The sequence below is a fragment of the Epinephelus lanceolatus genome, chromosome 17, assembly GCF_041903045.1.
Source record: "Epinephelus lanceolatus isolate andai-2023 chromosome 17, ASM4190304v1, whole genome shotgun sequence".
NCBI lineage: Eukaryota > Metazoa > Chordata > Actinopteri > Perciformes > Serranidae > Epinephelus > Epinephelus lanceolatus.
The window spans coordinates 8,338,477-8,482,655 of NC_135750.1; the positions used below are offsets into that span (position 1 = coordinate 8,338,477).

At 41.1% G+C, this 144,179-nt stretch overlaps 2 protein-coding genes and 2 long non-coding RNA genes across 4 annotated transcripts; 2 read left to right on the top strand and 2 right to left on the bottom strand.

Moving 5' to 3' along the window:
* Positions 1-24,566: 24,566 nt before the first annotated feature.
* LOC144458372 (uncharacterized) lies at positions 24,567-33,916 on the bottom strand. Its single transcript, XR_013487867.1, has 3 exons — positions 33,032-33,916; positions 32,648-32,774; positions 24,567-31,495 (listed from the first exon to the last, which is right to left on the bottom strand). It is a non-coding gene; the product is annotated as an uncharacterized LOC144458372 (long non-coding RNA).
* A 2,204-nt stretch (positions 33,917-36,120) lies between these two features.
* six3a (SIX homeobox 3a) lies at positions 36,121-39,202 on the top strand. The gene is made up of 2 exons (XM_033612669.2): positions 36,121-36,951; positions 38,873-39,202. The coding sequence occupies exons 1-2, from the start codon at positions 36,260-36,262 to the stop codon at positions 39,063-39,065; spliced, it is 885 nt and encodes a 294-aa protein (XP_033468560.1). The 5' UTR covers positions 36,121-36,259; the 3' UTR covers positions 39,066-39,202.
* A 24,116-nt stretch (positions 39,203-63,318) lies between these two features.
* Positions 63,319-66,545, bottom strand: six2a (SIX homeobox 2a). The gene is made up of 2 exons (XM_033612656.2): positions 65,676-66,545; positions 63,319-64,183 (listed from the first exon to the last, which is right to left on the bottom strand). Exons 1-2 carry the CDS (start codon positions 66,233-66,235, stop codon positions 63,871-63,873), a joined length of 873 nt encoding a protein of 290 aa, XP_033468547.2. The 5' UTR covers positions 66,236-66,545; the 3' UTR covers positions 63,319-63,870.
* Positions 66,546-67,554: 1,009 nt separating this feature from the next.
* LOC144458393 (uncharacterized) lies at positions 67,555-97,501 on the top strand. The gene is made up of 3 exons (XR_013487885.1): positions 67,555-67,885; positions 82,973-83,145; positions 96,771-97,501. It is a non-coding gene; the product is annotated as an uncharacterized LOC144458393 (long non-coding RNA).
* The last annotated feature ends 46,678 nt before the right edge of the window (positions 97,502-144,179 follow it).

The following is a 144,179-nucleotide window of genomic DNA, read 5'->3' on the forward strand; positions in this document are numbered from 1 at the left end:
ACTACTCACCAGGTGTTGGCTGTGGAGAAGAGATTTAGCGACTCTTGTAAAATTATTCTTCATGAAAACGACGTAAAAAGCACACAGTATTTTCACACATAAACAGTGTTTTCAAATGAAGCTGACCTAGTGTGGATGTAGTCTCAGAGAGAGACGGCAGATCATGTGAGATCTGTTGAGGGAGAGAGCTGAGAAGTGTGACAGTGGAAACGCAGGAAGGGAGAAGAGACACGCGGGACAGAAAAGGATGGGAGAGAGATAGCGTGTGACAGAAAAGGAGAGAGAAGGAGAGTCCAGCTGGTGGCAGAAACAGAGAGAGATGTAAGGATATGACACCTCCTGTCTCCGCACCGGCCCTTGCTGGCCTTTGCTGGGACATACATGACAGCCCTGTCACACTCATTTAGTCTCTCTCCTTATCAAGAGAGATATATGTTGTGAGGAGGAGAGTCATACATGGTGGGCGAGAGGAGGACGGACAGAGAGAGAGAACACTAAGAGTGAGAAGGAGACAAGGGGAAAGAAAGACAAACAGAAAGAAAGAGAGGTTAAAAGCAGGAGTGATACTGCATCAACTCACTTTCACATATCTTCCACACTGGTGCCTCTCAGCACCGCCATGCTACTAATGTCCTTGACATAGCACCAGCCTGTGTGCGGTGCGTGGGTGTGTGTGTGTGTGTTTCCACTCCTCATAAGGTAAAAAAGTATCATTTAGCCATGACAAACTTTCTAAAGCTTGTTCACATCCACTGAACGTTCACAAGCATCTCTCTCAAATTACTTTTTAACCTTCGACAAAAGTTTTAATTAACAAATGAGCGACTGCTCTTTGTGCACTCTCACGGTAACACTGTTGATTCACTGTAACTGCACACGTCCCTCCTCTCTGTCAGAGGCTTTTAGGAAAGTACATTTGTGTTTCCAAAGCACTCACATGAAGAATGGGAAATAGCACTGTTACTGTGTAATGTGCTGGTCAGGATATGTTGCTTCAGGTAGCAGTAAGACACTGAATTACTATACAGGAAGGCTGGTTTGAGTAACAAAGCCATGAGTTTTAAATATTCTACATACATGCAAGAATTAAATTGGCCCATGTATTGTGTTGCTGGGTGATGTTACACTGCGTTGCAGTAAAAGCTGAGCCAGGTGAAACTTTTTTACTCAACAAGTCTGCATGTTTTGTTCTGTGTGTTTGTTTGCTTTTCGTTGGCCACCCCACTGCAGCAGCACAGGGATCTCACTGAAGTAAATAAGGGGGGCTGCGTTATGTTAGGCTACACCATGCTAATACTGGTCTGGAGGTTCACAAATGTTGAGCAATAAGGCCTCTTCTCTATTAAAAAAAACCCAAATAAATAAAAATGATAATAAAAAGATAGAGAATTAACAACAGATTAATAAAGTCAACGAGACAAGGAATAAAGATGACTGATCGACTATTAAAATAATCGGTGACTATTTTAGTAGTTGACTAATCGGTTTGAGTCTTTTTTCATAGAAAAGTATTGTAAAAGTCCCCCACAATACTCTTATTGCAGCTTCTTATGTTCACATATAGGCAGCTTTACACACTCTCTCATGACGGTGAACTAAAACCCTTTGGCGTGAGTACGAAACAAGACATTAGATGACATAGTTTTTGGGTTTGGGAGAGACAGACTGACATTTTTCAACATTTTAACACATTTTTCAATAAAATGATTAGCCAACTAATCGAAGAAATAATCAACAGATTAGTCGACAATGAAAAGAATCGTTAGTTGCAGCCCTAGTATGTTACTATGTAGCAGATGTGTTAAAACTTTACAATTTCAGTAATGCTGTGGTTGATGTGTGGTTGGTTTAGATACAAAAACACATGGTTATGGTGCATAAATGTCATGTTTTGGCATAAAACACACACTTTTGGTGGCACAATCACAGCTAAAAATGCAGCAATGTCTCTGGAAAGAAAAAAAAAAACGCATTTCATGGCACAATGCTGGCAGGAACTGTCCCCTGCAGAATCATAGTGATGGGTCCCTAAAAAAACCATCCACATTGGTAGCTATAAAGCCAAAAATGACACTGGAAATGCTTCAATGACTCGCTAAAAATGATTATTTTTGTTGTTTGTTGGTCTCGGATGTCAGTCTGCAGCTTGGTAAGCATCTCACCTCGGCATGGTGGCCCCTGGGCACAGATATGCAAAAGGCCCCATCACCATCGGAACAAGACAAGGTTTTGCCTCTTTTTTTGTATCTTTTATCTTTGCAGTTGTGGTTCTGTGTCTTTTTGTGGCAATTATGTGTCTCTTTGAAGTCACTTTGTGTCTCTGTGCAGTTTGTTTGCAGTCATTTTGAGTCTCTTCCTAGTTGGTGCATGTTAATGTGAGTGACGTTTTGTAAGTGAAGGCCAGTGGGGCCCCTGATGCTTTGGGCCCCTGGGCCTGTGCCCACTAGGCCATTCATTAATCTATCCATGCACCCAGGTGTCACGCCATTCACTATCCCCTCCACCTCCTGATGACAAAGTCAGCTCATATACTATGTCACTTTAGAAACGCTGATATGATACACATGAAACGCACAAATGTATTCAGGTTTGGAGGAACATACAGTGCCAACATTTTCTTCTGGTAACTGGACTGCAGCTACCACATGATGTACATATACTGTGTCCAACAAAATAGCAATACATTACTATTAATACATCTTACTGCCCTCTTGTTTTTAACGCCTCTAACTGCGGTGCTTTGTGCAGGCCAGTCGAGTTCTTCCACACCAAACTCAGGAAACAAAGAATCACATCATGAAGCCCAAAACAAAAAGTGCACCAAAGCACTTGTGGCAAAATGCAGAATGTATATCCATGTTCACCCCCTCCTTCCCTCTCCAACCCTACTCTGCGCTCACCATCCATATTCATGCCTGTAGAAACAGCCAGGAGAGAAGACATCTCTGGGCGTCCCATGATTTGCATGTGATAAATAAATGAGGTGAACCAATCAAGAGAGCTCTATCTGTGTATGTGTGTGTGCTCGTGTCTGTGGCGCTCAGCTGGTTAAAATTGCATGACGGGAGGAGGGGAGGAGGAAGGGAAAAAAATGATCGGTCCAGCACAGTAGTTAGTTTATGTAAAGAAAGAGAGACACTGAGAGAGTGAGAGAGAGGGGAATGGGAAATGCAGAGCCTTGGAGGGCCCTGTCGCACCGCTCGACACAATAATGAATTTCAAATAAGTTATTCACTTCAGGAGTAAGTGGCTGGCACCCACTCCTTACAGCTGGTTTGTTGAGATAATTGATTTTCAAATAGTTTTGAGGACGAGGAACGGGGACGGGGGCTGGCGGAGGGAGAGGAGGGGGACGTCAGTGAGCGAACAGGGGATGACAACTACAACAGGGGTAGTGTGCATGTGTGTGTGTGTGTGTGTGGCACTGCTACTTTTGAGTGTGTGCATGTCAATTATGTGTGTGAGAGAAGTTACAGGGATGCTTTAATTCGCGCAGGAAAGAGGCCGTGTCGGAATGGAGGCTAGCTGTAATTAAACTGATACAGCTCTGCAGGCGCACACACACTCATGTAGCAAAGATTAATTTTTCATGTCTCGCACGTCTACTTCATCTCCACTGTCTCTCCTCTCTCGTCCTGGCTCAGGGCGTGTTGGCTAGCTAAACTTTGCGCCGCTTTTCGCAGTGCTGTTAACATGGCAGCCCTCCTCTGCTGGCTGCACTGACACAGATAACTGAGCATCCGGGATGACAGCGACACAAACTCAATGAGATGCATTAGTGGCAGGATTTGAATTGACAATGTAATTTACCACATCTCTCTCTCTCCCTCTCCTCTGCCAACTCTCTCCCCCTCTCTATCTGTCTCCACCACCCTCTTCTCGCTATCTCTCTGTTTAATTCATAGTAAGAGGGAGAAAGTGAGGTGAGGAAACTCAAGCAGCCGCCGGGGTTTCCATCATGAATATGTTTAACACGTTAGACATCATACGGGAGAGAGGCGGAGATAGAACAACAAACACTGTCCAGCAAAACAGCTGTTGTCCTCTTGCATCAGATCATTTGAAAAGGATCTCCTCAAAGCAGATAATACATGTTTGAATGGAGAGAACTCTAGAATATATAAGTACTGCTGCTTTAAGATATTTTTACTCAAGTACAAGTCAGAGAAGAGAATTCCCGCATACTGTCCTATTTATTGCAATAAACTGAGTATTTGATCTTTGTGTTGTGACGGCCTGCCTCACATGTGAAGCTGTGTATGTGGGGTGGTGAGATTTACCATGAGCCTGACATGTTAGACATCGACGGCACGGTGATGCAGTGGTTTACATTGACACCTAACAGCAAGAGGGTTCTTGATTTGCATGTTCTCCTCATGTCAGCGTGGGTTTTGTCCAGGTACTCCAGCTTCCTCCCACAGTCCAAAGACATGCAGGTTAATTGGTGACTCTAAATTGTCCGTAGGTGTGAATGTGAGTGTGAATGGTTGTCTGTCTCTATGTGTCAGCCCTGTGATAGTCTGGTGACCTGTCCAGGGTGAACCCTGCCTCTCGCCGGATAAGCAGTTACAGACAATGAATGAAAATGAAATTAATGGTAGACAAGTTGTTGATACATCATTTTTAAAACTATATTATTAATTGTTTACATTGATGTCTATGAAATCCATCTCTCATGGTGGGAGTTACCCTTTAAATGGTTGACTGTGGGACTGAGTGCAGTGACAACTCACTTTACCTGATGAAGGTCAGGTGAAGTTTATTGGTGTATACATGTAATGTACATGTATACAGCAGCGCACAGTAGGGGTGGGGGAAAAAAAATTCACACTGCTTAGTATAGAAATATTTTTGCATGACAATATTGTATCATCACACGGTGCCCAGTATCGATTTTTTTTATTATATAAACTGCCAATATCACAAATACAAATTAAACTTAAGGTAGCCTTCTAGAGTATTATAATCAATTGTTTTTTCAGTCCACTAGATACATTTTGCTGCAAAAAAAATGGCTGAAGAGAGACTGAAAACTTTATCTTATTAAATAAAGCAGATGTCGACAATTTTTTTTCCTTTGGGGACATAATTTACAGTCCAAAAAGGAAATAAATCTCAAAATATTTTATTGCAATACTCAGCATATCACAACATATTTAAAATCCCAATAATATTGTATCATGACTTAAATATCGTGATAATATTGTATAGTGGATACTCCGGTGATTTCCACCCCTAGTGTACAGGTATTCTCTTCTTTTAACTATGGACATTCTTCAGTTCAGTTCAGTTCAGTTCATTTATTGGTCTCCTTAGAGAAATTTGGCTTGGAGCTAGGGGTCAGCATACACATACATACAATCAACATATAGTTACCAGCATAAAAATAAAAATAAACACGTTACAACACAGTCACCCAGTTAGCCTCGGTGCATCATTTTTTATTTTTTTTTATTTTTCTTCGCCGACATTCAGTGGTCCGATTGTACCCACTTCCTATAAAGTGCAATTCGCGGTGTGTCAACTTAGACAACTGCTAAGTGAGGTAACAAGGCGACATAAATAATAAATAACTAAACAGACAAAAAAAAGAAACAGTGTAGCTGGACCCCTAGCTCCGTGTCACCGCAGAGCAGCGCCATCTTGGATGGAATCAACAACTATTGATCTCCTGTGCACCTGTCTACAAGTAACTGAAGGTGTGCATGAGCCTCCACATTCTTACTCGAGTACAAGTAAAATTACTTTGGTAAAAAAATACTTAGGAGGCCAGTTAAAAAGTACTGGGAGTAAATTTCACTGCCATTTCAGGAGGGAAAGAGAAAGAGGGAGGGAAAAGAAATTATGTTATATGATAAACCTATGAAAGTAAGGATCAGATTTAGGCTACAAAATATAGCACTTTAACATGTCAACGTACAGGATGAGGCTGGCAATATATCCGTGTGAAACTAGATATCGTCTATATAATATTTTGGATATCATAATATCATGAGAGTTGTCTTTTCTTGGTTTTAAAGGCTTCATCACAGTTAAGTCAAGTCATTTTCTGAACTTGCCACACTGTTCTATTATGTACCTTTACTCATTTGGTCATGACATCCACATTATTGATGATTATTTATCAAAAATCTCATTGTGTAAATATTTTGTGAGAGCAGCAACAGCCAACCCTACAACATCAATATGGAGATATTAAGTAAAAAGCTATTGTGATGTACGGTTTTCCACATATAGCCCAGCTCTCTATAGGACACACATCACACCACAGAGCCTTTATGTCAACACCAACAAGTAATCCTTTGCAGCCTCCACATGCAACTTAATGCCACTTACAAATGCACAACCACCTTCCTCAGTACCCAGACAATAAATAACCAACAATAAATTATGAGTGGACACCAAGGCGGGTGCAATAATCATTATTACAACACAGAAATTCAATAACCTGCCCATAATTATATCTGACATGATTAACAGCAGAATGAAACATCACCACAGCAGACACAACACAGACATGTATCAGCAATATTAACTCCACACATGGCTGCAGACCCAACACACACTGCAGTAAACAGGAGCTGCACAGCGCGCGCACACACACACAAGGCTGAGAGTCTTCCTCAGTCTGCTCCAGGTGAAACTTCTCTGCTCGTTCATTCTCAGTCCATGTCCACTCCCTGTCCCAGTATAACCAGTCCACTCGACCTCTCTGTCCCAGTATAACCAGTCCACTCGGCCTCTCGCGGCGCTTCTCAGTTTCCAAACACTTGGAGCAAACTGAGGCTGTGCAGTCACAACATGACAGGAATTAACACTCACACACAGCAGGACGGTCACACACACACCTTAGTGATGTAAAAACTCAGAAGTCACAGCATGTTAGCAATTAGCATGTTAGCCAACTCCAAGACGCACCTGTTCACTCGGCGGTGTGGGGGTGTTTGATTTGGGTCACCCGGCGTGCCGGCTGAGCGGCGCGTTGATTACATCAGGTGCGTAATTTCGGTAGATGCAACCTTGTACCCAGGCATGAGACTTGGATGGGTAGAGAAGTACCGTAGCTCCTATAATACCTGAGAACAGGTAAAATAAATCATTTCAAAATTACTTTAAAAAGAAGGCAGGCTACACAAACAACTTTGTTAGAGTAACAGAGTGAAGGCTCAATGTATTTTTTTTTCTCATTTTTTTGTGTGTTTTATGTGTTTATTAATTCTATAATGATATATTATTATTATTATTATTATTATTATTTATTAATTTATAAAGCACTTGTCAAAAACAAGTTACAAAGTGCTTTACACAGAGATCAAAACAAGAGAAATTACCAGATAAATCATAAATAAAACTATAATTGATACAAAAATAATAACAAATGAGGTATTCATGTGGACATCAGTCATCAGTCTTTATTTTGATGAATGATATAATAAATTCGATGAGGCTCTGTTAATCATTCTTGAGTATATGTTTACGACACACATCAGACATCAGAGAAGATGTTGGTACAACATGTATTCATGGACGCAGCCATAGCAAAAACTTATAGTAACAGAACAATAACTCAGTGTTATATTGTTTATTTCACATGTTATACAGATGCATGTGTAACCTTGGTGCAACTTGTTTATTATTTGAGTGTGAACACTTACAAGGTCTCCATCTTACAGTATGTTGACACCCTGGAGCCTCCTCACATGACTGCACGCTGACAGTGAAGGACTGAGACCTTTCAAAATACCAAACCATGACCATGGATGAATCCTACATTCATACAATTACTATCATTATACATGAGGACATTTCCAAAACAGCTATTAATTATTAAAACACAGTAAAAACAAATAACAGTAAAAGTGTGGACACTGATTCAAGAGGATGGAATTCTGGAAATGTGTTTAGATCTTCCTGACTTCCTCTGCACCATGGGGCCCTGACCCTGAAGGCTATGGCTCCTCTGGGTTTCAGCCTTGATCTAGGTGATAGGCTCATATATTGAAATTTGCATTTAAGGTTTGCACAGAGGCAAAACATCTCCACAAATGTGGAGAATCTGTAGTTTGAATATGCAGACAGTTGTGCATTACGCCTTTAAACCAGAAATCTAAATGTTTATTTGATCCCCAGTGCTGAGACATATTTTAGTGTTGTGAACATTTGATTTAGAAGTGCTAAACTTCATTAATTAAAACTTGATTTAGCTGTTCAATTACAAACCCTGGGATCCTCTGGGCGTCTTCACAATCACGCAGCAGAAATTTACGTCACCCCACATTCTGGATCAGTCATGAAAGTAGTGTGACAACAATGTCAGTGATCTTTTCAAAACCTTAAGTGGTGCTTTAGTTGTCACATGTCCAAAAAACGTTGTCATTGAACCTAATCCGGGGTTTACAGAATCTTCCCCTATCAGCGTTGTTTGACAGACGGTTCGTGAACACGCCTCCCTTCTCCTTCCATGACTTGAATTCTCAGGCAACAGGACGGTTTGACAGCTTTGGCCTTGGGCCTAGATACTCATTTAGACCATAATTGAGCTATAAGCTAAAAGGGTAATCGGGATAGCCTCTATTTAGCACCTGACTGACTGTCTCCATGTGTGTGTGTGTGTGTGTTTGAAACCCAAACCTTGTCATTGTGCAAGAGGAGGAGTGAGGCGCAGGCTCTGTGCAGACATGTACACAATCTCTGGAGCCAAATTCTCACACAGGACAGAGGGTTGCAGGGCTAAAATCAGACACATACATGCACATGAACACACCACACATACACACATGTACGGGCTAATTGCACACACTCGAAAGCACACTCGGAGCACAATAGTTTTTTTGTGTTTGTGTGCATGTCTACATGTGCGTGTGTGTGTTCTTTCTGATTCAGATTGACAGGATGCTTAGGAGGCTGTGTGCTCACTATAATTACACACACTTGAGAAATGTCGGCTCTCGGTGTTGGAGAGGAGGGTGTAATCAACGCTTGCTCTGTCATACATACACACACACACACACGCACACACACACCTGACATTCTTGCAAAGATTAGCAACACACCTCTTTGCTCTGGAATCCAATCTGAGGATGAAGAAAATAAGTCAGGTACACGCACACACACACACACACACACACACACACACACACACACACACACACACACACACACACACACACACACACACACAAAGGAAGCATCACTGCCATCACAGTCATCATCAGTGACAGCTGTTGTCTTATCATCAAATCTGCCATCATCATCACTATCATCATCACCTTCATCGTTGCATGTTGTTGGCAGCAATCTTTGTTTATTACTTTAGTCAAGAGCTCGTAACACATAAACCCATTTGCGTATGCACACACACGCACACACACACCCACATGGGGAAATAACACTTTGGATCCCTGTTTTGGATATTTATAAACTGCCGCACCATATTTGAGTTCATGTTGAGGTAAGATACTCAGAAAACAGAATGAGTAAACAGGAAATGGGACAAAAGAGATTTAGCACAGGCGTAAGTCTGTATATTTGTGAATGGACACACACCAAAGCGTAGACAGTGCAACACACGCAGCCCAGTCGCCAGGAGAAAGTGTTAGCATGGCGTGTTTCTGCAAATCAAGAATACATTACATTTACATATTTCATGCATATCATATAAATATTTTAAAAGTGACGTAAGATATGAACTGACTTTGAGACACGAGCCAAGCTGTACACCGCTGCAGACTACTATTCATGACCAACAAACAAAACTGGTTGTTCTGTAGTGACCTGTTGCTGTGTTTCCTGTTTTCAGTCACCAAACATGAGCGAACTGTCAGTGTTTTTCCTTTGACTTTTTAGACTCCAGATGTTGGTGTCATGTAGCATCCTGCCTGTGTTTTTCCGGTTCCTTTTTTGGCACCAAATGCAAGTATTTTAGGGACCAATCGGTGTCTTTCCATTTGCTTTTCAGACTCTAGATGTGGGTGTTCTGTAGCAATCGTCTTTGTTTTTTCAGCAGGGATAGCACCACTGAGATACCACTGTTTCCTGCTGAGATAGCAGCATGAAAAGCATGTATTTTAAGCCCAAACATGATCTCTTCCTGAATATCCTGTGCCTAAACCTAACCACACATTATCTACAGCTTGTTGAACATATTCGCCACAAACTAATGTGTAAATGTAACATATCCGTGGTTTGCAGAAACATACAACGTCCCATGACTGTTGCAAAAATGCCTAATGCACGATATCCAGTGCCACCCCATTTATGGTTTAGGTTAGCTACACTGCCTGATTAAGGCCGTCTTTGTCACAGGAAATCAGCGCTTTTTGGGAGCGTCCTGCAACGTCAAAGTTATCCACTTTCTAACCTTTAGCCAACATTTTTTCTTGTGGAACTCCAGACTTATTTGTTAAAACAACTTTCTAAAACCTAAGCTGACTGAAAGTGTTTTTTTCCCTCTGTTCCTCCTGGGCACCTTAATTACCTCGGGCACCATTTACCAGAGGTTATTAAGGAACAGCTGTCCCCTCCCTATGTTTATGTATGTATGTTTCTGCCCTCCCATCTCAGCCCTTAGGCTACAGTTCTGCCTTTTAGCATAACAAGCGTGCACTCTGCAGTCCAGGTTCCATGGTCATTATTCTGCACCCTGTGGTCCCTGCATTCCCAAGTACTCCCCCAGGTCCCGGGCCTCCCACAGGGCAGTGTTGAGGGAACACTGTTTTCATTAAGACGGTCATTTTCTGCACACTGTGATTTGCATGCGTTCTTTTAAATAGTTTTTAAAAAGCCAGGGCCCCTTGCATTAAATACCGCCGCAGTGGAACTATTAAGTGGAGAGAAGCAGCCGGACAAACTGTCGCTGTTATGGCATTTCAATTCCATCGCAATGGGATGGCGTTAGGACACACACATGCACAACACACACACACGCATACACACACCACCTTAGCCCCTGTTGCGGGCAGACGGCACGTAGCTAAACATCTAAACATTGCTTCGAGCCTCTTTTTTCTGTCCTTATTACTTTTGCACAGCTTTCATTATTACTCAGATGCTGAGAGGAACTGCTGCCCCCCCCCCCCACACACACACACACAACCTTCCACTGTCTCCTCTTTACCAGCAGCCATTATTCCCTTTTGCCGAACTTCAAGACAGGCAAATTAATTACGGCCTTCTTGATCTAGAAACAATTATGATTGCTGCGCGGCCTCCTCAGCGGAGCCTCAAAGTGTCATGGCTGCCACTCCCAGCATCTTTGAAGTGTTGTGCAAGGGGATGGCACTATTAGTGTGGCACTGCATCTTATCACCATGGCCCCATCACCCTCCTAAGAACTCTGAGGCAGTGTACTCTCTAATAATTAATAATTACCAAATCTAACTGCAGATATGCCTTTTCTCATTAAGACAGAGGAGAGATACTTGATCATTTCTTTCTGTGCATGTGTGTGGGTGTGTGTGTACATTTATGTGTGTGAATGCATGCTTTGCTGTGTGTGTGCCTTTGCACAGTGCTCTCCAACAAAATTAATTTATGTAGCCTGCAACTAGTTTGCTTAGCCAAATGTCTTTTCGAGGGAACCTTAAGTAAGCGCTTCGAGGTGCCTGAACATGACAATAAAAATGTTAATCTCACTTTAGCTGCCAGGGGCCTGTTTCACCAAAACTGCAATGTGCAAGCAGAGATTTGCATTGCTAATATTGATATATTTAACAATTGAAAACAAAAGTCTTATTTGCACCCTTAGCTCCCGTTTATACGGCAACGATTTGAACTGAAAAGGGTAAACTTTAGTTGCGTTTTGGCCGATCGTTTACATGACAGCAGTGTTTTGGGTGCCTGAAAACGCAATGATTTGAAAACAGGTTCCAGAGTGCAATTTTTTGGAAACGGCACCGTCTCCGTTGTCATGTAAACTTGCAATATGCAGTCCCTCTGAAAACGGACACTTTTCGCACATGCACATTACAGTTCCAGTCACTAGGCATGCACGAGAAAGTCGACCATCACAACAACAATGCCGAGCTCTGTTTGTGCTGCTCACCCTGTTGATTTTATCAACGCTTCTCCAGCAAAGTGTAGATCTACTGTAGCAACTCCACCTCGTCACAGTCCTCTCCGCTCTTCTCACCCACACTTGAGCACCCGTTCTGGGATACACAGTGTCGGCCCACCCGACCTGACCTCCACGGCGCTCCCTGGATGGATGCTCAGGTGTGGGTGAGAGGAGCGGAGAGGACCGCGGAGGTCAGGCCGGGCGGGCCGACACTGTGTATCCCAGAACGGGTGTTTAGGTGTGGGTGAGAGGAGCGGAGAGGACTGGCAATGGTAATGTAAAGTTACCTGGGCTTCATCAATCAAATTACGCGTTACTGCCCAACACCAAACTTCAGGTTGCAGCCTCCGCTCGGAAAATTAATCGGTCCTAAAACTGTGGTCCTGAAACTGCAGCCTCTGGTACTGCAGCTTTGTTATGTGCAGCTTTGTTATGCTACTCGATTTTGTGACTCCATGTGAACCGAGATCGTTTCAATAACGTCGTCATATAAACGCAGAAGTTTTCTAAAACGTGAAGGACAGACTTTTCCGTTTTTAGAGACACCGTTGTCGTCTAAATAGGGCCTTAGCATGACCCTGCCAGTGGCCTTTGTTAACCAATCACCACTGAATTAGAATTAGGGCACACAGAGCAAATATCAAGCTATTAGGTTTACTAGAAATATATTAGTTAATACAAATTATTCATACTCAGTCACACTCGGTCATGTTCACGTCAACTCACTGAGGGTAACATAGCAAAATCTGTAGGGGGCATGCTCACATACTCACACACACACACACACACACACACACACACACACACACACACACACACACACTCTGATTGTTTGTGTATTATAGATCTGTCTACTGTAAACGTGGAGGTGATGCATAGATGTGTACGCATACTGATGTGTGGATGTATTCTGTGTGGATATACTTTCAGCATTTCTATGGCCAATCAAGTGTGCAACAAAAAAACATCCAAAATAGCCTTTATACACCTGCAGAAAATCCACAGGCCTGCTTCCTCATGAATGTCTTCTAAGACAAACATCCCTTCATCAGTTGTGTTTGTTGTCCATTAAGAAGCTGAAACACATTTTGCAGTAAAATGTTATTTTGGGATGTTGCTCGTTAGACGGTGTAGTGAGTGGAGACTGGAGTTTGTTCGCTATGAAATCATATATACTAAAAATGTAGCAACAGAAATAGTGTGAAAACACTTACCTCTCTAACCTGTTAAAGGGACAGGACAGCCCCCAAACCAAAAATACATATTTGTCCTCTTAGCTTTAGTGCTGTTTATCAGTCTAGACTGTTTTAGAGTGAGCTGAGTGTTGGAGCTATTGGCTGCAGAGATGTCTGACTTCTCTCGGATACAATGGAACTAGAAGGCACTTGGCTTGTGGTGCTCAAAGCACCAAAAAACAGCAATGTCTCTTCCCAGAAATCATGACCCAGTTACTCAAGATAATCCACAGACCTTGTTGTGAGCAGTTTCATGTAGGAACTATTTTCTTTCTACCAAACTACACCCGCCAACTCTATCACAGCACAGAAAGAAACTTTAATCTATTGATGGATGAGAGGCTCATGACAGCGTGAGATGTAAACATTAAGTGCATCCTCCTCGGTTGAGTTATAACATTATCTAGCTCAGCTGTGCCTCTATGAGTAGATGTTTGCTTCCTTTTGCCTGGAAGTGAGATCTGCGGTTCACCCTGATTCTGGAAAGACAAGTTACTGTGAATTTTTAAATGTTTCAACGCTATGAGCAACGCAAACAAAATCTCACTTACCTCCAGTTTATTGCTATTTGTTTGCCTGATCTAAACCTCATAAAAAACATGTCATGTATTTAATTATGTTGAGTATTAGGAATGGAAATGACTTTTTGGAATTATTACTTAGCTTGCATTTCAACAGGATGCTCTCCAACTGCCAAAATGTCACGCAGACTACATACTTGTGTCTTGGCTTGGATTCTGAAATGTGCAGAGAATGTAGAAAAAAAATCTGTGGCTCAGCTATACAATTTATTTATCTAAAAAAATTCAATGTGAAAGTATTCTTTAGGATGGAGCGCCACAATAAGGTCAAATCCGTCAATCAATCCCTCTCTCGTTGCACGTCCCTTCTTCCTGTCACTCATGATTTCTTTATTTCCTCACGTCTCCTTCCGCGCCATCCCTCCCTCATCTTGTTCCTTCTAACGCTTGTTCTTAACATTTTGCCTGCGGGAAAATAACATTACACCCCGCTACTGAATGGGCTTTTTGCATGTCTGTATGTGTGAGTGTATGTGTGCATGTGTTCAGACGCCGGCAGGCAAGTGGTGGTTTGGGTGTGAGTGCCTGTACCTGTTTCCATTCAGGTACAGTGTGCTTTCACTTGCCTATCTGAACATGTCCGTGTGCGTGTACACGTGTGTATGTGTGTGTGTGCACGTGTGAATGGGTCTGGTGAATTGGGTGCGTTAGCTTCGCGGCCGCCCCTGGCCTCCAGACCTCTCCCACAATCAACCTTCCCCCTGCCTGCCTTCACCGCACTGACCTGGGCTATTGTCCAGCACAAAGCACTTTGGAGAGCAGCACCTCACCAGGCATTAGCATTTTAATCACAACACACACACACACACACACACAGACACACATGTAAACATTGTGGTGTTGTGTGAGTGTAAAGCCTGCAACAGAAAGAGAATATATCAGTAAAGAGGTGATTTTATATGAGGCAAAAAAATAATCTCCATCACAATGGGAACAAAAAAAACAGAGCAGAATAATAATGTTTCTCTCAGTTAATAAACTGAACTGTGTGGACTTCCTGCTTCAACGTGTCTGCCTTATTTTTCTCATAATGCTTCAACTACTCAGCTAATCCACAGGTGTTTCAACAGAATAAAGGCACAAACTGAATCCTTAATTGTTGCCATTTAGATTTACTTCCTGAGACGGTCGTGCGTCTCATTGAGCTGTCGCATAAAGAAGTGATTAAAGATAAGTTAGGAACGCCGGTCCTTGTTCTTTCACCAGAAGCCATTTGGAGCTCTTCATTTATGCACAGTATGGAAAACAACTTAAAAAGCTTTAATTTGTCGCCGTCATTGCTTTTGTTGCATTGCTATTTTTGCTGTGTGTGCGAGTGTTTTCATAGCAGTGTGCACTTTACGTGACACTGCCTACTGTCAATCACCTGACACCCACAGGGAGAAATGGAAATCTCTGCCAGGAGTAGCCTACATGTCACATTAAACTTCAGCATCACATCCGTGTTTGTCATTTAGCTGGGACATAATTGTAAACGGCAAGTTACTTACCTTTAGGCGAGGTTTGTCTTTTGACGGGTGATGTTTACTGCAAATGTTAAAACCTCTAATTAGATGGCAATGTGAGACAATGGGGTTTAACTGCAAATGGTACTCTACAGAAAAATGCAGGAACATGATACTTTTGCTGTTCAAGAACGTACCAATCAGTTAAATATTACTCAAAAAACAAACAAACTGTGTGTAGTTACGAGCTAGTTGGGTTTGTTTACTCTCCTGTTCTGTGTTCCAATGTCACAAGGAAAACCTTCCTGACAGAAACAGTGACAATAGGCAACAGGTTAACGCTGGTTCCTGCGGGTGCACTGAAAGAAATCCCCTCAGTTACATGAAAATCACCCACTTATAAAAAGAGGTGTCATGTTCCAGGTGACTCCGGTGCCACGGAGTTAGGCCTCGGCTTAATAATAAAAAAATCATAAGCGGGCTAAAAATATGCAGCCTGCCTGAATGAAGGTGATGATGAGGAGGATGTGATATCTTCCCATCTTTAAAAGCAGTCTTCCTCTTTCACGCCGTCCCACTCTACGATTGGTATAACAGGTAATTAGTGGTGTGTCATGGCCCTGGGGAGCTGAGGAACGAGGGAAAAGGTGGGTGAGGAGAGAGGCAGGGAGAGTGAGAGAGAGATTTCTGATTACCTGACAAGTTAGGGCTGGAAAGGCTACACTTAGCCCATTAAAGATTTTTTCTTCAGCATGACATTTGAGAGCAGCTGCGAAGCTGCGCGCCACCTTGCCATTTCCCTGTACACTGGGCATCCATTTAGGGACAGGGATGGAGGGAGAGAGGGGGGGAGGGGGGAGGCAGAGAGGGAGAGGGGGGAGAGAGGGAGAGAGGCCACCAGGCCATCACAGCGGCACAAATGGATTTCATTCACCAAGGTGAACTGTAGTACACTGATAAATGCACTTCCTTGAATGTCAGCAAATGTCACCCAAGAAGCCATTTGCCACTGCTTTAATAGCTTCCCCAGACTTATAGAGGGAGTGACAGAAAGTAAGAAGGTATGAGGTGAGATAAGGAAGATGATGAGTCACATGGAGTGAGGGACAGACAAAGCGGGGGGACAAACAAATGCACACATGTACAAGCCGAGCACACAGCACAGGGAAACGACAGAGGGATTAAGGCAGAGAGAAAGAGAACAGATGAGAACAAGGTTGGGCTATTGTCACTTCCACATGATTAAGCAATTAGCTATTTGAGATGTCTCCAACAAGGTGGTGCAACCAGACAGAAGTGGCTATTTAGAACATGATCCCTCTCCTGATTTCCTCCTCTTTCTGTGACCGTTGAGTTTATCTCCACATCTCTGTGTATCTGTCTCCACACCTGACTGTCCTTCAACTTATGAATGTATTTACAGCATATCCATCTGTTTCCTTCCTTTCGCTGCCTGCGTACATACATATACCTACACACACACTCACACAAACACGCACACTCACCCTTGTCTGTTCAAGCAGGAGTCGACATCATTAAGTGTAATGTGAGAACCTGCAGGTTCAGTTGACGCCTCTGCTTCCTGAGAACTGTCACACAAGGCCAGGGTTAAAGCAAACACACACAAATATGAATAGATACGGTGCTGCATAAACACCTTCACACAAGGGTGTAGGTTTCGATTCAACATTGGAGCCGTCACATATGACACGGGGGGGTTTGGGGGTTCTGCGCCAGAAAATTTACAGCATCAAACACTTAGTTTCCTGCATTCTGGGGGATTTTTATGCACCAATTTGAACATTTTTGTCTTTAGTTTTGTCAAAATAAAAGTCCTCTGCTACTTAATGTTTTACTGGGGGGACAAATGCACATGGTCTAAATATTGAGGGGGATGTGTCGCCTGCATCTCCCCCTAGATCTACACATTTGCCTTCTAAGATACACACATAACCTTTAATGTGTTAGTTAAACATAGAAAAGCAGGTACAGTTTGTCTGCAGCTTCATTCAAATGCTTCTTCCTGCTTCAGCCGTACCTTTATAAGACTGATATGAAATCATTTGACCTGTGTCTTGAGGTCTTTCTTTAATAGTTAAGAAAAAACATTAACTGAGAAATACATGTTTGTTTTTTCCAAATGTTCCCACTTCTCTTCCTGCTTCTCATTCACTTGCACAAACACTTAATCCTGTTGTTTTCCTTCAACTTATTTTACTCTTTTCAAAAACTTGTATATTATGTGTGAAACCTCCTTTTGTGCACAACTTTTCCAGTGCTTTTATGTCTGCATGTGTATGTTGAGTATTGTGTATGTTCAGTATGCTTGAGTATTAACAAATATGGCACTGTGTGTGTGTGTGTGTGTGTGTGATTGTGTGCGCGCGTGAGGGTGTGTAGGTCGTTTCGACTGCACGAGGACAACGCTGGCTGCAGCCAATCCTAATCCCCCATTCATTTCCACAAGCAGTTGCTAAGGTTACAAATTACCTTTGGTGCTGGTAAGTGGTTTCTTTTATGACACTGGACGCCCTAATCCTTTTACTGAATACATATTTCATTTAGGATTAGCACAACAACGGATACAGTTGTTCTTAGAATATTCCAACTCCAGAGCTCTGTTTTGTTCATACTCATCAGGCACACCGCTTGCATATCAACGGCCGACTCTCCTTTAAATTAACTAAATAAATTAATAAATCTTTTTATTTCAGTTTGCTCTTTCTTTTCTCACACTGGAGTTGCGGGGGAAGCCTGAGGGGAAGTGAAACTCAATCAGGCAGGTAGTGTTAGATAGGTAACGACACAGCTATTATCTGGTAAACAATTGATTAGACCACATTATTCTCTTTTTCAGGTGTCTCTTAACAGAAGGCAACAAGGGAGACTCTTTCCTTCCTTTAATCTCTCCCCACGGTTGATACACACTTATCTGACGGCTTTAAATGAAAAATAGGAACTTTTATGTTTTTCAGGAACTGGATTTCACTGTTTGAAAATGACGAAGATAATGGATTTGAGCTGATGGTTGACACAATGAGCGTTTTTTATGTTGCTTTAAAGTCAAAGCTGTCAAATAAACTATGTTTCCTCCATCCCACTACACCCAGTATGGAAATGGGGTATTTCTTCTTTTACTCCTGCAGCTCCAAGACCTCAGATCTACATCTGTGCCAACATCATGTTATTTAAAACATCAGATCTTTCCTGAGTGTGAATTTATGAGACGTTTTTACCCAGCAAAGTCCAAGTTGACCCTCTTTTTAATTACCAGAGAAATAAAACACTGACTTGTCTACTTGATAGAAATGCAAAAGAGTTTATTTTTTATGGCATATTTCATACACAAAGACAGTTTACATACCTCACTCAGGCATCAAATAAGAAAAACAGTACACATTTAAAATTTCTTATAAGCACAGAAATGAATTAAACAATGAAAACAAATAAACAGGAGTGAATTTGGAATTTAAGCACGAGTTGGATGGTAAGATTAAGATTCCACAGAAAACACGAATGTGTTTAATCTGGTTTTAAAGATCAGAGTCAGCTCATATCTTTTACCTCCTGGTAGTGAGCACCAGTTATGTGCAGTAAACTAAACGCTGCTTGGAAACAGCTAATACACCACCACCTGATGACCTGAGAGAGGCTGAATGTCATAAAACCTATCAAAACCGTGTTTGGATCTTTAACCATGCAGAGATTTGCAGACAGTGGACGGTGGTATTTGAATCTCTACATGTTCTTTGTTAGGACTGTATCAGCTGCAGCCTGAGAGGCTTTTTCGGGGAGACCTGAGAAAAGACTGTTTAAGCTCAACCTGCTGGAAATAAAAGGGTGGATAGGTTTTTCTGAATCTTGCCTGGACTTGAAAGCTCTGATTCCTGCAGTTTGTAAGACTGTAGTGGAGTTTGTTATCGACTTGATGTGGCCATTAGGGTTTGTACCTGAGTATATGCAGCAGGGTTACTCACCTGATATTCAAAGACTTGTATGAATGTTCTTCTTCTTCATTCACTCTGTCTCACACTTCTGTAATAGAAGAAGAGTTGCAGTAGAGGAGAGATGTTTTAGGACTGAGGTGATAACCACATAATGTAGTTTAGTGGAAGAAACCAGTCGCCACAAACTGGGATGCAGTGGTGGGAACAAAAGTGCTGGTACAACAATATAAAAATGATCTCGTCTCCTGTTTTCAATCCTACCCAAGTTAAAGTATGTAAGTATGTTCAGCAAAATAAACTAAAAGGTCCACTATGGATTTATGGGGATATTTTGGCAGAAATATAATATAATAAATATGTTTTCCTTAGTGAATAATAAAAGTGAATAATCATGTTTTTGTTACCTTAGACTTTGTCATTTACATCTACAAAGGGAGCGGCCGCCATGTTAATTGGACCGCCATGTTTCTACAGTAGCCCATGGGCAAACCAAACACTGGCTCCAGATAGCAACATTCATGTTTTGGCATTTTCACATCAGCCACCGTAGTTAGAAGCTAGTAGTTTATTCGGTGTTTTTACCAGTTTAAATCACTGGCTCCATTTGTTCTGGAGAGGAAGAGACCTCTGTGGATATTTTGGCTCTCTGTAAAAACCTCCTGAACATCTGGATCTTGAGAAACAGCTTTGGAGAAACACCAATTTATAATGTGAAACAGCTTTATTCAGCATTTCTACCAGTTCTATTCACCCGGGGTTGCATTTCTAAAACAAGGCATGGGATCCATACTAAAAATGAATGTACAGACAAAAGCAGAAAATGGCATGCATGAAAAAATATTCAATGATTTCTGCAATCAGGCTTCCACCTCACCAGCTGTGTCGCCAATTTCCCGTCTCCAAAATGTTCCTAAGCACGGCTCACAGTTGCTCTCATCAAGTCTGTTTTTATTGATCACAACTTTTGCATGGGAAGTGGCACACACCTCTTTCAGGCCTTGTTTTGTGCATACGCAATGTTTATAAATGAGACTTCTGGTCTGTTTGTTTTCGAGAGGAAGTGACCTCTGCAGATAATTTGGCTCCCAGTAAAAACCTATTGTACAGTGAACACTGAAGGAATTCTAACCAGGAGAAGTTTCACCTGGTTGCAATGCTCAACACTACATACTACCAAATCCCCCTCAATCTTACACACTGGGCCTTTAAAGCATCAAAAGTACACCTGTTCTGATGTGACCCATATTTTATTCTTTATGACATTATTAGATTGTTAATACTGATACATCAATGCATATTTTATTAACCATTATAGCCAGTCAGAGTGGAGCAACATTTATTACTTGGTATATTCTTTAGCCCAGTGGTTCCCAACTTCAGAGTTGGGCCCCACCAAAGGGCCACAAGATACATCTGAGGGGTCAAAATATGAAAAAAAGAGAGAAGAGAAGGGTCTTTTTTTATGTTATTTGTACATAATCAGAAAACTTAACCTCTCTGGGCCTTGAACAGTTATGTAAATGACACCATTGAAGAAGTTTAGAGGGGAATGGCTCTCATGTTGAAGACATCTGGGAGTTATGAAAGGACCCCAACCATTTTTTGTTGGGATCACGAGCCAAAAAGGTCAGAAATTCCGGGTTAATTTAAATGTGTTATATTTATTAGTTTGTCGTGTTGTTGTAGGTCAAATTTTATCTGAGAAGTAACAATGCCCATCCAGGGACTGTTGGAAATTTGTGTACAGTATCCTACATCGGACACCGCCTCTGCAGCTGTTAATGTTTCTCTATATGAGTGCTTTACAATTAAACCAATAATACAAATAAAAACTCCAGCTGTCATTTAAAAGTATAATATTTGTCATTAAAATGTGATGGAGAACAAGTATTATGTAGCAGAAAATAGAAATACTCAAGTACAAGTGCCACCAAATTGTACTTGAGTAAAGTACTTAGTTATTTTCCAGCACTGCTGCGATGATATCATCTGATTTGATAGCTGACTACCTGCTCAACTGGCTGAATAAGTTGCTGTTTTGATAATTAGCTGCTGCTAACTGGCTGGCTGGCTGGCTGGCTGGATGACTGATGGGCATATTGACTGGCTGCCTGTCTGCCTGCCAAACTGACTGACTGGCTGACTATTGAGGCTTAGTCCTGCTATGTGGTGAGATCATCATCACTGGCAAGCACAACAAAAGACTGATGGGAAGAGGCTGTCAGCTCGTGTGTGTCTCTGTGTATGTGTGTGAGTGTGCGTATGAAGGGGGCGGGGGAGTGTGTATAAGTGTGTGATGGCTTCATTCCTGTATCAACACAGTTCTCTCTGTGGATGAGTCAGTAGGCCAAGCCTGACCATCATCCTCTCTCATCTCTCTCTATCGCGCACACACACACACACACACAGGAAATCAAAAAGCTCTCAGCACACACACACACACACACACACACACACACACAAAAATGTGGGCTTGGGGGTGAAGTGGTGCTTAGAAGGAGTGAACTTGGGGTCAGGGTGGAGAGAGACAAGAGAGGGACAGATAACACTTCTGTTGGAGACACTATGTTTTATTTTCAGCGTCTGTTTCTGTCGACTAATCCTGCAATTTTAAACCGGAACATCTCCTCTAAACTATTCATAAACTACGTTTTACAATCATATCATAGTTATATATTTCCCCAAAGCTGACTCTCCTCTCTCGCTTTGAAAGCCGAGGCGTGGAATAAAGAGAGCAGCAGAAAGAGAGAAGTGACAGGAAGAGCGGAGCCCTTGTTAGGAGGGACACATGGGGGAAGGGATTTAGCGTAACACCCAGCTGTCTACCTGTCTGTCTGATTGAGGGGAAAGTGGGGTTTTCAGTGTAACACAGAGCCAAGCTGTTCTCCTCTGTGGCGGCTAAAAGTGTGTGTGTGTATGTGTACTCTCATTGCTTGCTTGGTCTCAGGGGTGCCATGGTGAGGAGGAGATAGGCAGACGACCAAAATCTCTCTCTCTCCTGTCTCCAGTATAGATGTCTCTATACGCACACAAAGAGAAAGGGAGAGGATGAGAGACACTGAGAGAGAGATGGAAACAGAGGGAAGGCAACAACAAAACAGGCCCTCTCCGTGCCAATGCAAAGCCCCACTGTACCTCTGTTACTTTGTTTTTCTCTTGTTACTGTCCGCTGAATCTCAATCGCCTGCTTTGAGGATATATGACTTCTCCATTCTCTTCCTCCACTCTTTCTGTCTCCTAACCTTCTCTTTCTTAACCCTCTGTTGTCCATCCTTCCATATTTTCTTGCCTGAGTCTTTCACTCAGGTCATAGTTGTGCCTGGGTTGCTTCATTCTTTCTATATGTTGTTATCCTCCAGTCTTCTAATACAAGGGATCATCCTCCATGTTGGAGCAAATTCACTGCTGCATGAATTGAATTTAAATTTGATCCATGACAGAAAATGTTTTATTTGCATGTTATCTGTGTGTTGTCTGCATGTTGTTGTGTTACAGTTTATCATACTGACTTATTTTTGACTTAAATTTGACTTATTAAAACAAAAATAAAGAAGAGTGTAAAGAGGGAAACAGTTTCACCAAAGAGTTTCACAACCTGAAACTGCCTTTTCATTTAAGTGTTTTTTAATTCTAATGAAATATGCAATGCTTGTACATTAGTTTAGAATTTAAGAATCGGACTTTACAGGCATTTATGTGTGATGTAGTATTGAATATTATATGTTATATACCCACACACTGCTTTTTAGATAAGGCTATGTGCATGTGTGTGTGTTCAATGCCAATTTTCAGTCACACACAATCCTAGTTTTAAAGTAGAAGTGACACCAAATTGGTTTTAAATCATGTTTTGTTTTATTTGTTTTAACAAATCCGGGATGGAATATGTAACTGCAGTGGAATTATGTCTATTAAATTGAATCTTAAACATTTTTTCTTCTCATCCATACAAAAATAAATTCCTATTTAATCCTAAAACTCCCACTGTTGAACTTAATACACAAAAATAAGCTGCAATGTGAGCCTAATATAACTACTGCCACCTGTATGAAATAGAATACAGTGGCTAATGCAATCATATTTTTTAACATATGAGAATCTCAGCCTTGAATGATTCACTTTCTTAAAGGAGTAATCTACATCACGTGTAATTTCCATAATGCAGTCATTCTCATTACATTAGAGCCACAGCCAGTAAAATGGTTAAAGGCCTGAACAATGATGCAGTGGCAATTAAAATGGTGGATAACCCACCTGACCTGTGGGCGGTTATCCCTAATGAGATAATAATAATCTCTTCTAAAAAAAAAAAAAAAAAAGAACATTTAGGTCTTTTTCCTTTCAATAACTTACATCACTGTGACACTGCTTAAATATGGTTTGTACTGTGGATTCATCAAAGCCTTGATGCAAAGGGGCATTGTGCTAATCACTGGAAAGTTCATTGACTTCAAAAACATTTATGATTTAGTATTTATAAAGGGCAAGCGGAACCTCGAAATTAAATTATAGGTGCAAAACCGTAGAACAAGTTGCCCTTGATGGGTTATAATTATTAAACTTGCTTGCAGCATTTAAATGATTAATTTTTAAAAGGGAATTTAATTTTGAATTTTTGCTTTGCTGTAAAATCTTTAAAATGCTTGAACATAAAATCTTAGAGAGGCAGAGTAAAAAAGAAAAAGCTGGATAAACTGCAGCAGCCTTGAACATGTGAGGATATAAATAGACACCAGACTCCACAAGTACAAACACAAAAGATTTCTCAGGGAGCCGAGGAGGGATGCAAAGTGCTAAACTCACCAGCACCCAGTGACGTGGTGATATTGGTCGCTTTCCTGCCAGGGGAAGATTTAATAAACGCAGAAAAACAAACACGGTCTGAGCGGTGACGGGGTTGTTTCGGGGTGAGGACGGTGGCACACTGGACACATCCTCCTGTAGGAAGGAAGCGGAGTTGTGGAGAAAAAAGCAAACAGGAGCCACGGACGGGTCTCTTTAACCCCGCCGTGAACCCGTGACCTTACCTTCCGACTACTTCCCATTACCTCTGCACGACATTTAGCCCACATACCGCAGAGCGCACACGCACACGCAGCATTGTGTGGGGCTGTTTGGGGAGGGGTGCAGGGGAGCAGCGAGGGCGGCGGCGTGCTGTTCATGGAGGGGTCAGAAGAATGAAAACCACCGTGCTCACAGGGCAATTACAAAAAGGCATGGACGCTGATGGTCTGTGCAGCCACAGTCAACTGGGAGAGAAAATATTATGGTGTAGCACAAAAAATAGCCATGTTGCCAAAATATTAAAGTTGCATTTCTATTTATTTATTTTTTTTCATTTTTATCTCTTTTGATGGAGGGATTAAAAGGGTTCACAGATGAATAGATAGAATTCACATGTTTAAAAAGGATAATTCAATATTTTTGGATAAATAGCCCCCCACAGAATATTCCCCATTATTATATGGGTATCACTTCACAAGGAAAATATCAAAAGAGGCAAAATAAAAAAGCCCTTATGCCATCATTACAAGTATCCTATGATAAAGCCACTATATGAAAGACTACAGCTGGGTAAAGACACATTTTTTGCACACAAATGGTTTGTTTTCGTTTGTTTAACCACTAAAAGTCGAATTAAAACTCAATAATAATTACATTTTTTTAATATTATGATGCCTTCAACAGCAACCCTGCCTCCTGGAATCCTTTTAGCTACAATTCCTGTAATATTCCTGGCTCTCTACAAGTCACAGTATGGTGTATTAGACATTAAATTCCGTCTTCCACTTGTGTTTAACTTCCTGCGCTATGATATACATTCACATTGTTTAATGGGCTCTTACAGGCCACTACATCTACAGTGTTTCTGCTGTCTGTGCCACAAAGGGTATGGGTTTGTATTTTCTGTGATATATATAATGCTTTTAGATGATTCCTTCTCTGAAGTGGCTGAGCTGTCTGTTAAATGTTAAGAGATAGCAGGTTAACTGAGTGGAAAGGTCACGGTTGCTGCAGAAGAGAAATGAAGCGGCCACAGGAGACGCAGGGACGCAGGGGCCACATCCACAACTACAGCTGCCACACATGAATGTTTGATAAGCGGGCGGGATAATGGCTCCTTAAATCAGCCAAACATAAACATCTCCGTCACGCTCCGACATCTGCCATCCAAAGCTAATAAATTACAGCTGAATAATGAATGAACATTAACAATAATAAAGATGAACTATCTCAGTGTTTCACATAGCAGGGGATATATAGGTCAAGGTATATATATGTGGTGTTTATTAATAACACATTGATATGGTGACTTTGACTGTGAGGTCTGAGCATCACTTTTTGTCTGTGCGTGTGTAGGCTGGACATGGCAGGTTACACGCAGGCTCCAATGGTTTCAGCAGTGTGTGTTTGAGCCCCATGCGTACGAAAACATTATGGTTTCAGTAGCAGGGAGTGGGTGTGCGTAGTGAGCGTATCTAACTTGATACAAACTACTGATACTGTAAGCCAATCAGCACCGCATTGAGGCAACATACCCCACAGCAAGCAGCGAGGACATCATGTTTGCAGCTGCAGGGTGAGACACCATAAACTGTTGAAGTGCGCGTTTTCTCTTTCGGAAAAGACAGAAATTTAAACATTTAATCAAAGATTTTTTTCTCCCTTTTAGTCTACTCCTATAGCTGCACTCATGACGGATATTCATAAATAAAATGGTCAATATTTTTCTGTCGCCTGGCCCTTTAAGGTACTTTTTAAGACTTAAAATTCAATTATTTCCAGATACTGATGTAACAAGTATCCGCAGTGATTAATGGAAGCTGTTAGGGTGGGCTGCAGAGTGGTGTCAGGGCTTTATGATTCTAAACGGAGCTACAACAATAGTTATTTTAATAATGTATTGTCATTGTTTTATTTTTTGCAACATTTTTATCCCCCTAAAACATGGTTAAAACTTCCGGATACCACATAGCACACCACGAACAGCTATCCAAGGGTGTAGGTTTCATTGGGGGACACACACCTATGGGGCTTGGGTCATTTGTCAGAACATTTTCAGTGTCACACACTTTATTTTCTGCTTTTTTTTTGGGTGAATTTTACGCATCATTTTGAGCCTTTGTTGCGTCGATTAATGGTGTAAATGTGTGTCATTTTGTCAAAATAAAAGTCCACTGCTTCATATGTTCACTGGGTGGGGTATATGCACTTGTTCTAAACCAAAATCTACACCTATGTTACACTGTTGTTGGGTTAAATGGCTGTTGACCTGTTGCAACTTCCTCTTTCCTTTCCTCTTCCCTTTCACCTGTACAGCAGCTCAGCTCACCGTCACCCCTCCCGCCGTGCTCTCCCAGACGTCCGCTATTGATCCGTCTTGCCAAACTGAGATGTGTGACATAAATCAGATTGGACGGCCGCAGCTCACCCGTGAGTAACCGCCGTTATTATCCTGTAAGCTAATATCCAGTTATAGGACGGTTAGTTCCGCTCCTCACCTCCGATTGGCTGCTGAGTCGAAGCCGCTGTAATGTAATCTATAAAGTCGCACCTGAGAGCCAACACCTGCGCCAATCCGTTGCCTAGCAACCACTTCAGGCAGCTACTGTTCAGATGCTTTTGCTGAGGGGAAATAATTAGGAAAATATTTAATCAAATTTGAGAAATATTGATGTTATTTCTTTTTTTTGTCATTCTTTTTTTTTTTTTTTTACATTTGATTATTGACTATACAGATTATACAAAGACAACCAATAATATGTTGTGTAGCTGTAAGCTGCAAACTTAGCCTAGCTTTGGTGTTTTAGGCGATATGACATCCCAGTGTCTCACAAGTTTAATAAGAAGGACTTTACGATGGGGTCACAGAGATGTACTGAGCCTAAAATAGCCGCATAACAAACCAAGTGTTATATATTATCTTATCTTATATTTTTTTCCTATATAGGGCCTACATAAAGACTGCATTAATATTAGGTTATTTAGATATTTCTTTCACGCATATTTTTAGGAAGATTTTTCGAGTTTTTTCTCAGTAACATTATTTGTATATTTTTTTATAAAAACCCTTAAAGTAAGGTTGATAATACTTTAAGATTGATGTTCTGGGATTTTTCAGGTTTAAGGGTTCTCCTGGTCATTTAAATTAACTTCCACAGACACCCGGGAGTGTCAGGAGAACAGTGTTTTTGAAGCCTATTAAGGTGGATATATCCCATTAATATTAATATCCTTGAAGTGGTGTCCAGGTGGCAGAGTGAGCTAGATTAATTTGACAAAATCTCCTCAAAGTCCCGCGAAGTAAATGTTACAGGAGGGCGAATAGATTTAATGAAAGACAGCAGTGGAGGATCCAGTCATATTATACATCTATTATAGGTAAAACAAATAGCCTATTCCATCAGTATAAATCTACACTGCCACTATGCAGTGAAATATTATGTGCAAATTGTCCGACCAGCCTGTGTTTGCAAGTGTCCTTCCAGTTTTTCTGATATGCTGCCTTCCTGCCTGCCTCTGTGTGCAGGAATTGTTCTCCTGAACAATGATCACAGCCGTGCAGGCCAGCAATCCCATGCACACTGAGCGGATATGACATGGCCCACCTCTTTTACACTTCTTGCCTGTCTCAAACTTGACTTGGGGGTAAACGGGCAATCGAGTGGAGTAATGTCAAAAGCTGCAGTCAAGGAGGGAGGGATGGAGGGAGGGAGAGACAGAGAGAGAGAGAGAGAGAGAGGGAGAGGGAGACTGTGACGTCGGTTTTGTTCATTGCGTGCCACGCAAACACCGCAACAAACAAAATGTGAGACAATGACAGGATCGTGGGTGACACGGTGACTGTAACCTTCACTCAGACGCACAGAAGACGGCGAGGGGGGGGCGCTCTCACTCGATATGGATCACTCACATAGTCGATTACTAAATAAAGCTTTAATAAAGCATTTGCCCGCTGAGAGAGAGAGAAATAAAAGCTGTATGTTGTGAGAGGAATTAAATGACTGTGACAGGTGTAAATACTCTACTCAAACCATACAATATGTTACTTAAGTAAAAGAAGAATGCTAAAGAATCAGAAATAAAAGCACTTATGGCAGATTTCACAGTGCTAAACCATTAAATATAATATTATAAGAACTATATTATTAATGCACTGACATGTAAGCAGCACTTTACGTTACGGCTGGTCGTAGTGGGACTATTTCTTATTACTTTATATGCTGTTAGGCCATTTAATTCATAAAAGTGCGCTGTATTTTATTTGTTGTGTATCTCAGAATCTGAACCTGCAAAGTAAATAAATCAAATAAATGTAGCAGAGTAAAAAGTAAAACATTCTCCTATGTAATGTAAGTGTAAATGTAAATACTAAAGTTCCTCAGAAGTACTTAATTACAGCACTTGGGAAAAATAAACTTACTTTGCACTACTGATATGGTGATATATGATTTATAGCAGCCTATTTGATCTCTTATAGTATCTTTATATATTTTGAATATCCTAAGCCCGCTGGAAAAAGTATCCAGACACTTAATTTAAATAAAAACAGCTATGCAACATTGTAAAAATACTCTATTGCAAGTAAAAGTCTAGCATTTGAAGTTGTACTTAAATAAAGTACAAAGGTATTATCAGCAAACTGTACTTAAAGTATAAAAAGTAAAAGTACTCATCATGCAGATTGGCCCTTTTTAGTGTGTTTTGTTACATATAAAAATATTATTTAAATATTAAGTGATGAGTTATCATGTGAAATGCATTTTTAAAGTAGTTGGTCGAGGTGAGAGTATAAAACTTTGCATACTGCTGAATAGTTTCACCTGTAATATCGCATAATTTATATTTGTAAAACATTAAGCTGTGAAGCTGTGAAATAAATGTACTTGAGTAAATGTACTTAGTTACTTTCCGCCATTGGTTTCCTGTTATGTGTATTTATGTCTGTGTATCCCAGCATGCTGTTTTCATTCGCACCGCCTGATGATCTCCTCCACCATATCACTAGCTTATAAATAAGAGGCTGTTTCACCACTGAAATGTTAAAATGGAAAAGGTCAGCTGTGGAGCACGTGGCCGGCCCAGCAGCATGTGAACCCGGCTGCGTGGCCAAAGAGTTGCGCGGCCTCGGCTGTATGCATGCAGTCTGTGGGATCCACATCTCCCACATTAGTAAGCTTTGAGAGCGATATGTCAGCCGGAGTAATTACGGCCTGTCAGCTCCTGTGACACCGGGCTTGAGGGCCATCTCCACAGCTCCTATCTGCATCTAAGAGCCGGGCCGCCTAATCAGCCCTGACAGTCAAGTCCAAAACAGTCATATTTTCCTGGAGAAATTCTGTCAACATTGGTGCTGATGTAACTCTGGCCAGCTCTCCAGAGTCCCGAGTGCACTTTTAGGCCCACACATGCAGATGAGTGACTGATACACAATGAATCTTTAAGAGCTTGGATGTTGGAATAAACTGTGTCTGAGCTGAGAAAGTGGAGGAGGTCTTGTTTTGCTCTTCGACAAAGTCACTGGGGGACTGGAAGGTGAGCATCATATGTAAAGCTCGGGGCAACGCATCTGATATGCGCCCATTATATTTATTTCTCCGTCTCTGCCTCTGTCTCCAAATCAACCCATCTACCTGGAAGAGTGAACACACGGCCACCTCCAGCGCTGCTGCTCCGTGTCATACTGCTGCAGCTCTTTAACACTGGGGGGACCAGGCGACTGTGCGTTAAACTGATGGGGAGAGAGACGACAGGAGAAAATGCGCATTTGATATGGAGTTACCGGCAAGAGAGAGACAAAGAGGCTGAGTGAGAACATGGTTTTTAGAAACAGTTTTCATATAAAGTAATGCTTGATATATTAAGGATATGAAATATAAACTGGTTTTCTGACAGCAGCAGGTGACAAAGTGCCAGTAACCTGAATATATAGCTGTGGCCACTTTGTCACCTGCTGGCGGAGGTAGATTTTGTTTTTGTTTTTTTACAAGCAAGAGACAATCAAATAAGGCCACTGGTCCACAAAAAGGAGCTGGGATGACGTTTCATTTGCCAGATCACAACTTGATGAGAGGCAAAGCTTGCGTGGCCTCCATTGTGGTATTTAATGTCAAATAATATGCTGCTAAAATATGTAAATAACCTCAAAAAGGGGAGAGAAAGTAGTGTGGATTCAGAGGGACGCACCCACTCCTTCATAACTGGACCCAAATTAAAAGTAAACAATGGATCTAAGTTTAAAATCCTCCCAAAAATTGGTGGAAGCCACCTGTTCCGGAAATGATGACTGTGGCGGGGAGGGAGAGACCAGACGAGCCTAATTGATTTTTAAGTGGTGTCTCTGTGGGTTAGAAGAGTAAGAGGGGAGTCCACTTCAGGGATCCGCCAAACTCCTCCAGTTTGTACCTGAATTGAGGGGCAGTGATGTGTTGCTGATGCGGCTCAACAAGCCACACTGGGGGCCAGACGAGGGGTGGACGGAGGGGCCAGAGTCTGAGCCGGGGCTCGGTGCTCTAGTGGGGGATGGAGGGTGATTATAAATGAACTTACTTCTGCAGAGGCAATAAGCTGACATGTCAAGCCTCATTCACCAAACAATGGAAGACATATCGGGTTTGTGATGCGGGCACGCAAACACTCTCCTGCTCCTTCTGCTGTGTCCTGTTTCTCATCACACTCTTACTGATAGTTAGACACGGATCTGCAAAAACTCCATTTCAACACATTTATGGTCTTAAAGCCACAGTGTGTTATTATTACAGACAAGTGATGCCTGCATGGGCTGCCAGCATCACATTCTTGTTAAGAGTAGGTTGCGCGCACACACACACAAACACACACACAAACACACACACACACACACACACACACACACACACACACACACACACACAGAGGCATGCATGCATGCATCATGGAGCCCGGACCTGCAGAGAAAAAGCAACTCTCCCTGAGTGAGCGGAAGAAAAGGGGGAGAGGGAGGCCGGCTTGCAGCTCCACTCTTCCAGGGTCTCACACACAAGATCCGGGCGCACGGCTCCATTGAGTACGAGGAGGCTTTTGCATGGAGGTTCATTAGAAGTAACGAGTTGACACAAGGTAAATCTTAATGTTGAGGCGCCTTTCTCTACCGGCCCGGGGAGGAGCCCTCATTAACTGTCGCTAACAACCCGTGTAAATACACTGATTGGACAGCTCCGATACAAGCTCCCAGCCCTGCCAGGAAGTCCCCCTAATGAGACCACACAATAAAAACAATAAAAGAAAGGAGAGAGACAGAGAGAGGGAGAGGGAAAGAGAGGGAGAGAGAGAGAGGTGTTAAAAACTTTTGTACAAGCTCTGCTATTAAAGTTGGCGCCACATTTACAGATCATTATGACAACACTGTCAAAAATTGTGCGTTTATTCAATCGTCCTGTTTTTCTGTTTCTTTCCATTCACATTAAGGCGCTGTTGTGTTTAGTGTGTGCTCCTACAGACGTGCAAGGAGGGATGACCTCTTGCACCTGTGATTACAAGTGCTAAGCTGGCAACTGTTTACAGTTTTAAAGTACAGTAACCGACTTAACTGTGTTGGCGCTTTGGGTCGTTTATTCAAGTAAATCACATGCAAAATGACGTGCGTAATTTCAGACTTTAAAGGTTTGAAAAGGCAAATAAAATAACATTGCCACAGCAGCAGAGCAAGGGTTTTATCTGAGAAGGAAAGAATGCACTGCAAAAAATATCAACACTTTAATCTTAATTTTATTATATTTTTCCTCAGTTAATATCTGCCAGTGGCGATAAGGTGATTCCACAAATTTTACGCATTACGCATTTTGCAGACACGTGTCAGCATCTTAAAGCAAAACACAATATGCCTAATTATTTTTTCCATCATGATTAAGAAAACACTGATGCATAATTGTTGTAGAAAAAAAAAGTTGCAATGCAAACAGATGAAATCACCAAATCTCTACAGTCAGGGGTTTCACACATTTTCAGCTCCAAACATATTTTCGACACTCAGTGCTACATTAACTGAGTTATTTAGATTGATACTTTTTACAGTGTAGACTCAGTGCAGAGTCTCCGTACCCTGGCATGGCCAGCATGGGACGGAGGGGATTGTGCGCCCCGTCCCGACAGCATCACACATCTGCTCTGCAAAGGCAAAGATCTCCCCAGTGCTCGGTGGATAAAAATGGCACATACCCCAAATTAAAAACGGACTTTCGACATCTAAGAGAAAAAGACAATTACCTCATCATCCAAACTAAAAATGACTAATAAGCTTATTTGTATAATTTCGTAAATATTTTTTTTAAAGTGTCCGAAAAATAAAAAAAATAGCGGACATTATTGGCAGCATCGTAGACGGAAACGGGTCTGCGTAACTTACAGGAGCAGCGGCTGGATTCCCATCCTCATTTTGGACAAATTGACCAGTGAGATAACAGTGGACCAGTGTCACGTCCAGTCCCCTGCTCGAGTGGTGACAGTCCGTGGACTGGACCCTGACCAAAGCTCTGCAGAAGACGAAGAAGAGAAGAAAACAAAAAGAAGAAAAAGGTAATTCCTGATATGTTTAGTAAAAACAAAAAAACATCATCTCTGAATTTCTACTGAACTAAAATAAAATACCTGGCATGTGAACGATAATTAAAAGTTCTTAAAAAATAAATGCATGCGTGCACGTGCACATGCATTAACACTATAAAGAGGCAACTCAGTTTAAAATATTAACGAAAATTAAAAATGTGATTTTTTGGGGGGTGGTACGTACCCGTCGTTGCTCCAAAGTGTCGTCCTGTGTATTGTTGAGATGAATCCAGGATGGAGCAGCAGGCACATGAGTCTCTCCTGTGTTTGCCAGGGAGGGGTGTGCTGCTTTTTCTGGCCAGCCTCTGCCAAACCGGGGTCAACGAGGGAGCAAAAAATAAAACAAGACCCTTTTCTTTGGCGCCTTCTTTCTCTTTCCCTCTTACCTTTTACAGTCAACACCTTTTTCTTTCTTTCTCTCAGCCGGTCCCCTTCTCTCTCTCTCACTCCCGTACATGACGTAACATCAGCTTTGTTTATTTGCTCCCCTTATTGGAACAGACTGATAATGAAAAATAACTAATTGTCAATTAACCAGTGTGGTAACTAACATTTTAGAGTCGCTGCGTGCTGCGGGAATTCGTTTGAATTTCTTCCACTGTGGAAACTAACTTTATTTATAGAAAAGTTTTCTAAACAAAGTTGGACAAAGTGATTTGGATTCAATTAACAGAAATAATGTCACACAGGAAGAGAGATGGAGCAGAGGAGAGGCGTCTCTGTCTACTTGACCAACACATTATGAGTGTTTTAGTGTGCGAAACGCTGTTTGTGTTGTCGTGTCTGGAGGTTTAGGCTGTAAGTAAACGGAGAAGACGCTAAATGCTCGATGTGCATTCAGAGCTCTCGTCCCCCGCTGCTCGGAACATTCAGCAAGCCCTCGGATAAACACACAATTACGGCAGGTGAATAAACTTGTTTGGGGGGTGTTAATTACATGCTTAACGTAAACAAAAGCCATGTGAAAGAATGTGAATTACCACTGGCTTTTCCCCCTCAATCCCCATTCAGGTTTTACATTTCACCTCTAGTCTTTTTCTACAAGTGATTTCCGAATTGCCTGCGAGGGCTCCTCCCAAACAAGGCTCCTCCAAAACATAATGCTGGATAATACCTGCAGCCTTGGCTTGAATGGTGATCACCTAAATTGGTGCACCAGGAACCCAGTCAGGTAGGAGGCTTTGCATATTCGGAGTAGTGCCCCTAAGCCTGCACTCTCAACTTAATTTTGGGGTCGTGCGTGCATGTGTGTGTGTGCGTGTGTACGTGTGTGTGTGTGTGTGTGTGTGTGTGTGTGTGAGGGAGAGAGACTGAGAGAGATGAAGGGAGGTGGAGGGTGTGGGGGGTATAGGCTAGGAGGTTAGTTTTAACACCAGCATGAAAATACCAGCCTTTACTTCCAGTCCACGGAGCTTTCCAACGGGACCAATTCAAGTGCCACTTGGAATTAGTTCTCCTGAGGTTCGTATAGCAGCGCAGTGGACAGGTTTGATCCCATATACTACCCTACCCCCCTCTCACATGCGCACGCACGCACACAAATCAAACGCCTGACCCTGCAGCAGGATCATCACAACCCCTGCTCTGTATCACATACACCTACAGACACTTGCACAAGACGCGTGCATGTACATGCAGGAATTAAAGTACCCACTCTTTTGCCCAAAACACCTACGCGTAAAAGTGCGCAAACGTGCGTAATTGCACGCTCGCACCTGCAGTTGTCATTGTATGTCAGTTAAGGTGAAGCGGTGAGCATAAACAGGTAGCACTGACTGTGCATGCATGTCGAGCTGGTCTACTCACTGTCCCTCCAAAGCTTGAAGTCGGTGGTCTATCTGGCCAGCCCCGGAGAATGTGCAAATCTGAGAGAGGGAAGGAAAAGTTTTGAATTCCTGAATGATTTTGTAGAAAGGCGGCTTAGGATCATTATGTCAGCTTTATTGAGGGCGGATTAAGCGGAGTCTAGATGCTACGCCTTGTACACGGCCCTTTCACAATGTGAGCACTGTTCGTGTTAGAGTGAACTCACACTATTTTAACACCCTATAAGCCCTGTCTAAATATGAAGCCGTTTTAGCCATAAACATGAAAATCACACCGCCGTGGCTACTGCTATAAGCCGAGTCCTGTGACTGGATGTGGACATTGATCATGTCCTTACCACTAGATCAAATACATGAAAACTGCTTTTATGTCCCCAAGAAGCTTTCATGTTGCCATTTGATTGTAATTCCAATACTAATGGTATTAATTAGAGGGCTGGACTATCAAAAAACCCGTGATAAACTGGTGGCATTAAAAGGGTGATGCCACTGGCAAATTAGTTTTCCAGCTCAAACGCCATGATCTGTGTTTAATCAACACAACGCTGCGCATCGATATTCATTTGGAACAATAAATTGTGTTGGTTGGAGAGGAGGTAGCGGGCAGGGGGCCAGGGCTGCGCCCAGCGTCCCGGAGGCAAGGCCGGGGACAGCAGGAGGGGGAGCGGCATCACACTGCAGCCTACACCCGGAGCAGCACCCACCGAACACAAAATGACCACACACACATCAGCGAGCCCGAGTCAAGTCATGCTCACACTATGTCGTAAAATTACGCACATGTATTTTTTTTTTAAATCATCTCCGGATCCAGGGCAAAAGCCAAAAGATTATAGGACTGTGTCATATTTTCATCTTTTAGAAAACAAGAAAATGGAAAGTGATAACATATATGAAAAGGAAACACGTAACGCATTCTCTTTCTCTCGCGCAAAAATGAATGGACTGATAAAAAAGATAAAAAGTAGCTACTACGGGAAAAAAATGTAGGAAAATAATGTGCAAATTGACTCGCTTCAATTCAAAACGTGTATTCCGGAGTTGCAGTCATTGGTTGTCCATTTGTCACCCTTTTAAAGCTCCCTCTGCCTCCCTCCCTCCCTTCCCGTCTCTGCTAAGCATCTCCAGTCTACATATCTTCTTTAGCTTTAACGAGCCTCGTTAAGATCGCAATAATATTCCACCCTCTAATTGCTCATTCCATTCAGCAGATAGGCGAGCATTGGCTTGTGCCTGATGCGCGCGGTGAGGTGGGAGGGTTGCTGTGGAGATCGGAGACTCTGATAACCCCCCGTGCGTGCTGCACAAGTGGTGAAAGCCTCGCGCTACGTACTGGCTAATGATTGGCACGCTTGACAGTGATTGGCAGGGCTGCCATGACAACGCTACAACGACACCAAGAAGACCAATAGAAAAGGGAAACAAAATGTTTCAATGCTACACTCAACGGCGGATTTAGGGGGGAGATATTATGAGGCTGGTGTCATTAGGCGATAGCCATTGAATCATTCAATCTTTTTTACTTGCCGTATTTTTTCGGTTTTTCCTTTTTCTCGATAATTTTCTTTCTCTCTCAGGTCATTTCCATGGTTTTCAGATCCCCTTTAGAGCTTTATCCCTCCCATTTCTTCCTGCCAAACTTCGCTGATCGCCCTGTGCTCCTGGCGAACAGCGCTCCCACCACCAGGTCTCCAGAAGACTTGTCCATGTTTCAGCTACCGACCCTCAACTTCTCCCCGGAGCAGGTGGCGAGCGTCTGCGAGACGCTTGAGGAGACCGGGGACATCGAGCGGCTGGGCCGCTTCCTCTGGTCCCTGCCTGTGGCTCCGGGAGCATGCGAGGCGATCAACAAGCACGAGTCCATCCTGCGCGCCCGGGCGGTGGTGGCGTTCCACACGGGGAATTTCAGAGACCTCTACCACATCCTGGAGAACCACAAGTTCACCAAGGACTCACATGGCAAACTACAGGCCATGTGGCTGGAAGCACACTACCAGGAGGCCGAGAAGCTCCGCGGTCGTCCCCTCGGACCGGTCGATAAGTACCGGGTACGGAAGAAGTTTCCGCTGCCTCGGACCATCTGGGACGGCGAGCAGAAGACGCACTGTTTCAAAGAGCGGACACGGAGCCTGCTGAGGGAGTGGTACCTTCAGGACCCATATCCAAACCCCAGCAAGAAAAGGGAACTGGCTCAAGCCACTGGACTCACTCCTACACAGGTCGGAAACTGGTTTAAAAATCGGAGGCAACGAGACAGAGCCGCGGCGGCCAAAAACAGGTTGGTGATTTTGTCCCTGCTGTCAAAACAAAGCAATGTAACAAAAAAAAAGAAAAAAAAGTTTGTCTTAAAAGCAGAAAATGAAAAAGAAAAGCGGATATTTTATTAAAGCTGTAGTTGTGTTTACGGACAGAGACTGTGGGGAGAGGACGAGTGTGTCTGGCAGGGGGAGGGAGCAAGCTGCGGCGACATTTTTGTTATGAAGTGAAATCAGGATGAACATCGAAAACACTATTTCTGCTGTTTTAAATATCTAAATCTGCCTTTTTTAAATATAAGATTATTATTTCTCATCTAGAAAAGCTTCTAAAAACATTTTCGGGAGAATATAATTAAACTTTATCGGTATTTGTTAACAGAAAGTCGATTTTTTTTAGATCAAAACAAAAACTATGCACGTTAAAACTCACATTTGTTGTTCAATTAACTTTAAATAACAAAATAATAATAATAAAATCACAAAGTAGTGTGCTGTTAAATCGGAAAGGCGATGACTGCGCAGTGTTTTTACATAGAAACAGATTGTTTATGTTTCCGTGAGAGTGAAAGTATTGTAATAAACGAAGAGAGTGCTGAAATTATATATGAAAACACTACTGCACCTCACTTATTTATAACACAACAACTGTTTAGACGATACAAGTGCAAACAAGCTTATGCATTAGTTTTAAGTCAGTAAAAGTAAAAGGTATAAAACAAACAGGACTGGACGCGTCTTAATATTTATTCAGCCAAAGTTAAATAGTTTTATCTTTACCTTAAATACAGTTAGAATTGTCTTATTTTATAAATAATTTTAAATATTATTGTATTTGCTACCAAAGCTGTGTAATGATTTATCTAAGCCACACAGCGTATAGTAGCTGCATTTATCATGTCCTCTGCTGCATTTATCATTTTAATGTCACATGTTACTTTGCATTGTTGAAAAAAAGATTATCTCAAAGGATAATACAGATATTATTGATATTACTCGACTCAAATGAGCATGCGTAGTAAAAAAAAAAAAAGCATTTGAAGACATAGGCTGTATTCATAACATTAAGTGTGGTATCATTCCATTGAAATGCTATAATTGATTAGAAAATACCTCGGAGAGAACTAAGCCATATGAACACTATTCTAATCTTTCCTGCTAAATGAATAGATATATTTCCAGCCTGATATTATCCCGCCGTGATGGAGTTATTATCGTGAGTGGATTGGAGATAAACATTTAGGATGATTGGAGTAACCTGGACCTCGACGTCACTCATTCATACACTTCCATCAGACTGAAATACATCTGTGTCAAAGCCTCACGACATTTCGCGTTTGGACCAAGGCCTGTGTTTTATCTGAACAAATAATAATAATAATTGGTTATGAAACTGCAGAGCCATGGGGCTTTTTATGAGATAAATAAAACTGTGCAGCACTGGATAAAATAATAATAATAATAATAATAATAATAATAATAATAATAATAATAATAATAATAAGAGTAGAGCAAATGCTGATGGCAACTAAAAGCAGAATAAAAACAAAATAGCTGCTGTTGTTGTGAAGAAATGCTTCTATAAAAGACACTAAGTTGGATTTATTTCTCTGCTGTGATATGACATTTAATTTAAATCCCAGATTGCTGACTTACGCGTTATCCATGCCTACTTTTGTGGAGAAAAACAAAACAGAAAAGCCCATTTCTTCCAACATTTGGTAGTCTAAATAGTGCTGTGTTTTGTCCCCTGAAAGCTGGCTATTTGATAAAAGCATGCATGCATGGCTGGGGCCGGCAGGGGGAAAGAAAGGCGAGTTTGAACCCCTATTTTGCAGGAGGAGGAGGGGAAAGGGGGACATTCTCAGGTCTAATTGCCATTTCTCTCATTTTTTTTCTCCCCTTCTTTTTTCCCTCCCCTCCTCGCCTCCTTTTCTTCTCCAGGCTCCAGCACCAAGCAATAGGACCGAGCGGTATGAGGTCCCTGTCAGAGGCCGGCCTCACCCCTCACAGCTCGGCGGAGTCGCCTTCGACCGCGGCCAGTCCGACCACCAGCGTTTCCAGTATGACAGAGAGAGTTGATACTGGGACGTCCATCCTGTCCGTCACATCCAGCGACTCGGAGTGCGATGTATGATACGGAGGAAAAAAAAGAAACACACAAAAACAAACAAAAAGAGAAATATTTACAGGGAAAATGGACCTGAGAGGAAGAAAAAAAGACTTATGAAATATCACGGATGAAAAAAGGACCGATTGATATAAATATTAAAATAAAAAGAGATAAAAGCACGTCGTTTTTTTTTTTTTATTAAAAGCGCTTTCAAAGGACCCACGCCTCCCCCTCCTCTTCATACCCCCACACCACCACCACCACCACCACCACCACCACTACTACAACTAGACTACTTGCATGTCTTTTTATTTTTAATTTTGTAATCAGGGAGATAACCTGAGTGCAAGATTTTCCATCAGGAACATCGATCAGAGGGAATAAAAACAGATCGTCTTGGTGTCTTCGTCGCTATATTTTTTTTTCTCTTCCTCATCTCCGTTTTTAGTCCAAGTGCTGATGATGATGATGGTGATGATGATGATGACGGCGAAACAGCCGCCATGCAGACAAGATGCAATCCTGTTTTTACTTTGTGTTCATCAGACAATCATTTTAAGTCGTAAGCACCTTTTTTAAAATACACTTCTGTCACTGCCTGTGTGGGGTACATGGTTTAAAAAAAATGTCGAACGGAATCGTTTATGACTGTATCAGATTTTTATTTTTATTTTCAAAATTTTATATTGAATTATGTATATCTCAAATAATGCGATCATTCTCCCGGTCTGTAATATACGTGTAGAAATATGCTTGTACATAATTATTGCTCTCCCCCGTCTCATCCTCTTTTCTATCCCTTCCTCACTTTTCTTGACTTGGTGTTCCTACATAAAATATTTGTCAAAACTTACAACTGAAGTGCTCTAGGCGTTTTTAATTGTTTTGGGTTGTTTTTGGGGGGTTGTTAAAGACATGTCACAATATGCAAAAAAAGGAAAAAAATATGAAAGTGGAATTGCTTGTTATTACATTTATTCAAGACTACAGGCTGCCCCCCCCTCCTCTCCATCTCCTCTCTGCCGCCCCAGGGTCGCTCAAAGCGCTTATTTACATTAGCCTATTCAATGTTTCTTTCTTGCGTGGTTATTATGTTAATGTACCATACATTTCTAAATCAAATACAGTATTCAATTTGCTATACCTCTTTGCATGATGTCTGTCTCTCCATCCGATTACGGATAAGGACATTGATAAGTGGCTAAACACATGTTCATATTGGGTCATTATTGGATTGTGGAGGCATTAATGCTCATCATGGCTTATGCGTCCCCGGACCAGGTTATGCACTCAGAGAGCTGAGCTCACCTCAAATTAGTTTGATTTCCGGAGCAGAGTTGACTCGACTATTCATCATGTTGGTGTAAAATTGGTGTTTGCTCTTTTGCGGTGGCAAAACGCAAAGCTGTTATTAAAATGTTATAGATTTTATTTTCCAGAAGTCATGCCCTTTCCTAATGTATCTTCACACCCCTGGTTCAAACATGTGATGTAGGTAAAACCGCCCTATATGCCTGCCTCTGTATACTACACAAATTCTGGCAAACGTCAACGTCATGCAGCACTTAAAAATGTGAGTGCTATTTCCCCTTTTGTTTACCGTTGCTAGTGAATACAGAAATTAAGTAAACGCGCCATTAAATGGGCTAATCACGATGGGACTCCTCCCCTGTCCCAATCTCCCATTGTGGCCCGCTGAAAAGAGCTTTTCTTCCTCGGACGAGAACCATTTCCCCCTCCAAAAAAAAGGCTTTCTCTCCTGCAGTCCCTTTCCATCTAAATCCCCAACCAATTATGCTGCAGACTGGGGCAGATTTGCTAGGACACTGTTGCAGAAACTATAGTTTTTGGTGGAAACGCTCTGCGCAAAGATTTCTGCTTTCCTAGAAGCAGCGCTGAGGATTTCCCCCATGTAAATACGGCGCTGTATTAACTGCAGGCAACTCTGATACGCGTCGAGTGTCCGTGAGTGTTGCAGTCAGCTGTAGCAGCAGAAAGTAGGACAGAGGCTGCTGTTTGGCTCAGGGAGACAGCAGGACTTTTTGGTAAAGTGGAGACTGGCAGAAAAAGCTGCCGCGGCGACATCAGTGGTGTAAAGCTGCAGCTCTTTGACTAAGACAGATTTGTCCCTGACGTTTGGGTCTACTCAGACAACTGAAACTTTACTGTCTCCACCGAGTGCAGCTCAGCTCCTTTGGGCCTGCTGTGGTGTCAGGGATGAACGGGATGTTTGGATATTTTTACAGGATGTTTGGCGATTTTGTGCAAAGTCTGAAAGCTTGAATTTAAAATACTATGGGCGGTGTCAGTGTGAATAAATGCGCACGGAAAATAGGCTAAAAAGGGGGTATTTAACATGTAGAATAGAGACCAAGAAACCAATGCTCGTACAAAAGCGTGCCTAATTAGACTAGTTTCATTTGTTAATCCGATGGATACAAGTTATTAACAAAGCAGGCAATGGGCACGGGTGTGTAAAAAACAAAACCAACTCAATATAAATCATAGCTTAAAAATGTTGCTAAAATATTTGTTATAAAGTGAAATCCTCGCCGCTAAATCTCACATTCAGTTTGACAAAAGTTGTTATTAACAGTAAACTGTGTTGTAGATACTTTAGATCTGACTGTGGATTATGTTTTTTATCAGTCTCCACTGTGCGCATAGGCTATCTGCATGCATATGTCTCCCTCAGACGGATACCAATCACAACACAAAAACAAGTGTGTCAAAAGCTCCAGCCATACGACTCAATAGGCCTGTGATCCTGAAATAACCGAGGCCATAACGCACACAAACGCAGCGCTCAGCTCCCCGCCTGGCTGAAACAAACCACCTCCCGCCGCACTCATTGGCAGTCGATTGCAGATGAAGTAAATCTGTATCATATTTTAAAACCCATTCCGGGTCTTAAATCGGCCTGCCAGAGACAGATAGGCCCTATCAAGAGCACCGAGGGGCCATGGCACCGCCGCACCGCCAGACCCTTATCACACACACACCCCCACCTCTCCATTTACGCACTCCACAAGTTTTATTGGCAGCGACAAGTCCCGGCTATGATTGAGATTAAATTAATCGTAAACTGAAGAGCATTTTTATCGGCAAAGGAGGACACGAGGATTAGGGCTCTATCTGAGAGATGGAGCCACAGATAGGGACTCATGAATACAAAACAAGCGATGAATGGGCTTCATTTGCGCAACGTTACGTTCATTATCCCAAGGCACTGGAAACACGGAGTAAATATGCAGATATAAACTGAACTTAGCTGAGGAAAAATATTAAAAGCGGCGTGTTTGTTTGAAATAATGCGTAAAAAAAGTCAGCTAAAGATGCAAACTTTCCCCTTTACACCTTTCCACATGTGCGTTACGCTTGTGCTTTATAGACACTAATTTAAAACAGGTTTCCACAAATGCACCATAACTATGTTTGAAAGAAATATTACAGGAATTAGAGTCTATAAGATGATGCCAGAGACTCACCAAAAGTCAGTATGAATGAAATATTAGTGCGTGTTTAAGCATGTAAATGAGACGCATGTAAACAGGCCTTCATGACTGTCCTCGCTGCAAACATATGTAGGCCAGAGTGGCAGCAGCAAAAAGTGCTGGAAGTGTGAGTCTATCTGTTGCTGGCTGGGGTCATTAACAGTGGGGGAGCTCTTGTTCGTGATCTGTCAACTCAAATATGGATCACAAGACAAAGGAACTTAGCGAGGAGTAATCTCTGTGTGTGATACTTACATGAGAGTAAACGAGAATGTGAGACAAGTGCGGTAACAATGGAGAGACTCGCATGTTTTTCTCTTTTCGCTGCCTGGAAGTTGTTTTGCATTTATCTGTGCTGGTGCATCTGTCAAACAAGATCTGCATGAACGTCAACAACATAAAGACGATTAGATTTTTTTTATGACTCCCAGATTTAAAGTCAAAGTGATTTAAAGTGTCTTTAAGTGCGAGTGGATGATTTTCTGCGAAAAAATATAACTGGTTTCTGTTTGGATTGATGGTTGTTTGCGTCGTGATAATCCGCTTAGAGGTCATAGTTTACCTTCCCTTTCATTCCAAAGCACAACATCTTGTATACCGAAGTTAATGCAGGCACTGTCAGTCCAACTATAGGGAACAGGAGGAAGGAGGGGGGACTATTAAGCCGGAGTCTGGCGGTGAGAAATACTTGCCCTGCCCTGTTTTTTCTCGGATTTCACCGGTTAACTGAACACAACTTTCCTATTGGTGTGTATTCATGCAGCACCCAAAGAGCACCACTTTTCCTATAGCCTCAGCAGCGCGGCTGTCAGTGCAGGAATGAGCGGGGCCCTTTGGACTAAACTTTCTGCTCTCGCTCTCTGCTTTCTTCAATAGGTAAGACGCAGGGCTGCAGCATTCCTCCTGACTGAGTGGTAATTTATACTAAGTTATATGACCGTGACCTGCCATGATGTATCTTACACGGGCAGCTACTGTTCTCCTGCTCTGGGTTATACTAGCAGCAATGGGGCATCCTTGCAAAGGCCATTAATTACACATAAGCAACATTAATTACCTATATTTTCACCTTAGCATCACCATTAAATCACAACAATGCTGCAACACATTTTAGATGAATTACAGCAAGTAGCTTCAGCTTTGATTTTCATGATGGATTATAAGAGGAAAGAAAGTACCATAAAACTAATTAAACTCAAGTGTAATGATCTTTAAAAAAGGCTATATGCTAATAATGATGTGTGGTTATGGGGTCAGGCCCACAGTTATAATTCTGCGTGAGGTAAACGTCGTGACACCCTTTGTAATTTCGATTATGTGCGTCAATGTCCGAGGTGCGTAAAAGTGTGCGCGTTTTTACCAATGCCAGCCAGGCGCCATGCACCTGCTGCTTGTTGTCAACTGATCGACCCCCCCAGCCCCATCACACAGTCTGTCTGTCACACTCAGCCCTTTATCATACACGCACACACACCCTCCTTCTAAGACAAGGGCAGCGTTTGAAAATGTTCTTCTATTAAATTGTAATTTGGAGGTCACACAAGGCAGGAGGCGATGATACAGGATCAGCGCTGTATCAGCTTTCATTATATGTGGGCTACCGTATATAGATCATACTCTGTCTCTCTTACATAGTCAGGTGGGGAGGTGTGTGTGTGTGTGTGGTGGGGGGTGTCAAGAAATACTTCAGTCTAATGCTTATTAGTGTGGACTGCCATTGCACAAGCCTCATCTTTTTAAAACAAGCATAACATGAAAGCAACCCAACTCTGGCTTACTCAAGCGAACACGACCACCCCCCCAACCCCCTCTCGTGCGCGCACACGTGCACGCGTATAGCCTTACACGGACAGCACATATGGAGGTTGTGTGTGTGTGTTGGGGTGGGGTGGGGTGGGGGCGCTTGGTGCAGGCTGTGATCTCTCGCCTTGTGCACACCGAGTGGACAGAGGGCTGAGCAGCTTAAATAGAGCCCCAGCACCTGTGTTTTCTACCGCCGTTCTCAGGCCTTCTTAGCATGGCACGGCACCGCACAGCACTGATACATGTATGTATGCACTGAGAACCGCGCCGGGAACACGCAGACGTCACACACACACACACACACACACACACACACACACACACACACACACCATGTGCCAGAAATAAAAGGGAAGGATGTGGGAGTTTATCTTCAGAGTTAAGCCACAGTGAATAATTAAACTGAAATCCTCCATATTATGGATTTACATGCTGCACCCCCTTTTTTCCAACTCATGTTTTGGTTAAAGATTATTATTAACCAATTGTGCCTAATCAAAGTCAACTTGACCATATTTTACACACACAAGTATAAAGTATCTCTGCAGCAATGGTCCATATTTTTAAGAATTAAAAAAACATAAATAGCCTTAATATAAGCAACCATCGCATTTTCTCCATTTACACTCAACAATATTCGCTCTCCCTCATTTTATAAATAATCTCAAACGTCGCCACAAACACGTGACGTCACTGAATATTTGTTTATGAGCGAGAAACCCATAAAACAGGCTCCATCCCATTCTCGGACATGGTGCGTTTTGGTGACACGTCCCCCCCAGTACTCCCCCTTGTCCTTCCATGAATTGGTGATTGTTCCCGGCTCTGGTGCTGAAGGCTATTGTCTGTCAGCTGGAGCTCCTGCCGGCTCTGGTACTGAAAGCACCGGATGAACCTGGATACGGACACCCGGTCCCGCTGCGCCCACACACCTCATACACCTCATATCATCTGTGGCCATTAAGATTTGGGAGGACAGGGCATGAATCTGGCCGGAAATGTGGTTCCAGGTCAACAACGTTCAACGGCATAATGACACCCAGGGCCTTCAGTATTTAAGACTGTGCATCTTCATGATTAGAGGGACTGTGCATCTCTTGAAATAAAGTTAAAACGAATCTTTTATTGTTTCACGCCCAAACCAAGACTTAAGAAATGCGTATTTAAAAGTAAAACAAAAAATGGAAATTTTGGAAAATGGCTAAAGGGTTTGTATCTTAAATAATCCACCTCACACTGGTGCGTTATTGATGTGTTCTTGGTATTTCTGATGGACAAATCATCACCCGTTCATGGTATCATAGTCAGACCAAAGCAGGTTATTTGTTATATATGTGTAGAAAAAATCAGCCAATTAGATATTTTGCAGGACAAATCGTGTCCTTTAAATGTTTGTTATTGTAACACAGAAAAAAAAGCTCTCAAAGGATCATATGCACTGGAGAGGTAATTCTAAAATATGCATTGCACCATATGGGTTTAGCATATATCACAGTGATTGGCCTAATATGTGAAACAGCATAAAAAAGCCTCGGCTTTAGTAAAGCCTGCCCGGTGACACGCCTCCTTTTTGTGCCCATGCACTTAACAAAAGGTCGGGGATTGACTGAGGCCCGGGTGTCCTTATCAATTTAACCCCCATTTACAAAGATATAGGATGGATTACCCGGGATGCCCAGCTCACCAACAGCCTCGACCAGAGGAAAGACCACACTGTGAAAGGACAGCGGCGGGCCAGGCAGGTGCATAGCCGGCCAGAGTGAAGGCTGAGCGGAGCAGAGAGCCAAACGTGTTCCTCGACTGCCATCTAGAGGAAGACTGTGGTAAGAACATGACCCCAAAGCGTGTCTTTCCAAACTGCTCTTTCATGTCAAGGGCTTGAAATGAAAGAGGACCAATTTACACTTGCACTAAACCTGTTCAAACATTAAAATGTTATTTTTTAAAGCTGGAAACATTCTAGATGTCTTATACATTACTTTAAACACACTCTCCCCAGTGTCAGCCAGACATGTTTGGGGTCTTTGGAGATGTCTGTGTTCAACTAATGTCTGCTCAACATGAGTTTGTGCTAATGGAGCTACCAGTGTTTCCAGTAGAGCCTATAGTAAGTGGTTTTATTCCACTTGTGACAGCGCTGTTTGGCTATACATCTGTTAAATCCTCCTTGTGCTCTAGATAATGTCAATGCAAGCACGAATGTACATCTACAGGGACAACTGCAGGGCCAGTGAAGTCATATGGCCCACGCACATACACATACTGTACACACACTGTACAGGGCCTGCTCATTAAAATTTCATTGCATGAAAGTCAAATGATGTTGGAACACTGAACCAGCCTCTCCATTTAGTGCTAGATCAAAGATTCAGACGCCAGAGAGTGTAACGGAGCCCCCGATCCCTGGTTAATTTTTCAAAACTGATACCCAGAGTTTTACTGAGGCCGCCAAGGAGCCAAGTGACTGACTGGTGTGTGTGTGAGAGATGGTAGGGCTGGTGGTGGTGGTGGTGGTGGTGAGGCATAATGGTGTCCGCTGGAGCGCGGCCTTTTAGAGTTTAACTCCCCTATTATGGAGAGCCGGGGCAAGGGGAGGAAGAGGACAGGGAGCAGGCAACAGAGAAGGTTTCACTGTAAATGGACAGTAAAATGCTTGCGGCAAACTAGACTAGAATCCACCATTAAATCATTGTGGGACGAGAAGGGTATGCAGGCATGTTTCACGCCATGAGCAATATCTTTTTCAAGTCTCCACTTTCGGACCCACTCATATGTCCTAAAACGGTTTCAGCCCATTTCAGGTTCACAGGAGTGTATAAGCAAGCTTTATCCAGGGTCACTGGAGTCGTTTTACAGTTCCAGCAGCTCGGTGGTTAGATGGGGAACATCCAACGTTCACAGACTTATTAGCTAATAGAGCCTGGAGGTAAAACATGCACTTTGGCAGGAAATCATTGGATCAGTGGATTCCTCTGAAAAGCCTGTACATTACATACATCAAAGCGCCCACATGATGTGAACTGTAAGATGTATAAAGGAATGGATTATATACAAACACAGGCAAACAGGCATACTGTGCTCTGTGGTAACATTTATAGAACATACCTGAATGCTGCTTGAGAAGACATATTATATTCTCCTCATTCTGAATTTTCCATTGTCCACATCCCTCCTCACTTATTCAGCCCCCTTCATCCAGCTGAAAGGTTTTACTTGTCATAGCTGCTCTTGGATGGAGATTAACCATCTGGAAAAAAGGGGAGAAAGTTTAATGACATTCCTGTTTCAAATTCACCCTTCGCAATTCATTCTCTATGAGAGCATCTCCTTAAGAGGTGCATATAAGATGTACCTTGCTAGTTAATAACCGGCTCAGGGCTCTGGAGGCCCCTCAGCTGAAGCATGCTGTTTTGTCCGACCACTTTTTCTATTTTTAATAGGTTCCTGTACATGAGTCGGTCGTGGAGTATCTTTAAAGCGCCTCTTTAAAAACGGCCTCTGTCCCGAGGTGGCCTCCAAAACACATGCATTATTGAAGCATGCACCGGCCTTGTCCTCCGCACTCCCTTCACTCAGTCCAGTTCAGCAAGCAGCAGCAGCTGCACAGCTCCCATAAGAGCCGGGCGAGGAGGAAGACAACGCGGCCCGGACTGTTCAGAGCTCAGAGACCTGATGTAGGACTGTGGCGGTGGATGAAATAGGAGAGGTTACAGGTCAAAACATCAAATATCCTTCACAAGTTCACATTGTTACAAAAGTTCAGATGTTTGTGTTCAGCTCAAGAACACTGGAAAGCTCATCAGTCAGGTTATTCATTCTGGGAAGCTAAATATGATGACACAGACACAGCTAAGGACTTATTACATTGCTTATACGGAGTTTACACATCTTTAAGTGTTTGAACAAGAACAGAAAAACTTCAACAATCATTTTTATCCATGTTTTTGAACATCATACATACAATGCTTAATATTACCTGATCTGGTTTAAAACATATATTTTTAGGGACACATTGTATCATTGCAACAATATGTTAGTTTCAACAATATGCTGCTGTTTTAATCCAACATCAAATCTTTGGCTTTGTGTCAGTATCTTCCTCTCTCTTCACACACACACACACACACACACAAACACACACACACACACACACTATCAAATCCAAATGTGAGCGGTTGGAGAGAATTGAGAGAGGGCAAAGGGAGAGGTTGAGAGCTGTGTAAATGGTCAATTGGCTTAACTCAGTGGTGTCTGTTCTTGGTGTGACCATGTCAGTGGGCAATGTGCAAATGTGCACTCTTTTGATTTCCCTGATGTAATCCTCTCCAGCATACTGGTAGCCCATAAAGCCCCGGGGAGGAGAGATGAGTGAGACGCTGGATAGTGTTTGTTCTGGGATTAAGATATCACTTCCTCGCGTCTATTCATTCAAATGTCACATGCACGCATGCAGAGTGCAAACACTGTATGCACTCGCCTGTGTGTGAGGATATGTGCCACAGTGTGTGTATGAATGCACAAACACACTGGGACATACTCTCGCACACACACACACACACACAAACACCATCTTCTGTCCCTGTGTTCACTCTTTCTCTCTGAGTCTGTGCATACAGAGTGTGCAGCTGTCTCATTATGTTACACTGCCATCTAGTGAGCTGTAATAACTCACATTCACCTGAATACATGTTTTTAACCAGACTGCAAAACTAGAACTAGGATGGTTTGATTGAGGTTAGCTTTTACTCTTATGCATATTTTTTCCTTTTCAGCATGTGCACATCAGCACAAGTCCTGCAGCACTCAGCATCTAATCACTCAGCTATCAGCCTGCTGTTGTGCTACTGAGAAGAAGTAGGAACACATTGCTGTGTTGGCAGTGGTGTAAGGTAGTTACAGTGGGCCCCAGTGCATTATGACGGGCCCTAAGGCATGCTAGTTACTTGTCATGCACCTAAGCTAGCGACCATATAATCTTATCATCACATGATCAACTAGAGACTTGACACTAGATGACACCAACATACATATCACCCAAAAATCATCATTGCATATATGTATATGGCAAACATGCCAAAGAGAATAATGGCTTATTTGTTTAGTTGAATAGTTTTTATGCAGAGTAGGCATTTATTTCATAACATAATTTGTTATAGATTGCAACTGGCTGATTTAAAGTACACAGCATTTTTAATCAAATGTGAGTTTTTCTTTGAACACAGGCATATTTCTAAGGTGACAATCTAAATTACTCACAACAACCTGTTTTCTGCCTACATATAGATGGAGGGCCCACTCTCTATGGGCCCCCTCACCCCACTCTCTATGGGCCCCCTCGCCCCCTCACCCCAGGGCAGGTGCAGTGCACCTGCCCTGCCTGCACTGTCTAGATTTACGCCCCTGGTTTGAAGTATTATAATGTCAAATAAATCTGAGGCAGGATCAAAATTTACAATCACTTATTGTAATAAATGTTTTTGGTGGGTTTTCATGTAACAGTCACATAATTTTCCATCATAGTGTGATTGCTATTGGCAACATTAGATCATCCTGTAACATCACAACTTAAACACAAAGGCCACCAAGTGTTGGCGTTGTAAGCCAAAACATGATCTTCTCGTAACCATAACTGAGTGGTTTTTATGCCTAAATCTAACCACACCTTCACCACAGCATTGTTGAGGAACTTTAGATATCACCTGCTACAAATTATTGTACAAATGCAAAGTATCCATGGTTCCCAGAAACACACAATGCCAACACTTTTTCTAGCAATGTCTTTGACAGTGTTAGTATTGTGCTGCCATACAGTAATATGATCTCATATGACCACACCTGTTCTCATTCCTGGCTTTAAATTCACCTGTGAGCTCAACTGCAGCGTCACAGAGTTCATTTAACACCATGACAATCTTAGCCAGCTGCTCTGTGAGTATAATCATCATCATAAGGTAGCACCACTGTGCCTATGAGCAAGGCACCTTCATCTCACATCCTCAAGATTAGCGTCAAAGTGGCCAGAAACCAAACACAGTGTGATTAAAGGATTAGTAGAACTAAAGGGGAAAATTGGCAATCAACTCTTAACAGATAGGCCAAGATAAATCAATAGCATAACTTTGTCATCTAATTATGATGGAATAAATCCAACACTATATATTTGTGTAATTTCAAATATAATAAAATACACAATAATTAATTACAGCTCTATTTTTTGACATTTACAGAAGCCTGGAATAACTTTAGTAATGCATTGATATGCAAACCTGAATCATGCAATACTCAAAAGAAGTGTTTTACTTTAACCACAAGGGGTCATCATGAGCTCAAGGTTGAACATCTGACTTAATTCATGAGATGATAAGATGGACGTGAAACAAAACTGAAGGCCAAACACAAGAAAAGAGTGACAGCATCTGGCACGCTCTCGCTCTGAATACATTACATGGAGAACTATTCACTCCACTCCAAAGAGCACACGGCCTTTGCTGTTGTCTTCACAAGCTGCTAATGGCATTCATGGCTTCCAGATCCATTCCAGTAGTTACATGTGTGTGTGTCAAGTCAAGTGTACAACAAATTACAAATGGTGTATACAGAAGCTTTAAGGTCACTGACACATATCCCCCCCTTCTATGCCTACCTCTCATTGTGTGGTGAAATTATACCCGTGGCATGTTTTCTGCATTTCTCACTACAAAATTGCTTTGGCTGAAACCCAGGAGCGTTTGAAGTGCAGTGGAGAAGCTAATCAAGCAGCAAGTGAACGGCAACAAAGCAAAAGAGACTTCAAGCAGCTGCCACTGCTGTGGGTGAGAAAAAAAATAACAACAAGAGGAGTCCGCAGCTTGGAAACCAGTCTAGTGTAAGTTATCATGAAGAAGAAGACGATGGGAGGGAGGAGGAGGAAGGATGGGAAACAGAGGGAAGGACACAGAGAGCTATAGCTATTTTTTCTCATTTTTCATGCTGACTTAACTCGAGTATGAAAACACAAAACAAGAAAGTGGATTTGAAAGACATTTATGAGTATTGTGCTGACATTATATCCAGCAGTCACACTGTATCTGCTATCATGTGGCGGCACCCCTCTCCATCACCTTGTCTTCTTTTTGTCACACAGCTTGTAAACTTTGAGTTACTACAACATGATCTGGCTGTCTCTACGGAGACAATATTTACTTTTAAACTCAGACCAGGGCAGAATAAGCTCTTCCTTTGCAATGAAAACATAGCAACACTATAATCTTGAGGCATGCAATAAGTATGTCGGCCTACAACATGCTCAAGGGCGTAGGTTTCATTCCAACATTGGAAAACAGGGATGTTTGGAGGTTCTCTGCCAGAAGATTTGGAGCATCAAACACTTCATTTCCTGCAGTCTGATGAATTTTTATTCACCAATTTTTCCCTGTTCTGCATCAATTTATAGTATAATGTCTTTGATTTGTAAAATTAAAGTCCTTCATGTTTTCATTGAAGGGACAAATGCACATGTTCTAATACTGAGGGGGATCCCCTCTGAAATCTACACCTATGACATGCTAATTAGCAGCATAATGCAACAAATACTTGTTGGTGTCTACCATTGACCATACCCAGGGTGTAGGTTTTGATTCAACACTAGGGGGCACACATATGAGAAGGGGCTGAGGGGTCCTCCGGCAGAAATTCTGAGCATCAGACTCTTTTCATGGATCCATTTGAGCCTTTTCTGCATCTGTTTAGGATAAAAAATGTTCTTAATTTCTACCAAAATAAATGTCCTTTGGCTGTTTTCATGCATTTATGTGGGGGGGACAAATGCACATTCTAAATATTGAGCAGGACGTGTCCCCTATGTCCCCCCAAAATCTACTCCTATGATTATACATGTACTTGTAATAGTCTAATTGGTGTGGATCTTTAAGGTTAAGCAGACTCACCCATCCTATTTAAATGTATGTTTATTGTTTTTTTTTGTAAACACTTTTAGTTATTTAATGTTATTTAGCCTCAGTGTTGGGAAAGACACTTTTGAAATGTTAAAGGTACAGATTACTTGCTACCCTGTTGAAAATGTAACTAATTGAATTTCATTACTAGTTGATTCAAAGTGGGCAGTAAGGCTATAAAAATGTACGGAAATAGGCCATGACAGAAGAAGGCATTCCTGCATTGTGACAAGATGCCAAGCAACAGAATAAATGTTTTATTCTACATGAAAGCTTTTAACTGAGAAGAATATATTTGGATGTAACCACTTCATAATCACCAACAAATTGATTAGTAACTGTAATTTAATTACATTTTTAATGACTGCGATTTTTTGCGATTTATACAGAATTACAGCTGAAACAATACTTTTCCTTCCATGTTTTCTTTTCATAATAACCATACCCTCCCACCCCTACCGTGAAAGTCTGTTGAGATACTGGTTGAACACACAGTGACATTGATCCCACGTAATAAAATAAAGTACGGTAGAAAAAAAGGGGGATAAGTAAATAAAAGAAAGGGAAGGAAAAAAGAGGAGAAGGTCTTTTGAATAACAGTGCGTGAGAGTGAACAGCAATAATGTACAATTACATAATATTTCTCTCTTGTTCAGGAGAGGCTATTAAAATAAACTATGAAGCATTGCCATTTCTTACAATTACAATTACATTTATTTTGTAATGTAATTACATGTAACTAGTTACTCCCCAACACAGATTATTCTTTCATTTCAGGTGAAGTTTTCTATTTCACTATTAGTTTTACTGTTGTTTTGTAACCTCTACTTGTATTGTGCATACATGATGTGCAAAAGAGAGTAAAAAGAAATCTCTTGTTGGACCATCCCCTATAATTTAAGGTTGGACGAATGCATAGGTGTGGATTTCAGGGGGGATGCAGGGAACACGTCCCCCTCAATATTTACACGATGTATATTTGTCCTCCTCAATACAGACATGAAAGTAGCAAAGGACTTTTCATCTAAACATTTACCATATTACAAGAAATTAAGTGTTTGACACTCAAAACCTTGTGGTGGAGGACCATCAACCCCTGTTTCATATGTGTCCCTCCAAAAGTGAAACAAAACATACTTGTCTTAGATTCACTTGTTTATATAATTAGCCCCTTATTGCTGTATAAACCTGACCAAGGTGTGTCAATGCTTTTTTTAAAAACCTATATAATCTTTTATAGTCTCATAGTCTAATATTCTTACTTCCATTCCTCAGCACAGTGCACCTGCTGCAGAGCCAAGCTGTGCTACCTCCTGTGTGCTGTGCTCATCACTGTAACCAGGGTCCTGACACACACATGCAGTTATGCTCTCTGACCACTAGGCGGAAGCAGCGCTCAGCTCAAACAGGCTCCTCAGCACTTTCAGCCCTTCTCCTCAGAACTCAGCTGCTTTCCTCCTAAATTATGGAGAAAACCAAATGGTTACCTTTCATCACGTCGGTTCTGAGGTTTCATTACTCTTTAAACAAATGTACACAGAAGTAAGTGGAGTGAACACAGTGTGACAGTGTGTCCGTGCAGTATGTGAGTGAAGGGGGTGAGGTTTCAGGGGCAGCTATGTCTCAGGTCACTGTGTGTTTGTTGATGTCGTACTGAAGGATCATATGAAGCATTTGGTGTTTATCAAGCAGACGCCTTCATTTATACTCACCTCGTCTTCCTTTACTCCTTCACTTACTGAGTGGTTGCTCAGTGTGTATCTTCTGTTTTTATGCTGCTCTTTTAATTTTCTTTTTTTCTTCACAAAGCTGACTCTGAGAGATACACACAGGAAATTCCAGTATACCTGTACTGTCCTGTACCTGTGCAATAAATCAGTCTAATCTGATCTAATCTGAGGGCATGCAAAACAAATTATTGTTGATGCTATAAACAGTTTTCATCTGACTTGTTGCTCACCTAACTGTTGTAATCTACAAATGACATGCTGCATCAGTTACTGTAGCCTCAGACATATTATACATGCAGTGTTTGTCTTCAGTAAAAAAAAGAAAGTCCTATCTTTTTCTGCACAGTGCCAAAAGTAAAGCGTTCACACACACACACACACACACACACACACACACACACTTTCTGCTGAGTCAGCGGTCAGGCTGGTTGAACCCGTTAGTGTGTTTAGCTGGAAACAGATGAACCTGTACTGTACACACTCCAACAGACAGGCCCAGTGTGCACGATCAACAGTACTGATTGATCAAAATTAGAGGGAAGTTCCCTTTCATCTGCTCCCGAGTTGGAACAGACAGCCCCAGAGCAGGATGTGAATGAGCTGCGTAACCTTTAAGGCCTTAAAATAACAAATAGGTGTGTAACGGTGTCTTGTTTTCTTTCTGTCATTATTAGTTTAACACTGTTAGTGTCGTCACCTTTTTCATTGAAGTGCTTAGGAAAACATTTACAAGGCAACATAATTAAATGAAGTTCACATGAGGTAAATCAGGAGATACAAACTGTAATAAAACAAAGTGGGGCAGGAAACATTGCCAAATTATGTTTTAATTAAAAAAGCCTACTTGCAAGCTGTTTTCATGTTAATAAAGTGCAAAGTTTGTCACATGCATATTGCTAGAATAAAATGATTTTATAAGATAAACAGAGAGTTTTTAGTTTGACACTGTAGTTTCACAGTAGTGTCTTCCTGATGAACCTGAATTCACTGTAACAGAAAACAGAACCTGTCATTTAATGATGACTGAGCTTTTCTCAGGACATGAACCAGGAAGTAAACAAGACAAACATCAGCTAGTGATGACCAACAGAGGAATGTCCGGTCCAAAATTAGCTGCAGGCTTCACAGACAACCTGTGTGAACAGTTTTAGAAATGACAATGAGTGTATTAATAGTTCGGATGAAGCTCTGTTTGCTTGTATGACACATCATGAACTCTTAACCTCCAGTCATCTTTTATTGTAGACTAAAGTCAAACATACAAATTATATATATTACAAGATCTTGCTTTGTGATACGTGACCCTGTAGAGTGATGTACGAGGACATATGTGTGACATGTTTTTGTTTGTTAGTTTGTTTTCTTCTCTTCCCTTCTAGACGTATTTGTTAATTTTTCTTCATGTATGTGTATGTATTTGTCCAATTTTATAATTATATATAAAAAATGCATGCCTTGTGCTCTTGTGTGGCCAGGAAATAATATATGTATGCCACGTACCAAGCTTTTCAAACCAATAAAAACTTGAATTATAAAAAACAAAAGGAACCTAAACTTAGTGCCATGATGTTTTAGTGATACAAGAGTGGCCGAAAACTGTACTCAAGGAATCATACTGTTACTTTGCAAAAAGAAGTCCTCAGAAAGTAGTCATCAAAAAACTTCTTGAGTTTGAGTAAAAAAGTATACTGAAAAAAAACAACAAAAAAAACAAAAAAAACAACAACTAAAGGAGCGTGTAACCTATGATTAAAAAACCCCAAAACATCAGCACACTTTTCCCCCCTTAAGTCTTTTCTCTAAAGAGTAAAAATGATGCTGCATTAAAACTACTACAAGTACAACTTACTTAAAAAGATTTCTTAAGAACATGTAACTGAGTAAATGCAACTCATTGATACCCACCTCTGTTGATCATGTTCATTACAATAATATGAATGTCTTAGTGGAATCTGTGTTGTAATGATATTTTGAGTTTTTAGAAAAGTGTTTCCTGTACCAGAACAAACAAACAAAGCTTGACAAACTATGCACCCTTGTTGTTATGTAGTACAATAATATCAGATGACTACTAACAACAAAAAAAAGGGACTAAACTGATGAATGGACGAGTCTTACAACAATTTATCTGAGTGACACTCTGCGCTGCCAGTTGATATGACATCAAGTAAAATGCAAGATAGGCCGAACGTAAAATACAGCTACAGCGCTATGAAAATCTCGTGCATGATTTAACCTGCCCTTTGGTGTTCAGAGCGAACACCCAGTGAAAGCATAAAGAATGGAGTAGTTAATCTTCATGCTGGACAGATTTAATGGAACGGTGTCAAGTGACAATAGCTGGAAAAGCCATCTGAGTGAACCTAATGCGATCAGAATAGCCCGTGTCTGTCTCCCATCTAGGAATTTACAGTAGGGGCAAAAAGCCCAGGTGAGCTTTTCTTAACCCTGAGCACACACACGCACGCACACTCACACAAGTGCACAAACACACGACCCTTTCTTCTTTAGCTTTTACACCAACACATGCTCAAACAGACACACACTCACTTTCTATACAGCTTACACACTTTGCTTCAAGTCCTGCTATTTAGCATTTGTAAGCAGTATAAAAAAAGGTTTATAAAACACTATAATGTAGTTGTAAGTATTATTTTATGTATTTGTCAACAAGTGAAGCTCCTCCTGAGGCTGGTGTATGATTGGGTAATTAATAAACAACAATAACATATGATTACACAACATTAAAACACTTAAAAATAGCCTTATGGTTCCACACAACCACATTATAGTGTGTTATAAACCATTTTATAACCTTTGTATTCTGCTCATGTATGGTAACTAGGGAACTTAAAGTAACTGTTGTGTGTTTAGGCTAAAAAAAGTTTAATGTTTTACTCTAGCTGAACCCTTTATATATATTTTTATATGTCTCTCCTTGTCTCAGGTCTCAGGAGTGGGCTGCAGCGATGTACTTGGTCTGCCAGGTGACCTTTCACTCGAGCAAAGGGCACCCGCGGTGTGCTTATGTATTTGTGAGAGTGTGTGTTTTGTAACAGTACGCGTCCAGCACACAGGGAGTGCATTAATGCTCGTACTCCCCTGGCCATCTCTCTCTCCTTCTCTTTTTTTGACCGTAACTCTACACCATGCTCCCCCCACTGACCCCCTCCCTCCTCCTCCCTCCTCCTCCCCCTCACTCCCCAAACCCCCCTACTGTTTTATCCTGTTTTATGGGACACACCTGATACACCAAAAATGCACAATGGCTGAGGAGAGGCTGAAATCAATGTGCTCATCAATAAACATACCACTGAGACTGACCTCAGGGTGTCATAAAATTAAATAGAAAACACAAATAGAGGCTTTAAATGTGTTCTTAAAGTGAAATGTCCTTTTTGAAAGTACTTTTAAATTTTTATTGATTTTCCATTGATTAGTTATGAGCTAGTTAAATAATCAAGGCCAAAAGTGAAATTCCAAACCATACAAATTAAAGGTATTCTCACTTATTGAATAATTTAAAGCATTCTGTTCATCTCGGCTGATCACAATTGAAAATATGGACAGATTGCTTTTGTAAACAACCATTAACAGCATCAGAAAACACTGATATCTTTAATTCAGTCGTAGCATCAGTTAGTGCATTACTGTGGAAGAACTGTCAGTTTGGAGTGATTACAGATTCCCAGACTGTATTTTAAATGTTCAATTCTTGGCATTCAGATTGCCTGTAATGTTTGCATTTTACTCCCAGGTCAGGTTGTGTCTCAGCTTTACCCTAAACACAGGGTTGATTTTGGGTGACACTAATAACAAGGACTTCTGTAATACAAACCACCTTCATACACATGAACTTTGATTTTATTCTCCTGTCTGTCTGGATGTTGTGTGTACTATATTTTAGCTATTCATCTTTGCCTGAAAGAATTGACCACGCACTGCCGGTCAGAATTACTATATTAGTGACACACTGTGAATCATTTTTATTAATATTTGAATCCATGTTATATTTAGTTGCAGCCTCAGCAGACATTTTCCACCACAAATTGTAGATTAATTTCTGAACTTAATCACAGTAAAGGCACGTAAAATGATTTTGATAAGCAATGTAGTCCACATTTTAAAGGATTTTTTTTTTTTTAAATTAATACAAATATGACCGAACGGGAACACACACAAAATAAATGTAACATTACAGTGCATGAATTATGTTTGAAACTAAGAGTCACAGCTAATTTTGTTAAATTATTTAAGATAGAAGGTAAATTTTGTGTATTTTTTTTTACCTCTTGGAGCCAGATGTTTACTGTCCATTTCCTCCTCCCCTTGGCCCTGCCCACTGCAGCTCTTAAATTATCCAGTTATGGTTTTTACATTATCAAAGAGGAATCTCAGCATAAAAACATGTTATTCCCATTCCTCGGGACAGTTTCATCTGCAATGATGAGCAGTCTGCTGTTAGAACCAGAGGAGAGGGAAGAGTTTATCTTCACTAACTGTTAACTGAGGCTGATGTACACTTCACTTCAGATACAGTAAAAGTGAAGATGATATATGAGACATAAGAATTCAGGCCTATTTTTTAACATAAAAGTCCAGGCCTTCATGTGAAACTAAAACATGTGAAGGTTTGAACAGGCACACACCTTGTTGCTGTGGAAACTTGTAGTGAAAATGGAGTATCTAATGATAGTGACGGTGCAAGCAGTGATACTCCTCTCTGTCGTCTGACTCAAACAGTTTCCACTTTGCAGTAGCAGTATATCAGTAATGTAAATCCCAGCTGTCTGACTCCCTTGTTAGTACAACCACCAGCCTCTGCAGGCAACAAGTGGCATTAATGTTAACTGTTCATCGTTTGTTTCAGAAATATTTGCTGTGTGCTCCACTATCATCCTCCAAACGCCTCAACCTTTAGTTTATGACAGTTATCTGGGATGATGTCTGAGATCAGAGCTCTGTCACTTTATCTTCTTTAAACTGGTGCAGTGGATTGACAAACCGCCCAGAGGACCTGAGTTTAAGCTGCTCTGTCCTGCTGAAGTTTCCTTGAGCAACACAGTGAATACCCTCCAGCTCCAAGGCTGCTGCTATAAAAGTTTGACCTCTGACCTCCCTGGAGGGGTCTAAGTGCAAAGACAATTTCCCCACTGGGACCAATAATGTGTCACATTATAACTATCATCACTGTACTGGACATTTCTATGAGTGCGTTAACATCACTTAACAAAACGTCACAGGTTAAAAGATTATTAGATTGTGCTGCTGGAAGAAAACCAGTGTTGGTGATTTCTGTGCATGAAATAATCTAAAAAACCTCCTTAAATAATTTTGGCTAATGCAACAAAATGATTTGTGATTCAGAAAAAAAATAAATAAATAAAAATAAAAATATATATATTTTTTTTTCCTTAGGGGGATATAGTTTTTTATTTATTTATTTATTTTTACATGACACTAGTGTGTGATCTGAGCTTGTCATTATGATCAATTACGATCATCTGTTTACTGTTTTTACAATCATCACTATATCAGTCTTTCTTGCAGTTGGTCAATGAATGCATTTAATTTAACCTGTGAAAGTGAGGCATCATTATCACGTGTTTATCGATAGGGCTCTCTGCATAAAACCTCAGTTGATGAGCATACTAAACAAAAAATATGTCACTAATTAAAGCCCTAAATGACGACAGTGAAATGGTTTCCGCCTGCTGTCCTTTCCACTATTGTTACTATAAAGGAACATGTATCCTATAGTCTACAATAATAGGTTTATTAAAAAATAAATATCACATTTGTGACGGATTTCAAAGGAAACGCCACCGTAAAAAGCGGAGCGCAACTTACACATTTATATTTAGAAATGATTGTAGGCCTACTTTTACGCACGACTTTGTTAAGTACTTGAAAAATCCAGACTGTAAACGCCAATACTGCAATATGACGATATAAAATCAGCTTGAAATCTTAACATTTTTGTTTGACCTCTTTACTAATTTTCTTGCCTACTAATGTGCAAACGACATTCAAATCCAGACTGTAAACGCCAATACTCGCCGCAGAAAAAATATAATAAAGAAATAAACGAGGAAAGAAATGTAGGCATTAACTGGTTGGTAATTTAAATAGTTTTAATAAAATATTTGAAAACATTAGAAACTTTAAAAAAAATAAAATTCAAGCTGCCTGACATAACGCGAAAATTAGAGCAGTGTTTTTCGTTGATAATTAATGCGCTAAGAAATAATGGAAAATACTAAAAATGACTCATTTAATTATCAAAAGCAAATACAACAGCTCAGTGAACCTGTATCTGCGGATGCATAGCACAGTGTCTGTGTTTAATATAAAAGTCTTCGCATTATTTTATGTTTTTAAATGATACGGAAATTAAATGACAATCAAAACTTTATTTTTCACAAAGACAGGATTTTAAAAAAACGTGCGCAAATGCGTTTGGTGCGGTGATGTAACTCTAATGACAATAATTAAGTCACTAATTTGCTCAGTCATGGAACAACAACAGATCTCAGGTCAGAACAACTCTTAATATCCCATAAAAGTAAATGGATGTGATCTTTACAAGGCCAGGACTCAACATTCTCTGCTGATTGTTTCATCATTTTGCTTCCTCAGGCAAAGTGGAATTAAATTCTCTCTGCAAGACTGTTTGCCTAAAGTTGTTCAACACTTGACGTCTAATCTCCGTAACATCCTCACCCCGCGGTGAATGATTAGAAAGATTGCAGATGAATTTGTGCGAGAAACCACGACTAGTTCACACCTGTCCTGCTGTTTGTCCTGATTCCTCTGCTGCTCTCATGGCGGAGAGGGGAGAGGGGAGGGGAGGGGGGACATTATTCCCATAAGCCAGCTTGGCTGAATCACATCAGCGTTTATAACCAGTGCGCCTTGTTAGGACTTTTCTTCAATGCTGGCGGATTTTCCTAACATCTTGTGCCCAAAAAACCTTTAATAGGCTCCCCTCCCCTGCCCGGGCACACATGGCGCGCTCACAATGCCAGTTCAAGTTCACATTTCAAACCTTATGGGAAACAAGAGAAAGTACAAGGAGACGAAAATCACAACTCTGTGGGGTTACAGAGTTGGTTTGGTGAGAGACCAACTATTCCGTGTTATGTCTCCTCACAAGCCGCTATTATGGGCTTGTTTTGAGTAGACCCATATGCACTCAAGTCCTCGTTAATTATAAAGTGTGGGCTTTGAGCTACATGTGTAATTGACCTTCATGCACCAGAAGCTGTACCCAACAAGGTGCGACTGATCCTTCGCCTTTACAGACACGAGGGAGACACTTTTCATATTTACACTCCTATTAGAGCCGCCCGGGCCTACAGGATAAATTATGACTATAATGTTCTTTTGCTGTTGTTTTACGCATTAAAACAAAACAGTCCCCCGCCCATTCGCATGTGAGCCTAACAGCCAATCAACGTGTAAACGATGAGCTGTATGCAGACAGACAACATTAGTGTTCATCATGGTTTATAATTATGCGTAATTGCTATTGTCCCCAAAACAATCCGATTACAACCACACATCAAATCTGAGATGAATGATATGCACAAAGATTCAGATACAAATGTACCATTATGATGTTATCATTGTGATACTAAGGCCATAAGCAGCACCAAAGCCTGCAGCCTATAAGAGAGAAAGTCCTGAAATTAAAGTCTAAAAGGCGGAAAAGTTTTTCGGTTTATTCTCGGGCAGCAGACTTTGGGAGGGGGGGGGGAGCTGAAGGTGTTGCACGGCTGAAGCTGTTCAAACAAAGTGTCTTCTTTCAACGCCCGTTTCCAGTTCTGTGTTTTCATTTTTTTTCCTCCTCTCCCTCAGCCAAACACTACGGCACTTTTGTTCTCCTCAGCCGAGCGCGGAGAGATAAGGTGTCATCACTTGAACATCAAGGTTCCCAGTTGGGGAAAAGCGCGTATAAATTTCGCCCAGCTTTGACCATAATGGCCACATGCCACACATGTCTCTTGGCTGCTGTTGTTTTTACAAAGCACCAGATTAAGTCTCACTCTCGTTGTGTCATTTTAACATCAGCGGCGATGACTAAGGTGAACTTTGACCTCGAGTCGGCGATCATCACTTTAGAATAAAAGCTTGTTTCTATGAGCAAAATGAATTTCAGAAATGCAAACCGTCTCCTGTGACATAAATTATATTCCCCCAAAAAAGGAATAACATCAGAATACATTTCCTCCTGCATATTTCACATAAAATCTTTTTTTTTTATAAACCCACTTCTTGCGTTTTTATTTTAAAAGCCAAGGACACAAGCCTGGAAATGACTTGTGTGGAATGGGGAGAGACGACTTCCCCTGCAGCATTTATGATTAGATGGTAGATAATCCCGGGATATCGATCCGTGCATGCCGGCAGACTGCCCACACATACAGGACAATATCCTCTTTCTTAGAGCAGGCATATGTGTCAAAGGCTAAGAGCTCTTGATTTTTAGGTAATGCTATCTGATTATACATTTCCCCAACGTTATTAAGGACCTGGAGGTTCAGCGCACACTCAGAGGGCCAGAGGAAACAGCGAAGCATGTCTTTGGAGCAGCTTTGCCAAAGAAGCCCGTGGCCGCTTAGATACAGAGTTAAAGTTTTTGTCAATGATAAATGTGCATTACTGCAGTTAAAGTTAGATTTGTAAAAAATAGAGAATAAATTAAAAGTGCAAAGAAGTAAAAATGCACACACCGATTCCAGCACACAAACTCGATGTGACTGCAAACTCTGATATTTGCTTGCAGCTGTTCTAGTGTGGGAATATTTTTTTTTAAATATTCTTAAAATGTCACCCAGCTTGAATGGTCTGAGGAGGTGACCAGTAGGAGTCACACTACATAAACAGAAAAAAAGGAAAATAAAATAAAAGTCAAGAGTCATTCAGAATCAAAGAAAGCCTCGATTTTAAGCCATGTATTTCTTTTTCTTTTATTGTAAAGGGTATATGAAACTATAGGTGAATCGTTTTTATGTTTCATCATTTATCGCAAAGTTTACATGCAGTCTCTTTCCAAATGCAAATGATAATAATAATAATATCAAGAGATTAAGATATTTCATCTTATCACGGCTCTTATAAGACACTTGAGAATATCATACCCCATCTTCCCCCACTCAACCCCCTCCAAAAATAAAGAAAAAAAAAAAAAAAAAAGAAGCTTATGGCTCTCTTGGAAAACCCTTTGTAAACAAAAAGGCGATGGGGTACCTTTAACTCGGTGCCTACAGAGTCTGCTGATATATCTAAACCCCTAAAATAACAACGGTAATAGTAACAAGAATTAAGACATTTTATTGTTATTGTTTTCAACAATATAACATGTTACGTTATTACATTCCGGTAAAATACTTTTTTTCTTGTCTTTTCTTTTTTTTCTAAAACGACCTAGTTCCACCTCACCTTTTGTCCTTTTGCACCAGCACTGCAAAAAATGATCCGTCTCAACAAGTCATATAATCTCTATTAATTATATTTCCCTTTATCGAATTAAAGGGAAAATGTGCCAATAATAAATGGGTCCTGTTTTAAGGGTTTTTCCAATTTTCCTTAAGTGCTGTGCCATGACACTTGTTTCTAGAAAACAACAAGTTTACAGGAAGTTTAATTTGAAATATTTTTGTTTTAAACAGACTTTGAAGGGTGCGTATGAGACTAAATGATTTGGTGCGGTGGCTGTTTGCGCAGTGTTCCAGGCTGCCTGCTTTGCACCTTGCCGCAAGTGCTTGCAGCTCGCCTCACACCACCTCGTAAATTACTTTTCCAAAAAACAAAACAAAAAAGAAAGAAAAGACGGTGCTGTCTGTCCCCCTTCTGTGCCGGTTTTTTAAGAGCCAAGGTCCACTAGATTAGAAGACATAGGGTTCAGTATGGTGTCGTGGTGCAATGAGTGGTGATGGTGCACCGAGTCTACGCCGCTGGGTACCGGGATGGCGCTGGGTCCCGGCGGGGGCGCGAGGCCGTGCAGGGACTGTAAACCGGCGTTAGAGCCGAGGAGCAGGGCCGGGCTCGGAGACGTGTGATCCGGTGTCCCCGACGGTGTTTTATCGTCGTCCGAGCTCCCCAATAGAGATTTATTTCCATTCATGGAAGAAGTCAATGGGTTGTGACTATTGCTGTTGGAGTTCTCGTTGTTTTCTCTGCCAACAGAAAATAAAATCACATATCAGTGTGGTGCCAGTGCAGACAAACTCCTGCAACATGTTGGTACATCAGGACAAATATGTCACAAATGAGTACGTTCTGACACATATCTTAAACCTGCTACAATACACAGAATAAACACTATAAATGTGCAAATTAAATGTGTGTAAATAAATATTTTTTGCGCTGTAAAAACAATAAAAAAACAGCTTTATTAAAACACACACATACACACACACACACACTAAGCAAAAATAGTTGACGCTACTGTGTGCAGCCCACTGGGATATTAATTAGACCACGCCATATTTACAATAGCCACAATAAGCATCATTAATATATATGAATGACCAAATGCTCAGTCTAATGATTTTTTAATGCATCAATCAGTAACGCATTCATGTGCACGTGCGCCAGGATGCAGACAATAAGTGAGTCAGTGAAATAATTAGAGGCCATGGCTCACTTCACTGCAGCACATCAGAGTGTAAATGGCTGCAGACAATAAGTCTGTTTGACTATTGAAGCTGCATTAAGTGTCTGTTGATGGTAAATTAATTTCACCGGGGTGACCTGTGCGTAAAGATGCCTGTCAGAGTGGGCAAGCTCTCGGCCTTCGCTAGGTCTGAGTAAATGTCAGCTGTAGTTATTGCTAAACGTGTGCTTGTCGCGTATGGCGGAGTTCATGTGTTTGCAGTGGTGAGGAGGGCTCTTCTCAGTGGGAAGACATGATTTACGTGGAGCTTTCAGTCCGAATTAGTGGCCAGAGGGTGAAAGAAGACACCAACCCGGCGAACACCTGACTACAACACGTCTCCCCAAAACCCCTCTGCACGCCTGCCTGTGTGATTTCCAAACTTTGAAATGTACAAACGAGTCCTAATGAAATGTCAGCTGGGCTGATATGGAGGCTGCACAGCCCCGCCACATCAATTACACCGCAACACAACTTTTAGACGTGTCCTGAGATGTTTCCTTAAATGTGTTCAGTCCAGGATCTGCAGGGTTAAAAGCTTTTTTTCTCTGATCCTAATGTGGAAGTCAAATTTCATGTTATAATAAGTGTGATTAAAACATAAAAGTGGGGTAAATGCAACTTTTATAACCTTGTAATTTACCTGACAACGAGCCTTTAATTTTCAGCCCTTTCAACTTTTTTTTACGGCCTGCGTAATTTTCACAAACATACAAACAAAAGTTTACTAAAGCTACAGTATGAAAAAGAGCCTGCTTCTAATAGAAGTTTTCCCCAGTATGCGTGGAGAGAACTGGGGCGATTTGTTAAGACCTGAAAATACATGAATATTTGGTCAGTTTAGTAAATATCCAGATGTAGGTCAGCAGATCTAACTGCATGGGCGCACAGGAGACACACTGGATGTTTGAGTCTGTTTTAAATATGATTTCTGTCTATTTTTGCTTAGTGTCATGATCCTAAAATTAATACAATTCTGAAAAATATTTGAATGTCTTTAATTTGAGTCCTACCTCTCCTTCGCCTCCGCCGCTCGGTCTCGCTGCCGTCGGTTTTTGAACCAGTTGCTGACCTGCGTGGTGGTGAGTCCCGTGGCCTCGGCCAGCTCTCTTTTCTCCCGCGGGGATGGGTAAGGATTGTGGGTGTACCACTCCCGCAGGACGCTCCTGCTCTTCTCCTTGAAGCAATAGCTTGTCTCTTCTCCGTCCCAGATGGAGCGGGGCAGGGGGAACTTTCTCCGGACGCGATACTTCCCCACGGCGCCGAGCGGGCGGCCTCTCAGCTTCTCCGCCTCGATGTAGTGCGCTTTGAGCCACAGCTGCTGCAGCTTCGGGTGGTTGTGCGGCGAGAACTGGTGGCTCTCCAGGATCTTATACAGCTCTCGGAAGTTCCCCCGGTGGAAAGCGACCACGGCTTTCGCTTTGAGGACGCTCTCATTCTTGTGGAGGTGTTCGCACGCCGGGAGGGACCAGAGGAAGCGCCCCAGCCGCTCGATGTTCCCCCCTTGTTGGAGCACTTCGCAGACACACGCAACTTGTTCCTGCGTAAACCCAAACGTCGGAAGCATGGACATGGCGACAACGTAAATCAATACAGATTATATTGTGCCTTACTTCCACGTCTCCCCTCTCAGTCTCACATTAAATCAAAACGCAATAAGTCCATAAGCGAAAAAAGGTCCCCAAAAGAGCAGCTTCAAACTTAAAACAGCCCAAGGTTAGGTAATATCCAACTGCGTGTTGTGGAATAAACTCAAGTCCATTCAGCCATGCAAAACCCCAGGCGACAAATCCTCATAAAGTTGGTGAGAAAGAGAGAAAGTTGCTACTCCTTCAACCGTCCTCCTCCACCTTTTCTATGCCGTTTCAACATAACCTACTCCCGGAGACCGGGCTCGCTGGCTCGTTTTAATAATATTATTCTAAGCTGGCAAGACAAGCGATTATATGAACTCTGATTGGTCGGTTATCTGACCCGGGGATGGTGAGGATAAGACAATAGCCTTAGTCAAATTATTTGCCATGGTTACGCTGTCACTCAAAGTAACCTGATACGCTTTGAGGTGGCTCCCTGGCAAAGTCAACCCGATTGTTCCCTTCACGACCAGCCCGCCTACCAATAGAAATATTGCTCAGATTTTTCTTCTAAAACACTTTTTCCCCGTTCCTTCACTTTGACAGACACCTCGGGCAGCCAAAGAGCGCAGAGCTGGGGGTGTGTGGGGAAGGAGAGTCGCGCTGGTCCCGCAGCTGGGGGAAGGATGGCGCCAGAGCGCGCAGAGCCTGTTGCAGTGAGTTCTCGTGCCTCCAGCGGCTCTCACAAATCAATCAGGACTCCCACAACGCCTGGAACTTTAAAGTTAGTCACTTCATCATTTCATGCAAGTGACATTACCGACTACTGCTCACAACAAGTGGTGCGGCGTTCAATGACAAGCTCGTAAAGATACGGAAAGAAAAAAAAAATACAAACAAAAATACATTAGACTAATGATGTCAGAGAGGGCAGTGATTTATGTTTTCTCACCTCCAGTAAATTAAGATAAATTTGATTTAAGTTGACCTGAAGTTGTACAAATAGTATTTGCAAATACAAAGTTTGGCAAAGTGGGTTTACGGGTGATTGGAAACAGACTCCATGTAAATAAGTGTAACCATAAAGGAACGTCATATGAGAAATAATGAAACAAAAAAAAATAAAAAATAAGACTTTTGACAAAGTGCAGAAGTCAAGTTTAGAAAGTACTTTATGAAATATGTTGCATGCATTAGAACCGTGCGCTATAATATTCCCAAAGGATCTTAAAGTGTGTCTGTTTAATGAACTTAAAAGCTATTTTTGTTGTTTTTAATCTGATACAAATAAGAAAATTTTATATTCGTGATCCCTAAATGAATATTATATTTCTGCATTAACAACTAGATATTCTGCTCTATATTTCATCATAATATTGCCATGCTAATCTTTATTATTTAATGCATGTGATAACACAGATGCTGATGAATCCGCATCTAAATGAGGGGTGAGCCAGTGACGGCAGGAGCGCACAGGCAGAGTGGCGAACAATGTTAAGGTGTGCAGCCGCTCTCATGGTGACATGAAGTGTTCCTATGTGCGCCGTTAGAGTTTGTGGGACGGAGAGCAGAGAGGGGCGAAAGGGGAAGAGGGGAAGAGTCTGTCGGGCAACAGCGGAGGAGAAAAACGACATCAACCAGCTGCACCGGTGAGCCAAAAAATTCCGTTTCTATTGAAGTCATCTGGCTGACACGGTTTAGTGCAGATGGAAGTCAGAGATGATGAAAATCACAAGGATTAGGAGATAAGATTTGAAGAGCTGCCCATGATGATGATTAAGATAAAATGATGCGGAGGGTAAAGGAAAGAGTGAGAGAATGGATTTTAGATTCATAATGAGTGAGGAGGTTTTATGATTCAGAGGAGCAAATGATAGTTGTTGATGAAAAATGATGAGAAGACCTCTGCTCTCCAGACTGAAGCAGCAGCATGATTATGATGATGAAAAACACTGTCCTATGGTTTGTTGTTGTGCTGTCAGGTATGATTGGTGACGTGTGTCACGCGCACGGTCATGTGTGTTATCGACTGTTGGGCCAGAGATTGACCAGTTGGTAGATTTCTATCGGGTCACCATGGGACCTCTTCATTAGAGAGACGACTGTCAGCTACACCCACACTCAGTATCACATCACTGCACACTGCACACTGCTGCTGCACACACACACACACCACACACACACAAAATGATATTGCAAATTAATTATAATAATGCAGATAAAAAATAATTTTATTATTGCTCAGTGTCTAATAAGCGTAATTTGATACATGTGTGTATACCTCAATTTTATATTAAAAATAATCTGCACATAAATAAAGTCAAAGGAAGAAGCTTCATAAAATCTCAAGAGGATAAAAATTATATTTTGTCACCGGGGAGTTTTTTGTTTTCAGATCAACCAATTTGTCCATATTTCTGTTATTCCGATGAGCTATTTCACCTGTTTAAAAAGGAGTTATTAGTGTAATTATGAAGTTAGTTTATCACCAGAGATGAGGAGTCCTGTAAGAGGAGCCTGATCCCTGTTTCCGTGTTGTGTTCTCCCTTTGTTTAATAAATTGACTTGGGTTTCGCCTGCAGCGCAGTTCAGAGAGTATTACGGCATTAAGCTGACTGATGGTAATCGTCTGGGGACCGGGGACTCGCCTGAAATGGATAGTGAGGAAAACAAGGAAGCGATTTATACACATATACAGCTCCTACAAAAAATGAATGATTCTTATTTCCTTATAAAATAAAAAATGAAAAGGGGATACTAATAATATATATTTAAAATAATTACAATGCCATAATGTGACCTCACACACACACACCATTAAATCACTCTGTGACTGTGTTTTTATTTGCTGCCTTTGACTCAGACAGCTCGTGAACATGGGAGAGAGCTCGAGCAGAGAGAGAGTGCAAATATGAGCGCGCCTGTAAACACTGTTTGACAGACGTGACATTTAAAACAGATTTCAGATAAAACTTATCTCCCACATCAATCTAACACACACACACACGCACACACACCTAAATGCCTGCTAAGTGAGCCCAAAACACACAGGAGGCTCTCCCACTGGTGAGAGAGGTGCTGCAATCACACTCACACTGGTCACTCTATATTTTCAGAGGAGGTTCAGATATGAGATGTAAAGCATAACGATTTATCCAAGCTGGAAAATACTGAACAAATATACAATATACGTGCTGCTTTTCTCAACTGTTGGCAACTGTCATGTGGCCTTTTCTGTCAGCAGTGGTTACATGGAGGCCTTTGTGAGCCCACTTCATCCCTAACTGACTCTGTCCTTAGTCATTTGGCTTATTTTGGGGGATGATGAGCGCAGATGTAACCAAAATAGGGTCTGGTAGGAGCTCCACATGGGGCCTATCAGGGGTCTCATTAGATGTTATTCTGATGAGATGATGAGCATAAATGTTTGGATAACATATCTGTCCACCTTGCTTTATGACAGGTATTTAGTTTTACTTACATTATAAAATCAGCATAAATGGAGGGCTATTGGAAAAATCTTGTTGCATGGGGGTCTTTTTTGGAGGTTAATTCCTTCCTGAAGTATTCATCATGTTGTCACGTCTCAATCAACACCTGCTCTGTCAGTCTTTGCCCCTTTAAGCTGCATCTAAACACATAGCCATTTCCACAGAGAGGATAAATCCGAGTAAGCAATTAAAATGTGAACACAAATACAAAGCACCTCCGTTGTGTTCACGGTCAGCACCGCTGGGTGTGCGCACCGGCAGTGACAGGGCACACCGGGGTCCCCTGACTGGCCCGTGACAGTGTTTGTAAACCACTTGTTTCCACGGATCAGTTTGATCAGAGGGCTCTGGCTCTGTAACGGTAATTATTACGGCCGCTGATGAATGGAGATCGCGTTTCCTCTAATAGCCAACCCCCTATTTTCACAACCTCCCACCGCTCACCTCGGCCGCTCTCCACCGCGACCTGCACTAATTGAGCTGATTACTGCAAGATGTGTGTTTTGGTGTGTGTTGCAAAGCGTGTGTGTTTGGGGGCACATATAGGAGGGGACGTGGCTTTTATTCCGTAAGACTGACCTGAGACAAGCGCAACAAGGGGCTGATGAGTAACATTCTTTCGGACAGACATCCAAATGTTGGGCAGGGAGAGAGGAATTATTAAAGCCAGAACCTGTGTGTCTACACCGGTTAAAGGGATATGAATGAGGGCCTATCCAATAATTGGTTGTTTACATCTATCTTGTTACCCCAGAGGCCGGGGCTATCCTATAGAGCAGGGAGGAGGATTTCAATAAACCGCACAGGAAAGCAGCAGGGAGGGGTGGCAATGGTGGTGGTGGTGGAGGGGCGGGGCAGAGGGGTGTGTGTGTGTGCAAATGTGTGTGTGTGTGTGGGTCTCGTCTTCATTTCCAGAAGGCTCTGACCGGTCGGCAGGTTCATCAGATTGGACGGTTTACATTTCAGGCCCATTCTAGAATATACAGGCCTGCACAACACGCAGCAATTTCACAGGCAGTTAAAAGGTGAGTCAAGCATCACCTTCAAGTTGATGATCATCAAGGGGCAAACACGCACACAATGAGAAGACAATCATCTCTCTTTTCTGCTTTTATACACGCAGCATACTTTAGTATGAAACTCATCTTTTAAATGTAGCACAGCTTGAATTACTTTAAAACATTTTACTGAATTATCTAATTTCATGATTTATGGATTGCTGAATGCTGATTTGATGCATTTAGACTAAAAATCAGATTTTTCTTATTTTCCATCATCTATAACATTAAATGAAAAGCAAAATATACAATATTAACAAATAATTTTACTGTTTTTCAGGGTGGAAAACTTCTGAGACAACACTGTAAACATATTAGGGCTGGCCAAAACATGGATATTATATTGATATCATGAGAATCAAACCAGATGTTTGATATCAAGATATCTTAAGTGTTGTCTTTTCCTAATCTAGAAGGCTGCATTTACAGTAAAGTGATGTAATTTTCTGAAGTTACCAGACTGTTCTAGCTGCTCTATTATTTGCCTTTACCAATTAGTCATTATAGCCACATTACTGACGATTATTTATCAAAAATCTCATTGTGTAAATATTTTGTAAAAGCACCAAAATCCAACTCTACAATAGCAATGTGGGAAAAAAAATAAAGCAATATTTGGTTTTCTCCATATCGCCCACACTTAAAACATATGTAATTAATTAAATGGCAATGTAATTAAATTCTGGGTTAATAGTTTTCCATGCAGTGTGACCCAACAAGACAAACACTGTGACATACTGATGCTACGATTAAGTATTGTTCACAAAATCTGTCACAAATTTAATAAAATCCCGGAATAATATCTGAAAATAATTAAAATGCTTTAATAGATATCCAAACTTCTATATCAACCTAAGACTACAAGGTAGGCTGTTTTCATCAAAGCTAAAATCACTTTTGGTGCATTTACCTTCCACAGAATTGCAATTTGACAATTTTCTGGAATGAAGAGGACAAATTTAAAGCCCTGCAATTAAGCACAGCCTCTGCTTTCATGCCGCTACATCTATTACTAACTGGCAAAAAAGCCTTAACACACCACAACCCCACTGCCTACCCACTACCACCACCACTACCACACTCCTGTGGAACTAATTTACACCTAAATTGCAGCTGGCCTGAGTACTGGAGCAAACAGCAATAAGTGTCTGTTTTTCTACAAGGCTGGTCATTGGAGCTGATGAGGAGCAGTGTGTGTGTGTGTGTGTGTGTGTGTGTGTGTGTGTGTGAGTGAGAGAGAGAGAGAGAGAGAGAGAGAGAGACAGAGAGAGAGAGAGCGGCTCTTGCTGCTGAGGTTAATTTATTCGATCAATCACTCCATTTGATTCCTGTTTATTTTCAGGAGTCACACGGTCATTTCAGCCGCACACTGAGCCCTTTATGTGCTGCCAAGGCATTTCCCCTCAACCACTAAGGCCGTATAGCATGCGTTCGGCCATAATTTGGAGAGGAGAAGGGCTCCAGCACTTCTCAGATATTTCACGGTTCCTAACCTTTATGGTGAAATCCCCTCAGACCTGTCTCTCGTCAAACCTGCAGAGTGCAGACATGCAGGTATATGAGCTACACACATACACTGATTTATGTCAACGCTGTGGGCTTGTTTTAAATGACTGCAAACACACTCCACTTTGGAATTATGTATTATTACCATCTAGAAGTTGGCAGATAGTGCACAGGGTAAAGAGTACAACCTCTCCATGCATGCAGCTTGTATGCTTTTACTGTGATTTTTTTTCTTTGCCTAAATCACTTAGTCTGGCAAATAACAGCACATTTTACTCTCTGCTTAATGTTTGATGTGATTAATACATTCACCAACTAGTTTTAAACTAAAGCAGTTTGTAATGCTGCACGCTGTAAACCTTACTAGAGCTCAGCCTGCACCTTTGGAGTATTTTGATACGGCACGCAACTAAGAAACCACCATGGGACTAATATGTGGGATCAGATAAACATCAGCCTGGTCTGCCTCAAAAGAGACAGAAGGGTGGGACATATAACTGGATCATGATAATCAGTTGCTTCTGATCATGTAACATTTGAAATGGCAATAAATACTGCTTTTGGCCAGAAACATGAGAGAAGAGTCTGCTCCACCCCTAAAACAAATTAAAAGAGGACTCCACTGTGATGCTACGTTGTGCTGTCAGTGTGAATGAGGCCAGAGCTGGGATCACAACTTATTTTGGAAACTGGTGTTACTAAAACACTGAAGGAAGCATGGAGACACAAAGCAACATGTCAAATTACCCATGAAGAGCTCTGCAGTTGAAGTGCAGCTTCACATATTTACTTGCAGAAAACATTCCTCAAATGGCCAGGTTTTTACTTTTGTTTACGAAAATGTGTAAATTCTTAAACTGAGTATTCTCTTTAAATCAAATCACTATCCTGTGTGAATGTTATGGATCTTACAGTACAGTATTTCCTTACGTACAACCCAAGCCAAGCCTTCTACTTAAAGCAAAAGTCTGCAGCATAGCTTAATGTTTTTCCCTCATGCAACATTCTTCCTTTTTTACAGTGCTGGAACTCGTATGTCAGGAAAGAATTTATTAAAAGCGACCCGTAGTAATTAGCAATGTGCTAATGCTTGAATTTGTATCCATTCCTGTATGCAGGGTTTTTACAACGCTTCGTGGTTTCACTTGAAACACAGGCTTGACCTCATGTCACCGGCCATATGGGCAGTAAATAGTTCCATGATAGAGTCAGTGGTTGTAGTGATACTGTACCGCAGAGAGACATCTTATTATATATCATACTACATGGTGTTTTTATGGCATGAAGATGATTGACAATGAAGCTTTGGTAATGTGAATGGTGCTTTTTTTTTTTTTTTTTTTTTTTTTACAGTGTCCCAGTACATTGGTTTGAAGATTTTTACTTATGTAATTGGCTTCTCTGTGTGTGGGGGTGAAAATAAGCTACACAAGTAACTATATATTTTACCATGTGTTAAAATTAATTTCAAGTAATATATTTTATCACCTTGATGTTATTATGAAATGAAACTAATCGTTTAACATCATATAAAGCTTGGATTTTGACGAAGTAATTTGCTTTGGACTGGCATAAACGACCTCACTGAATATTAAATGGACAACCTACCCTACACCACACCTACAAGTTTGCATCAGCATTGGTTTGAATTGATAGTTTTGGTGATATATTGATTTAATACAGTGTCAGAGGCCATTTGATGCTATCAAAAAAGAAGACTACGATTCCACAGCTATGCTAGCAGCTCTGGAAGGCTGTCGGTATAGGCACAGAGGTGCTTTGAGCTAAAAGCTAATGCTAGCATGGCAACATTCTCAAAATGACAATGTTAACAGCTGATGCTTGGCAGGTTTTAATGTTAACAATGTACATTATTTTAGTTTAGTGCGTTACCATACAACATTTGTTAATTAGCATTAGACAAAGTACAGCTGAGGCTGATGGGAATGTCAGTAGTTTTGCACTAGTATCGGACTGATTACAATTTTGATCTGATGGTAGTGCCTCAGAAAAATTAAATCACCAAAGTTATTATAATTTATCCTTAGTGGGACGTCAACTTGACGAAGTTTTCGAGACATTTCACTCAAAACCACAAATGTCAGCCACATGTGGCAACAGAGGAAAAGTCAGAGGATCAATCAGGACATTATGATCCATCATTTGGGAACCATTAATGTCTGTATAAAAGTTGGTGCCAATCCATCCAAGAGATAGTTGAGAAAAAGGAAGGTGGCTGAAAAAGGAGGCCAACGCTGTGGTGCCAAACACTGCAGTTCCTCAAATGGCCACTTGAGGCTGGCTCCAGGCACAACTCAGTCCCTACAGGGTCCCATGCCAAAATGCCCAACTTAACAGCAGAAATAAACTTGTTTACAGCCTGGTTCAAGAAACAATTTTCACCTCTCATTTCTCCATTCATGACAAATCTACAGAGGGTCAATTTTCTTTTTATATATCTCAGCTTTTATTAACAGGGTTCCTGCAGACTTTTTAAAGTCAAATTTAAGACATTTTCAGACCTTTTTAAGACCTGAACAAAGAAAAATTAATACCATTTGACACCAACAAATGGCATTAATACACAGCAGTGAACATCACGTTCACATCTCATCGGTGCTCCATTGCCTGATGCTTTAACTCCCGTCGTCCCAAGTTTTTCAGTATATCTTCTAAGTTGCCTCAATGTCGTTACTTGTGACTGCGTTACAAGTAATAAAGTAATAAAATCATATAACTAATCATGTAACTAGATGCAGTAATAGGTAGATTTGATTAGGTATTCAGACATGTCTCTGTTAGTCTAAGTTTCATCTCAAAATTTAAGTAAAACACAAGTAAAAATAAGACTTTTTAAGACATTTTATGGCCTTAAGTTTTCAAAATCAAATTTAATACTTTTTAAGACTTTTTAAAGATCTGCAGGAACCCTGATTAAGCTTTAAAGTTATACATATTTAAGGGCAGGTCTGCTTGAGTGACAGGCTGTCTGCGAGGTCTAGCTACTATGAAGGAGCTTCTCCACAGCTCCACCCTCTCGTCCAGATTTGATGAGTTCTGGCTCCCAAAAACCAAGATAGCGACAGCCAAAATGCTGAACTCAAGGCTTCAAAATGGCAGTCCACAAACCCATGGGTTGTAATGGTAATTACGTCAATTATTTTATACACTGTATGGATATTTCACAGGACAAGTGAACATTTTGACCTGTTGTGGCACCACAGGAAAAGTCAAAAGGATCTCCAAAGTCATTAGGATTCGTCCTGTGGGCACCATGAATGTCCCAAGATTAATGGGAATCCATCTAATTTATGCAGATACGTTTTTCTCTAACAAACCAAAAATGTCAACTTACTGGTGGTGCTCAAGAAAAAGTCATAGAAGGAGAATGCATCCCCTTGGCACCATGAATGTCCGTGCAAAATTTCACAGCGACCCGTCAAATAGTTGTTGAGATATTTCACTCTGGACCAAAGTGATGGGCTGACTGACAGACCAACAGTGCCATATAGAGAATGCTGCTGGCATTGCCAACAATACATAAATATATATATATATACATATATATATACATCCACATGGAAAGACTGTTTCCAAAGAACACAACAAACTTTGATTGGCGACTGATTCATGCTGTCATCACTGCACAGACCACCACAAAAAGAGAGGGGTAAACTCCTGATCATTGCTTGTTGGCATAGCTGCCTCATCTTTACAGTACAGCTCTCACTTTCATCTTTTCACACTTCTTTATGTACGTTTAATGCGTTAGTTATTCAAGCTCTGCAAACCCCATTCTCACTCTGAAGCCTCCAAGAAACCCCCATTAATAATGTGTCTGCTTTCATCATCTAAATGACTTCTCTCTCATTAAACCAAACCATCCATCAAACTTTCTGCTGTATTCTGCTCACTATTGGGCACATTATGAGATATTGTGAAGATGAAGGCAAGTGTTTGCTTTGTAAATAGAAGTGTGGCGCAGCGTATTGCTCATTTGTTTTTATATGGAAGAATTGGATTTCATGATTGCTTTTTAATTCTGCCTGCAGGGTATATTAAACGCCTGCAAACCTCTGAACACTTTGTCCAGGAAACTAACAATTATAGTCAATCTGAGCATATGGCAACCACAGCTATTTGAGAGAAAAGATGGGGCTTAGGCGGAGGAACTGCCTCATGCATCATTACACTTTACTAAGGTTTAGTTTCTCCATACAGTGTTGCTGTTTATGCCTGTGATTCAGCCTATTCCCTTTTAAACTTTTCTCTTCAAACCAGTAGAGATAATCACTTTATATTTACAACAAATGATATTTGAACACACACGGCTGTAACAGTATAAATCAATTCAAAAACATCTCTTCAGTAAGGGCAAATCTTTAAACTGAGTCATTGCTCAGTATGCCTGGTCTCACATGAAAGTTTTTACTATCCATAAAAAAAGAAATTAATTTTATAATATATGCACCGCAGAACATGAGGACCAGAGCAGCTTGTTTACATTAAAGTAAGCATAAACTTACTTATATCTTCCTCTGCTGGTCCCGGGATCAAACCCTCTTTAACTTCTTTACCGTCACCAGCATTTCAAATCCCTCAGTCACTGCTTCCTAAAGGTCTTATAGCCTGTGATTATTTTGCAATTTTGGGAAATCCCTCGGTCTAACATTACTATACTAGCTTTATGTTTTGTTACAAATGTATATGGGACTTCCAGGCCTATGATTTCAGTGTAATTGTTTCATCCATGTATGATCTTATCATTTAAAATCAGCTGAGGATCACAATGGCAATGGAGCAAGCAGAGCAGCACAGTTAGCCTTATTATTCACAACTTTCTCCACCTTCTCATGGAAGATCTCAAAGTAACCTCAGGCCAGAAGCAGACACTAGTTCCTCTAGCTTGACCCTGTCTCCTAAAAACAGGTTCAAATGCAACTAATTTTCAAAACCAAGTATGTTTAGAAATATAATGTTGCCAGGAGCAGGCTTTTAACCAACAGTTGATTGTGTTCCCACACTTACTCATGAACAAAACTTCAACTCTTTTCCATGACTTTTCAAGGACACATCATACAATATCCAGGGTCATTCACAATGTGTAACACAAACTAGCTGCATTCAAAAAAATGCAGTAAAATGCAAACATATTGGGGCATAGCATAGGTATGGAAAGTTATTAGTTATTTTTTTCTCTTATTCAAACATGTCAGATTGAAACTCCACTCAGACATAATTCCAGCTGGCATACATGGAGGGATAGACAGAAATTGGGGAGAAAATGCACATATGCATGTGATGGTAAACAAAATGTCACACATCGGGGCATATTAAAGCTACATAATGTCAACAGCTAAAATAATTTTGCCGTTAAGCTGCATTATGTAGAAGGTTATCCATGGAAGATTACTGTGATAACAAAACAAAATCCCGTTACTTTTTCAAAAACCTTCAGGGACTTTACTTCCATGAATTTCCATGACCCTTCTAGGTTTTCTATGACAGTGGAAACCCTGAGAAAATTAGCCTATAATATCTGCTTATGACTTACTTAAAACACTTGGATAATATTAGAAAAAGATTGTGATCCGCGTTAAATATAAAAAAAAGTCAACACTGACTTGAGGCATGTGACAGAATGCATTGACTGTAATAATTATGTGTTTTTGTAGCCTAAACCAAACACCATATGGGGTGTGAACTTTTGTCTCTGGTGTCAAAGTCCTGTGCTTTGAAGGCCAATATATCCACCCTGACCTCCTCCCCTCAGCTTCTATACAGTAGCTGCAACACATCATACTTCCTGGATTGAAAAAGACATCGCCAGTAAACATAAATCAGACAGCGGAGCAGCCGCTTAACCCTCGAAACTGAGCCCAGTGACCACTCAGAAAAAAAAACAACTCTTAATATCTTGTTCTTTTAGTGATTTGTCAAAGCTGATGACCACAGGTGAGAAAGCAGAAGATGGACTGACTGAGAGTTTGTTTTGTGGGTCATCTCTCTTTACCACCACGGTCCAATACAGTATGGTGGAGGTTATGACTAAAGCATACGCATGAGTATTTCCTTGGTCATAAAATAAGTCAAATGGCCTGGCATAGAGTTGCAATCTGCATCTGCGTCTGCAAGGATTCATTTGTGCTTAGTTTCCCTGAGAGTGTAGTGGTTCACTCTGAGAGGCCTCTCCAGACCACCACGAAAAAATGGAGACGAGCTGATAATGATATACAGCATGAGCTACGACAGACCCTAAGCTTTTCGTACCAGCTCTGGAGGTCATCTCTAGTGAAGACGTGCCTGTCGGCGTGCAGGGGGATGATGAGCTTTCACACAAGCAGAAAGAGGGGGGATTACTGTCAATTGCTCCCAAATTTGCAATAATACCCGCTGCCGGGCCACCCACCCATGTGCTGAGAGACAAGTGATAAATTGCTACATATGTCCATTCCACAGTGGCAACTACGCCAGCACGCTGCCCACAACGATCTCCATTCTTTTAGGCTGTGTGACATGTGGAAACAAGTGCAATGGCTTTAACTGTAAGAGGCACTGAAAATCTAAAATGTTTACTTGGATATGGAGGTTCAAAACACAGAGCTGTGTTAGTAACTTTAAAGGTGCTATCAGGCTAAATATGTTTGTACATCTGTCTCAAAATCAGGAGCTTTTAAGAAGCTTAGAAAAAAATCTGAAATCTGAACTCAAATCTGATTATTAAGATCTTTCTTTCTTTCCTCCATTTTACTATGTGGCTGATTTGTTATTGGTACAGTCTTAAAGTTGTTTCTCGCCAGTATGATGCGAAAATACTGGAATACTGGATTACTGAAAATCTGCATGCTAATTTTCTGCATGACAACTGTACATACCAGTTCTGGTGTAAATTATGTGTGTTACCGTGTTCCATATTCTGCACGTTTAGTGAATGAGTCTCCACTTCACACAACAAAAACCTAACGAGACGGACTACACAACTACACAATACATAAACTAATGGACCCTTTTCACAGCAGACATTTTGACTTGTCATAGTAGGAAGACCACAGGTGAAATTAATAATATTAACAATGGCTCAGTTCCATTAAGTGCGCCAGTAAGCTATTCCAGTGAGGCAGTATACACAATACCAGGGCCTCCCATAAATGGAATGAAGCTATCATTAATGTTATTAAATACACCCGTGCTTTTCCTACTATTAAGTTAAAAAAAAAATCTATTGGACCCTAACTGTGATGCTAACGCTAGCTGTTGCGGCTAGCCAAGTTCTGTGACCAACATATAACGTTAGCAGCTGCTGGTCGATCTCAAGCCACTGTCCTTTATTTGGTTGTTGAGGTCGTCGTCATGGTGTTTGTCATACAATATTGGGTGTTGACAAAAACAACTTGACAAGACATTACCACATTTTGGCAGCAAGCTAGCTATGACCTGGAGGTATACCATCAGTTGGAACAAAGGATTTCATTGGTCAAACATACATTTACGCAGGAGGGAATCCGCTAAAATCGAGGTCTGTCGGAATATTTTTCCTCCCACACAAATGTGCCGCAAGACAGTAATTGACTAAATCAATTTTTATAAATGTCTGTGCAAATTTTTTAGGACAGCTTTCAATGTTATATTTATCATTTACTTTTACCTTATAATTGCTAAACATTTAAATAAAGTAACTGTAAAACTACTACATCTTTATCAACATCACAGCACCCTGCCATACTGAACAGCAACGCCTTTAAGAATCCCACCACGCAAGGATATTTTTTAGCCACTCAAAATGAATACAGCATATCATACTTTGAAACTAAACCCTTCAATGTGTTCTCATGTAGGAATACATGGTAATTATTTCTGATCATATCATTCCTCTGCGTAAGAGCCAAGCAGATGGCTAATCCAGTCCCAGTATCTAATCAGAGCAGTCATTCTAATGACAGTATAATTTCATAAGAGGCCTTTGTCTCAGAATATTCAGGAGCAGCATGGGGGGAGATCGGAGATATTCATCATCAGCACAGATTGGAAACAGGCCCTAATAAATGACACATTTGCTTCCTGCCTGTCTGTGTTAGAGGAATGGCAGAATGTAGTGAATGTGGTACAGTGTGTGTGTGTCTGTGTGGGGAAGAAATGACATAGTAGGAGTGTGTGGGTGGACAGCAGCTGCAACGCCATGCACTTTTCTGACTATGCATGTCTATGTATGCCCATGTGTGTGAGTGTGTAGGGGAGAGGTGTGTGTGTTGTATCTTCAGTAGTGAGAGCATTAGAGTTCAGTCAAGTTAATAGATGAGGCATTAATGTAGAATTTACACCTTCAGGTCAGGGCACCAAAAACCTAATCAGTGCTTACACAGCAGCTGGTGGCTCAAATGTGTGTGTGTGTGTGTGTGTGTGTGTGTGTGTGTTTTCTTACAGTTGTTTCAGCCAACACTGAACTCTGTGCTTCTCTGATTTGTGTCTCTGTCTTTCTGCTGTCTTCCTTTGTTTCTATGGAGTAATGATAATGAATATTAAAAAAATATATGTTTCTAATACAGGCAAAAAAGAAGAAGAATGTAAAGAGAAACGACATCCATAAAATCAGATGTGGCCGTAAAATCCAGCCATGTTTCAGTGTGTGTGCACCGCAAAGAGACATATTATTTACAGCACTGCGGGAAGTCGCAGCCCAGCATAGACAGACGAAAAATATATAGATGCACGAGGGCAGGATCTTCTTTTAGCCAACTTAAAGCTCAGAGCCGTTTATCATGTTGGATCTCGGCTCGCTGTTTCCTGCAAGCTGCATGCAGCCTGACGTTGTGCTTCTACCTTGGGAAGGAGTGTTCTGGGGTCAGGAAGTGAATATGAAACACACACACACAAACACACACACACACACATAGTGAATCTTTTCCTGACCTCCTCACTTGCTCTCGCATACACACAGGTACACGTTAAATTCATTCACCTACACACACACACACACAGAGGCAAGTCCCAGCTTTGTATCAGGTTGATGGAGGTGGCAGGCAGGGTTGTAGCAGCCAGAGTCATATTTACATCAAGCCAGTGTAATATTATCAATAAAAGCCAAGAGGACAGCAGCTCGCCATAAGTCACGACAGGCAGGGAGCACCACAGCTGTTCAGAGTTCGTCTTCCTCTGAAGCAACGGGGGAGACGAAGAGAGATGTTAGAGCAGGGGAAATGAAAGAGAGACAACGGGGAAGGGAAAAAAAGCCAGTAGGAAGAAAAGATGACAAATAAAGACACAAAGAGGGAGGTGGGTGACGCTAAATTAAAGGGGAAATTTTAAGCTTTTCCTTATTTTCTGTCATAATATTACGCTGTCAGATGTTCATATTAAACACTGCCAAAGTTTTAATTAATGAAGCAAACCCATGTTACAGTAACCCCTATAGGCAAAAACCTCAAACCTTAGACCATCCTGAATACTCTGTTTCCAAAGTTCTTCTACTTTGGCTGCAAGATGACGTCAGCTCGTGATGGATTTCTTTATACTGCCATTTGTTTCATGCATGTTACTGCAATTACATACACTGCTACGTTTAGCTACACGCTAACATCAGAGAAACATGTCATTCTGTTTGCTGATGTTCTTAATTTCTGAGCAATTTTAGATCATATTTGTGCTGTTTGAGGAGCTTTTATTGGTGATGTTTTAAATGTAGAAAGTCGTTCATTCCCCGGCTGCAATGACAGTGCAAAGTCGCAGAGAGTGCAGATGTAGAAGACGTGGAAACACTGGCCAATCAGAGCAGAATGGGCTTTTTTGGGAGGGATGCTTAAAGAAACAGGTGCTAAAATGGAGCGTTTCAGACAGAAGGTGAATACGGATGTTCCTGCACAGAGAGTATGAAGAAAATAAATTGTTTTTCGAAAATTAAAGTATGTAAACATGTTCTAGTAGAAACCGAAAATACAAGTATGAATCTGAAAATGAGCCCAATAGGTCCTCTTTAAAGACAGATATTCAATATAAAGCTATTTACCAGGCTGTCAAGTACTTATATATCATTATAATAATGATATATGATACATTAAAAATGGCCGGCACAATTCACAGAGCCTAAGCTGATGTCTTCAGAGGTCTTGTTTTGTCTCACCAACAACCCAAAACCCAGAGAAACAATGGAGTACCAAGAACCAGAGAATGTTTGGTATTTTAATTAAGTTGCCAATCAACAAATCGATTAAACACCTCTTCATTTCAGTTCTTACAAACATATCAATAAATCGACTTTAACGGAGTATAGTCATTTACCTACATTTCATCGTCCAAATGAATGATTTCAAGCTAATTGCAACTAGAAAGTAACAGAATGATGTATTAAGGATCTTTGTAGGATGTACTACTTGACAGTGGAACACAGGTCACTCCAGTGAACAATAATTTGATCACTTTATATGTGATTTTACATACATTTGCCATATCACGACGCACTGAATATCTAGTATCACACTCTAGATTTCAGCTTTATCACACAACCTTATATCCAATTAAAAAGCTTCTCTTAAAAGTTCAAACCTCTGATTGTTAAACTGGATGTTTTGTAAGTCATGGACTCTAGTCGTTGATGAATTCAATCTGAATCAATAAGACGTCTACTTTCATGCATGCCAGTAATCATGTTCTTTTTTCTTTCTTTTTTTTTTTTTTTGGGTGAAATTAGGTGTCACGTCTCATTTTGGAGCGATGCTCATCAAATACTTCATCACCGGCCCCTCTCAGTTTCACTGCAGACGCTGGCTGACCTCATCAAGTGACCTCACCAATCACAGATCAAAGTCTTCGGGTTTCTGGCTGGTCAGGTTAATCAGAGGACCACCCTGAAGAACCAATCAGGTAACATCTTACTCGACTTAAAGGAATTAGGACGCTTTTGACGAGCAACTATGTACGTTTCCTCTCGCGATGCACCGAAGTACACGTCTGAGGTTCTTCTGTTTTCTCCGAGCATGTCCCTGAGTCTGTCTGGGGGACTTTGATTTCAATTACCTCAGTCATTAGCCATTTGGATTTGTTTAATTTGGGCTTTAAATGCACGCAAAACAATAGAGAGTGAGTCAACTGTAAGGGAGGGGAAATAATTAAAGGCTCATACATGAAGTATAAACCTCATATTGAAACTTCATACTGTTTTTATTTTTCTTATTTAGATTACTAAGTATTTACATACAAATCTGGTGTTTGAAATTAATGTTTGAGGACAAATAACCCAGTCAAATTGGAGCCTGAGTGTGTATGTATCCATACATATGTGTGTGTGTGCACGAGTGTGTTGCTAAGAAAGGAGCGCTTGTATCACTTGCCCCTTTTTGAGGGGAAGTGACATGAGATACTTAAAGACCAAAATTGCCTCACTTAGCCAAACAAACTAGCTCTGCTGACATACACACTCATTCACACACACACACACACACACATAAACACACACTTATACTTGCCTGCACACACACATATACACACACGCATGTCTAGAGCTCTCTAATGGCCAATAAACTCAGGATGTTCATTCCTCCTCTCAGGCTCACAAAAACCGAACAGCGAAATTATTGAGAGTAAACGGATTCCACTGTAGCTCTGCCTAATGACCACACACACATACACACATACACACACACATACACAGTTTGAGGGTCAGTGGAGGCTGAAGCAGATAGGATGTACATAATAACCCTAACATGGCTTTTATAAGCCTTCAGCTCTTTTGAAACGACAACGGCTGGGAGAGAACCCAGGCCTGCATATAAAAATACTGAGCTCTCTGGAGCGAGACTTTGAAGTTTTTTTCTGCTTGATCTCAACTGAAGAGACACTTACGGCCACTATGTATCCATGCAAACAGAAAGACACATCACTGGTTAATAAAGCTATGCATGTGGGTTGCATTTTTCAGGCGAGTTTAGTGTGAAAAAGTCAAACATGTAAAGAGATGGATATGAAGTGCAGATTGCTGCGATCGCAACATTACATACGAAGAGTGGCTTCAAGAATTCAGAAACTATCTGACTGAATAAGAAGGATTTGTGTCATGTAACAGAGGATCTTGACAGGAATCCTGAGCTCCGAGATAATACCTCCGACTACACTCTGCACATAAATAACCGTATAAACTTTACACTGAAGTAGTACAAAATACAGCTGTGGGGCTTTTGATGCAGAGAAACAGACATTGCTTCCACAAATTTACAGGGCATTTCCTTCCTTGTCTTGATACTCCCATCTGAACCATTTGCAAATTATTGTCCCGTCTCAGCTGGTAAATTCACTTTCCCTCCAAAGGACAATTTTTGCTCTAATCCCTCTACAAATTTCAAGAAATCTGTCATTTTATAGGGATGGCTAACAGGGGGAATGGGCCATCTACAGTGCAAGTATGTGTATGTGTGTGTGTGTGTGTGTGTGTGTGTGTGTTAGAGGGAGAAGAGAGAATCCAACCCCCCAATACTTCTAATGGTTTCTTTTGGGACCATATGTCCTTTGCGTCAGCACAGCAGCAGTACGGCCTCTACAGTTACAGCCGGGTTCGGTGTGAAAGACAGACATGTTGTATAATAGAAGGTGGGAGGTGGAAGGTGGAGGGCATTAAGTTGTGTGTGTGTGTGTGTGTGTGTGTGTGTGTGGAGCACGGGGAGAGCTGCAGAGCGTTTTTGAAGAAGCAGATCTCTCCGTATTGCCTTACCATCAATAAATCTAGGAGCTCGCTATAGTGCTGACATAAATTAGCCTGCACCCCCCGACACACCTACCTATCTAAAACCACACTACCACCTCAACCTTTTCTTAAGCACACACACAAGCACACACACAAATGCAGCTGATACACCCCCTCCAACTCCTCGATCCCTGGTTGGAACTTTACATCAATAGGTGTCATGATCTCCACTTTGCACACACACATACACACACAAAAGTGCACTTACAAGCAAACATTCGTGCACACTTTGGACACACACAGCAGCTCAGACACCCACAGAGTTTTGGGTAATTAGTCGTCTTTCTCGGTGGTGAGTGCGTTTCCTCCTCAGGGTCACTGATAGCAAAACGCCTGTTAAACTTTATATTCCCTGATGGGGCGGAAAAGAGAGTGAAACAGAAGGAGAGTACACTCTCATTAACACGGTGCTCTGTGTTTGTGTGTGTATGTGTATGCCTGGAGTTTAACATGTGTGTGTGTGTAGCTGTCTGGGTGGTGTTTCCATGCTCAGGCCAAGTCTTGTAAAGGTGAAAAGATACTCTTTAACCTCAATTTAGACCGAGCCTTAAAACTCTGCAGGTGAAGAGACAGTATAGGTGTGTTTTATACTCTGCATTGTCTCAGAGATGTTTCCTCTCGTCATCAGTCTGGGGAGTTAAAGAATTGTCTGAAGGTGCATGTCAGAAAAAAAAATTAAAGTTGAATTACTTTATACAAATCTCATGTGATGAGATCGTCCTATGGAAAAAAAACACCTGATTCCTTCAGTATTTAAAATTAATAAGTACGTTATAGATATTATGACAGGATATGGAGACATGAAATTACAAAATGGTGAAAATCCTTTTTTACAGATGAAACGACCGAAAACGAACTATTAACTATCGATTAATTGATTGGTCGCTCACCAGAAGCACCAGACAGTCACCAAGAGTGGGGTTTCGGTATGTTGTTCAGACAAAACAAACTACTTTCAAACGTCACGTTGGGCTTTAGAAAATTGTGATTGTGGAAAACTATTACAAATTACGAATATAATTATTTGTTGCAGCCATAAAACAATCAATACATTACAGTGCAACATCTTTAATTATTTATTTACGCATGTATTATTCTTAATTACTAGAGTAATGTTTTTCGCTTTTTTGTGTGTGCATGTTTGTGATGAGGAGTCACAAAAATGATGTAAATTTATTCTGCACTGCTCCACAACACCAAAGCAGCAATTAGGTATTTTTTTACAGGCTGAATTTTTAAATACGTGCAGGAATGATATTGAAGTTATTAGAGTTTTAATGAATGTTAAAATTTGCGTTCTGTTCTAACAAAACAAAAGAAATATAAGTTTAATTTAGAAAAATTAGACAAAAACGGTTACAGTAAGAAGTAAGAGGAAATGCCAGAAAGATCAAAATATGAATCAATAACCCTCCTGTATTCATATCTATGCCGACACGGTTCACTCTCAAATGATTTTCCTGTTTACAAAAAGAAGGATGTGGGAGATTTTAATGGAGTCAGCAAAAAAAGCTGCTCTGAGGCACTTTGACATTTTCAAACACACACACTTTTGGTGAATTAAAGAGATTCTGTAGATAGCTCTGAAAGCTTATCCTGTGCACCTCAGCACATTCTAAAGCCCTTTTTCTTATGTGATCATTTTAGGTAATTGAATAAATTCCCAGAGCTCTGTGTGGAATTAGAAGAAGCTAGTCTTTGGTCAGAGGAGAGCTTTTAAGAAACCGGGGAATGCACATCAGAGGCCAAGCAGTCGATGGTAATGTAATGAACATTTACATTTACCTGCCTCTCACCTTTCCTGTTGGTATATATCCTCAGTCTAAACTGCTCTCGTCAAAGCTGCCGTCCAGTTTGTTTTCATAAATATACTGCATCTAATTTTTTTCTCATCCCTCGTCGTCCCTGCCTTGGAAATGAAATATTTGGTGTTGCAGTGAGGGGGTTGGGGTGTGGTGTGTGTGAAGGGGGGCAGAGGGCTGGTTACGATGCCAGAACTAGCACTTCTGGTTGGAAAAAAGGGGTCTGAGTTTTCGTCAGACGTGCAGCGCGGACAGACAGGGCGAAGGAAAGGCTTTTTGAAAGTGCAGTCCAAGAGCAACAGAAAACACTCCCTCTTGACCATGTGGTCAAAAATGGGTGTAGAGGGAGAGGCGGCATCTGGCGTGCCGCCTGGAGAGAAGGGGGAGCAAATATACCCGCCTTGGCCTGCAGTGTGCCCCCTCTGCTGCCAGCTGCAGCCTGTGGGTATAGAATAGAGAGAGTGAAACAGGTAGAGCTGAGAGGGAAAGACAGGCAGACAGATAGATAGAAAAAGCATCAGTGAGAAAGACAGGCAGACAGAGAGACGGAATCACGTATAAAAGCGCCAGGCAGGAGGATACTGAGAAGCATGGAGGCATATCATGAACAAGGTCAGAAAGACACCGCTTGGAAGAACAGGAAATGATACAGGATATATCCTCTCATTCTCTCCCTCTCTCTGTCTGTCTGCACTCTCCCAGGCCTGTGCTGTAAGTGACAGCGCTGCAGAGGGAAGTTGACATTGCTGAAGTATGAATTTCACCCGTTTGTGTTTTGCAGAAAACACGGAATCGAGGCTGTCTGTCTGGATCAGGGGCTGGGCCCTTGACCCCTGAATGTCCCCTCCGAAGCAGACGGCAGGGTTTTATTGGCCAGTCAGACTCAATTTATTAAACACTATGCAACTCTATTCTCGGCTTTTGAGTTAGTCTTTCCAAATGTGGTTGTGATATGCGTTTGGACATGAATATGAGAGGTATTTCTGTGGCCACTGTTGGCCTCTTAGTCGACATACATGCTGTTTTTCTCCCAAAAACGAATGCAAATACTTGTATGGAAAAACTACATGTTTAAAAACGTTTCTTCAGCATTTGTAGATACATATTTGTGATACTTTCTAGCTCAGATTGAAACCAACATTTAGTAAGAGGGACAAATTCACTTAATGTAGATGTATGAATTCCTTCCAAAGTAACAGAGGATGTTTGTCACAGATAGGGCTACACATTTAATCGAAATATTATCGAAATCTCAATATTGCACTACCCAAGTCACAGGAGCAGGATTTTTTTGTTAAAGGTGAAATGTGTCACAACATAAATTATAAATGAAGCATTGTGGCACTACAGAGGTATCCCAGCCTACAAATCATATTCCAGATGTAAGGCAACAAGCCTGTTTGGTATGGACCCCTGCAAAATCACATCATCTTTGATGACTCATATCGCAATCACAATATCTGTCAAAATAATCACAATCTGATTTTTTTCCATACATTGTGCAGCCATCTCAAACAGAGGCATCAAACATGATACATCCTTTGACAGTGCAAGGTAAAGACCACTCAAACATTTCAACCTGAAATGGAAGGAAATATACCATGCAGGCTGACTGGGGCAAGACAAGACCTCAACCTGAAACACAAACAATACACATGTTGTATGCGAGTTTACGCATGTGCATACACATGTATATTTACACACAGATACACACACAGAACAGTGGGTAATACGATACGCTCAGCTATGGAGTGGTGGGGTAAAGTGAGACCTTCCTGTAATCAAAAGAAACAGCGTGCTACAATAAAGGCTGTTTAGAAACGGTCTGTGGCCTGAGGGATGGATCCCTCTGTTGGAATGAGGAAGAGAAAACGGACACTAAGCTGTGTGTCACAGAAAGAATAGAACAGAATAAAGTAGAACAGAGCGGCAGAGAAGTGGCTGGCTGTACGGTCCTAATGACATTGTGTTGTGTTGAGCTGAGACCTCTTTCCTATTCTTCCTTTGTCTTCTCTTCCTTTCTCCCCTCCCTTCTTTTGTCCCCTCTTCCCTCCTGACTTTGCAGGTTGCAGTGTGTTTGTGAGTCTCTTGGGCGACATCCATCAGTTAAATGGATAGGGGCTATGCAACAGCAGTGCTACAGCAAAAAGGAAGGCAGGGCGTATTCCCTTTCCAAAATCCACAGAAACACCAGTCTGGAATCAATCTGCTATCACACTACCAGCCCTAAAACACACACACACGCACACATTTTAATCTTTAACCCTGGTGAGACTGGCCCGTGCTATTTTTCATCCCTGTACGTTTATGAGTCGTAATGTTGTATCAGGTCTGGGATATGGTTCTCTGCTACATCTCTGACTTCACCTGCTGCTGAAGCTCTTTACCAGAGCTCTGGGAGTTAACTGCCGCCATAAATAGTCAAAGGAGTGTGTGCAGCGATCTGCGGGGCAGCGCAGGGCAAAGATATATCTGACAGGAAAAGAGCAAATCTCCTCTCCGTGCTACCTGCTGTAAAAGATTAAACCTTCACATCAGAGACAAGATGATTTTTGGAAAAAGATGAAGAGATAAATAAAGATAAGGTATGCGAGGTGTCTACGGCACACTCAATTTGATTTGCCGGCTACTGTCTCAAAAATAGATCGCACATGGACAGAGCATTTACAACATGACATAAATCACGACAGTTTGGAGTGGAAGAGTATCAAAATTGATTTTGAATTTGTGAAGCAAAGTAAAAAGTGTTTGATTTTACTTAACTTTTTTCCCCACTATTGAGGCTGTTTGACCTATGAAGATATTTCAACCTAACCAGAGCAGAATCAAATTGTTTTTGCATACAGTATGTGCTAAGAAGTATTACGGATAGTTTGACATAATTACTAGCTATGCAGAGGTGGAGATTAACAGAATACAAACAGAGGTCACAACTGTTTCAAGCTTGTTTCATTTCTTTTCCCTGACGCAACCAACAACAGCCAATAGTAAAAGTTTATTTGACTTCTTATTTCACCATAAACCAACCTAGGTTTTGGCTTATATTGGTTAATCTTTTCATATGGAAATCCACTCTCTTTATTAACAGTTTTTAAATAAATAATTGCCACAGTCTCAATGACAAGACCACTGAGAATAAAAAACATCTGGTGCCAGGAAATCTGCGATGCAGAATTTGACTTTTAGCTCTGCATGCATGTACACTATTGAGAATAAGAAGGTTAAGTCTCAAGATTGCAGAACTGTAGAGAAAGAAAAGACACCTGTGTTTATTACATGGACATTTGATAGAAAATTAATCAAAATTAAAGGTATACTATGCAGGAATTGTCAGTTACTGTTTCCGAATAGTATAGCGAAAGTGAAAGTCAACTTGGCATTTCACTTTGCTATATTTGCTCTTTTTCTTAACTCTGTGTCTACGATTTTTGAAGCTTCCCCTTGAATGCCTGCTACTTACAGTCTGGCAGCAGATCGCAACCTTTTTAAAAAGTCCCATCTTCACCCGCGCGCTGTGCCCAGGAACATCCCGAACATAGCAATATAGCAGCAGAGGGCAGAGTCTCTGCAGACAAATACACCATAACACACTTCTAGTAGGTCATAAGTGATGACTGAGATGGATTTCAGAAACATCTTGCATGGTATACCTATGACCTGATATCAATCCCTAGAGGCTGCCATGTTTGGAACAATTCATAATATGAAATTGTCGGCTGGAGTGAAAAACATGGTTGAAACGTTGATGGTCGCAGGGTCACATGACGGGCTAAATCTGAAAAATGGTCTCTAAGAGTGGAACTATTGGAAGTGCTGTTATGGGTGTCATTGAGACTTAAATAAAATAAAATTTGATTTTTCTGTGTAGCGCTCAAAAGGAAAGCTCATGTGGTCAAAATGTAAAAAGAGTTTATCCTCTGGCGAGCATTAACATAAATTTGTACTACATTTGAAGAAAATCTGCCTCATGTTTGGACCTGATACTTCCTCAGTACAAGCAGACATTTTGGACTGATTGTAGCATCAAAGGAAACATCCTAGAGTGACCACATACACTAACATTCATCCACAAATACCTGAAGCATATTTAATGAAAATCTGGCAATTAGTTGAGCGTTCGATGTGCAGCTGACTGCAACCTACATTGCCATAATTACTTGCGTGCTACAGAGACAAAAATGGGTGTTTTAAAGAGGCTTAAAATGACCTTGCATTGTTCTTTCATGTCTGTTTTATCAAGAGCCATCAAAGGCATCTGTGGCATGTTTATTACTGAGCAAAATCTTATTTATTTATCATAAAACAAACAGTTATGTGTGAAGCCAAGCTAAAGCTGACAGTTCTCTCAGGCCCAAGATGCCTCTGTAAACCCAATAAAGAAGAACTGCTCTTTAATTCTAAATCGTTCTGAAACAGTCGAGGCCAGACATATCTATCAACCAACCAGGTTGAGACTCCAGGGCAATAACACTCCAGTAAATGAACAGACAGCCTATTGTTCCTCTGTGGCTCATTGCTGCCTCACCTCTGCCTCTGCCTGCTTAATTAAAGGTTAATTGCGTAGAATAAGTATGCACCTCCCGCGAATGGTCCACATTTCTCTTTCCATCCACTCAGAGCCCAGTTTGTGTGTTGGCTGGGTAGGATATCTGGAATTTATCAACTTGTTCAGGAAATGAGAACCAAGCTCTACCTAACTCAGTGTGTGAGCAGGTACAAAACCAACATATGGGAGTGTGTGTTTGCACAGAAGCATATGCACACACATACACCACACACACACACACACACACGCACACAGAAGAATTCAGCACTCCCTCCGTCATTTTTAATCAAGAATATGATCCCTCATCCCATCTGGGTTTTCTGACTTGGTGGGCTACAGCGTGCACACAACAACACATCCGTTTATGAAGGAGCTAAGAAACACACACGCAGACACACACACACACACACACACACACACACACACACACACTGACAGATACACACACATACATATGCAAACAAGGACAGACAATCTGTGTGGTTGCTGATGCTGAGACCACCGACTGTATGCAGGGAGTTTGGCCTTATACATCACAAAGAGCAGATGGTACCACTCTTGTGTTCGACAGGGATAGCCAACTCTGACGCAAACACACATACACAAATTTTGTTTTCTAAAAACAATCGAATTAGTCGCGCAAAGTAATGCAGTTGGCATGTAGTGGGAGAATATGAAAGAGGAGCCATGGTATATATTTTAGTACAATATTATAAAACCTGTGTGTGTGTGTGTGTGTGTGTCTTGTGTCTGTGTCCTCTCTCAGGTTGATTTATTCAAGTAAATCCTTGTTCTACTGTCAGAGGCCTCCTTAACACATCATGAACCCCCTCTGCTCACTTACTGAATTGCCTTGTGTGCGTGCGTGTATGCATGTGTACGTGTGTGTGCGAGGACAGAGGTCAATAAGATAACATTTGGTGGACCACCTGCCGGGAAGCTCAGTTTGCTAAATACAAAGTCTCATCTAACCCACCACTGTGTGTGTGTGTGTGTGTGTGTGTGTGTGAGTGTTGGTTTGCTATTTACCTGAACAACTGAGGTGCAAAAGTATTTGATTACTGATAATGTTATAGGACAAGAAGTGTGCGTGTGGAAGAGAAAGAGCTAAACATGTAAGCCGTGAGTCTTTAGCAGTATTATCACGCAGACATGTGAACAAGACACACTAAAAAATCCTCTCATCTCCCTTAAAGGAATTCTTTATCCCCCACATGACCATTTGTATACTCAACCCATGCTATGTTGAATTTGTGAAGAAAACTTTATTTGTCTCGCATACCTCCACAGTGAATGAAGAATCCAAAAATTCTTGATGAGTTGGAGTAAAAGGCGTCTGCGTCAGTTTACAAACTCACACAATTCCTGCAGTATAATCTCATTTATCAAATCAAAGCCAGACTCCATTGAGAAAAACAGTAATTTTACAAGAGCTGCTGGTCGACCACTGCCTTGATCAGTCGTTTGTGTTATTGTGTGACTTTGGTGAATCTGAACTAAACCTTAACAACACCAAAGTCACACAATAACACAAACAAACTGTATGATCAAGGCAGCGGTAGACCAGCAGCTCCTGTGTTCAGGAGAGAGTTCCTGTGTCTGGGGAGTACTGAGTGGATGAGATTTGGATTATAATGCACGAGTTGTATGAGAGTTTTTAAATAGATGTTTTAATATAGTTTCTCTGTTGTTAAATATGATCCCCAGTGACTTCAGTTCAAGAAGAATTTTCTCTATTTTTGGATTCTTCATTCACTGTGGAGGCCTGTTAGATATATCATTTTGGGGTGAAGCATTTCTTTAAGAGTTTTGTTACACCGCCATAAATCCTAACTCTAACTTTAAAAAAGTGACAACAGCAACAAAACTAATTTAAAAAAGGATCTCCATCTTATCTATTTTGTATCCTTAAAGCTGTAAATTAGATCTATGACAGGCGCACACGGCCACATGTCACCTTTGCTTATCATTAGCCCAGTGCCAGACGGGAAAGTGTTACACTCGGACAATTGGAGTGGACATTAACAAGTTCTGCTACCAGCTCACTGCCTCATAACCTGGAGAAGAGGGGTGTCTACATCATTAGCTTTAACTAGCTACACTGATAGCAACTCATAGGGTGGTTCACAGACAGGAACAGAGAGAAAGACAAACACAGGTAGAGACAGAGAGGAGTGGATGTTAATTATTCTTCTTTTCTAAGAAAAAAGAACAAGTTACATGAAAGTTTAAATTCTTATCCACAGGAGATTAAAATGGACTGAGCATTTTACTGTGTGTTCATTCAGCCGTACACAAGAGTGTGCATGCACTTGTAATGTGTAGATGGGTGTGCACGTGCCTCACAACCAGAGGAATTTTAATTGTCTGAAACAAAGGAGGATTTAATTTTTCCCCAGTACATCTATCTTTCACTCCTTCACTCTCTTTGCCTCTTTTTTTTCACCGTTCTTTCTTCCATGAAACAATAAAATCGTCTGGCCTCTAAGTTATGGAGAGCGTTTGAAGTGGCTGGAGGAGCCAGTAAATTTAGTGGGCACCTTTGGGAGCCGGTTCAGTGGTGCAGTGGCTGCACCTATATTTCATGTGTGCATGTGCACGTGCCTGTGTGGAGTATGTGTGTGTTTGCATGCGCATGTGTGCTCACAAGAGTCCTGGCTGTGCCTCTGTCTCTGTGTGACACAAATGTGCTTAGATTTGGTGTGTGTGCACGTGTGTGTGTGTGTGTGTGTGTGTGTAAATGTTCATGTGGCTCTCTATTTCATAGTCATGCTGATTTGTGGCCGTCTACATCAGGTTTCCCAGGATGCAGTAAATCTCGCTGGACAAACTGCATTAGGGATAGATACGCATGCACGTGTTTGTGTATGAGTGTGTGAATGAACATGCATGAGGCCTATCTATTGTACAGTTGTGGGTACTGCACCATCTGTGGCCAACCACTACCCATCGTTCCTGCAGTGTATCTGGTACTACTGGTGCTGGTTAGCCCTTATTGAAGGTTGTTCGGCACTTATGGCAGAGGCAGTTGCTACAACCTTAAATTCTCTTTCATCACAAGAAAAAGACTTACCTGAAGAAGTTTACAGTGCCAGCTGCAAGCTTTTATCTCAGTTTTCATTGCAAGCACATCACTAGACCCATTAAACATGCAAAATTATTAGTTGTGCAATGTATGTGCATGTCAGAGGTCAGCTGGCTGTCACCTGTAGTCTCTGTGGTGTGTTTAGGTGCAATTAGTAACAGAAGACACTAGTTAATGCAGAGAGCATAACCTGTTGTTTTTGGTCACCACCCGCCCCGACCCATTTTAGACTGGTGACTTGATCCTTTCTATAAACACCCCGCCATAACCCTACATGGCCAAGTCATTCAGGAGTTATAGCACCTCCAAAACCTTCTGCCTGACTTTCTAGACAGTAATACTGTAGCTCTATATAGCTCGAAACACCACCGCCCACAACACTGCTCTGAGTTTTGAGATATCCCACTTAGAGCTAAACAAGCACGTGCTAAACTGTTAAGTGACCAATGTGTCAGGTGAAGGCCTGTGAAGGCTCATCAACAACATGAAAGTAAAAGCAACAAATTACTGTGTCATATTTGCTGAAACCATCACTATATTCTGATGGAAGTACGCAAGACTGTCTGTGAAAAAGATCATCCTCTTCCTACTGCCGCTGCCATTTGCCAGACAGCAATGGCAGCAACAACCAATCAGAGGTGTCTAACGCAGCTGTCTATCATGTCAGTCACTGCTCCTGAACTGTAGTCAAAAGCCTCGTTTCCAAACACTTTCAGTATGGTACCTTAGCAACCAAAGTCATCCTTCAGACATGGAACCTAGACCCTAGTGTTTCCACTGCAAACAGCCCTCTTAAATGTGGGCGGGGTTGTTGTCACTCACTGCTCCTCACTCACTGTATTTCCTCCTTTATCAGTCTGCACCTCGTTCATCGTCCACAGAACGAGGCTGCATGCTGACATTTTCAGAACAAAATAAAACAGGCTGCAGTGAGAGTCTCTCTCCATGGGATATTTAAAAATAGCAGGTTTGTGCATTTAGTCCTTCTAAGGCAAGCTCAGGGGTTTAGTGTTGCTGGAGACCACAGGAAAAACACCTTTTTTTTCCTTCAAGTGAGGATTGGGATATAATACAGTTGAAATTAATATATATTTTTGAATTCTTGAAGATCTATTCATCACTAAAAGTGTATGTCATCCACGAGAGACAATACAAACTTAAGTAACTTTTAGTACCAGATCTGTGTGCTAGGTACCCCAACAGAGGGGGGACCAAAAATGGGGACGGTACGGAACGGTTCCATTGGTACCATCCACAACTTTTCACAGTGGAAACTGAAAATAAGCATACTGAACTGAACTGAACCGTACTGCTCGGTGGAAATGAGGCTAAACTGTCAAACTAGTCAGTGCTGATCAAATATGAATCAAGATTCTTTTGCTGCATTGCCTTCATCTTGCCTCAAATGTGTTCAGATACATATTTTAGTTTACTGTTTAGCTGTTAAAAGCGAAAGTTGGTCCAGCTGGTTGGTGGTACTTGGTACTCCACTTAACTGTGCCCAACATGGCGGCATTAAAATATGTTTCTGGAAGCATTTGATGCAAGAAATAAGAAATGCTGTGACAGAATCTTGTCCATTATTGTATCCTGTCACTCAAGAAGTTATTTTAATGCATTATCCATGCTGCAGCCACACACACAGTAGCTTACACAACACTTAGTACACTAGTATGAAGTTCACTGTCAACAACACTGCAGCAGGGACCAATGGATGCTGTGGTCAACTGACCCTTTGACCTCTGGATGTCTTATAAGAGCTCGTCCAAACTGCCACTTCCTAAACTCATTTTATCACCATTTCCGCATTATTCACCTGCTGCACTGCACAACACAAAACCCAAGTCCCCATTTGTCCTCTTTAACTTTAACCATCCAAGCCTCTCTGAATCGGCTGCCTACTCATTTGGAATTATCTGCCTCCTTATACCTATATTATGGCATGCTGATTTGTAAGATATGAGTTATCCCAATATACTCATGTGTTGAAAATGCTTCTGTTAAGCAGTGTTGGCACTGTGTTTTACCCCTGTTTCCATCTCACTGTCGCCCTTCAACTCATCTGTTGCATCCCAGTCTACTACTTATATCACAATGCTTTTATAATCAAAACAAATCCAGCATATGAAGTCAGTAATGGAAGAGGCAGGGATGTGAAAATAGAAAAGGAGGAAAGATATAGACGTAAAGATAGGGCAGAAAATTAATAGCTTTTTTAATGTAACTCTGGTCTCTGTCTCTTAATGCTCCTGTCTGTCTTTTTTCTTCCCCTCCCTCCCTCCCTCCATCTCTCTCTTTCTTTCCCCTTTGCTCTCTCAGTTTTCCTAGACACCTGTGCAGGTCTAGTGTTTCAGCCGAGTCCCTGAAAAATAAATGTGGAGCTCCAATCTCTTAATCCACTCGGCTCCACGCAGCCACGTCACATGACACCACAACGGCCGTCCTGATGCCCAGACAACACTGGAGGGAGAGATTGTTGTGTGTGTGTGGTGTGTGTGTGTCTGTCTGTCTGTGTGTGTGTCTTTGAGGCAGAGAGCGCCAAAGAAAGAGAAAGCAACAAGAAAGTACACAAGAGCTACTGTGAACGGGCGTCTGTGTTTGCATGTTACACCAGTAGTTGTTCCGTCTGGTGCGTTTGTGGTGTGTGTCCTGTTTGCATGTGTCTGTTTGAGTGTCTGCAAACTGTATGTTTTTTGGAAGAGGAACTGAAGTTGGGAGAGGGGGAGGCAGACTAATCTTTTTTCATTCAAATCAAGGTCCTTGGTCCACGCTTTGTGTGTGTGCGTGTGTGTGTGCACGCATGTGTGTTTTGGGATGATACCCTATCCACAGCAATCAGTCTGACCTCCACTCTGGAGTGAACTGCTCTCAATGATTAATGGATCTGCCTCCGTGCTCAGTTGCCAAGGCAACCCGAAACCCGATAGCCCTCAGGAATTCGCTAGCTCGCCCTCAAAGTTGGTGTGTGTGTGTGTGTTGCTAGGCTGTGGGTGGGAGACAGAGTGAGGCTAAATGTGACTCTTTGGAAAGATGGAGCTGGTTGTGGTAAAGGTGGGAGCGGAGGAGGGAGAGAGGTCCGATTCAGTCAATAAAACAGGGTGAAGACATTTCCAGTTCGTTACTCGTTTCTTAAAACTATATTATGCATTTCAATGTTCTGTCATGTCAGTCTAACTATGTCTCCTGAATATGAAGTAATGTTTTAGGTCGTTAGCATCACAGGTTTTGGGTTTTGGACCATGTAAAATCACGACATCATCATCTAAACTTTAAGTCAAATACTTGTTTATACAACAAAACCCACGTCAAAATTACCAACTGTGCACGAATATGTGCATCTGTGTGTGTTGTCACTGCCTGACTTTATCTCTTGCGTGAGGCCTTTTGTCCATCTTGGCCCATGATGAGTAAATCCATGTTAACAAGATGGCAGCTCTCAAGTTGAAGTGTTGCAGCCCAGCTTGTGGACTGTACGCTAGACAGACCAACTTAACCCTACAATGTTATTTTCAAAGGGCCACTTAACACTTTATTGATCTAGAGACCATGGGGGCTCATTAGACGGAGGCTCAAGGTTAGCATGGCTTACATGGAGCACAGTGCTGATACCTTCATGCCAATAGAGTAATAATAATAAAGATAAATTTTCACTTTTTTATCCCCTCTAGTAAGCAAAGAGTCAAGTTCTGCATTAGACCCAAAATGGTGCACTCAAACTTGATCAGCTGTGCTCATGGTGAGGTGATTAAGAGGCACGGTGCTTAAAAGTCTTTAAGCTTTTCAGCAGGGGAGCAATGTTTTCTAGGAAAGCTGTCTAACATTTTTGGCTGTTAAACTGTCCATCTCTTAAATGAGGGGCTGAGTATCTTTGGTGTAATGGCTTTCATACAAGTTGTATGTGGCTAAGGGTTGAATGTAAGCGTGTGTATGTGTGTGTGTGCATGTGTGTGTGTGTGTGTGTGTGGATGGGTATCTTGTATCAGAGCCATTGTGATAGCTGAAGGATGAATCTCTAGCAGGAAACCACACAGACAGCACGCTCAAACGCTCTGCACTGTCCCAACCGTGGACTGAAATACCATCTGTGTGTGTGTGTGTGTGTGTGTGTGTGTGTGTGTGTGTGTGTGTGTGTGATTAAGTGAGAGAGAGAAAATGACAGTGAGAAGGTACTTAACAAATGTGCATCTTTGTGCAATTGTATGGAAATACTGTAACTGGCGCTCTCAGTTTCAGATAATCACATCCGTGGTTTCTCTAAGTTTTGCACCGCCGTCATGAAACAGTTCCGCTACAGGCCTGTGAATAAGACTCAACTTTTTGATTCCCTTCTTCTTCTTCATGTCACTATCTACAACTTGTAATAAAACACAGAATATGTGGAAACAATTTGTCTGTGGAATTAGCATTTTGGCTAAGGGAAAGAATCAGTAAACAAGAACAAAGAAATTAGGTAATTTACATGGTAATACTGCAGCTGAAATAAACCTCTCTTGTTTGTACACAAGTCACATCTCTATGGTTATTAATTTTGGGGGATTACACAGTACGCAGACTTCCTAAAGAGATTACAATTTTCTCATAAAAAGCAACAAGCTAACTAAAGCCACATGATTATTTGATTAGTTCAAGAACAAAAACTATCGCGAGTCCAAAACATGTTTCTGATTACTTGATTAATGTTATTGTGTTTTTACTGCCAGATAGTGATCAAACAGTGGTGGTGCTCATGTTTAAGTGTACATGTGTGCATGTGTGTGTGTGTTTGTATGTCACTGTCTGGGTCTATGTGTGTATGTGCTGAGTGACGGACGCAGCGGGGGTATCTGTGACAGTGTGTCAGGCATGTAAACCCAGCCTGACCTGGTCTGCTATGGTCCTCCAGGTCCCACAGCACACACACACACAGACACACACACACACACACACACACACACACACACTGCTCTTGTTTCTCTGTTTTCTGGTGCTTCCTGCGTTCTCACACTAGTTGAGACTATTTGACAGGCAGGCCTTTGCTGCTTCACCAATAGGATGCTGCCGTCAGTGTAACTTGTCATAATGCTTTTCTAATGAGACGAGTTATCAGCACAGAAGCACAGAATGACTTTGTAGAGTGTACTAGATGACAAGTTGTCCAACAGGCCTAACACGTATCTGGTTATTTATGTATATTTATGTTTATTTTACCCAGACAGGTAAGAACAATTTATATTTATCACAACCCGGCCAAAGATAAACAGCAAACCATTTCCTGACAACACTACTCCAAAGAATACAACACAAAAATTTAGCTTTTCAAAAATACGCAGGACTATAGTTCAGTATAATGGTTTTAAAATGTGCTTCGTGAGAGAACAAAAGTTTCTGAATAAGTTACTGGTGGGCGGCAGTAGCTCAGCCCAAAGGGGACTTGGGTTGGGGACCAGAAGGTCGCTGGTCCAAGTCCCCATCAGGACCTAATATAGAGTGTGGACTGGTAGCTGCAGAGTGCCAGTTCGCCTCCTGGGCACTGCCAATGTGCCCCTCAACAAGGCACCGAACCCCCAACTGCTCGGGGCGCCTGTCCATGGGCAGCCCCCTCGCTCTGACATCCCTCCATTTAATGCATGTATAGGTCCTGTTTGTGCATGTGTGTATTTCAGGCCTGTGTGTGTATAACAACAGAGTGAAAAAACTGAAATTCCCCTTGGGGATTAATAAAGTATTCCTTCTTCTAAAATCTGTCAGCCTTATTATTGTAGCATTAAAACCATAAGCATTTATTTTCTGGAGAGTCTGACCAATCAAATTTGATACAGTTAAAGTTCATGTAGATCTTGTGTCTGTAGAGTTGATATGGGCCTGATAATTTAGGTGTGAACTGAGCCGGACACCCAGCCAACCTGATTTATTATTAAATTGTATTTATTTCTTAATATAATTTTTTAACATTTTTTTTCCCGTGTTTAAATGAGTCACATTAATCTCCTATTCATGATGCACGCATTTGATATTAAATTCAAAATATATTCTAATTAAATTTTTGTGTGTGCTGTATTAAAAGCCCTTGCATTTTACTTACCCACCAGGAAATATTTTTCTTCAACGATGAACTCATTATGTAAGACCTAGAGCAAAAACAAATACAAGAACATTAATTAATAAAAAAGACTTCTGAACAATCACCTCCCTCATCACCGTAAACTTCCTCTCTACTCCTAAACAATATGCGATAGCTGAAAACAATATTTATCCTGCGGCGACCTCTAGTAGAGCGTGCGCCCCATATAAGCTGCAGCCCGGGTTTGATTCCAGCCCACGGCCCTCTGCTGCATGTCATCCCCCTGCTCTGTCTATCTACAGCTGTCCTATCAGTAACGGCAATAGATAATATTAGATAACATCGATAATATAGATAATGAACTCAGTGTGACTGTCTTCAACATTAAATATATAACTGTCTAATTGTGAGTTTTGCCATAACAGGTGACGGCTCTAATAGAAATATGTAAGTAAGACACTCCATGACTAACTGTATTGGAGACAGCTGATGCCCTCAGCGCCTTCATAATGTCATACAGTACTAAGAACTTTAATCTGTATACTTAACTAAGCCTGTAAGATTACACCAGGAAGTTATACAGAGCTACAATGGAAACAGAGGCACCACACACACACAGAGCACAGGTGCACATGCTGTATAATGCCCTTTAATAGTTCTTATACAGTTTGCCAAATTTATTTATGTGTCAGACATATGAGTTAGCTCCTCGGATATGTCTGACATCTGTAAAAACTTGTGTAGCACAAATGTAGAAATATTGAGCAGTAGACCCTTAAGTGGATGCAAAATAAATGCTGCTAGGTGCTGAATTTAATGGCAGAAGATTACACATGCAAACTAATAAGAGTGAAACGTCTATCTTCTGTTTAAAAAGTGTAGCTCAACACTGCACGTATAGGTGGAAGTAAACAGCATAAATTCAACCTTATATATGTATGTGGGTGCTTGCAAATGTACAGTGGTGTGCAGGCAAACATAAGCAGCGTGTGTGTGCATCTATAAACATGCTGGAGTCAGACAAAGTTCAGGTGGACATACTCTACAGTATTTCCAACCACTGAGGCAAAAGCAACAGAAATGTTAGATCATAGTGGAACATCTGACACATCCTGTCATCTGAAATAAAGACACATCTGTGAGTGGAGTCTAGAAAATATAAGGAAATGTTTATTTGTGGCAGCATGTGTGTGTGTTTACACATGACATGATAATTGTTTGTGATATTAAAGTGAAGGTTTCAGAGTCCTCTTTCTGTAAACTAATAATCCCTGTGCGGGCGTGTTACCATGGGTAAAAAAAAAAAAGCAACTGACAGAAGAAGTCCAGGAGGGACAGAGAGAGAATAAATTGTTAACATTTAGTGTGCGTTCATATGCATGTGTTACGGTCATGGTGATGTAAAAATCACAAAAAAAAAGAAAACATGAAACTCAGGTCGGGGTATCTGTCACAGTTCACTTAGACTGCATGACAATGAGCCTGAGCAAATCAATGATTGGACCTGTCATTTGTCGATGAATACCAGAATGGTATTCAGTTCAGTGATATTATGTTTAACCCAGTCTGTCAGCCTATCTTTCACACTCTGTGCCCTGATGAGCGGCTGAAATTAGTCATAATCATAACACTGACGTGTCTCCGACTCACTTTGTAAATGGATAGAACAACTCTGTCTCCTACAGCCGTGACACCACAGCGCTGTGTCCTCCCAGTTTAGTGTGCAGTATAGTTTGTAGAATGTGTGGCCGTGTGTACAGTACGTGCGCAGCAGCGTGCACAGACTCTTACGGGGGCAGGAACAAAAATGTAGTGTAAGAGTTCATTTTGCCTGAAAGAATGCTATGCTATATATTTTTGAAAATGGACTCTACTAACAAGTATTGCCTGTTTGTCTAAAGTGTGATAGAGCTTGTTCCATATGTCATAGACCTCTGCTGCTGTATTGTATATTGTTTGGACATAGTTTAAATTGCATGTTTATGTGCTAACTTTGTCACCTGGAGGTGGAGGGAAAGTCGGATGGTGTGGCGAGACCATATGTTGACATATCCAGCATCGATTGTGCCACCAAAAGCTGGTGGTTTTTTTGGCATTTTCAGCCACAATTATGTCACCAAATTTAGGTATTTTAACCCAAAATATGTTTTTCCCCTGCCTACAATCAAGTGGTTTTTATACCTAAACATAAACACATGTTATCCACGGCCTTGTTGAAATGTGAAGGACCAAAATTCCAACATATCTGCTAAAGTAAACGTTACATATCCAGCGTATACAGAAACACACAATGCTAGCATTTCTTCTAGCGATTGGGGTTGTCCTTTGTTAGGTTTACAATAAGCACTGTAGGGTTTTATTTTTTTGGGGGGTGATGCCTACACTGTAAATACCCACTAGTGGATTAAATTCACAGTTGAAAATAGTCTCTAAAACATGCAGAATTTACTGTGACCAATGATCACAAATGTATTGATAGACATAGTATACATTCTGTCTTTTTTCCCCAAGTGATTTGTAGACAAAAATATAAAATAGGTAAACAGACATGAAGGCCATACAGCACGACTTGAGCCAATCAAACAGGCACGTGTGCACTTGTTCTGACGAAGGAGGCATTTGGACCATTTAGGGCCCCGGCCAGTTTACAGGAAAACAAACAGTACATACCAATCCTGACAAATAAAAGGTTTTCTAAAATGATCACTTTCGTAATCAGGACATAAAGAGCAGGGGCACCATCTCCTTCCATCCTGTGCACATCCCTGTATAGGTGTATGCCTTATTTTAAGTCTTAGTTCAACTGCACATCTACCTTTAAACATATGGAAAGGCATGGGTTAATATGTCTGCATGCACGCACATGTGTATCCGTGCATGTGTGTGATGAGAAGCCTGACAAAATGAAAGGCGGTGAGCAGAGCAGGGTTCAGTACAGGCCAGACCTCTAGCCCTAATCAGGTTACATGATTAATGAGGGGGGGAAATGGGCTCATGTTGTATTAAGAAAATGTGTGTTTGAACCCAAAGCGGCGGGTATCAGCAGCCTAATGCATCAGCCATCGACTGGACACCTGAGATCCACGGTCTGCTGCACTGTTAGCTCGGTCCCAGCGGAGAGACGCTGCATCGATTCTCCTAAAACTCCCTCTCATTCACTCACTTTCTTCCTGTTTCGCTTTTTCCTCCTTTTCTTTTTCGTTCCTCATTTTATCCTTTATGCCCTTCAATGTCTTTCTTGCACTTCTTTCACACCTGCTTTGTTTCATTTAATTATCCCTCTCCTGCCTCTCTTTTCTGGGTCCTTAATCTGTCTTCCTCCTCTTTCCTTACCTCTTTTCTCCACTGCCCAACAGCCTCAGTGGGTTTGCACACACTGCACAATAGCATCAGTGTTTTCTGTGCCTGTTTTTTGCCTCTGTGTGATTTAGGTTCATTCTGGCATTGGAGCGATGGCCAACACTCAGCCCTCGCAACCCAAACACTGAACAGTCATTTAATCTCTGTGACTCGTGGCACCACAGACTTGTCTGATATATTAGCTAGCGCTGCCTCGTCCAATAAAGACGACGTCCACTGAGTTTGTGTGTGAAACATACTGTAGTAGCAAGAACACTTCTTTCTGGCCTGGTTTCGACAGCAAGACAAAGGTTTATTCATTATTCATGTCCCCAAGTTTCAACCAAGAAAATAATTTTAAAAAATCATTAGACGGTTTTTGTGTCAAAACATTTACTTTGTGAGCAGGGCTACGGTTCTACCGCAGCAAATAACACGGTGACAGTTACATTTTGACTCAGCTCTTTGCCCCGCTGAGTGAAAGTAGCTGTTGTGTTATTGCTGGGAGCCAATTAGACAGCCTCTGTGGTTCTTTGAAGCTGACTGTATCTTGACACTCTCTGGGGAGGTGAGTTGTTATGCAGTAGCTGTAGCACATACGCAGGAGCTGATGAGTGATTAGTCTGGATTCAAACACAAACACGACTAAACCAGAGCTCTGCTCATTTTACCCTAAAAAAATATTACGTTTTCTATCTTATCAACAGGAGGGATTGTGGTGCACTAAATTGTGGTGTTACATTAATGTGTTTGGAGTTGATTCCTGGCTCCGCTGCGTTATAATGAAGGACAGTGGCTGTGGTAAGCAAAAGGCCAAAGGGTCAAGGGGTCCACAGTAGCATTAAGTGTCCTTTTGGCTGCATCAGGTGTGTTTTGTCCAAGTGAAAAGTAATTGTGTTAAGTAATATAAACACTGAAGAAATATGGATTGAAATCAGGATACAAAGATGTTGTGACTCGGATGAAGTTGGATTTTTCCTCCCTGTGGTGTCATTTTCTCTGCGTTTACTCCCTCGGTCATGTGAATATGCCAGATTTATGAATAATCAGTGCACAGTCTGTGTTTGCTCTCCTCAAGTGAACCATCATCTCCAATGAGATAGTTTACTCTGAAAAGTTCAGTGACTGACTCTAACAAAGGAGAAGTATAAGGCGTTCATTAAAACAAAATAACCCCGGGCTCAGAGAATCAAAGCAATAAAGCAGACTGGATAAATAAATAAATGAATGAAATGAAGATCGTGGAATCAAGTCAGAGAAAAGGGTGAGGAGACCACAAGAAACCCTTCAGATATGGAAACAAACCTGCAATATATAGACAAACGATTAGCGTACCATGTCATCAGTAAAGATGATTCATTGTTGTAGCGCTGCACCCTGATGTACACACACATGCACGTGCACTGTAGATGTAAACACGCATACAAACATAAGCACACACGGAGACTCCCACTATGAATTCTGCAAAGACAGCAAGGAAAATATCTGTGTTTTGAAAGTATTACCAGTCATATTTTCATATTTCTTTCCCCCCGCTGTTATAATTTTCTCCCCTGTCAAACAAATCAAAACGCCAAGACCAAACGGAGGCTGAGGGAGCGGCTCAGATTTTCCACTGTCAGGTTCACAAACGCGCTGCTCTTACAAACAGGCTCTGTGCAAGGAGACATGACCTGATCTGTGCACTGTGACTGTGCACGCGTGCAGATGGCCTTGCGCTGATTTTCAGGTCAGTGAGAACAGAGCAGCTCATTCTGTTTGAACTGTATTTTCTATTATGTATGCAAATATGTGATTATTACTCAGGTTTTCAAATCAATATCTAAACATTTTGAGGAAAATTCAGTTTGAGATAATGTTATGATGAAATATTAGTATAAAATAACATAAGTGATACCTCTTTGAAAACCACAGCAAAAAGAAAAGAAAAGTCCTAGGCAAACAAAATATGATTTGTGTTTTCCTTTTCTGAATTAACCACTTGCACAGAGTGCTGGTCCTGAGGCAAAATATTGCCACACAGCACTCCTACTATTTTCAATTTTGCTTGACAATAGTTCTAGACAGACGTGGTACCAAGTTATTGTCTTGCAAGTCAAGTCTCAAGTCTCTGCACTCAAGTCCCAAGTCAAGGCAGGCAAATTCCAAGCAAAGTCCCCAGTCCTGTCGTTAAATTTCCAGTCCAAATGTGCTCTTCATCGTGTTTTAACAATGGAGTAATAACTTATAAAATTCACAAAAAATTATGTAAGCTTTCTAAAAACTGTATTATTTGTTAAAACAAGTGCAACTGAACCTAATAATAAAAAAGTAGTGCTGACTGCTTTTAACCAGTGACATGACACAATTAATTTTGAACACATCTGTCCTGTCTTGTTGTATTTAACTCATCTCATACTGGTAAATTGTTTATAACTTTCTCTTCCCAAATTGGCTTGGGGGAAGGTATCAAGCATTTTCTGAAGTCAAAAGGCTCAAGTCCAACTGAAGTCACAAGTCCAAGTCGAGTTGCAAGTCTTCTGTTAAGTTGAGTCCAAAGTCAGCAAACTTGTGACTTGAATCTGACATGACTCCACACCTCTGGTTCTGGACTTGCCATTACAGACTCTAACTTGCTCCTTGAATATCAGTGACAGGTCGCTCGCTGGCTGTTCTGACATCCACTCGGATAGCGCTGTCTTCTTGTGCCTCTGCTGCCAGTGACATGGTGGATCAGTTGGTGGCTGTAACAGCGACAGGTTGAAGACCAGTTGATTTTCTTCCCCGTCGTTTAACGTGTGCAGCTTTGGGCTGAAAATCTGATTGTAGATCTGTTTTTTTTCTTTATATGCATGAGTACTTTTGATATGAATGTACAGTATATTTAACGGAAATTGTTTTATTCTAAACTCGTGGTATGGAAAAACTATCGTAGTTTCAATGCTTCATAATTATATAATTCCCATTATTTAACTTTTTATATAATAATTACAGTTAACAGTTTTACTACTTTAATCCTAATCATTCAAATTAATATACTTGTATTATATGTCAAGGTAAAGTGAATAATACGAGGAAGTGGTTAATATTCTATACTGTAGATTGACAATAGCGACTTAAAAAAACATCATGATTGATGCTCAGTGTAACGCTGCGTGAGCGTTTGTATGATGTGGTAGAAATGTAGTTTAGATTTCATGACAAGTGATTGTGTCTGGGCCGCAGATGTTTAACCGCTTCAATATCGGACTTCAGTTTTTATTCTGAGAGGACTTTTCAACCCGTTCAGTTACAGCAGAGGTGATATTTTCATTCACTGAAGTCAGTATGCTATGAATTATTTTTCTTTCAATGTAGGTTCACATTTAATAAATAGAAAATGTGATTTATTCAGTAATTCATGGGAATTATAAATGAATAAAGATTGTAATTCATAGTAATAACAGGAAAAATTTAATCCCCTGTGTTGTATTGATGCTTTCCACCACAAGCCATCTGCCACACTACAATGAAACTAAATATATCATAGCAAAAAAAAAACCTGGGATGATGAAGCAAGAGTCCATTTCATCTCCCAAACAGGATGGCCAGGCGATCCGCTGCCTTCTGGTTACATTTCCCCTCAGAGCGCCATCCGTCATCAAAGGGTCAGGGGTCGGGAGATTCATCAAAACAGTTTGTGCAGCGTGAGGTACACAAAGGAGCCTCTCAGGATTAGAGATGGCCTGCTGTGTTTATGGCTGTCTACATTAAGACCTATCCCATCATCACCCGGGCCTGCTTGGTGTGAACTCATCAACCATTCCAAAGGGCTGACATGGCAAAGCATCACATACACAGCTCTCTCACTGCACTCCCTTTCCCTGCAGCTTCGCACACACCAGATAGTAATCAGGACGTACTTTAGTTACACTTCTGAGTACTCCTACTTTTACATTTGTTCTTTTCCGTGTGCTTGTATTTTCCTTTTTAGGTGTTAACACCTACTGAAGGTTTATAAGAGAGAGGCTAAGCCATGGCTGAAAAGATTAATGAGATTTGTTTCAGTGTGTTGGAGTAACTCAAGATGTCATCATTTAATCATACGGTATATAAATGACTATAAACTATAAATGAGCTCTTTTTATTGAGCTACTGTGAAATTTACATATATTCCAGACTTGTGTTTTTAATGAACTTGTTTTGTCTGTGTTTATAAGACTTCAAAACTCCTTCAACTTTCCAAAAAGTACAACGCCATCTCTATTTAGTGCGGTTAAAATGATGGAAAAGCAGATGAAAATGTGCAAATCCCACTTATCGTCATCAGTGCTTTTTGCAGAGGACTTCCTGCGCTATCATCAAAGTTAATGCAACAGTGATGCTCTGTCTTTATAGCTTGGCCAGGATATCTAGTCACATGGTATTCATCCACAGACTATAGTTGATGCCTATTGTGTTTGACATGCGTTGATTGCTAGACAGCCGGTGTGGAAGAGGAACTTGCCCCAAGCGTCCGATTGGCCTATTTAGCACATTATTTTGGTTTTCATATTTTCTTTAATATGTCTGTCTGGGCTTGTGCAGTCTACAGTGAGAGTCACCAAAACCACCTCCATGATGGATCTGTGACAAAGTTTGGTTCACATGCCGCTCATCAGTGAAAAACCCTGCATTGACAAAATGGAGTCCATATATCTCTGTGTGTCTCTGTCTCTTTGTGTTCTTGCCTAACGATCGAGCCGGCTCCATTAGCTGATGTTTGGACACCTGTAGGCGCTCGGGGCTCGACGAGGAGGGCTGTCAACGAGGGTCTTTGGCAAATCGAGAGATTATCCAAACAGTGGGACACTGGCTAATAAAAACAAGCCCCCCGTTCACTGCATTAGCGCTGCATTAGTGCAGAGGGTACGGAGAATGGGGACCCAGGGGTCTGAGTGATGCACAGTCCAAAGCTGTTAAAGGGATCTTCTGTAAATTATTAGTGATTTATTACAGGCTGTATTTATTAGATTAGTTATTGGAGTGTTTCCTTGTTTGAGGGAGGCGAGGAGGGGTGTGCAGTGCTGAGATGCAAACAACTGTGGGAATGGAAAGCCAAAAATTAAAATGCTCGAAGAAAAAAATCATATACTGTAGATGAATTTCATATATTCAGGGAATTTTGCTTATTAGCTGATTAATGAGGGTACAGAGAATGACATGACAACTTGCCATTAAAACAGATCTAAGTCTTTTACACAACTGAATTAATGTAACTGACAAATATGGAAAGGGAAGGTCATATTTTCATATATGTGTGTATTTATTTTTGCAAACTAGCAGGAACTATCATAAATCTAGTTAAAACTGCTTTAAATGGAATTCGTGTAGAAGACATAACATATGTTGTACTGATGCAAAATGTCCACTCAGTCATATCTTATTACAAATGCAGGAGAAAAAATCAACTGCAGCAAGTGACAAAGTAATAATTAGTAAGCAACTTGTTCAACAGTTGCTTGAGTTTTCAGTGTGTGTACGCTGTTCGTGTGCAGGGTCAGAGAATACAGTAAGCACAGTATATTCTCCGCCGCTGTACAGCAGCCTCACTCAGGGTGTGTACGCCGGTCATGGGCATAAACTTCAATTTCTGGCCATGACATTTATTAACTCCTACAAATACGACAGCTGCTGTTTTCTTTTTTCTTTTTTTTCCTCGAGGCACGGAAAATGAAATCATCTAATTTCCTTCACATAATGTTGGGTTTTTTGTGAAGTTTCTCAGGGTGAATTAAGGGAAAGGTTTCAATGCATTAAATCATTTATTTACACAGTGAAATGCCTCCTTTTCCACCAGTGACCAACACAGCGTAGGTGCTGTAACACACTGTAATCCATTTATACAGTCAGTTAATATATGGGCACGGGGTTAAGGGTTTAATTTAAAGCAAATGAGATTGGCTAAAATAAATCCGCTTCATGTTTCTGACTGCAGACTTCTCACTGTCCGTAACTTTTATACACTCTGAGAGCCTGTGTGTGATAATATGTCTCCAAAATAAATACATTACATACATTTATTCACTCATAAAGATTTGCAAATAATAACTCTGCATATATTGTATGTGCAGTTTTAATGCCAATAACTGTTAGCGAGACAGCGTAATGCCATTAGGGTATAATTGCTGGTCTCTGAGGTGGGAAGGACACTGCTGGCAATAACACTGGAAGAGAGGGAATTTGCCTTTTATTAAAAACTGCTTTGGTGACTGGGAGTAAATTCATTATCTGACTCTATTAGCTCAGCAGAGTGGGAATAAACTACAGAGGAGGTGCCGCGAAATGCCTCTGGCAAATGTGTTTGTGCGCTCTGTGTTTTCTTTTTTTTATCATGGCTCATAAACAACAGAGAGTCTCTTTAGATTGACTGCTATCAGTTACCTCAGTGGTGGCTTTGCTTTCACTGCAATGTGAAATCAGATTGAGACTTTTTTCTAAACTAGAGATGATGACTTCAAGATTGTCCTTTCAGGCAGATTCATGATAATAAAATAGAGAAAAAAATGGGCACATCTTTCATTTAATATATAAATAAATAACATTCCTTCGGCCCTAATCCTAACAAAGAAGTTTCAAAACAAAAAAGTTGTTTTTCTGGTTTTGAACAAACAGTGATGCTAAAATATGTGTGTATTTTCTCCTTTGTGTTGTCTACAGTTATACGTACCATATGTTCAGGCACTCAAACACTTGCATACAGTGCAGCCCGTAGCTATCATTTATCATAAATACATATACAGTCATTTATATCAGGGGAAGCAGGCAATCCTCAGCTCATCTCCTCCATCCTCCCATCCTGCTTGGATTTACACCACAGAGCCCATTTCAGCCACGACATACAACCACTCAGCTCCCACCACTTTACCCAGCTCTCTGCCTTCACCAGCCTGTTTCTCCTTATAGCCCATAATAATCCCCCAAAAAGCCTCTCAGGGTCTGTGTTTCCCAACTCTCAGAGCAGGAACACAATGGCAGCTCAGCGAGAAGTACAGGCAGGGAGAGGAGATCGGTCAGTTTGATGAATGCATACACATCTGTGGGAGATTTCCTCCGCAGATAAAATGAACACTTACTGGTTTTTAGTTGGGGTTTTTTTCATCTCTTTTTTCCCACCGCTGCAAGTTAAATATGTATCTGAAAGACTACTTTTGCGAGGGTATTGAAGAATGAATCAGCTTCATGAATATTAACAAAGAAAGTTAATATTGACGTCTTAAGTTCAGGCTACAAATGCTGGCTCATTTCAGTCTTTCTTCACATAATTTCTCTAATGTGGAAATCGTATTAAAGGCGCTGACGCTTACACTCATGATCCATGGCTTGCACTGATCTAGGAACTGAAACTCGCCTACTGTCGTCACAGTCAAGCTCCAAGTCAATGCTAACAATCTACAGTCAATGTAAACTAAAAGCTACGCCTTTTAAAGACCGTTTGTCAGGTTGAGTTTGTTTTGTCACGCCATCCAGCGCCACATAAGAATCACCCAATCATTTAATAAAACAACCAGCACAGTGCAATCCTTATCTCTGAAACTCGTGCCAGCTGCAGCCCTGATACAGGAACGAGGGATTACCACGCTTAATTTAACCTCATCAACATGTCTATGTTTTGTAACTTTTTTCCTCTTGACTGCAACTGTGCTGCGGAGACTGGAGGTGAATAATGTGTTGGTGTGGCTGTGACAGTGGAGGTAGGAGCCTGCAGGGGTTTAGGGACCAGACTGTGTGGGCCTATCAGGTTGCAGTATTGACCCGAGGTCTGGCTTGAGTTGTAAGAGAGAGCTCAGAATGAGAAGGAAATACATGAGATAAAGAAAAATCAGTCTGTGTGTGTGAGAAGGAGAGAGGACGTAAGCACCAGAGAGGGAAAGAAACATAAAAAAATATTTGAATATTATTTTTTATATGTGAGCGAACAAAAAAATAACAATATGCCTGTTTACTGTGATAAAAAATGGAGCAACAGACTTGTTTAAAAATAGCGGAGTAACACAAGCCTGTCAAACATCAGCAGCACTTTATGGTAGTGACTCTGAGGCCAAAGCAGATAACAGTTCTCAGATTATGGTTTCTTATTACTGGCTATAAATCACCAAACCATCAAAAATACTTCTGTAATATGAAATGGAGCTCTCTGTTTGCCTTTTAATTTGGTGAAATTCCCCTCCTATAATGGGAAGCTGCAGGCAAACGAGACAGTTGAGCAGGTAAACTGAGAAGCTACTGGGTCAACTGAAAGTTTATCATTTGAAAATTATTCGGAATAAAAGTAAATAAATTTAGGTCCTGTGCTTACAATGAAGTATGACTAACATACAAATCTTGGATGATAAAAAACTGCAGAATGTGAGTGGAGTTAAATATAAAAATAGTCATTTAACATTCGCTTTGAATGAATAATATTTTCTGTGCACACTGAGGAAAGTCTAAAAATACCCTTAAGGGCTTACTAAAATTTGATTATTTGACTGCAAAAAGCACTTTGGTTTGGACTCAATATTCTGACCACTTCACACTTTCCTTAAGAGCATCTCATGTGTGTTATATCTGACAAATGTATGCGAGTGTAGCCTGATGTCCCCTATATTTCTGCATTAATTCTTACATTTTAGTTAGGCTACTGAAAAAGAAGCTCCCCCAGGGTTACGTCACATATCTATCCTGTCCTCTAAAAAATAAATGATCATCACCTTTATCAAAACCTTTTTCAGTCTGTTGGAATGTTTACAGAAACTATTATTTTTGGTCGCACACACTTCCGGTAACATCGGAAACATGCATGCCACACCGTCACATCTAAAAGACGACTATTTCTCTTCCTGTCCAACATTTGGTGACACTTAAGCTGCATCTTTGCTGCAGACAAAGTAGGCGTAACACTTTTCCTGATGGCTCAGAGACCTGTTGAGCCAGATTTAAAACTTGCTGTCCTGCACAGCAGTCCTCCCCGCTGTGCTGCGCAGCTGCTCTGATGTTTTACATTTACATGAAGCTCTGAGACTTCAAACTGTCTCATATGAGAAAAAAAATTACTGATTTCTACTTTATTTTTTGATCTTTTTTAATGTTCAGGGGACTGGACTTTGTGAGGCGACTGCCTTCCACGTCGGAGGCCGATGAGGAACAGATGGACGGGGTGATGACCCCCCGAGCAAGCCAGAGCAGCGGCGCAACTGCCACTCAAAATCCCAGCGTGTGGATGTGTGTGAGTGTAGATTTGTGTGTCGGAGGACGATGGGGGGTTGTGTTATGGCTCTGAGGGTGCTACGGCAAACAGGGTCCCCATGATACGAGTGACTGACACTCCAGCAACATCTGTTCCACGGAAAACGCTCTGACTTCTCCACTAACTATCTCCCTACCTCGGTTTCTGTCGCCACCCTCTCTGTCTGTTACACACACACACACACACACACACACACACAGAGTTAGATGATCTTTTCATTTTACAGTAAAGCCGAGAGGAATGGAGAAATTAGATTTGGGCAGAATAAGATACTCCATTTGTGATGTGGCTCTTTGCAGGGTTCTCTGCATGGTTGACAGAGGAGGCTGCAGACGGCACTGATGCCTTTACCCTTCTCTTCTCCTTCCTCCCTCGCTCTGCCCCCCCCACCCCTCCCCCCCCCCCCCCCCCCCCCCCCCACCCCCACCCCCCCCACCCCACCTCCACTCCACGCTCAACGATCAGGTTTCTCTCTGTCCATCAGTGGAGAGGGAAAGGAGAAGAAGGGGAGGAGGAGGAGGGTTGTTCTGATCAATGGCAGGAAACCAGACGATGGGAAGGGAAGACGTGAAACAGATAGGCCCCATAACCTACCTACCAACCAGGATACCGCAATCACTTCTCTTTCTCTCTCCATCTATTTCTCGCTCACTTCTGTGTTCCTGTCTGTAATTCACACACACATACACACACACGCAGTTGGCTCTGTTGAAACCCCGTCCAAACACCACACATACAAACACGCATCTGACCGCAAACATGCTGCAAAAAGCACACAGCAGCACCTAACTTCAGACTCTGATATGCCAACACACAAACACACACTCAACACTGCAGATTACACAAAGCGTGTACAGCTTCCCCTTTAGGCTGAATGCATACCTACACACCCGCTCCTAATGGGAGAACGGCTCATAATATACAAATTATAATATATGTGTCTCCCAGCTCTATGCAAATCTCAAACATATTGCTTTCTGTCTCCAGGGGGCCACACATTCCCACACATGAATTTACTCAGAGGTGCATATAAGAGGCACACAAACACATGCACACGCCTCATCTGAGATATGTGTAATGAGGCCAGACAGAGAGAATAGCTGTCTCGTTTGAGTTTATTAATTTGCGGTATTTTTATTACCGTTCATCGCCAGCATTTTATGGTGGACAACACTGCCGCTCATTCCTCGAGGCACTTATTAGCAGAACGAGTAGTTGCCAGTTATTTAACTCTATTTGTCAGGATCAAATTATGCAGTATTACATCCTGGCAGAGTTATGAAGCTAACTGATAATACAATGGAAAAAAGGTGGGGTCGTCATTATATAAAAAGACAGAGCTTAACACGATCTCACTGCTTTATGGGTCAAACATTTATTCAAAAATATTTTTCAACAGATATAATGTGAGCACTTGCAGATGCATTAGGTGCGTCCTTGTATGTGTGTGTACATGCATATATAAGTGTGTGTTTCTGATCTATACGGTGCAGCACTGCTGAGCCTTCTTGCCACCCCAGCTAACTCTTAACTCCTGTCAAAACATGGAGCTTTAAATTGAATTAAGACTCCATGCTGCAGTCCCCGCTGAGCCCCCCAACCAACGCCTTTAACACCCTACACGGCTCTGGAACACACACACACACACACACACACACATTCATGCATTTACACACAGTGCATTCCCAGACACATGCAAGTATATGTAGAAAAGATGCACAGACATCAACACTAACACTGATCTCAAAATTTACACGGCTAAATCAACCAATAGAATTAAGCATTTTTAAAATCAGCTACAACACACTGAACACACACATGCACACACACATACACATGCCGACCAGAGAATATTTTAAGTAGGATGAGGCCAGCTCAGCCTTGAAACTCTGTCGCTGTTAATTCACTGCAGCTGAAACAGAGACAAAGATACCTTTTCAGTGTCTCTAACGCTGGCACGAGTTTTTGCCAACTACGGTTGAAGGATTTTTGCTGCCATGTTTTATGAGCTTTGAAATTATGTTTGTGTGGTTAGTTAAACTGAAATGTGTTGTCACTGGGAGGGTCAGGTAGAAAAATGATATGTCACTGAGAACAAGAGCAAGGCTGATTTTAATTTATTTTTATGTTACATTTTGGCATGAAGGAATCGTCTTGTGTAAAGGGTACAATTTAGTGGTTTTACTGTGTACTCTCGTTTTATTTGCCACTGCTATTATATGGAAAATGTATCTCCAGAAATGATAATAAAATAAAAGCAAAAAGTCAAACTGGAAATCAAGGTGCATTTTATTTTAATTATAGAATATACTCTGTAAATGCTGGGATACAGAAAACCTACCAAAAGACCAGTGGTAATATTCAATTACAGACAGTAAATGAAAAAAATGTGAGTCCCACCGAGATATTAGCCAATGATTCAGCACACACTCAGCTGGTTTGTCTGTGTCTGTGCTTTGTCCATTGCAGTTTAGTTTGTGTTGCACAAGTGTCAATGTTCTGTGTTTTATCCAAAGATTACTCTCCAATTTGTTCTCTGTGTTGTTGGCAGTTCAAGTTGCTCTATTAGAAATCATGTTAAAACAATATTGTCCAAGTGAGAGGGTCATTAATCATCAGGCTGACAAGAGCTCTGGACATTGTTGACGAGTAATGAGCGTGTTCCTAACCTTTAATACATTTGGGCTGCTGTTAGTCAGGTGGATAATTAGTACACTGATGATGGTGCAAAAATATTCTGTACGCCTTCAGTTCTGGTGATTATGTGACATTACTCGACTGAGAGGCGCTTTCAGAGGCAGGAGTTTTGTTTCAGTTTTTGACTGTTTGAATATTTGTCTGCTCCTACATGTTCAGAGCAGATTCAGAGCTTTGTAGCAGCAGCCAGAAAAATATCACATTATTCCTGGATATTTGTCTGTGTTCGTTTGTGTCCTGAACATCTAAATAAAAAAAGTATTCTATTAAATGTAAATTAATTCATGAAAAAAAATTGGCATTAAAATAAAATAAATATAGTGATGGAACAAAAACTTCCCTGTAATTAACAGCAATTAACTGTTCACTGGTAAATACATTTTTATTTTTACACTTAAATTTTGCTTGGTGTCACACATAACACAACACATTATTTATGAAGGTTTGTATTGGCTACATGAATTTATGAATGAGCTGTTCAAGTCTGGCTCCTGTAAATGAGAGTTAAGTGGTGTGTGGGACATAACCTTTGCTTGGGGACTGAGCTAAAGGTTACTGCAGTGCATGTGTGTGTGTGTGTGTGTGTGTGTATGGTAAGTATTGAGCAAAGGCCACTGCAATGCAACCCAACACCAGCTCTTTGTCTGAGCGGCAGCTCACCACAGACTGCTAACCAGAGAGCCTCACTCTTTTCCAAATGCAGTTCTTTTATAGTATAAATAATTTTCTTGTCAAATGACCATTAGCAGCTAAAATGACATGAGCCTGAATTACTTATAAAAATACAGATAGATAAATGAAAATCACTGATTTTCTTGTAACATTCTGTTTTAATTTATTTTATTAAATTTTTATTTCCTTTTGAAAAAGTGGGGTTTTTTTCAGTTTTATTAATTAGAATATATTTAGTAAGTAAGCAAATTCTGTGTTAATGTGAAGCAGAGCTTGTGATGTTAAATGTATTTCATCACTAACAATAAAATTCACAGGTTTAATGAGCTATACAGAGTTCACGGGTTTTCCCCAGAGACAAAGAAACAACAGGATGTAAAGGTTAAGAGCAGAAAACCTCTCACCTGTTTTATACTGTGCTGACATTTAGCTTTTTTTTTCTTCTTCCCATTTTTACAATTTATAAACCACCTGTTTTATGTGGGTGAAAAAATAACAGATACAAGATTTATAATTATACAAAATTTTAATGGGGTGAAACACTGATAGTATAACTTTTCATTTTCCCACACTGTGCTCAGAAGTGTGTTACAATATCAACCATATAATGTTTGTGTGTGAGGACTCCAGTGTGTGTGTGTGTGTGTGTGTGTGTGCACATGTTTTCCATCCCTCCAGAGACATGACAATTGTTTGTTGTGATATTGTAATGAAGCCCTCAGGCCCTCTTAAACTAATCAGCCTCTCACTCTGTGCAGATAGATCAGCTATCAGGGCCGTGGGTAGGACGGGACGGTGCAACGAAGCACGGCGTCTGCCTTTTGGCCTTCGCCTTATGTGACACACATTCCCTGCCATTCCTGCCTAACACGTTAGCATGCAGCCCGCCTATCAATCAGCCACTCGACTCTCCCGTTTTAAGCTCCAGCTGTTGTTTCTTGTCGCTCTGGAGGTGATGATACATGAGCATCGTTTTAAGGTAATACAGCTCAGCAGTGCTGCCAACAATTATGGTAATGGTGTTTGAAGAGTTTTATACAAATGTTACATGTCAGTAAAGGTTGCTATTTGAAATGTATCAGTCAATAATCCAAATAAGTTCTGTCACATTAATCTGTAAATTTACTGGAATGTTACTTAAAATAAAAAAAAATAAAAATGGTTGTATACCTTTTTTTTTGCAAGAGGTGGATATTAGTTTCCTCTTTTTAAAAATCATAAATATCTGTCCCTGTTGCCATGTTAGACGTTATTACCTCTCATGTACACCTGACCCTCTTCTGTACTCTTGTGTAATAATTTAATAACATCCTTTGAAAGCTAAATACAATGGCTGTAGTATATATTTAATTCTAATTTTAAGAAAATCTACACATTTTTTGGATTGGCTTTGAGCTGATATTCATGCCTTTTGTAAAATTATCATGGGAGGTTGCATATTTACAGAGGACATTCATAATATTCAAAACTATTGCTCTGTTTTTAAGGACTAATTTAAACTAAAATCATAAAAATCTTCAAAGTTAGAAAAACTCAACTTGTGTACATGTGTGAATCAGTTTACTTGCCTGTAAACTGACAGTTAGTGGTCAAACGCAAACACATTTTAAACAGTTGCATACCAAAATAATATGGAAGCAACAAATGACCGTTTTCTGAGACACACACACACACACACACACACACACACACACACACACACACAATGCACACTGTCCATCCGGAAACAACTTTCTACCCAGGATGCTGCAGGCATCTTTGGCATGTTTTGCATACTTACTGCATCTGTGTGTGTGTGTGTGTGTGTGTGTGTGTGTGTGCAGGAGACCATGTGAGGTACATAATGGACACATTAAATGTCACACATGTGCCATGGGCCATGTGCCTGATCTTACACACATACAAATGCAAAATGACATCTGAAAAGGCAAAGATATAAACACACAAACATGAAGGCAAAGACACAAAAGTATAAGACGTGTCCCACGGAAAAAACAAAAAACAAAATCTATGTTTAGTTTTTCTATGGAAAATTATGGACCAGTAATAAAATCAACAAATGTAGCGATGCATTTCCTGGCACGGATCAATATTTGGATACAAAGTAAATTGTTGAGGACAGGTCAGGGCTGTATGGATTTGGCCGGCGGCTTACCGAGCTTACAAAACAGATTACCCTCCAGAGAACGAAGTGAAAGTTAAACAAAAACAACACTGGTGTAAATTAACTCTCAATGAGGATCTGGGTCTGTGGCATGCACCGTGCGTGTGCGTGCGTGTGCAGTGCTCACTCATATGATGATGATGACCATGATGATGGTGATGATGATTGGTTAATTGCAGGCAGCTTGCAAGTGCAGTGTAGAGCTTGATCTGTGTGTGCGTGTGTGTGTGTGTGTGTGTGTGAGAGAGAGAGTGTGAGTGTGCATCTGTGTGTTGTTCACAGGTTGTAGTGCAAAGGGTGTGGCCTGCGGTGGCTGTGAGAGGCATGTAATATGTTTAAATAGGGCAAAGTAGTGTTTGGAGAATTGGTAATTACTTACATCCCTCTCTGGCCATAGGGACACTGTCCAGATCTCACCCCCTCCACCACACACACACACATACACTTATACACACATACACACAACATGATATGAGACCCAGTCAAACACTCAAACACACAAATACAAAGTCAGTGCCAGTGAGTCACTGTCAATCAACAATCATCACAGGAGTGAGTATAAGTAGGAGACAGAGGACGCAGGCTTGTATAGACAGTTTCAAGGCAAAATGCCACCTTTCCCCAATTTACATGACTCTACAGTCTTCTCTGCCAAGCTAAAGGACACCAGAATTGGTCCCCATTGTCCTCCACTGGTTGGCTGTAGCACAATGTGGAACTCCTCCCACCTACATATAAACCACTGCAGCAATTTTAGGGGAAATATAACCTTTAATTAGTTATTGCAGTGACGTGTAGTCTAAATATCCATGTTATCTCTACTGCTTTTTTGTGTTATTTGGAAAAAGTTTGCATAAATTTTTGAGTATTTAAGCTGGAATGTGCGTATAATGACCATAAGTGAGACGTTGCTGTTTTTCTGCTCCATCATACTGCCCAAACTGTGAAAATCAGAAACCATAACTTTTAAACAAGTCAGTAGAAAGTCTGCTTTGTCTTTTGTCCACTGATTTATACAGTCTTTCCTACGTTGATTCCAAATCCACTCCTGACTTAGCTACTGTATGAATATGATCCGTTTGCTCCTGAATAGCAAGCAAACTGAAAAAAAAAACAGAGATGCGTAAAGACTGTAGTGTGCTGGTTTCGACACAGTGATGATTTGATGGCTCTACAAATTTACACAAAGCAGTAATGCAGAACGAGAAGAGAACTCTTGTCCAACATCAACATATCCAACATACACAATTTTAACGCAACTAAACAATGTGCAACAATAATGCCATTGAGGCAGTGTGCATGCTGAGCTCAGTATCAGTCATCCACAATTGCACAGTCTGGGCTGTGTATTCCCTTTCTGGTCACACAAGAAAGTGGCACTGCAAAGTTCATCCACATGTCCCTCCAAAATAGGTGGTGCTAAAAGCTTGGTGACATATGACCACTACCGTAGCTAAAGAGCTAGCCACTAGCACAATAGCCACTAATGTGCTAGCCAGTATCAATAGCTTTTATAGTCGGACAAACGGTACAATATCTTGAGGCAGTTTATTTACAACAGACTTCTGTCTCATAATACCCCGGAAAATTGGTGTAACAAAGTTAGTAAGTCACAATATCTCTCTCTTTATATGTGCACATGATGCAGGTTGCCATGCATGACTGATGGTGCACATTTTTAATCACTTTGCAGCAGACATTGAGAAAACTTAACAAAGATTTAAAGGAGTCCTTGTGGTTGTAAACAGATATAGATTTCATGGAATTGCATAATTAATCAATCATAATTAATGCGCAATGATTCAGGCTTAATCAACTAACAATTTCACAAAATATTTCAGCTTTAAGGATCTTTAACCATTACACTGCTCCTTGTCTCTTGCGCCGAAGAAACTGAAAAGTCATGTGTTCACTAAGATTCCTTAAAAACTTGAGGCTTTACACATTTAAATACAAGCACAATGTCGCTTTGATCAATTTCTGCTTAATTTTTCCACTTACCCCAGACCTCAGACAATCAACTGAGAGTGGAAGAATGTCTTTAATTCAGCAAAATGTGTGTGTGCGTGCACGCCTACCAGTGTGTGTGTTTGTGTGTGTTTTGGGTGAGAAGGTCACAGGTGGCGCCAAACCCGATTCCGGATTGAGTGTTTAACTTGACTTTCCACTGTCTCCCTTTTACCAGCCCTGGCACTTGCTGAGAGTGAGACATTGAGTCGTGACCACAATACCACATTCTGCGTAAGAGGACCTTTTTCTCACTCATAATATTGACTCTGATAATGTTTTCATCACTACGTGGCAACACCAGATCAGATGAACGGCATTCTGCGCAGACCAAATACACGGCAGCTCCTGCGCGAGTGAAGGACAGAACGACTTATGTTGCTCTTACCTTTTTACCTCTGAATCAATAAAAGACGCTCTTTCAGTTTTCCCCGAGTCGAGAAGCATGTGTGTGCTGTTCGCTCATCAAGACGCATGCACTTGCTCAGCTCTTAGAGGCCTATCATTCTGAGTGTTTCACGAAAATGGACGTGAAAATATACAGAATTGGCTGTAATTATATGTGAAGGTTTATTTAAGTTTTGAGGGTAACGTGGAGGGAAAAAAAGACAGACGGACAGAAATCCAGATGAGGGTCTTGTGTGCGTGTTGAGCAGAGTGGGTAAAGCCTGTGTGAGTGTGTGTCCGTGTATGTGTGTGTGTGTGTCTGTATTTCACATTGCGGCTTGATGATGTTGTCTGGGCCAATCTGCCAGAGTGAATGGTTTGAATTTACTAGCCCACGACAGTCAAATTGTCCTAATCACTAAGTAAATAGATACTTCCCCAAGCTATCAGGGCACACACGCCGACAAAACTGCCTACAAGGACGTAGGAGGCTGAGGGGGGAAAGAAAAGAGAAAACTTTCACTGTTAATTGTTGTTTTCCTTCTTATTCCAACCTAAAAACACCCGGTGTAATTATTCATAAGTGCCACTTTGATTTGGGCAAATTTGTTTGAAAGAGGCTTAAGGTGTTTCGCTTGAGTTATTCCCTTACAGAGTTTGGGTTGTGCACGGAGGGTCTTTTGCTCGCAGCGTTTTCAGTTAAATTGAAGCTGAGAGCCGGGGGTTGGATAGAATTACACACCTTGTGCCCCTTTCTGAATGACTTGCCTCTAATCTAACCCAATCTGGCTTTCTATAAACCTTATGGTGCTATATTTCTTTACATGCGTCGGGTCTCGAGATAGGATAACAACTGATGAAGATAATCCACTCAAATGAATTAGATTTGTTAAAAAAAATGCTTTTACCCGAAGTGAATCCAGCACCTCTTGTAAACATTTAATCAAAGTTTACAGTGGATTATGCCCTGAAATTTCAGTCTATCTTGGTTTAAAGGCACAAACAAATGCGCGCTCTCATAACACAGGAAATTTGCTGGGATAAGCATGTGCAACAAGGCATTTATACCACATTATGTTGCTGTGCAAATACATAACAAGTATAATTCAACAGTCAATCAATCTCTCAGAAGCTCTGTTAGTGGAGTTTTCAGATGGAGCATGTTTTGAAATTGAATTAGAGAGAGACTCCACACTGCTGTGCCACATTTAAACATGAAACACTGTCAAGTTATTTACAACATCCACACTTCAAACACCATCAATTTCTCCTGGTGACTGAAAATATGCAGCATCAACAGCAATGTTGTATGTGTTGTTGGAAATCAAGGCCCAGTCAAGTTTGCGTACGGTTCACCAGTGATTTGAACATTAGAGTGTAGCTCAGGCCAAGTCAGCAACCCTACACCGGGGTATAGAGTGTCTGTCATGCCTGGTTTACACTGGACCCATGTCTGGAACAGGAGAAGTGAGGATACTGTGACATACTGAGGACTGAAACTCTCAAGTGGAGCACGTCTCAAACAGTGTCGGAGGAGAAATTAAACAAAATGCCACCAAATACATTTGACACAGATCTGATGGTCATTTCCCACTTTTTAAATTCTTTAAGGAAAATCATGAGCTTTGGCTGAGAGGCAGTTCAGCCTGGGTGATAGTCCATGTGCGAACAAAATGTCATTACTGGGGGAAACATGAGCTGCAGGGAGGTTACATTAATCATTTTCAAAAAAGTTTTATGGCTCTTATGGTTGATATATTTCTGTAAAATTAAACTGTGACTTGGCAAAATAGCTTATTAGTAATTTAAACTTAAATTAATGTTTTTTTTATACATTTCTAATATAAAAAAAATTGCATCCTGATTGTGACTTACATATGTTTTGCTTCCCATGCTGTATTTGATGGCTGTTATTTGAGGATTTTCAAAGAAAAAAAAAAAACAGTATAAGATCGTCTAGACACTTAGGTATCAGATGTCCACATAACGTGGCTTATAGGAGCTCCCAGTCTTCTTAACGTACCTAAACAGCAGCCGTGAGCTTTACAGTCTCACATTAACGACAACACCAAATACCACAGCCTGTGTTTAAGCCGTAAACTGTAAATGAGGCAGCTCAGAGTGTGTGTGTGTGTTTGTGTGTGTGCAACAGTAAGAACTATACTAATAGCTTTTTAGCAGTTTGTAATAGAGACACAGTTTTTACTGCATGTGTACCAAAGTGTGTGCCACGTCTCTGAGAGTGTGTGTGTGTGTGTGTGTGTTTATGGGCTAATTAGGATTTGAGTTACACCATAATTAGTTTTGTGGCATTCCCACAGCACAGCGTATCGTGTTACGGCTCATATGCATAATTAGGGAAAATAAACATTCAGGGCTTTGGTTGGCTGTTATGAATCTTTCAACACTTTCCTTGTTTCCCCTCCTCTTTCTCTGCACCCTCCTCTCTCCTCTTACTCCTCTTGTTCTGCCTATCTCACACACCGACACGTTATCTTCCCTTCTTCCAGTTTTTCCAGTGATAAAAATGTGAGAGGCTTGTTTCTATCACATCTACAGGAAAACCTGGCTCTGCATCAAAACAAAAATACACACACACACACACACACACACGGACATCCATAAACATGAAGATAGAAAGCAGAGTGCCCATAAAGATCTAATCGAGGATCAATATAGACGTAGACGTAGGAGGCAGAGTAAATAAAATGTCTTTTACAGTGTCAAACCCTCTCTCTCTCTCTCTCTCTCACACACACACACACACGCTTCTCATTCATACGTAAAATTTGAAGGTAAGACAGCTATCTTCTCTGGTTCTAATTTAGCATACACGTCTAGTTTGGGAGATAGTTGTAGTGAGTCGACACCTAAACTTGTCTAGAGCACCTCCTCTGGCACTGGATGACTGACACTGTCCAAGCAAGTAACAACAGTAAGGGGCAGTACACATTTTTGTGCTCTGAAATTAATTGTTTTCAATGCGGGGCGCAACGGCTGCGTGCTGAGATAAACCAAGCTCAACTTTTGGAACACAGCAGTGCGCACTGCATGTCATGTGACGAGGAACAACCAATTACAGCTGACAGATACATTTCCCTTCTTACGTGAATATCGGTCTGTGATAAATATGGAAATGTTGATCATGTTAGTGCAGGGCAGCCAGAGCTTTACATCTGTCCCATGGATGATAGGCCTACACAATTATAAACATCACCTGGGAGAAAATCAGCTCTGCACTCAAGATAGGATTTCAGGTAAATAGGCTAGGATATGGTGCTTGTTAGGGTTGCTTAGCAACCTCAGACACAACCCGCTGCTGCGACTTTGAAAGCTGGCAAAAAGGGCACAAAAGCAGTACCCAAGGCCTGACCGTGCATTTTCCAAGCAGTAAAAGAAGCAGCATGTGTACGGTCCCTAATGAGGTGTTCACACTACAAGCATCATCATCACAATACAGTATTATATTGATTATTTGGACAACAATTCAATATTTGCTGATATCGCTAAGTCTGCCATGATACTACTTCGATTCAATTCAATTCAGGGCCTGAAATTAATATGAGACAATATCAGTAAATGTCTTTTTCTTGGCTGCTTACCATTATCTGCCTGGCGCTAGGCCGCTACCGCTGTTTGAGTGTTTAGGATGGAGGTCAGCTTGGATGGAAATGGTGACACAAATGTCACTTCATGACATGTTACAAATGAAAGTTGAGCTGGCCTTTTTACAGCACTCTAAAGAAGAGTTGCCCAATCATGTTTGTTTCTAGCTGTGGCACTGTGTTAATTAGCTAAGTTAGCTAACGCACTGCTAGTGTTCTGTGTATAACGATGCACACAGGGCGGCTAAATGTGATGTTAAAGTGGGGCTCACACATTCATCAAAAGCACAGATTTTTTTTTTTTTTTGACCAAATACAAACTTTAGATGACATTCAGTTGAGGGACTTGTTGCGAGTGGCAGACACACACAAGCCCAGGACAACATAACTGCGTCAACGAAGAGCTTGAGCACCTCTTCAAGATCAACTCAGTGACAATGTAGCTGGCCAAGAGCTCATCACACATTTGTGATAGGACAACATAGAAACATTTTAATCATAAAGCAGGCATTATTGGTGTGGGAACGCTGGTTATGTCTTGCTGTTGAAAATGAAAAATAACCCTTTTCCCTCTCTGCTGTTAATTTTCCTTCTCCGCCACTCTGTTTCTCTCAGCTCGTCCTGAGTGAACATAGTATTTTAATATTGGTGCTCCACAGCAGACACATGATGTCAATCCCACTATTTATTATGTTTATTTTGCTCTCTCTCGTCATAACATACTGGAAATGTCAGCCTCAGTTTCTTGCTATGTGTCTCTTGGCTGGACATTAAAAGACGTTACAGCAAGGACTCTATTTTTCCTCTGTGTGTGCTTATGTGCGTTTATGTGCATTTGCGTGTCGCTGACAGACTTTTCTTTACACTTCACACTGACACTGAAATTAGCCATTTAGATGTGTGTGTATTTGTGTTTCTCCAGAATCACGGGCCATGCTCACTTTGCTGCAGCTGACGTGTGTATTTGTTTGTGTATGTACGAGTGTGTGTGTGCGTCTGCCGCCATATTTACAAATCTCTCTAATGAGAAATTATTGAGGTGCAGCACTGAATTTTCTTTGCCACAGTCAATTTATTTTTCGAGGTAACATGTTCGTATTTTAAAACCGCTTGTTGCTCGACAGATGAAGTTAAATTTCAGAGCAAGTGAAAAGTTATCCTCCTCCACCCCCATCTGTCCACTCCTCGGAATTGTGTTTACAAGGTTGATTTTAAAATGGTTGTGACCTGCGGGTGTTTATAAGGCAAGTTTAGCTCGTGAACATCTAAGAAGTCACAGAAACAGACTCACTACAGGGGAAGAAATTAGTTCCAGAGAGAAGGGGTGGGGGGGGGGGGGTGGGGGGGGTAAGGTAAGGAGAGGGGAGGACAATGGAAAGATGAGGAGGAAAGAAGGAGCAGGAACAAGACTTTATCATGTCTGTCTGTGTTTGTGTAATCATACCAGAATCAAATATGGATCTGTCGTGAAGCAGCAAGACAATATTCCTTTTGATTTTGGTGTTATCTCGCGCACAAACCCCATTAATAATGTCATACAACTAGAAATTAAAAGAGTAGTAGAATGCACATGTATGTGTCTGCATGTTCGTGTGTTAGGGGTGCTTGTGTGAGGCGTGCAGACTTGCAGATTTCTGGCTGGACACAGAGCAGATCTCTAGAATGTGCTAAATGACTGACTTGTTGATAATCAGCCTGCCATTAAAAGTGTCGGGGTTTACATGTGTGTGCAAAAACCATGAACAAGCTGGTAGCAACATCTGAGCAGAGGGGATTACTACTTTTCTGTTAAGCACACACATGCTCCTTCTTGCCCATTTATGCCTTAAAGTATGCCCCTAAATATAACACTTTGTGTGCAAACTAAAACAAGCAAACTCATCTCTTTATTTTTGGTAATTTTCAACCTGCACCCTCTTTTCCCAAGATTTTCTGTCAAAGTGACTAATAGAGACAACAGTTTTTCTCACTGGTCCAGTATTGAGCGATACCCCTGCAGACAGCAGTGGCAAAAACAGGCTGCAATGTAACCGTTCAAGTGCATGTTCGTCAATTAACGCCCACTAAAAGTGCTTGTTTTTTCCACTGGCAGATTCAGATTGTTATTCTAACATTATGGAAAGCATTCCTTCTGAAACAGACCTTTTTGTTAAAGAGTAAAGTTCTTTTTGTTTAACCAGGAAAACCCCCAAAAACACTTTCGCCAAACCTACCAGACTCCATTTAAATAAACAGTAATTTTATTATTGTAAAACACAATTCATTCAAAGTCAACAGACAAAATAAAACTCACAAAAAAACATTTTGGTCTGTCTTTACACTGTTTCAACAATCACCAACTCTGCTTTGGTTGAGACAAACCCCAAATTCAACCAGTTAGATGTGAAAATATGCTGCCTCTATACACGCTAAAATGACTGTTTATTTGAATGGAGTCTGGTGGGCTTGGTGACAGCGATTTCAGGGCTGTTTCTGGTTGAACAAAAAATTAAATGAATAATAAAAATGTCTATCTTAGAAGGGATCCTTCCAGACACCTAAAATAATAATCTGAGCCTGTTAGTGGCAGAAAAAAAGCACTTTAAAAGGACAGAAATTGACATATGACAGGTTGAAAAATGCTGAAATTACAGTTCAGTTCAGACATAAATTAAATATGCAATACATAATATTGTCACATTATCTTATCTATAGATTATGTCAACATGCTTTCAAAACTTCATTTACACCATGTTGGAATTTTATCTGCCTGTACTATAAGACGTGGTGGTGTAGACGTATATGTTTTCAGGACAGCCCGTTTGGTCTAGCAGGATTAGTCCATCACAGAGAATGAATTGGACGGATTTGAAGTAGTTAATTTGAGCCAAGGTCACGTAAACACAACCCGATATAATGGATTTGATTTCTATCAAACTCACCAGGGACAGATACACTTAACTCTACCAACACACACACAACCACGCACACTTTAACAGCAGACATACAAACACAGGAGCACCTGTAAAAACTGAGCATTTAAGTGTAGTGATTATTTCCACAGAGAGTTGTGAAGGGTAAAGAAAGAAAGTCAGGAAGAGAAAACTCCAACAAACATACTGTAGACACACACGCACATACAGTCATTGCTGAGCCCATTTCGTTCAACAGCTGCACTTCCTCATGGCTCCGACTCAGCACATTTCCATCAACCACCTCTGCCAGACCACAACACACTCCAACAACAGCCCACTTCAACACACACACAGAGCTGAGTGCATTAGCTGCGTAGATTAATGAAAATGTCTCGCTGAACAAGGAAGAGAATACCTTGCAGTGTGAAATTGCTTGCAGACTGCGTGTCTGTCAGAGGCGAGAACAGCATGTTTCATCTCAAACCTTGTTTCTCACTGCTACCACCACTGCTACTCTCTCTCTTTCCTCGTCTCTCCTTGCTTCACGCTCCCTCACCAGCCATTCATTTACACTTGTCAAGAGGTAGCCATTAAGCCCAAAAGCCTGCACCGAAATTTTATTACAAAACCATTTGTATTCCTGAAAGAAAAATAAATCCAGCGTTCCCTCCGACTGCATTAAGGCCGCGGTTTGGTGATTTGTTTAGGTTGATAACACTCACGGCCCAGCAGCCACTCAAACACTGCTGTGACTGGAAAATAACTAGACCTTCTTTCGGTCTTCCTTGCTTGCTTTCTTTCTGTCGTAGGGGCCATACAAGGGCCCTTGTCTGAATGTTAACCAGCTGGCTGTAACATAAAGTCATACTTTATTTGACTTCTATTAGGAGAACAAGACATCTAATGAAGGGAGCTGTTTGTGCACTGTGGGTCTATATGTCTGTGAAGGAGAGAGGAAAAGGAGAAAGAAAGGGAGGTGGAGAGTTAGTCTCAATAAAGCAGTTGGATTTGCTCAGAGCTCTCATAAAAGCAAGTGGGCCCAATCAAAATGACCAGGAGGGAGAGGGCTAACAGGGCAGATCATGTCCCAAAAGTGTCCCACTGGTTGTTTGTGCTTGTGTGCCAATATGTGCAGATTTTCTTCTGTTTATGCAGATGTATTAGGGTCAGTGTGTGCTCTTATTCTTGTATATCTATCGTCCTGGAAGGAGAAATCCACCGGAGTGTTTCTCCATTCAGCGTTTCACCCCAGAGCTACAAATTCTTCCCCCCTCTGTTCAAAAACTTGAGCCTGATTTCCAGACTATTTGTCTGGCTGTTTTCATGGTCGCTGTGATTTCATGACAGTATCCATACGCAGGCGCGGGCGGATTGGGGTTTTATCTTCCTGACATAGTAGCAATTGTACAATGTGATGGCCTTGGAAAAGTAATGGCTATTCACATGGAGCTGCCAAAATGAAACCCAACTCTAGATGACTGGGAGAATGTTCCCACATCTCTTGTTAAATTGTCTCTGTCTGCTCATTCATTTTGTGCAATTGTTTCTCTTTTTCTCATTCTTTTCTTCCCTCTTTCTTTTGCTCTTGGCTCCCTCTCTCTCTCACTCTCTCCATTGGGTTTTGTTTGAAGTCTGCTTTAGGCCAGTAAAGGGACCCCCCCGCCCTTCCCGTGGTAGTATAAATGACAGCTAGTGAAACACGATACACTGGCCCACCATTAAAAAAAAGGCCATGATAGCCATGCCGCTCGCTCTGTTAATCAAATTCGCCGTAATTGTCATCTGAAGATTTTAAAGGACGCAGAGGGGAAACCATAAGATGAACCTCTGAACCTGAAGCCCCGAGGTCGGCGTTAGTGTGTGTGTCAGTGTCTTCAGGGATCGTCTGAGAGTTTGTATATGGTCACACTGAGTTAAGGAGCTGTGTCTGAGTTCTGGATGGAGAGTCTCCTTAGGGAGCCCATCGTCCACCCACTCTTTGTCTCTCAGTCTGGCTGTCTGTTTCCATGTCAAGTCCTCCCACCCATTCTGTCTGTTTTTACTTTTTCTTTCTCTCATCCTTTAACTGGCTCCGTCACTGGCCTCATTTTCAACTTTGACGTAAAGGCAAAATTTACCACAACAGTTATGAGAAGTGTCTTATGTTTTGAGCTATTTTAAGACCAAAAGTGACACAATAAAATAAGTCACTCTTCTTTGCAAAGGCTACTTACTTTAACTAAAAGAAAAGGTTAGAAGAGGGTTTGAGAGGACAGCAGTGGCTAAACAACTGCAAGTTGTTTTATTCAAGTGTATCTCATCTATTTTCCTACAGCAAAGACATACAAAAAAGATGCAACAATGAAAGAAGATTAGACAAACTTTTACATTACTTAAACTTAATTATCTACGCCAGGCGTAAACCTGCAGGGATCATGTATTTGCTCGTGTGTGTGTATCTGTTGTTTGCTGTTAATCTCCCAAACTACTGGACCAATCAGCCTAATATTTGCACATTAATGACTATACACTCAAGGACCTTGTGTGGTTGTGGTGATTCACTGTCGTTGAAAAACCTGTTTTATTGACAGTTTTATACCATCACTGGCAATTGATTACTCACTCATCTTAACCAGCTGGTAGGGGCCCACAAGTTTTCCTGAAATCTACTTATCAACAAGCCTTACCGAGTTTGTTGCATGCCACATTTTGGCCTTAAAAACTGACATCCATAGAAAAGTTTGGTCTTTTTTTGAGCGGGATCATCTGCAGATTAATTCCATACCCAATATAATCCACAAAAGAAAGGGACGATGCGAGATTAATAAATCAGCAGTTTTTGTTATCTTCGCCACAAACTAATCTGATCTCCCACTTAAACTCCTCCACTGCCAGTTAGACGTTATTGCCACTAGACTGAAGAAATCTACACCGACCCTCTAATTTTAAACAGTTTTAGACTAACTGAGTCCAAATCTGAGGTCCTTTTATTTATTTATTATTATCATTTATTATATCCATATTTCACATACAGTGCCTGTGAGTAAGCGGAATCAATTTGCTCTGTGCAATGCAGTGCAGCTTCATCACAAAAAGACGAGATGCACGTATTTCTCGGACACTTTTAAAACAGGCTGCGGCACGTCTGCTGGAATTGTCTATGTGGCCATGATTAGCTCCGGCAGCTGCCTGGTGAAGATCTGCACTTTTCGAGTTTGTATATTATTTCAGTAAAATATTATACAACATCTACATCATACTATATATATATATAACATCCAAAATATTTCCTTTTTAACCTATTATGTAAGCAGTGTCAGGATCAGATATTTCAGGTTTTAGAAATCTCATTTTAGAATGAAGCTCCAGATTTTTGAGACCACGCCACTGCACGCTTTGACCGTTTTTCATATCCCAGCTCAACCACTATCCCAAACCAACATGTGGCTCTTCAATCATCTGAAGTCTGACTGGTTCTGTAGTGGAGTGGGAGGAGGTGTATGATCTCTTCTGGATGGCTCTAAATAGCAACAACTGATTTCTTTTGCCTCACGCACAATGTGTGAATCCTGTGTTGTGTAACTGTCTGATAATGTGTCAGCAGTAATTAACCAGGTCAACCATGTTCCACACCTGCTGTGTAAAAGGCATATCTGATGCTGCATGATGAGTAATGATGATCTCTGAGTGTTTTGACACTGAAAACAATGCTAAATTGTCCCCTGTGAGTCGAACTGGAAATGTGAGTGCACATTAGTCTGCTGTTTTAATACCACACAATAAAGAGTTAGGGGAAGAATTAAACAAAGAGGATTACAACCAATCAAGGATATGAAACACATGACGGCGCCAATAAATGACATGTGGTTTCGCTCTTCTTGTGCCACCAGGAATCCACCCAGCGAAATGAAGTCGAAAGAGCAGACTCCCATTGGACAACCGGCATGACTTCACATCACTCAGCGAGTGTTTCACAGTGTAACAGACCGTATTACAGCACCAGGCAAATATGCACTTTATCGCCTACTCAAGTCTTTGATTTCCCTTTCTGCTCCATTTGGATTGACATAAATTGTGCAATATGGTAGCCTTGATTTCAGCTCCAGGCGGACAGGCAGCTGGCTGGAAGGGGATAGGAGACGGTGAGAGGAGTGTGGGGTCAGTAGACTACAGAAATTTAATTCTGTTCGTCCCAACTGAAGCATTTGAATCGTGTGCGTAGGTGCATGTCAATTCGCACCCATGAGCTACTGACCACACGTTTAACAAGGTGTTCCAGTGATCGTGCATGCACAAGTGTTTACCCAAAGTCCTGACCTTCTTGCACTGATACTTTCACTGCTGATATAAATACCACACACACAAACATGCGCACACACGGCAGCAACGATGCAGGTAACTTAATCCTCATTGTCCTCCATTCTCTCCATTGGCTGATGCCTGTCACATGTCTGTGCTCTAAACCAATCAGATCCCACAGCCTTAATGATACAAAGGATATTTTTATACCAAGCACTTGTTGTTGAGAGGCCTTCTGTAAAAATTGTGTTAGGGTGGGTGTGGGATCATATTGGGTTGCAGTGTATGCATCTGTGCGTATGCATGTGTGTGTGGTTTGAAACTGGATAGGTCAGAGAAGCCTGCGCTAATATGTCCTAAAGAATGCTTATGACGAGGTGCTAACTCGCAGTGATTGCAACTGCTGGTAGCAGAGAGAAGGAGCGAGAGAGAGCAAGAGAGAGAGAGTGCTCCAGTTTTATTTGGGTGACTGTGGAAAGGTCCCATCATGCTTCATGTTGACAGGACATTTGTCAAATTGAAGTGATGCAACCTCCCTGAGTCCTCTCTGTCACGTTGCATGTCTCCAGTTACCCCGATATATTACTTGTTGGAAAAATTGGTTCAAACATTTGGACAGCCTGACATTCACATGATTGGGTAAATAAACTTTATGTTTACATTAAATCTATGGGTTTACAAAGTTCATCTGACATAAGTGATTCAAAATAAAATAATTTTATCCCTCCTTTACGTGCAGTAGACATACATTGTTCCAGATAAATGAGATGAATACTTGTGCACCCCACAAGAGTGGATATTAGGACAGACCCAGAGCTTGTTCAGTCTAAGCTGGCATGCTATAGTCCCGTGTCCAGGTACATTGCGTTTTCCTTTCAGAGTTTAAATTCTCTAATGCATTGCACACCTTTAACATGTTTTATTCCACGCATTCCTCCTCGCTTTCAAAACCTTCCTGATCAATCGTATGTGGGTGTGGGGTATCAGTGACTGATGAATACGTGACTTCTCAGTTTTACCACGGTCTTTTTGTTAAGTTTGTAGGTACTCCGTAGTGTTGTAGCGTAAGTCATTTAGAGAATAGCAGAGCCAGTACATAGTATGTGTGTGGGTGTAGGGAGTGTGTGGTAGCGCAAAAGAGAAAGAGTGGGGGTAATGCGAAGAGACGGTGTGGCGAGGAAAGCAATAACAGTAGGGAAGACCAGCGCAAGCTTCCTGTGTCTTGTTTTCCGTCTGCTGAGTGGAGTGACAGCGCTCTGGAGTGTGTACAAACTGCAACCGTGGAGATAACACTAGTGTTATACACAAAAACAAACTGTAAATACAACTTACAATATGTACAAAGCTAACTGTGAAAAGTGAAGTAACTAACTTAAGGATGAAAAAGCACTGTGATCACTAAGGTTGCAAGTGAGGGTAACATTACTGTAGAGCTGACAGGAAGTAAACAGATGTGCAGATCGTAAAATGTGTGTACCTCTCACTAAATTACGCAAGTAGAAAATTTCCCAGGTTACGCTGCCACCTAGTGGAGATCTGAAAACACTACAAAGCGCTAAACTGACAACAAAACAAAAGAACAACAACAAAAAATGATTAGCCATGTACTGGCTTATGTGGCTAGTAAACGATCTGCAATTGGTACTGGCAGCAAAAAAACATGATTAGGGTCTCTAACTATGGACAGTCTGGTCTGAGATTCGGGTGTGTTGTGCTCGTAGCGGCTAATGCTGCTTCAAGAAGCTTGCCTCAAGCAGAGACAAGGAACGGGCTACCGAGGTCTGGCAAGCTAACTTCTTTCTAACTCCACACCCCCAGATTATTTTCATTTTCATAAATGTAGTCTTCAGCCCTAACCAACACTGACTCAAGTGACATTACTTAAGGCAATTCAACAGACTTCACACAGGAAGTTGCTTTTGGAGCCAGAAAAGGCTTCATACAACCTTTCTCACATATGCAGTAGTGCTCCCCAAGACCTGAAAACAGACTTTGATGGGCAATAAGTCATTAGGGGCCTTTGTTTAAAGTGATTTTAGTACAGTTAAGGGGCATTAATTGTCATGACGCAGTCTCTTGCATGGCACCTTTGTGTTTATTTATGCCTTTATTAATTAACAGCATTGTGAACTTGTTACCGCTGGTGGATGATAAAGGATTCGATCATCAGTTGCCGGATGCTCTCTTCAGTTCTGCGTCCCATATACAATAGGTGACTATTTGCTGCAGCAATACTGAAACTGTTATGTGGTCACAGCTCTGTGTTTATAGAGTATACAGTGACTTTGAATGCGGGTCAGCCAATCATAGTAAAGGGCTGGAAGTATCCGTTCTATAATTTAACATATATGTTGACCCAGGTCAGTCTACTTAAGAACATGCTCTGGAATTCTTTATGTGTGCAGCACTAAATGAGGATATTCCCCAAAAATATATGTGCCTGGGGTAGAATAGGTACTTTACAGCTGTAAAATTAATCTAAAACTTCCCAACTCATCGACTAGTGTGTGCTGGGAACGTATCCACTCTCACTAATCTCACTGATGGGTTAACACACTCTGAAAGGCTCCTTACAGTGCTGGTAATTGAGGAAAAACCTTCATAGCAAACTGCCACCGCTGTGTTAACCGCATGGAAACGTGTGTGTACAGTACGTCTGTGTGCATTTGCATGTGTCTGTGTGTGAACGGCCAGTCAGCATTCAGACCGACCCTGCGTATTAAGAGTGGAATTTATGTAAAAGTTCTCATATTCGGCAGTCATTTCCTTTTGATGTTCAAGCTCACTGTTTCCAGGCAGGAATTTTTGAACTCTGGAGAGAAACGGAGGGGGTAATGGAGCGAAGGAGAAAAAGAAAAACAAAATTGGTAATTTTCTTCATGAAGCTGCAAAGGCAAACCTTCATCATAACCACACCCTTTGTCCACATGTTCTCTCTTGCCTAACCACTCATGTTTTGATGCCATTTTCCTCCTCTGTCTCTCTTATAATTGTCGAACACTATTATACTTCGTTTATTCATTTTTAGGATTAGGTTTGTGTGTGTGTGTGTTAAGGATATCCCTGCTCTGTTTGGATACTTAACTTAGTTAGGATAAATGGCTACACAGACACAAAAACACACAACATTCATTCCTGGTGTAAGGAATTAACGAAAGAGTAGTTTCATTGCATCCTAATTCACATTTATTGACAGAGCTAATGGAATCATGTCTGTGCTTGTTTGCTTGTCTTACTTTTTAAACATGCCCGTTAAGTGTCTGCTGCCTGCTTCGTGTACGTTTGTATTTATGTGTGTAAGAACGTGTCTGTCCACGTCTGCATTTCATTGTGTGCATACATGCATTCAGGCGTGTGTCTGTGTTTATCGATATAGCTAATGGATTTTCTGCTGGCCCAAAGTTTGTTTGTTCAGTAACCCAATATGGTGGTCGGTTTATAAGGCAAGCCTTCAGAATAGAAGCGTGACTCATGACTCTGTCTGACACAACCGTCGATGACCTGACACCCATATCAGGTAGCAGGAGAGAGAGGGAGAAATGAGAGGAGGGATTGTGATGATCAATAGACCATCAGGACGACATTTTAACCTGAAGAGTGGGAAATGAAATATTTGAACGGAGGAAAGAGAGGCAGGTAAATTAAGACACACAACGAGAAAGAATGAGAAGTAAAAAGTGGGATGTATATCAGAAGTATGTTTTTCTCAGCCCTGGACCACAGGTCGTGTTAACAGGATGTGTTTTCTTGACTGACTAATTATTTAGCAATGACTTAAAAAGTCTTAAGGCTGTCCATCATTTTGACAGATTAGAACACTAAGAGTGACCTAATGTAACGTAAAGTAATTGACACCCCCCATGCAGTTGGTGGCGTGTGCACATCAATTAGCTATTGCCTAGTCTCGATCTTACATACATGACGTTGTTGTCTAGCAGGCTTTAGCCGAAGAGGTTACTCCTTTGCTTTAGCCATCTCACTGGTAGGCTATATCGCTACATACCATTGCAAAATGCCACAGCAGCTGAGTGTCTGAGGTTTCATTCAAATGCCCAATAATCATGATGGCGTTGATAAACGAGGTGAGAAAAGCAAGGCTGGTCGGTTCATTGTCGGCTTGGTTAGCACAAACTAACACAGAGGCAGCTGCTAATATCTGACACGAGACGTCAAACAGTCCCAACAGCCTCATTCCAAAACAGAAAAGGCTGGACTCTGTTGTTACATCTCTTAATAACCACTTCTAACAGTAAGCCTGGTCAAAGTATGTGTGCGGGTGGACTCTCGCAAACTGTCCTTGGCACGGAGCTCACACTCTAACTATTTACATGTAACTAGTTACTCCACTGGGTAATACAGATGATGTTAATCGGCTAGCGGCGACTAAAATTACAACATTGGGTAATATAGAATTTTTACAACCCTGTCCGTCAAAATGACAGACAACAAGAGGTCTACCGCAGCCTCAGCTCTGGACCCTAAAAATCTGATTACATTACACATGAGGATGAAGGTCACATCTGGATAAACTGACCTCGACAAACAGGCACACACAAACATAACTTCTCATTAGGTATTTCTATAATCGGCAGATGCACAGATGGCTGCAGACAGTGTTACACAAGCCAGATAGTCGGACTGTCCAGCAGACATACAAGTACAGAACATATGATTTCCACAGAGACACGTCTCCCTCTCTTCCTTTGTACAAGTTGACTTTTCTGTCTACCTTAAGGTTCTCTCTCTTCTTCTCATTCTCTACCCTTGCTACATGAAAGGAGACTGTGAGACACTTATAACTCATGAAAGGGATTTGAGCTGAGCCCTCAATAAAATCCTGCATGTCCAATGGTGAATGGGAGTTTGAAAGGAGCTCTTGTGTGATTGACTGAGATGAAATCATGGCTGCTGAACAGCACCTGGATATGTATGCAGGAAACTGGCTATGAAGTGAGATTAAATTGAGCTTTATGTGGACAAACATATAGATATCTATGCATTGACTGCTCATGCAAGCATCAAAGACAGACTTAAGAGCACTTGGACACCTCTGTAATGATTCTGAAATGCTATTGTTGAAAAAGGACCACAGCACAATGAGAGCTGAACCAAAGTGTTAGGAAAACATAGCACTATCTTAGTTACGAGTTTAGCTGGACTTAACTGTAAGTATAGTATATATAAGTATAATCTTCCTCAAATCCAAAAGCAGCAGGACTGGGTCGCAATTGTTACTCTCAACTCTTATATATTAGCAACCAGTGTCAGCTCCCATGCAATGGATGTTCAGGTCTTAGATGTTATTTTAATGTAGTTACGTAATGATGTGCTCCTTGGCTTTGGAAGTAAGGCTCACTTACAACGACAGGTAGGAAACTAGTTAGCCTGGCATGCTAACACGTGCAGCTTATATTTGAGCTTACGAACACACCATTTAGTCCATTCCTGACTATTACTTTTGTGACTTTGAAGTTTTGGAAAGGCTAAAAAAGATACCACCCTACAACATTCAATTCATTTTACAGCTCCATGCACACAGCTTTAGCATATTACAAAATCCAAAACTTGACAACAAAGACTGTATATAAAGATGGATGACATAACAGCTACCCAAAAATGAAGTCAAAACATCCTGATCACCCCCTGGTGGCTGGCTACAGTATAAGTCATAAACCCTGCGTCCTCCATGTTAGCGAATGAGACAAGTGCCAAACTACAAAAATCAAAATACACATAAAAACTTTTTTTCCCCCAAAGATGGTCTCTGTCATTTGAGGTAACTCTTATCAGGCTGATGTTTGTTCAATTGTTCATTTTCTGATAAGTTTGGTTTTAATTAGTTATTTGGTGCTATAAAAAGGAGGTTTGTCATCAGGACTGACAGCTGTGATTGACTCACAATAGATGCTGCGTTTCATTGTCCTCAGAAGTCAGAGCTGAAAATTATGTCAAATTTGAGTCAACTGCGCTCCAGAACAACAAATCAGAAAACCAAGACAATGCCAGTTCTAGCCAGGATGGATACAGCAGTATTTTCTGCATACAAACACTGTAGCAACATGTCCAAGGATAGAAGCAGACAGCGCTGCATGTACGAGTGATTTCAAGACACAAATTTAAAACAGAAGTGCTCATAATTTATGCATCACTACAGTGTTTAAGAAATCTTACTTCAGGCGGTATTCCAGTTAACAAATCCTACTACATATTCAGAAATTCCAACTTCCAAGCTCAAATGGAATGCACCATGAATTAGATGGGTGTATGCACGGGACCTCGACACCATGGCTCCACGCCCTCACTGCTGCACAGACTCTGGCTCCAAATGATGTCACCAGCACAAGATGGCAGTGCTACCAGGTGTTTTAGCTTCATTTTCATAGTGGGAGGAAGTGGAGACACATCATCCACCTGTACAGTCTATGTTCGACAAGCTTGGCATGCATGGTTTCAGTTGCACCATACAAGGGAAGGGGTATCATGGTCAGCGGTTAATTGACCAAGAGAAGATTTTTTTTTTTCTTCCGAAAATGCTATTAAAATGGAGGACCCTTCACAGGAAAGATTCCACACCAAGGCAAGTGAAGCCGGCTAGATTGAGAGGACCATTAACATGTTTTGTGAACACATAATGATTTATGTAAATGCATAGCCCAGCTGTGATAACATCTATAAGCAAAAACATATTTAATATTTTGGAATAAAATGAAAAACAGAAATATAGAGGGAGAGATAAAGATGACAGTTAGCAGGTGATAAGTTGATCAAAGTTGATCAAAGTTAAAGCAGCTTAGGATCAAGAGGAAAGCATGAAAACAGAAATAAAGTAAAAAGAAGTTGATGCTAGAACAAGTGAAGAATACAGATAAACCAAAGCAGCAGATTGGTAAAAGTCAAAGAGCACTATGTGGTCTGCCCTGAGCCATGACACCGTGATTAGCTTTAACATTTCACACCTCTGTTGCCCCCATATTCGTCTCTCTCTGTCTCACTCTGTTCTCCCTTCTCCTGCTTCAGCTCCAACTGTCCCCCAGCATTGTTCTCAGAAAGAAAAAAAAACAGAGTATGGATCGTCTTACCTTTTCAGGAAGGCAGGAAAAAACACAGGGAGAACCTAAAACTCCCTAAAAACACAGGGGAGAAAGGGGGGAAGTGATGATCGTGGCATAAGGAGGGAGGGGGGAAGTGGGTGAGGAGTAGGAGGGCTGGAGGGTTTCGATAAAGAGAGGCTGGAAGAAGAAAGCAGCGAACGTAGTCTCTCTGATATTGATCAAAAGTCTCTGATAAGAAACCATTGCTAGCAAAATGTTCCTCACGCAGATACGTAGATACTGTAAAACCACGTATTTAGAGGTGTTTATTCCAAAACCCAAACTAATGTTTTAATCCTACGCAAACATTTCTTTCACACCTAGGATAAAATGTAGAGCTTGGCTAAACAGAGGTTTATTAAGACAGCCCAGACCCACAATAATGCAGCCATAAACATATTTTTTGGCAAACACATATCTATTATACACACACACTCACACACACTGACATGTTACCTCATGCCAACCTCATTCTGTCGCACAATAACAGCAGCATGATTCATGACATTAATAATGATAGGTGATACTAAACACTATTAATGACTTCTCGGATTACATTCTTCCTGTCAGTCACTCAAACTGGAATATCATGACCTTTCTGTACACCACAAGTACTGAACATGTTCAGATGACTTGGTGATCTCAGTAAACTGCTGTTGCACCATTGTGGAAGTGACTTTACAGGAACACTAGTAAGCACCACTGCTACGGCAAGAGTTACAAATAAAGGCAAAAAAATTCCACAAAAAAATCTTGAAGTTTCCCTTCCAAAATTTGATTTGCCCTGTGAAAAATAAAATCTCTTGGGCTTTAATTAAATGATTTAAAGTTCACTTGGAGCTGTAGTTGCCAAACCATACTTCTACTTCATGTTACATTGTCTTCTGATTTGTTGCCTGGTCAGCACTTTGACTTCTGTGACTATAATGATTTTGATTTCACTGTCCTGTGATATAACATATTTAATGTTACTGGGTAATTTGTTTATGAAAAGCACAAAATGTGCTTCTTGTATATCCCAAAGATGCAAGCAAATGGAAGCAATATTTTAACGCCTAAATATCAGTCATATAATTCAAACTAGGGAAGTTATTGATAGCTCCACAGTATAAATAAAACAGTGCAGTGCTAGGGCTGGCTTATCAGATTTTAACTCCATGATTATAGTTGATAATGTAAATAATGCTATCATTCAAATTCATATCTAGGTTTGATTATTATGGGTTTTTCCTGTTTTTTTTGCTGGTGAATTACACTCAAATATAGTGTAGGGAGTTGTAGAGAGAGTCCGTAACCATAACTGTGGAAAATCGTACAACAAGAGCAACTACACTAAATGGATAGCAAAAAGACAATGAGATGGCATTGGAGGAGAAAGACAAAGCAAGAATCGAGAGAAACGGAAATGATTTAAGAAGTGCTGGATTATTTACACGATATTATCATATGTGTATTATTAACATGATATCAATATTTCAATTTGAAATATTACATCGTTACAGGTATATCGTAAAACCTCTGAGTTCTACCTTTCCATTTTCTCATTCTGCCGCTTAAAGTAGACGTCTATAAAACCAACTAAGTCATATTGCTTTGCCATCTTAGGACTGAGAAGTTCATACAGAATTTTTAAAATGACAAATCACCACATGTTCTTAAGATATTTTAGAGTCTTTACGATATTCAGACCCCTTTAAGTTAAGCTCTGGAGTTCTCTGTTTTTTCACCGTGTAATGTTTTTGGTGAGGAGTGCAAAAATAAGAGTTCAATCCCCATCTCGCCCTGCCTGTGAGCCATGCGCTATATCAGGGGGGACTTTACAGAAAGTTGAGACTTCTCTCTCTCTCTCACACACACAGGGCAGATGTTATCGTCGTGATCAGGTATGTATGAGAAAAACGACACACACAGACTCACTTGCCCTCTAGATAAGGAGGTACAAGTTTCCAGCTTTCTACTGCAGCCATATCCTGTTACTAATACTCTGCCCTGGGCATGCACACCTACACATATATACACAAACACACACACACACACACACACACACACACACACTGCCCTGGGGCACAGGAACATCAGCTTCCACTATGGGCCTCCGTTTCTCACCCTTTTGCTGTCTTTCACCTCTGCATCACCTCTTAGCTCACACTATGACCTTTTCACACCTGTTCACAGACGAACTATAACTGCTCGGCAAAGACAAACACATACGGGTGTAAGAATGAAATGCTCATAAAAAGTGTGTAAAGCACAGTATTAGTCTCAAGACATTGTGCATTTCACACCTATGAATTAACACACAGAGAAAAACAGAAGAATACAAAAGCAAAAACTGGGAAAACGTTACCCACACACGGTATCCACCCTGTCATTAAATATTTAATTACTACAGCAAACTCTAGAGTAGCAACTATTCTTCGAGTTAATATGAGGTTACTCACAAAGGACTGAGCAGTTTCCTTTCTCACACACCTTCCTCAAGGCTGCATTTGCCCTTTTGACTCCAATAAATCAAAACAATAAACATATGACTGATTTACAGCCAACACATAAACGTGCAACAGGATTAGCAGCTTTGCAACATGAAGCTTAATTGTGGGCAGATGTCTCCTGTTATGTATCACTCTTATTTTTCTGCGCCTGTGTTGATTTGCATGAGGTGAGAGAGACAAGCCAGGTGGCAGACAGATATTAACAGGTACAGGCAGACAGATGCAGGAGGCTGAAACTGCAAGTGACAGTGAAAAGAGTGCAGGTGAGCGTTCTTTGGTTTACAAATGTCCGGAGATTTAGGGCACCACTTTTCTCTGGAACAGGTGCGACTCACTTCCTCAAGGCCAGGTTCAAAGGTCATGAACTGGAATGCCATGTCATAGCAGGGATATGTGAATTTGACTCCGAAACCTAATATTTCCTCACTTGGCTCACCTGCATCCTTCTGACTATGACTTTCATGTTCAGCTTACTCCAACTGTCCGTCTTGCCCTTAAGCAGGGAAGTCAAATTTACAGATGGTATGAACGAACCTACTGTTTCATTTTTAAGTTCCTGTATTGGTCTGTTGCATTGCAGAGCTACTTCCTGGTTCTACTTTAGGTAATTTACCTGCTCACTATATATATATGTGTGTATATATATATATACACAGCACAGGCCAAAAGTTTGGACACACTTTCTCATTCAATGCGTTTTCTTTATTTTCATGACTATTTACATTGTAGATTCTCACTGAAGGCATCAAAACTATGAATGAACACGTGGAGTTATGTACTTAACAAAAAAAGGTGAAATAACTGAAAACATGTTTTATATTCTAGTTTCTTCAAAATAGCCACCCTTTGCTCTGATTACTGCTTTGCACACTCTTGGCATTCTCTCCATGAGCTTCAAGAGGTAGTCACCTGAAATGGTTTCCACTTCACAGGTGTGCCTTATCAGGGTTAATTAGTGGAATTTCTTGCTTTATCAATGGGGTTGGGACCATCAGTTGTGTTGTGCAGAAGTCAGGTTAATACACAGCCGACAGCCCTATTGGACAACTGTTAAAATTCATATTATGGCAAGAACCAATCAGCTAACTAAAGAAAAACGAGTGGCCATCATTACTTTAAGAAATGAAGGTCAGTCAGTCCGGAAAATTGCAAAAACTTTAAATGTGTCCCCAAGTGGAGTCGCAAAAACCATCAAGCGCTACAACGAAACTGGCACACATGAGGACCGACCCAGGAAAGGAAGACCAAGAGTCACCTCTGCTTCTGAGGATAAGTTCATCCGAGTCACCAGCCTCAGAAATCGCAAGTTAACAGCAGCTCAGATCAGAGACCAGATGAATGCCACACAGAGTTCTAGCAGCAGACCCATCTCTAGAACAACTGTTAAGAGGAGACTGCGCCAATCAGGCCTTCATGGTCAAATAGCTGCTAGGAAACCACTGCTAAGGAGAGGCAACAAGCAGAAGAGATTTGTTTGGGCCAAGAAACACAAGGAATGGACATTAGACCAGTGGAAATCTGTGCTTTGGTCTGATGAGTCCAAATTTGAGATCTTTGGTTCCAACCGCCGTGTCTTTGTGAGACGCAGAAAAGGTGAACGGATGGATTCCACATGCCTGGTTCCCACTGTGAAGCATGGAGGAGGAGGTGTGATGGTGTGGGGGTGTTTTGCTGGTGACACTGTTGGGGATTTATTCAAAATTGAAGGCACACTGAACCAGCATGGCTACCACAGCATCCTGCAGCGACATGCCATCCCATCCGGTTTGCGTTTAGTTGGACGATCATTTATTTTTCAACAGGACAATGACCCCAAACACACCTCCAGGCTGTGTAAGGGCTATTTGACCAAGAAGGAGAGTGATGGAGTGCTGCGGCAGATGACCTGGCCTCCACAGTCACCGGACCTGAACCCAATCCAGATGGTTTGGGGTGAGCTGGACCGCAGAGTGAAGGCAAAGGGGCCAACAAGCGCTAAACACCTCTGGGAACTCCTTCAAGACTGTTGGAAAACCATTTCAGGTGACTACCTCTTGAAGCTCATGGAGAGAATGCCAAGAGTGTGCAAAGCAGTAATCAGAGCAAAGGGTGGCTATTTTGAAGAAACTAGAATATAAAACATGTTTTCAGTTATTTCACCTTTTTTTGTTAAGTACATAACTCCACATGTGTTCATTCATAGTTTTGATGCCTTCAGTGAGAATCTACAATGTAAATAGTCATGAAAATAAAGAAAACGCATTGAATGAGAAGGTGTGTCCAAACTTTTGGCCTGTACTGTATATATATATATATATATATATATATATATATATATATATATATATACATATATACATATATATACATACAGTCAGGTCCATAATTATTTGGACAATGATACAGTTGTCGTCATTTTGGCTCTGTACACCACCACAATGGGTTTTAAATGAAACAATGAATACCTGCTTAAAGTGCAGACTCTCAGCTTTCATTTAAGGCTTTTTTCAAAAATGTAGTATGAACCATGTAGGGATTACAACCATTTCTTCACACAGTCCCCTGATTTTAAGGGCTCATAAGTATTTGGACAAACTAACATAATCATCAATTAAACAGTCAGTTTTAATACTTGGTTGCAAATCTTTTACAGTCAATGACTGCCTGAAGTGTTGGACACATAGGCATCATCAGATGCTGGGTTTCTTCCCTGGTGATGCTCTGCCAGCCCTTTACTGTAGCCGTCTGCACTTCCTGCTTGTGTTTTGGGTGTTTTGCCCTCAGTTTTGGCTTCAGCAAGAGAAACACATGCTCAATTCGATTCAGGTCAGATGATATGACTTGGCCGTTGCAGAAC

Coding starts and splice junctions, on each gene's coding strand:
- six3a (XM_033612669.2), top strand. CDS start 36,260: ATGGTTTTCAGATCCCCTTTAGAGCTTTATCCCTCCCATTTCTTCCTG. Junction 36,952..38,872: donor GCCGCGGCGGCCAAAAACAG/GTTGGTGATTTT, acceptor TTTCTTCTCCAG/GCTCCAGCACCAAGCAATAG.
- six2a (XM_033612656.2), bottom strand. CDS start 66,235: ATGTCCATGCTTCCGACGTTTGGGTTTACGCAGGAACAAGTTGCGTGT. Junction 64,184..65,675: donor GCGGCGGAGGCGAAGGAGAG/GTAGGACTCAAA, acceptor TTCTGTTGGCAG/AGAAAACAACGAGAACTCCA.